The sequence below is a fragment of the Zootoca vivipara genome, chromosome 5, assembly GCF_965207765.1.
Source record: "Zootoca vivipara chromosome 5, rZooViv2.hap1.1, whole genome shotgun sequence".
In the NCBI taxonomy this organism is placed as follows: Eukaryota; Metazoa; Chordata; class Lepidosauria; order Squamata; family Lacertidae; genus Zootoca; species Zootoca vivipara.
The window spans coordinates 63,703,102-63,805,123 of NC_142588.1; the positions used below are offsets into that span (position 1 = coordinate 63,703,102).

Consider the following 102,022-nt stretch of genomic DNA (forward strand, 5'->3'; position numbering starts at 1 on the left):
TAAAGTTTTTGAAGCATCCATGGCTGCAACATTTGGCTATTTGGGAAAGTTCTCTAGGTGCCCTACAGCTGCACCCTGTCTGTGGCAGTGCTGTTGGCTGTGGCTGTGTAAGCAGGAAAAATAGTCTCTTCCAGGTTCTGTATAACTTCTCCTCAAATGATCGCGACATACATCTGAAAGCAAATGTCCTTTAGCAAAAATCCCAGCTCTCGGTATGTATGAGATCAGAATCCTAGCCAACAATTGCTCAGGAATGCCGGGTCTTTCTAGAGAAATTGTTTGTTATGACCGTGCATGGCATTTATCCTGCTTAAGATCTTGCCATGCTCAAATTGGCCCAAATGGCAATTACTATCTCTGTCTGTGATAATGACTCCTCTTCCTCTTTATCTCCAAAATCATGTCATTTCATTGAAGCTCTTTAATGCATTAGAATTCATTAATACAAGGAGCCTTTTCTTAATCAAGGATATTAGTATAGTAATAGTATCTATCAATTTATAACATTTAGTGCCTAAATTAATCAGAAAGCCTATTAGCTTTACATAACTGTGTCTCCTAGGACATTGATGACAGCCAGTTACTTCCATTGATTCTTTCACTAAAACTGAGGGGTCAAACCACACGTGATGTGGGAATTCTGCAAGTGCAACATCTAACATTATTTTAATTTATCAACAGGGTGGGCCTATTTGGATTGGAAGCATGGCAAGTAGAGGGGTCTAACTCTTTAATTGCACACTCTGACTCCATTCCAAATTCCCAGAAAGCTGTTATTGGCCACAGAAGAAAAATAAATACCGGTATAACTCCATTTTCATTTCCATAGATTATAGTAGTAAAGGACTGCTGGATGGTTAAGCCCAGTCAAAGGCGACTATAGGGTGTGGCGCTCATCTCGTTTCAGGCCAAGGGAGCTGGCGTTTGCCCACAGACAGCTTTCCGGTTCATGTGGCCAGCATGACGAAACCGCTTCTGGAGCAACAGAACAGTGTGATGGAAACCAGAGCGCACGGAAACACTGTTTACCTTCCCGCCACAGCAGCATCTATTTATCTACTTGCACTGGTGTGCTTTCAAACTGCTAGGCTGGCAGGAGCTGGGACAGAGCAACGGGAGCTCACCCCATCATGGGGATTCGAACCACCAAACTTCCAATTGGCAACCCAAGAAGCTCAGTGGTTTAGAGCACAGCGCTTAATTTGTGAGTGCAGCATAAGGGGAAAATTGAAGCCCAGGTCTCTTCTTCTACACCCTGCTGCAGTTTGATCCTGATCCCAATGAAGCCCAGCTTCTTGCAAAATAAACAGGCATGACATTTTTATACCATGTGCAATTTGACACCGAGAAACACACTTGTTTTTATTCATATGCACGTGTATATAGATTAGGGCAAACTGTTTAAGTAAATTACCCAAATCCAAACCTCTTTATTTCAATGGAGTTTAATGAACATCTGTTATCACCCATTATGGAAGATGTTAAGTGCTCAGATTTCAGCCACAACTAAACAATCCTTCAACAATATTAAAGCAACAAATGTTTTGCCACCTTTGACAAACTTGCTTCAAGTCATCTCAATCCCTTGAGTGTTTTAAATGAGATAACCATAATCTGTGGTAAAGCTTCCAAGAACCACTTGTCTGAAAATTAGTCCATAATCTAAAGATAGAAAATGTCATCTTCCTTGTAAAGAAACAATAATGAAATATGACGGAACTATTGTTTACTGTCTGACACTCCGAGCTGTCTTCTAGGGATGTATTGACATAATTGTACCAAGACTAAAATTATGGGGAGATTGGTTCCTGAATTGTTCTGTTAATAGGTGTAATTTTATCAGACAGTATGAAACAAAATATCTGTCTTAGCCTGTTGTTTTTGTTTTCTAAATGACAATATTAATTACTGCTAGTGTACTATAATTTTCACAATACAGGAGTGAAAATACTGCTTTCGGAAACGTTTTAGAAGCCCCACAGTGATTGGCCTTTTGCCAAACTTTCAAGGTAATGGCTCAGTTGTTAGATTGTTAAAATAGTCTATCCAGTCTAATAAAGGGAGGTATGCTTTCTGGAGAATATACATACAATATATATATATATATATATATATATATATATATATATATATATATAGTACTCTGTGTGTGTGTGTGTGTGTGTGTGTGTATAGATATATAGATATAGATATAGATATAGATATAGATATATGAGAGAGAGAGAGAGAGAGAGAGAGAACTTAGTTCCACCTACAGGGACTTAAAAGTAGGATTAAAAAGAAATTTTTAACATAAAGCTTTAAATTGTAACACTTGGAGAAACTAAAATTCATTATGGTTTGTGTAAAGGCCATACCATTCCAATAAATTAATCTAGGGATGGGAATTCTTTGTAGATGTTTCCTGGTACCTAGGTTGTCGGTTGGTTTTAATCTTCAACGCTTTTAGCTTCACAGTTCCACTGACTCCATTTGCATCATCACTGTCTTTTCAGAGAGAGGTGATGTCTTAAGCAGGTGTTAGGATCAAAAGCTTAAAAAATGGACCAATGATATTTTAATTTTGTACGCATATATGTACTGGGACAAGCCCATTTACTTTAATGGCAGCATTGTTTATGTTAGTCATGTATGTCCTCTTGCCACAGCTGTCACTCAACTCTTCCAGCTACTGTCCAGGACTTCTGCAGTTCTGTTTGGTCAGTCGCTGTCACAGCCCAGCATTTGGATCCCTGTCTGGCAAATAGGAGAAGAGGAAGAAGAAGAAGAAGAAGAAGAAGAGGAGGAGGAGGAGGAGGAGGAAGAGGAGTTTGGATCCTGAAGGAGTCTCAAAGCGGCTAACATTCTCCTTTCCCTTCCTCCTCCACAACAAACACTCTGTGAGGTGAGTGGGGCTGAGAGACTTCAAAGAAGTGTGTCTAGCCCAAGGTCACCCAGCAGCTGCATGTGGAGGAACGTGAACCCAGTTCCCCAGATTACAAGTCTACTGCTCTTAACCAGTACACCACACTGGCAACTGAAAACAAACTCCCTAGAAAATAAATGCAATCATTCACAGAAGATTAGATTACATATCTTGGTTGCGAAGCTGACAAGGATAAGCCTTCAGAATGAGAAACATGAAGTAGGATTTCTAAAAGAAAGCAGCTGCAGTCATAGACTCATGGTTGGCATCTGCCTGTCTTAGGAAATAATGGAATAATGCACCTTTGGCGATGAAGTCAAACCGTTGGAGTTACGGCACCTGCTGTGGCTGTAAAGACTGATATGGCTGTACAGCATATAAAAAAGGACTAGCTAGCTTTGGAGATGTCGCAAGGACAATGCTTCCCTGAAACATAGGTTTGTACAGTATTCTATAAGTTTTGGGAGAAAGTACTGGAATGTATAACTATGACTGTGCAGGAAAAAAAAGTTAAATCTTTCAGCAGAGAATATTCTTTTGAACTGTATACCTATTGCATAGAAATTAATGACAGGACAACGGAAATGGATTCTATGTGCCCTAATGGTGGCCAAGAGACTGATATTGATGAACGGAAGAATAACGATATCATACCCTTTAACGCGGGTGGCACTGTGGGTTAAAGCCTAGGTCTTGCCGATCAGAAGGTCGGCGGTCTGAATCCCCACAACGGGGTGAGCACCCGTTGTTCGGTCCCAGCTCCCGCCAACCTAGCAGTTCGAAAGCACCTCAAAGTGTAGGTAGATAAATAGGTGGGAAGGTAAACGTTGTTTCCCTACACTGTTCTGGTTCACCAGAAGCGGCTTAGTCATACTGGCCACATGACCCGGAAGCCGTCTACGGACAAACGCCGGCTCCCTCGGCCTATAGAGCGAGATGAGCGCCGCACCCCCAGAGTGGTCAGCAACTGGACCTAACGGTCAGTACCTTTACCTTTACCCTTTAATGTAGTAGGCTATTAATATGTACATATCTATTAGGATAATAACACTATATCAATTTTTTTTGGAATTATGGGATTATATTGTGTGTGTGTGTGTGTGTGTGTGTGTGTGTGTGTGTGTGTGTGTGTGTGTGTTCTTATACATACCTTTGTTCTTTTGCCCCTCACTTTTTTTTTATGTATCACTTTTTAAAAAATTTAAAAGGTTTCAAAGAAGAATATGCAACTTCACTAGAGGAAGAGAATCAAGTTAGTCAGAAATTTAGGAAGAAAGGAGAAAAGGCCAGTAGAGTGATTTATTCAGACTTGAGGGCTAGAGGCCACTAGATGTTGCTGGCATACAGCTCCCATCATTCCTGGCAAGTGGCCGCTGTGGCTAATGGCTGATGGGACTTGGAGTCCACCAACATCTGGAAAGTCACGGCTTTCCCATCCTCCTTTGTGCTCTTATAGGAAGCTTAACTCCTGATAATACCCTGATAAAGAGGAAACAGTAACAGTCACTCAGATCACTGAAACGGTGACACTTTCAGAAGCCCTCCACTAGTTTTTTTCCCCTTTAATAACCATATACTTTGAAGGAGAAAGCTAAAATACAGCAAGAAGACAAAAGGGCACTTTTTGGATAATACTTGGAAAAAATAGGGGGGGGGGTGCATTGAAAAGTGCATAAGAGAAATCATTCCCTTAAGAGCATTACTCTTCGACCCAGCTTTTCCTTGAACATCAGGAAGAAAGTGATCTACAGAAGAATGTGTTTGAGATTTATTGGGAACATAATGCCTTTTTCAAGAAGGAAAATCCATCTCCAACTGCTTCTCTGCAGCTTTATGAGCAGAGAGTCTTTTACCCTCTGTATTCATCCAACATCTGACAAGGCCTTGAGAGAGCCTCTGTGTGGCTTCCATAATTCTGGTCCAAATGGCAGGTGAAAGAGCTGCGGAGGTGAGGAACCAACCAAGAGCTTGGAAGAGAATGGGGTGAGGGTGAGGGCGGGGACCATATGCAATGCATGATGGGGAATCTGCTGGGGACCCACAACTACAGGGGGGGGGGAAATCCCCCATCTTGCTTCTTTACCTGCCTCTCACTCTGGACCAGATTATGGTGGTGAAAACAATATTTATTTGTTTATTTAGAAAATTTATAAGCAACTTTTTAAAAAAAGGAAATCAAGTGGTATACAGGTTTAAAAAATACATACACAAACCAATTGATCATTTAAAAGCAAGATAAAAATCAACAAAAGATTTGAAAACAAATGTAACTAAATCATATGGCTAGAAAGGCAATCTGAAACAAAAAAAAAGGTTTCCAGCAGACTGTCTAAAACACTGTAAGGGACTTTGGACCATGGGGAGAGTGGTTATGTTTCCGTTTTGTGCTGTGGTTAGAAAGAAGCCCCCTTTCCCAGAAAACAATTTGCCTTTGGAGGCAAACTGTCTCTGGCACCACCCCAAGATTGTGCAAAAACTATCAGAGAGCTTGAGGGGGCTGGTCTTTGACTGTCATCTGCTGCCACCTATTGGCAATAAACCAGATGAAAGCAACTCACTCCTGTTTATGCCTTGTTTATATGCCACTTTTCAGCCCTTATGAAATAATGTGATGATGATGATGATGATGATGATGATGATGATGATGATTTATTTATACCCCACCCATCTGGCTGGGTTTCCTCAGCCAACAGAAAAATAAAATAAAATAATCTATTAAACATTAAAAGCCTCCCTAAACAGGGCTGCCTTCAGATGTCTTCTAAAAATCTGGTAGCTGTTTTTCTCTTTGACATCTGATGGGAGGGCATTCCACAGGGCAGGCGCCACCACCGAGAAGGCCCTCTGCCTGGTTCCCTGCAACTTGGCTTCTCGCAACAAGGGAATTGCCAGAAGACCCTCAGTATTGGACCTCAGTGTCCGGGCAGAACGATGGGGGTGGAGACGCTCCTTCAGGTATACTGGACCAAGGCCATTTAGGGCTTTAAAGGTCAGCACCAACACTTTGAATTGTTGCCCAATGCAACATTACTTATAGTGTTGTGTCCAACATTTTATCACCCCATTTGTTTATCCATCTCTTAATTAGCACTACAATGTTTTTTTTCTAGCTGCGTTTTTTACTTAAAATATTAGCAAATATTTCATTCTTTTAATGATGGAAAATAAACCTTTCTGGGCACTGAGAAACAGGTTCTAAATTCATTTGATCCTGCAAACATCTGGATAGTGGCCAAGGAGGCAGAACCACACCAAAAAGAAAGTTAAAAATAACTGACAAATATGGGGGGGATGCAAATATTCATTTACAAAATAATCAGTAAATGTCATACAAATGATAAAACAGTAAATGATATGAAAATTATTATATGAATGGAAGAATTACAATGAGTCTACCACAAGCACTAAGCATTACATGGGGCAGCCCAGACTTCCCATGGACAAATATTGTAATGCTAAAAATGCCCCAATGGAGCTCGAATGTTAATTATCGGAAGGTAAGTTTTACATCATGTTCCCCTTTGCAGACATGAAATTATGCCGAATGCAGACTGCTTGTATTTTTCCAGTGTTTATAGCTTTCTTCTCTTCTGCTATTTTTCTACTGCAATATACCGGTATTATTCACAGGGTACTTTTTGTGACTGCTTTGCTTTTCCCCGATAACATTCCTCTTACAGCGCCAGGTGCGCATGTCTTCATTCTCTCTAGAGACTCATATAAGCACTGCAAATAAGAAGCACGCTTGGCCTAAGTTGGAAAACTCTGCCTCCAGGGACTGTCTCTTAAAACGTACTTAGTTTCTCGCACGAAACAAATCCTACCAAATGCCTAGTTTGGAGACGCAGGAAAGAGTAATGTAGCAGGATAAAACTCCTTCGAGTGACATTTCCCTGAAGCCGCCTCTAGAAAAATCTGCAATATTCCTGGGGTGAGGAGGCTGCTGTCTTGCCCTCCTGAATCACTGGTGTAGTTTTACACTTAACACCAATATGGACTGAAACATAGGAGACAAAGTTTAAGAGTGGGGAGAAGAAGCGACAGAAGACGAGTGGAAAGATTTTAAATTGTATTTTTTAAAAAATATGCTAAAGTTATATATTAAGATTAGATTTAGGATATAAAGAAGCTGTGGAATTAGGGAGTAAGTAAATTAGATAAAAGTATAATAATTTCAGAAAATGTTATTTAAAATGTATTGGAAATTGCTAAATTTTTAATTGGCAAGGAAGCATAGTAGTTGGGAACCCGAGGAGGTCCCTATATTTAATGTGAAAAGAATAAGATCAGGTATACAGATTTTTGTGCTTTTCTTTGTCTTGTTTCTTGCTTTATTTTTTCTATCTTTGTTCTATTTGTGTATTGTTGTCTTTTTTTCATTATTGTAAACTTAATAAAAAATTAAAATTATTTTTTTAAAAAAAAAAAAGAGTGTGCTGTTTTTATTTTTCTGTTGGAAGCCGCCCAGAGTGGCTGGGGAAACCCAGCCAGATGGGTGGGGTATAAATATATTATTATTATTATTATTATTATTACAGTTCCGTTGCTTTAAAAAAACCTGACCCTTTGTTTGAAAGCTGCTGGAATCCATCTGAAAGCTCTACAAAAAAAAAACCAGAGTCAACATACACACTCTGTGGCACAACAGACACACTGGTACTGAGATGTCAGGTTAGTAATGGGAGTGAGTGAAGCTGGGAGAAAATCTGACAGCAACCTTTCCCCCTTTCTTCTGCATTCCCTTTGAAGTCAACCCTGAGTATAAAAGGTTTCAGAGGCACTGCAAACATAGCTATGTCAACTGGGACACTCATTATCTTTCAGTCAAGACATTTTGACTGCAGCCCTGCATAGCTGATGAATATGTGCTACTACGGTGAACCAGTCCGTTCAGATTCCAGGAAAGGATATTGATGCATCACGATCAAAAACAAGCGAGCTATAAAAATATACTCTGATGCACTCAACAAGAAGTTTCTGAACAGTTTCAATGGAGGTAGAGAACTCACATCACAGTTGCACTCAGAAAGATGCTTTTACTAATGGAGATATTTCATTTCATTTTTAAGAAAAGGATTCACTTTTCTGCAGCATCTGCTCCTACTACGGTAAAGGGAAAGGTAAAGGGACCCCTGACCATTAGGTCCAGTCGTGACTGACTCTGGGGTTGCAGCGCTCATCTCGCATTATTGGCCGAGGGAGCCGGCGTACAGCTTCCAGGTCATGTGGCCAGCATGACAAAGCCGCTTCTGGAAAACCAGAGCAGCACATGGAAACGCCGTTTACCTTCCCGCTGTAGCGGTTCCTATTTATCTACTTGCATTTTTGACGTGCTTTCGAACTGCTAGGTTGGCAGGAGCTGGGACCAAGCAACGGGAGCTCACCCCGTCGCAGGGATTCGAACCGCCAACCTTCCTCAGTGGTTTAACCCACAGCGCCGCCTGGGTCCTACTACGGTAAATGTGATTAACTCTTTTGTCGCTTGGGAGATATCACCTTTATCAAATGGCGGAAAGACATTGTAGGAATTTCGTAGGCCTTTTTATAACATCTTTTGCATCATATTCCTAGGGCTGTTTGCAAGTAATCATAAAACAAGTGAAGGGTGGGTACAAACACAGCACCATGAGCTAAAAGTGGACAAAAGCAGCTCAAAACAGCCAGCAAGGTTAAAATAGCATCTAAAGGGTTTGGAGAAGCAGAAAGGCATCGGGCAAACCTCTCAGAGGAGAGTATTCCACAATGGGGTGCCACCCCCAAGAATAACCTCTCTCTGTCTCTGTCTTACTCTTTTAGCCATCTCAGATGCTGGGGGAAAATAGAAGATGCCTTCTACTGAAGAGCTCAGTGGGTGGGTAGGATGACACAGGTGCTCCTTGGTCAGTGCTTTTTATCTAAAAAAAATGTTTAGGGGTACTCTAATTTTCCTACTCTTATTAAAATACTGCCACTCAATGAGGCCAAACTTAGATTCACAAAATGTTTAGAGGTGTGCATCCCCCTGCGTCTCCCCAGAAAAGAAGCACCGGCCTTGGTACTAAACTCATGTTCTAATGTATTGCTCCTTTTATCATGATACACATAAGATTTTTATTGAACCCTTTTTTGCAGAAAACCCCCAGATGATCAGATTCATTTTATGCTTTACTCCTTTCAGATCAGAATGTGTCCACCTCTGCCGGGGTAGCTAGATGTGGAGCCGCTGCATGTAAAACTCGTTTTTAGTAAAGTTATGATTTTATTCTCTATGCCTGGCAGTCTACAGTACAACACATGGACTAGGTAATTTATTGTCGTGGTTCTCTTATTTTGCTTTCTTTCTTAATATTTTATCTATTTCTGTAATCTGTCTTTTTTGAATACCAGTCATTGACCATAATAAAGAGATCAATTGATCGACTAAGGAGTTTTGATCTCTTAAAACTCTTTAGTCAATCAATTGATCTCTTTATTATGGTCAATGATCGGTACTCAAAAAATGAATTAACTAGATAGATGATAGATAGATAGATAGATGATAGATAGATAGATAGATAGATAGATAGATAGATAGATAGATTTCTATTTATATATGCTGTTGTTGTTTAGTCGTTTAGTTGTGTCCGACTCTTCGTGACCCCATGGACCACAGCATGCCAGGCACTCCTGTCTTCCACTGCCTCCCGCAGTTTGGTCAGACTCATGTTGGTGGCTTCAAAAACACTGTCCAACCATCTTGTCCTCTGTCGTCCCCTTCTCCTTGTGCCCTCCATCTTTCCCAACATCAGGGTCTTTTCTAGGGAGTCTTCTCTTCTCATGAGGTGGCCAAAGTATTAGAGCCTCAGCTTCAGGATCTGTCCTTCCAGTGAGCCCTGAGGGCTGATTTCCTTCAGAATGGATAGGTTTGATCTTCTTGCAGTCCATGGGACTCTCAAGAGTCTCCTCCAGCACCATAATTCAAAAGCATCAATTCTCCAGCGATCAGCCTTCTTTATGGTCCAGCTCTCACTTCCATACATCACTACTATGGGAAAACCATAGCTTTAACTATACGGACTTTTGTCGGCAAGGTGATATTTATATATAGTAATGTATAAAATATTAAGAACTAACAATTCTAACAAATTAACAATTCTGCCATAAGGTAAACCAGCCAAACCACAACAACAAAAATCAAAACTTCCAATTCAACCAAATGTGTATGTAAAAACAAACACAAAACATTCAAACAGATTAAGCAACCAGATTAGCAACAGTTTCCACCCTGTTTTTCATTTATGGTGACCTACTCTCTCCCCCTGTCTCGCACCCAATTCTGATTCTGAGCCAACAGCCTCTCACTCTGTGGTTTCTGAGTAGCTGAACACCCTGGGTAACTCACTTTCCTCCAATCCATTAGGGTCTCGCCCTGAGTGGTATGAATCATTGCCCACAAACACCCACTCTGAGAAACACCCACCACCCACCTCAGCAACAAAGCAAAAGAAGAAAAAACCACACGAGAGAAATGGGATGTCAGTAAACCACATTGGGTGTTTCTCTGCCCTTCTCAGTTCTGAAGAAATTCATGGGTTGCAAAGGTCAGTAATAAGCTGCGAGGAAGAGACATGCAGATGGATTTGATAGTCTCCCCCCCTCTCTCTTCTCCTTAACTGCTGGCACAAACTGTCCTCCGGGGTCTTGAGGGAAGCATCCGGCTTCACCCCTCATCTTGCATGAAACTCTGCCCAATTTCGATGAAAATGCCCTTGCCCAATTTCTTCTGACGACAGACTTGAGAGCGCACTCTTTGAACACCTGCACAGGTGCAAGTCCAACAGATCAGCTTTCCTCAACCTGGGCGTCCTTCAAATGTGGTTGGACTCCAACTTCCATCAGCCCCATCCCAGGGATGACGGGAGTTGTAGTTGAAAACATCTGAAAGGCACCGAGTTTGTCAAAGATGGTGACAAAGGAATGACCACCATGAGAATTCTTATCCTCGATCTGATTTCAGTGAAATGCTGGCAATCTTCCGCAACTACTTTCCCCACAGCAACAGAAAGCACAGGGCTGGCACACCAGTAGTGAAGACTGATTGGATTTTCTTCATTTCATTTCAGCGTTGATATAAGTCTATGTCAACAGCAAGCGTTTGAATAGGATTTAAAAATGAGATGTAGGAAAGGAGAGAGGGAGCCTGTCTTGCCTAAGGGGCTTCACGACAGTAACGGTATGTTGTGGCCTAGTGTAAGAAAATAAACCCCAGAGATAAGAGCATTTGAATTCTACTCAGCAACTTATTGGGAACAGGATGGCTGCTTATGTATAGCCCCCCAAAAGAGGCTAAAGGTTTACATTAAAGCTGCACGTGCTCACCTATATGAATAAACACAAATTAAGAAATAAATATCTCACCATAGTGGAGAAGACCAATTGACCAGTGTGCTTTCTGCTGTCCCGGTGCTGACTTCAGGTGGACTCCTCCAGCTCACCTTTCTTATGGTATTTTGTCTTTAATTAGGAAACTTGCATTTGAAAAGCACTTTCGGAAAAACCATCCTCTGTAAAGTTAGTTAGTTAGTTAACTAGGTTAGTTTACTACGTTGGCCACAATGCAAAGGTGTCCCAAAGTGATTTACAAGAAAAACCAAATTGGAAATTACGTAATAAAATACCCATAAAACAATACAAATATTCTAAAATATTCTAAGTGTTGGTGCTGACCTTTAAAGCCCTAAATGGCCTCGGTCCAGTATACCTGAAGGAGCATCTCCACCCCCATTGTTCTGCCCGGACAATGAGGTCCGGTACCGAGGGCCTTCTGGCGGTTCCCTTGTTGCGAGAAGCCAAGTTGCAGGGAACCAGGCAGAGGGCCTTATTGGTGGTGGCACCCGCCCTGTGGAATGCCCTCCCATCAGATGTCAAAGAGAAAAACAGCTACCAGATTTTTAGAAGACCTGTTTAGGGAGGCTTTTAATGTTTAATAGATTATTTTATTTCATTTTTTCTGTTGGAAGCCACCCAGAGTGGCTGGGGAAACCCAGCCAGATGGGAGGGGTATAAATATATTATTATTATTATTATTATTATTATTAAAGCACGCGTCTGGAAACAAGATAGGCACATGGGCACAATGCCTTAACACAAATTCATATTAGGGCAAACACACTTGAGAGGGCAAAGTCCTTGACCAGTTATCAAACCTCCTCTGCCTTGATTGAATGAACGTTGCATCCATATGCTGTAATGTAGAAACCAGCATGAACTCATTGATGCTTCTGTGTACAGTGCAAATACCTGACCTGGAGCTCCACTTTCCTTTTTATGTCTTTGCTTTTCATTTTACTTTGATTTCAATTCACACTAGAGAATTTCCCTAGATAACCTTAATCACCCCACCCCACCCAAATCACATCTGGATTCCTCCACAGAGGGCAAATGATTAGTGACTCCATACAGCAACTCTCCTGAGCCAGCAAACCTCATCAGCTTTCATGCCCAATGCCTGAGGCCATAACTTTCCATCATTGTGCTTAAAGATTGTATGTCTGCTTTTGTCACACATATGCTTCTGTTCACCCGTGGGTGCAGTTTTGCTTTTATTACCCTGTACTGCTATTGCCTGTGAATTTTTACCGAGTTCTGTGGGGAGGGGGCTGGGTCTCCGTGGCAGAGCCTGTGTTCCACATGCTGAAGGTCCCATACTCAGTGCCTGGTGCCTCCAATAAAAACCGATCAGGTAGCAGTTGGTGCGAATGTTGTCTGCCTGAGACCCTGGGAAGCTGCTGGAGACAATAAGGGGCTAGATGGAGTTGGAGACAAAGGTAACTGTCCACTGGAGGTATTTTGATCTGCCTGCCTCCTTACCTACATCAGTCCATGACTGGGATGCTAAGATGAAACTTTTTACACAGTTGTGTGGTTCTTCTTTGGCTTCGCTAGTCAAATCTCTTCTATGAAGAATATTCCCATTGGCCAAGCTCCAGCTATTACTGGCGGCTACTTTAGAGGGCAGGGGGGAGAAAGCTTCTATTCAGCCATGGGTTGGATAAGATATATTTTAGTCCATTCGTGGGAGTTGAAAAGTTGAGTCATTTTATTGTCCTATCATGGAGGACATTCATAATAGATATCTGACTCACTTTTTACCAGGAAAAGCCAACTGATCTAAGGATCTTCTTTTCTTCTTATTTTTGGCTAAGAGCTCGGTTCTTGCGAAGTGACAACTTTTACATAAGCATTTAATGCTTGTGAAGAAACGTATCCTTCTATTACTAATAACTCATATTAATTTCCCGTTAGAAAATGGAATTGGTTTGTTGGCGCTGCTTAAACTATTTTAGCACCCAATCCTTTAGATGTCTAGTGAAACATAATTCCCATTGAGCTCAGTGGGGCTTCCTCTCAGGTAACTGACTCTGCAAGATTGCAGCCTTCATGCATATTACCTGCATAATGAAATGTTTAATGATTTCATTCAGTCTGCAACCGGAGTCATTTTATTAAATTTATGTAAATTGTTTTATAGAGCCACTATAATAATTTCATGTTCTTACAACCAATAACCACGCAAGAAAAAAATACATTACACTATGGGAAGGGAGAAAGTGTGTGCAGCACACCAACATTGGCACTGCACATGCAGAGGCAAAACATCTGGATGCCACCTAAAGATTCCTGCATCAAAGTACTAAAAGCAAAGTGCCCAAACTCATCATAGTCGAACAATACCTTTATTAGGACCATCTAAAACAGGCATCAGCAAACTCAGCCCTCCAGATGTTTTGGGACTACAAATCCCATGATCCCTAGCTACATAGCTGCCAAGTTTTCCCTTTTCTCGCGAGGAAGCCTATTCAGCATAAGGGAAAATCCCTTTTAAAAAGGGATAACTTGGCAGCTATGCCTAGCTAACAGGACCCAGTGGCCAGGGATGATGGGAATTGTAGTCCCAAAACATCTGGAGGGTCGAGTTTGCCTATGTCTGATCTAAAAAGTAGGCTTTGAGTTCTCCAGTACTCATTGCATTGGATGTTATGTAAATCAGGAGTTCAATGACTCAATGTTGTAATCACAAAAATAGATCTTTTCCCACAGGCTTCAGAAGGACTGTAGAGGGAGATTACAGACTAAGGTCACAAAGGTCATCATGTCTACTCAGAAGCAGCATTGAATTTAATACAGTAACAGTACAGCCCCAACTGAAACAGGCTCTACTAAGAGTTCTTCATGCCATACCCTCCAACGTTTCTCCAATAAAAACAGGGACGTCCTAAGGAAATCCGGGACATTCCAGGATCAAATCAGAAACCAGGATGCCTTCTTTAAATCCAGGACTGTCCCTGGAAAATAGGGACACTTGGAGGGTTTGGTCTGTTGCTGGGTCAAAGAAACACATCATGGTCAAATCCCCATTTTTGACAATGTTAATCTCAGTAGTTCCCTGGCTCTGCCCCCAGCCTTCAGTGAAACATACTGGTTCCTTTTTAGGCAGATCAGGGAAATGAAAAATAGAAAATATGCATTGGGTTACATTGGGGAGGGGTCCAATAGTCCCTATATCCCATGTGAGTAACACTTAAAAGTTTCAGGACCACGTTCTCATTCCAAGGGCCGCATTGCAGGGGTGTGTGTGTCCAGAGGCAAAAACAGGTGGAGGAATGAATGTCAATTTTACCTTTGTATAGCTAGCTTCTGCACACACAGAGAGAGACATCTCTAGCCTCCATCCAGACTATCAAAAGGTGTGATCAGAGTTCAAAGACAAATTCCAGGGACAGTAGAAAGTGTGGCTGGGGAGAGGGGGCAGCCTGGTAGAGAGTCCTGAGGACCAGATAGAGAGGCATGAAGGGCTGCATTTGGCCCACAGATCTGAAGCTCTCCCCCCTCCCCCCACCCGCTCCTCCCTATGGATAACTGGATAGCTCAGTTGGTTAGAGTGTGGTGCTGATAAGATGTAAGGTAAGGTAAGGTAAGAGATAAGATTATCTTTATTGTCATTGCCCCCCTGTGGCAATACGAAATGGCAAGTAAAAATAAGATGACTTCAAAGTCCAGATTTTCCATTTAAAGCCAAAATTGCTCTAGAGAAGAAACTGTTCTTGAGACGGCTCGTTCTCGCCTTCATTGTTCTGTATCTCCATCCAAGGTTGCAGGTTGTATGGGACAGCTGCATATTCCTGCATTTCAGGGGGTTGGACTAGATGATCCTCAAGGTCCCTTCTAGCTCTACAATTCTATGATTCTATGTGTAGAATAAATAAAGTGCTTTATTTGATGGTGTTAGGGAAGTCTACCTGTCTACTACACAATAAATCTTGCTTTCCACTATTTAATGTACTGTACCTAATTCTTTATCTATGTTACAAATTTAAGGTAATTAACGATCTACTTATTTCCATACCAGTCAATTTAAAGGAAATTTAAAGGAAAAAAAGGGGGGTTGTACTATATGTGAACCCGAAATTAAAACCGGAACAGGTATACAAAGATAATGAGGGAAGAATTATTATGGTGAGAATACAAGGGAAAGCAGAAAAGATTATAGTGGTGGGATTATATGCACCTAATGAAAATAAAACAGAATTTTACCAAAAGTTAGAAGAAATATTATTGGACTTTGTAGACCAAAAAATAATCCTACTTGGGGATTTTAATGGGGTAGTCTCCCCAGAGATGGATAAACGGAGTAAAGGTGCTGGGAAAAAAGAAGGAAAATTACCCCAAACTTTTTTCAATTTAATTGAGAAACTGGATTTACGGGATATGTGGAGATATAGGCACCCTCTCCAGAAACAATTCACTTATTATTCCCACCCAAATGACACCGAAAGCAGAATAGATCTAATTTTGATCTCCAGGGAATTAGTAATGAGATGTAAAAAAATTGAAATTTTGCCTAAATGTTTTTCGGACCATAATCCAATTTTGATGGAATTAAAAGGAAATGAACGGATAGCTAGGCGGTGGAGATTAAATGAATTATTATTAGAAGATGAAAATATAATAAAAAAGGCGGAAAGGGTGTTAAAAGACTATTTTGAGGAAAATTTAAATAAAGGGACACTAATAAATGTAGTGTGGGATGCTGGAAAGGCGGTAATCAGAGGCTTTTTCATCAGCCAAGGCAGTTGGAAAAGGAAAGAAAAAGAGAAAAAACTGGATACCCTGCTAAAAGAAATAACAAAGAAGGAATTAGAATTAGGAAAGGCTAAGAATCAAAGGAGGGAGGAAATAAAAAGAGCCATAAAATTGTTAAAAGATCAAGTCTCTAAGTTATTGGACATAGAAATTGAGAATAAAATAAGATATTTAAAACAAAGGAATTTTGAGCTCTCCAATAAGGCAGGCCGATATTTAGCATGGCAGCTGAAGAAAAAACAGAAAGAAAGAGTGATTGATAAATTGACACAGGAAGGGAAGGTGATAACAGAACCTAAGGAAATCAGGGATTCTTTCGTCCAATTCTATTCAAATTTATACAAGGAAGAAGGGGTAGATCAAAAAGAGATAGAGAGATATTTACAGGAAACGAATTTTAAAAAAATAGATAAAGAAGGAGAAAATTTGTTGAATGAACCCTTCTCAGCTTTAGAAATACAAAGGACAATTCGGAGAGCAAAAATTGGAAAATCACCGGGCACAGATGGGCTCCCAGCCCTGTTTTATAAAAAATTTGAAAAAATTATATTAGACCCCATGAAAACATTGATGAACAAAATTATTGATCAAGGTGAAATCCCCCAAACATGGGAAGAGGCTTATATTGCGGTAATACCAAAGCAAGGAACAGATAATACCCAGATTAAAATTTTTAGTCCAATCTCTTTGCTCAACAATGACTATAAAATATTTGCGGATCTATTGGCCAACAGAATGAAGCAGGTATCGGGTTTCTTGCCAAAAAGATCCATGCATGAAAATATAAGAAATGTTATAAATTTATTGGAATATCTTAGTGTTAAAATCAACAAGAAAGCTGCATTTTTGCTGTTGGACGCCGAAAAGGCGTTCGACAGAGTATCATGGATCTTTATGAAAAAATGTGTGGATTTTTTTGGATTTGGAGAAAAAGTAAAAAATGGAATAGAGGCAATTTATAAGACCCAAACAGCCAAATTAATAATAAATAATGAAATCTCGGGAGAGATAAAGATTCAAAGAGGCACCAGGCAAGGCTGCCCTCTATCCCCACTTTTGTTTATATCAAGTCTCGAATTTTTATTGGAAAATTTAAGAAAAAAAGATGAAGTTAAAGGGATCAGAATTGGGGGAAATGTGTATAAAACAAAAGCATTCGCAGACGACATCATCATTACAATTGAGGATCCGACAGAGAGTATTCCCCATGCTTTAAAGATAATAAATGATTACGGGAAATTATCGGGCTTTAAATTAAATATGAACAAAACAAATATGTTAACCAAAAATTTAACAAAACAAGAGATCGATCAAATAGAAGCGAAAGTAGGATTGAAGGTTGTGGAAAAAACAAAATATCTTGGGATTTGGATAACCAATAATACTAATAATTTAATAAAGGATAATTGCAATAGAATTTGGAACGAAATTAAAAAAGATCTGGAAAATTGGGAACGATTAAATTTGTCATTGTTAGGTAGAATCGCGGCCGTCAAAATGAATATACTTCCTAAAATGATATTTTTATTTCAGATGATCCCGATCCTAGGAACAGGTAATAATGTCTTTCAACAATGGAAGAAAGATCTGGTGAAATTTATATGGAAACACAAACCTGCCAGAATAAAATATAAATTACTGATTGATACTAAGGAAAGAGGGGGCCTGGCCTTGCCTGACCTTAATCTTTACCATGACGCGGCAGGATTTACGTGGTTAAAAGAGTGGATCAAATTGGAAAATAATAATCTATTGGATTTGGAAGGGGTGGGGAATAAATTTGGTTGGCATGCTTACCTGGTAGATGATAAGGTCAAAGTGCATAAGGATTTCAACAATCATGTAATTAAGCGATCTCTCTTAAAAATTTGGAATAAATACAAAAGATTGTTGGAGCCCAAGACTCCCAGGTGGGCATCGCCAACAGAAATAACCGCAGTCAAAAAATTAAATTCAGGAAGAAGTTGGGGGACCTATAGGGATCTATTAGATGACGGGGAGGAAATATCAAATTAAAAGAATATGGGGAGGTAAAACACCAAGTAAATGGCTGGTTTCAATACCACCAAATTTATAGTAAATTTAAGGAACACAAGCAAACATTAGGTTTTCTGGAAGAACCCTCTTTATTGGAAAAATTTTTAATACAACCAGAAATCAAAATTATATCAAAGATGTATAATGTCTTGTTAGAATGGGAAACCAAAGATGAATTGGGAAAAGAAACGATGACAAAATGGGCTATCGACATAGGGAAAAACATACAGGTCGATAAATGGGAACATCTATGGAAGAAAACATGGAAATTTACAGCCTCAGAGGGAGTCAGGGAGAACATGATTAAAATGTTTTACAGGTGGCACCTAACCCCGGTCAAAATACATAAAATGTACAATACTAAAGACAATTTGTGTTGGAAGTGTAGGGGGGAGACGGGAACATATATGCATGCATGGTGGCACTGTGAAGGAATTAAAAAGTTCTGGATCCAAGTGTTTGAAGAAATAAAAAAAATACTTAAATATAATATCAAGAGAAGCCCTGAATCCTTCCTGCTGGGGATCTTAGACAACACGATCAAACCACAGGATGAGACATTGTTCCTGTACGCAACATCAGCGGCGAGAACTCTGATCGCATCCTATTGGAAACAAAAGGAAATACCCAGCATACTGGAGTGGCAGGAGAAATTATTAAGCTATTTGGATTTAGACAATTTGACTAATTCGATTAAAGGATATACTAACAAAAGATTTCAGCAAAATTGGGATAAATTTGGGGAGTACATGAAAGGACAGTGCCCCATGGTAAAGTCTTGGGTCTATTTCTAGCACCCCGCATCGAGCCACAGGGAAATAAAATACACGGAGACAAGGATTAAGAGAGATGTATCATTTTATTATACTTTATCTTATAATTTAAATAGAAATTGAGCTTATACCTTATGGAATGATATCTGGAGATACTTATTGAACGATATTTAATTGGGAATGCAGTAACTGGATATAATACCTAAAGAAATCTGAGAATAGAGATAAGTGGGAGTCTTTAAATGGGTGGAATATAGGTAGAAGACTGAGAATTTTGATGAATTTAGTTGATATTGTTATGGATTGTTTTTGGATGAGAGTGATGACATAAATGTATGTCTCTCTTTTTCTTTTTCTTTACCTTTTCCTTTTTCCCTTTTCCTTTTCTATTATTGTATGATTTATATGAGTTTGCACATTATGATTTCTATGAGTTGGTATATTATGATTTTTATGAGTTTGTATATTATGATTTCTAGGATTTTGTGTATACGAATCTGTGCTTATTTTGGTATGACTGTGAGTTTCGAGTGTGTATGGTTTGTATTTTAACTTCGATTCTTAATAAAGTTTATTTATAAATGAAAAAAAAAGGAAATATGAAAACAATGCATTGCAGTCATTCTCAAACTTCCCCCACCCACCATGGACCGCTTTGAGCATTATTGAGGATCTTGGGAGACCACTTAAAGATTTTTCTTCCTTTTATAGCTGTTTTAATACGCTGCGCTAGTTATATTGTATTTTTATTGCTACTTTTATTCCTTATATATAGTATTCCATAGAATTCAAATCGTAATGCAATAAAATAGAATACAATACAACAAAGGAAGCAATAAAAATACATTAAAGATCAGTATAAGTATTTAATGTGATAGATGGGCCATCTCCTATCTTCAACCACAAATCCAGAGACTTGTTGAAGCCTAAAATAGGGAATGGGGTGGTACGTTAAATGAATTAAAATCTCCGAAACCTGATGAGATGGACCCAAGGGTACTAAAGGGAGCTGTAATCTCAGAGCCTTTGCCTATAATCTTTGAGAATTATTGGAGAACAGGTGAGGTCCCTGTGGACTGGAGACCACAAGTTTAACCTGAGTCAACAATGTCATGCAGCAGCAGAAAAAGCCAATGCTATTCTAGGCTGCTTCAACAGTCGTATAGTATAGTATTTCTATATAGAAATAATAGCAATAGTCCCACTCTATTAATAATAGAAGTAGCAATAGTAATAGTAAGTCTCACTCTATGTTGTTTTAAACCAGGCATCCCCAAGCTGCGGCCCTCCAGATGTTTTGGCCTACAACTCCCATGATCCCTAGCTAACAGGACCAGTGGTCAGGGAAGATGGGAATTGTAGTCCAAAACATCTGGAGGGCCAAAGTTTGGGGATGCCTGTTTTAAACAAACCCCACCTGTCCAGTTCTGGGTGCCTCATTTTAAGAAGGATGTTGACAAGCTGGAATGTGTGCAAAGGAGGGGGACCAAGCCTTATGAGGAGCACTTGAAGGAGGTTGACATGTTTAGCCTGGAAAAGAGGAGACTGAGAGGAGATAGGATATCTGTCTTCAAATACCTTAAGAGCTGTCACAAGGAGAAGGCAGCAAGCTTGTTTTCTCCTGCTCAGGAGGGTAGGACCCAAACCAATGGATTCAAGTTACAAGAAACGAGGTTCTGACTAAGCATTAGGGATTACTTTCTGACAGTAAGAGCTGTTCGACAGTGGAACAGGCTCCTTCGGTAGGTGGTGGTCTTTCCTTCCATGGTGGCTTTTAAGCAGAAGCCGGGTGGCCATCTGTCAGGGATGCTTTAGTTGAGATTCACGCATTGCAGGGGGTTGGACTAGATGACCCTCAGGGTCCCTTCCAACTCTACAATTCTATGATTCTACCACCGTAATGAAGCTTGTGAACCACTGCAAGGACTACAGTATGTAATCCTCTGATTTATTGACTGTGGGCTATTTAAATAATAACAACAAAGGGCATGATGAGCAAACACTGATCATATTTGCTGGACTGACGTTGGTTGTATTCTCTGGCTTTATTCCCGTTCTGGATCCAGGACAAAATAGCAAGCAGCAGCAAATTCCACTTCCGACAGATTTCTGCGCCACCCCTGGCCATTGTACAGTTTCTCATTTGGCTGGCCACATCAACAAAGGCTGATAGTGGCACAAAGTTTCTGGCAGATGTAATGTTTTTGATTAGGGATTCTAAGAACTTTATATTTTATGGTTATGGAAAGTTAAGTTGCAAAGAGAACAGCTTGTTATCTTGTATCTACAGATAGCAGACCCATCACATTGTAAAAGTGCATTTGATTGTGGGAGCTGCTGGTGTTTCTTTGCATCTCTCTAGACCACAGAGCCTAGGGCTTGCTGATTGATAGGTCGGCGGTTCGAATCCCCGCGACGGGGTGAGCTCCTGTTGCTCGGTCCCAGCTCCTGCCCACCTAGCAGTTTGAAAGCACGTCAAGTGCAAGTAGATAAATAGGTGCCACTCTGGCGGGAAGGTAAATGGCGTTTCCGTGTGCTGCTCTGGTTCGCCAGAAGTGGCTTAATCATGCTGGCCACATGACTCAGAAGCTGTCTGTGGACAAACGGTGGCTCCCTCGACCTATAGAGCGAGATGAGCGCCACAACCCCAGAGTCATCCGCGACTGGACCTAATGGTCAGGGGTACCTTTACCTTTACCTAGTCTTGAACATCTTTGGATCCACTTGTATGTGTGTTTCACAGACAAGAAAAGAGGCAGGTGTCCCTAGTGAAAGGGGACAAGACACTGAAAGGGGACATGACACTATTCTCAAGAGAAGGAAACCTCCCTTTGATGCCAAGCAAAAACAGATATCCAATTCAGCTCCGGACCACAACACAAAGAGTTAAGCTCGCCTCTCTTTATAGGACTTATTCACACTTACCTTCTGGTCTGCTCTTTCCAGGCACAAGTCTACGCGTAAAAGCTTCATGTCTTAACACTGTTTTCTTTTTCTTTTTTGTCCCAGAGCTGAAGTGCAACAAACAGCTATTCAGGTTTCCCACAGATTGCCATTTGCTCTGATTCAGCTTTTTATAGTGCAGGTTTTTGCAGGGAAGGATCCAGAGCAAAAGAAAAATGAAATAATTATTTTGGAACTTGGATATGGAGCTTTAAAATGCAGGCCGTGCCTGGGAAGCATGGAGGAAAGGTTGAGTGTCGATAAACAAATAATCCCAATCTATCTCAGGTTTCCTTTCAGCAACCCTTTTTTTGAGGCGGGGGGAGTTACACAAGAGCTAAGGACAAGGAATCGTCACATTTAGTTTGGCCTTGAAACTCACTTCAGTGTCAAAAGCAGTTTGTGCCAGTTTCGTGAGGCACTGCTATTTAGAAAAAATAATAAGCCAATGTACCATTAGGTCTACAGCACTGGATTAATGGTTGTTTGTTAACTAGCTTTGATATTTCATATTGGTTCCTAAATATGGGCTATTATTTCATTTATTTAGAGCATTTGTACCCCAGCCTTCAGCCACAAAGGATTGGTTTACATAGGATTATAAATCAATATAATTATAACTTTTATTTTAAAATGTGAAGTTGCTGTTTGGGGGAGGGGGCATTCCAATTTTCATCCTTTGATTAACATCCTTTGAAAAATATCCCATGGATTTGAATAGACAGACTGTCTGCTTCTGCAGCAATTTGTTCCATGACTTTAGAGGCTTGTAGCCCATCTTTCTTTTCTACAGATTAATAACTGCTTCCCGTTTTAGAGCAAAAAAAGGAAGTATCCCACAGTGACTGAAATTGCCAAACTTCTGCATATTTCCATTTAAAAGAATCAATGGCCACATTCTTTTTACCTATATGTTTTCGGGAATTTATCATCAGTCTCTGTTTGCGGCAACTAGCTGTGTGACACACACGTCCAACGAAAAGTCTCTTTTCATTGTAATTTGTTAAAACAAGGCTCCTGCTAAAAGACTTCAGACTTCTCCAGCTAAATAATCAGTCTGCTGTGTTCTGAATTCAATGAAGCCATAATAAGTTTAATATGAAAGGCATTAAAGTTCTTACTTTTTTGTGAAAAGAACCATGTACACAAAACGATGCCCATTATGCAGATGACTTCCTTTATTCTGGAATAAATCCACCACCAATGCCTGTATAATTATAAATTTGTGCAAGTGGCCAAGGAAGAGAAAAGCAATGAGACTGCAGAGTTAGCACAGGAATGAGCAGGGTCTGGTGGCAGTTTAATCAATGGGAATCAATTCCAAACTGACAAGTTCAAAGAGACTATAAATATGAGGTTGGATGTATTAAATGGAAAGGCATCTTCCTGGGAGACAGCTGTGGCATTTTATTGCTTCAACATACTTTAATAGTAAAGTATTGACCAAAAAGGAGGAGGTAAAGGCTGCAGAATAGCTAAGAGAGAACCATCAGAAAAAAGATTGTGAATGTCTGGGATAACTCAGGTGGTAGAGCATAAGATTCTTAATCTTAGGGTCATGGGTTTGAGCTCCAGATTGCGCAAAAGATTCCTGCATTGCAGAGGGTTGGACTCGATGATTCTTGTGGTTCCGTCCAACACTACAATTCTATGATTCTATTAATGCTGGCCAAGACATGCCAACTACATCCTTCACTGAAAAATTACTCAGACTCAGTTAGTGGTGGTTAGTGGTTTGTCCATGGGAGCTAATTTTTAGGATATGTACCCAGATCAAAGAGAACGACAAGAAAAACTGGTGGACTACGTAGAAATGGTGAAATTAACAGGAAAAAATTAGAGACAAAGACGACAGAGACTTTTAAAAAAAGACTGGGAACCATTTATGTTGTACTTACAGAATATTCCAAAGAAGTGGAGTCACTAGCAGGGTTTGACTAAACACTTACAACTAATAAAACAAGGAACAATTACAATATAAAAATGACAAGATCAGAATAATATTCAAACTTAAGAAAGCTTTATTGAGAGATAATAAAACAGGCAGGATAAATTAATATGTAATGAACCAGAAGAGGGAGTTGAGGGAAGCTGTGGGGAGAGGGAGGGGGGACTTGGGAATTGCATTTTTCTTTTTTGTTGAGACAATGTTATTGTGATGAACAAAAAAATTGTAAAATTTAATTTACAAAAAAAAAAAAAAAATAAAAGAGATGTACCCAGAACATTCCTGAAGGGAAGAGGACATCCTCCAGTCCGTGCAAGAGTAAATCTTAAAGTTTTTATGTGAAAGAAACTGCAGTTTTTGTAAAGGGGGGGGAGAAAGAGAACTGAGAGCTAACAGTGATCTACTCTGAAAGCTCTTTCCCGTACATGCATTTCTCTCTCTGTAGACATGATGTGAGGGCTCATCCACCCTGGGTTCCCCCCTGCCCCCGATGCCACCACTTTCCCTTAAAAAGACCCTGCTTTTTAACTCTAAATCCAAACAAACAGCAATTGGGGTTTTCTGTGGATTGCGGGTTTTCATGGGGAAAGCCCTGGGACAAAAATTAAAGCGCTTGGAACCACAGCTTTAAAGAGTGCCTAGAAATGTGGCACAAAAGGAAGTCTGAGTATGCCCCGAAAAAAACAGGCCTGCGGCTTCCTAGGAGTATTTGTGCTACTTGCTTCCACCGGTGCTATGCTCTACTTGTGTGTTTTTTAATAAATCCAATATTGCAAAGACACCAAAAGTCTTCATTGTTCAGGAAGTCTGACCCAGATAGCTCTGCTTCTGAAACGTTGCCCTGCTCAGGGGACTGGGAACTGTAAATGAATGCAATATAGGCATGCCCATATATGCAAATATTAGCAAGCAATTTTGCAATTTCATCGACTGGTTTTGTTAAAAAGTCTCCAGCTATGGTGTGCTTTTCCCCGCGTGCAACGACAGCACTTGTGCAAAACACTGAAATGCAGCCAGGCCACCCCTGATTCACCTCCCCACACACTGGCATTTCCGAAAATGAAGCTTTACCGGAAAAATAAATTATTTGCTGGCTGGCTGGTTGCATTTCCCACATTGAGAAAGCAGTACTATTTTTAAAAGAGGAAGAAAGAATTGAAAGAAAAGATGTGACCAGTTCTTTCATGGGGGTATGACATTTCAGACGGATTAGGCAGATTGAGGCAGACATCACATGCGACAATCGCTGCAGGGTGGATGGGAAAGATGTTGGAGGGCAGAACTACATGGAGTGGCATGCCCTACATCAGGTGCAGTGGAGGACAATGTCCCATCTCCACTGTTGAAGCCTTTGGAAAGGTTCCTCCATTCCGAAAAGCAGACAGCAATGGCAGGAAATTAAATACAGTATCTTCTTGGATCCCCAGTTACTTTGGCTGCTTTCTCAAATGTCACAGCTAGCGCAGGATCAGACTTTGCCTGGGCTAATTTTGCAATACATTAAAGCAGCCTTACATGATGTAATATTTATTTATTTATACATACCCCGCCCATCCGGCTGAGTTTCCCCAGCCACTCTGGATGGCTTCCAACAAAAGATTAAAAATACATTAAAACATCAGTCATTTAAAAACTTCCCTAAACGGCTGCCTTCAGATGTCTTCTAAACATCAGATAGTTGTTTATTTCTTTGACATCTGATGGGAGGGCGTTCCACAGGGCGGGCGCCACTACCGAGAAGGCCCTCTGCCTGGTTCCCTGGAACTTCGCTTCTCGCAATGAGGGAACTGCCAGAAGGCCCTCGGCGCAATTCGGAGTCGCCCTACACACGAGTAGGACCTTGGCAGAGACTGGCATGTTCTCTCCCTCCTGGTCGATCGTTCGGGAGCTTCAAAATCTTTCTTCGGCCCGAACATCACAGCGACCGATGCCAACAGACATCAACACACTCAGAGTGTTCACAGTTTGCGTAACAGACCTCAGCAACTCAGCATTTGGCTAATCCACTTTATTTACATATAAACACACACAGAGCACTGCAACATGGCTTCCCCCCCCCCTAGCATCAGACAGCAAAGACAACAAAGGACAATAATCCCATTTCATGGAATACAGTAACACAAGCATCCTGTCCCTGTCACTTCCCACTCTGTGGAATGAAAACATACACCGTCATGTGATAGACAACAATCCCATGACTGCAGACACAGGGAATGAATCTCTAACAGGCGCTGGACCTCAGTTGAATGATGGGGGTGGAGACGCTCCTTCAGGTATACTGGGCCGAGGCCATTTAGGGCTTTAAAGGTCAGCACCAACACTTTGAACTGTGCTCGGAAATGTACTGGGAGCCAATGTAGGTCTTTCAAGACCGGTGTTATGTGGTCTCGTCGGCCGCTCCCAGTCACCAGTCTGGCTGCCGCATTCTGGATTAGTTGTAGTTTCCGGGTCACCTTCAAAGGTAGCCCCACGTAGAGCGCATTGCAGTAGTCCAAGCGGGAGATAACTAGAGCATGCACCACTCTGGCGAGACAGTCCACGGACAGGTAGGGTCTCAGCCTGCGTCCCAGATGGAGCTGGTAGACAGCTGCCCTGGACACAGAATTGACCTGCACCTCTATGGACAGCTGTGAGTCCAAAATGACTCCCAGGCTGTGCACCTGGTCCTTTAGTGGTACAATTACCCCATTCAGAACCAGGGAGTCCCCCACCCCCGCCCACCCCGTCCCCAAAAAACAGTACTTCTGTTTTGTCAGGGGTTGGACTGGATGGCCCTTGTGGTCTCTTCCAACTCTATGATTCTATGATTCTAACCTCAATCCGTTAGCCACCACCCATCCTCCAACCATCTCCAGCAAACAACAGCACCATGGAATTGAAGAAGAAGCTGTTCAGTACAGCATAGCTGCCAAATACCCCGTTTTCCCCGGGAAACCCCCGTTTTTACTTACCTTTTCCCGGTGGTCCCCCGTATCACTTCATCTCCCGTTTCTCTCCTTTATTTTCTCCTGCCGGCGGCCATTTTTGGTTCCCATAGATGGGCGGGGCGACACTGGAAGTTGCGTCGACGCACTTCCCGTCATGCGTAGAAGCTACTTTTGAAGCTGGCGGCGGCCATTTTTGGTGCCCATAGAAGGGCAAAGCGACACCGGAAGTTACGTCGACGCAACTTCCGGTGTCACACGGCTGCCGGTCCCGGATTCTGCAGTCCGGGACTTGGAAGGTAAGGTACAGTGGTACCTCGGGTTACAGATGCTTCATGTTACAAACGCTTCAGGTTACAGACTCTGCTAACCCAGAAATAGTACCTCGGGTTAAGAACTTTGCTTCAGGATGAGAACAGAAATCGTGTGGCAGTGGTGCAGTGGCAGCAGAAGGCCCCATTAGCTAAAGTGGTGCTTCAGGTTAAGAACAGCTTCAGGTTAAGAACGGCTCTCCAGAACGAATTAAGTTCTTAACCCACCGTAAAGGCAAATCTTTACTGGTACAAGGTTGGGCACTGGCCAAGGACCACGGGGGCTCAGAAGGGCCCTTCATGGGCCGCATCCAGCTGTGCAGCCACTCTTTCCACCGCAGACTCTCACATGGCCATTTTAGTGGAAGATGAGTAGCACTGCTGCTTAAAAATAATAATACCCATAATGCAAAGCTTCAGACTACACATCTTTCCTACTTCACAGTTCCATAGATGTAAAACATGCACCCAAAATGGCATTTTTAATAGCTGTGAGTCTCCCACCCACATCCTGAAACTTTCCAGAGATTGGCTTTTAAACTGGCTTGGAATATTTTGAAGCAATTAAATATCTAGTGAAACATGTTTTTTAAATGTATGTATATAATGGAATGTTAGACAAAAGCTGTTAACAGAACTGACATTCCCCATGGAATTAAAATTAATATATGCTCATTCCAATAGACTTGAGTTTGCTGTCTGCAGATTAGGCTTTTCATGAGGATGTTTTAACAGGGAGGATAATTGCATCCTTTTATAACGGAGGTGTGGGATGAAAGAAAGAAAAAATGTTAGACAAAAGAAGGAGTGCAGATCATGCAGAGTGTCATAGAAAAATATAAGCCCACAATGTTATGACTTTCCAAAGCTGAAATTCATCAGCTATGCTGTAATATTAAACCGTTATAACACTTTTTTAGCGTGCGCAAAACACTTGGCCCGGGTTATACAGTAATTCCTTGCAAGGCCAGACATGGTTATTATAGCCCAGGGGTCAGCAAACTTTTTCAGCAGGGGGCCAGTCCACTGTCCCTCAGACCTTGTGGGGGGCCGGACGATATTTTGACAAAACAAAAATGAACTAATTCCTATGCCCCACAAATAACCCAGAGATGCATTGTAAATAAAAGGACACATTCTAATCATGTAAAAACACGCTGATTCCCAGACCGTCCGCGGGCCGGATTGAGAAGCCGATTGGGCCAGATCCGGCCCCCTGACCTTAGTTTGCCTACCCATGTTATAGCCTGTGTTACAGAAGGAGGGAAGGAAAAGGGCAGGGATGAGAAGGTTTCCAAGGACATGCCCAAAGTAGGGAGTTCATAGCAGAGATTCAAACAGAGAACTTTCAGATTCATGAGTCTTAGGGCCAAGCTACAGGTGAGTTAGGGAATCTGTGATCCCAGATGCATTTTTCTCTTCCTAAAAGCAACTGCAAGAGGGATACGTTTCAGGAGTCAGCAGTGAGGGTTAGACCTCCCCCCTCCCCTCCCCTCCCTGCCCAAGCATGGCGGCCGTATTCCAAATCATCCCAACCCCACACGTGACTGCTTTTAGGAAAAGAGGGCATCCAATCCCATTGTTTCCCCCATCACGTTTGGTCTGGTGCTTAGGCACACCGGCACACCCGCTTTAGAATAAAGAGCTTGAAGCCCTTGCAAGGTCAAAGTCGGTCCTTTCTGCTTCCCCATCTATCAAATGAAGACACATTTACCAGCAAGCAAAGGCCAGCCTACTGAAGGTGCATAAGTATATGTTGTGGTCCTCACTACATATAATAATGTAGTTAGATAATAATAATAATAATAATAATAATAATAATAATAATAATAATATTTATGCCCCGCCCATCTGGCCGGGTTCCCCCAGCCACTCTGGGCGGCTTCCAACAAAATATTAAAATACAGAAATCCATCAAACATTAAAAGCTTCCCTAAACAGGGCTGCCTTGAGATGCCTTCTAAAGGTCTGGTAATTGTTGTTCTCTTTGACCTCTGGTGGGAGGGCATTCCACAGGGCGGGCGCCACTACCGAGAAGGCCCTCTGCCTGGTTCCCTGTAACTTGGCTTCTCGTAGTGAGGGAACCGCCAGAAGGCCCTCGGCGCTGGACCTCAGTGTCCGGGCAGAACGATGGGGGTGGACTGAGGCCGTTTAGGGCTTTAAATATTAGGGAGATATATTCTTCTCTAACACACATGAAGGTCACGATCTGATATATAGATAGCCAACATGGTGCCCTTGACTTCACCTTTCAGCAGCCCGGCTAGCATGCCCCGTGGTCAGCAATGATGGGAGTAGAAGTTCAACAGCTAGTGGACACTTGGCTCTGCTACCTCGGCTGAAGGGATACGAACTGGTCATACGACTCTGAAACTGCCTCTGCTCAGGAGTTCATGGAAGCCTTCCAGAACTATGGATATATGATCATTCTTATCTACATACAGAATTATAACAGATCTAGCCGGTGCTTTTTTTCCTTTAAAAAAAAAATGTTTAGGGGTACTCTCATTTCCCTACTCATAGTGAAATACTGCCCCTCAATGAGGCCAAACTTGGATTTACAGAATGTTTAGGGGTATGCAGAAAAAAGCACTGCATCTAGCACAAACAGAACAAAACACTGATCTGTACAACTTTTTATTCTGATTTGACAGTTCTCATTTGCCCGGTTTAGTGTGCTCTCTAAGTGCATTTAGCCGTGTCCTCAAACAAATAACATCTAAGTGTGTGGCGTTACACATGTCAACTCAGCAGTAAATTTCATTACTTTTCAATGGGTCTTACTCTCCAGTAATGGGCAATAGGGATGCAGCAGAAAGTAAATGAGAGAAAGAATGTTTCATGCCTGACGCAAGAGTGAAATGAAAACCCATTTCCGTCATGACTTAGAGAAGAGAAACTCTACTAGTGTCATACCCTTTGCTTTTAAGAAAACCACAAACCAGCCCTTTAGCACGCAAGATTCTGTACGGTTTAATGCCAACCACTCGGAGACTTCAGGCAGGCAGAAAACTGTTTTATATCATAGAGACGAAGAGGCAATGCAAATAAGAGACAGAACCTTCCTGCTAGTTTTTAAAGGGCACTGACAACGGTGTTTGTCCTATCCTGATACAAGCTCTGCATTCAACCATCGAACAAGTTTTTTCCCCAGCTTGTATACAAGGTTAGTATATGTTATAATTTGTTGTTGTTGTTTAGTCGTTTAGTCGTGTCCGACTCTTCGTGACCCCATGGACCATAGCACGCCAGGCACTCCTGTCTTGCACTGCCTCCCGTAGTTTGGTCAAACTCATGTTCGTAGCTTCGAGAACACTGTCCAACCATCTTGTCCTCTGTCGTCCCCTTCTCCTAGTGCCCTCAATCTTTCCCAACATCAGGGTCTTTTCCAAGGATTCTTCTCTTCTCATGAGGTGGCCAAAGTATTGGAGCCTCAGCTTCACGATCTGTCCTTCCAGGGAGCACTCAGGGCTGATTTCCTTAAGAATGGATAGGTTTGATCTTCTTGCAGTCCATGGGACTCTCAAGAGTCTCCTCCAGCACCATAATTCAAAAGCATCAATTCTTCGGCGATCAGCCTTCTTTATGGTCCAGCTCTCACTTCCATACATCACTACTGGGAAAACCATAGCTTTAACTATACGGACCTTTGTCGGCAAGGTGATGTCTCTGCTTTTTAAGATGCTGTCTAGGTTTGTCATTGCTTTTCTCCCAAGAAGCAGGCGTCTTTTAATTTCGTGACTGATGTCACCATCTGCAGTGATCAAGGAGCCCAAGAATGTAAAATCTCTCACTGCCTCCATTTCATCCCCTTCTATTTGCCAGGAGGTGATGGGACCAGTGGCCATGATCTTGGTTTATAATTTATGATGTTATAATTAATTGAGTTCTATAGGACTATACAGAAACAGCAGGAACTCAATTAGTTTTATCCATATTTCTGCAGAAATATTTTCTGTGAAGTAGCTTCCCGGTCTAGTAACTTGCATAATTTCATGTATTTTGAGATTATGTTTCCAGCGCAGGCCTTGCATGTAAATAGTTCCAGGATGAAGCCATGGCATCTTCAATTCAGGTAGGAGGTGATGAGAACAAACTTTCTGTCTGAGTCCCTGTGAGCTGCTGCCAGTCAGAACATGCAATATTGGGATAGATGGACAAATAGTCTGACCTGGTTTAAGGCAGCTTCATAGGTAAATCCAACTTGTCATTTACACACTAAGATTAAAACAACAAGTAGTCTTGGGTCACCTGAAAGGCTAACACATTTATTATGGCATAAACTTTCCTGGACTATAAACATCAGGTGCGTTTAGTGTTTTCCTGATACATAAATATCTTCTTCACCCTGTGCCAGAGATAGGCAATGTGGTGCCCTCCTGATGTCGTTGGACTCCAGTGCCCATCAGTGACCATGGCCAATGGTCAGGGATGATGGGATTTGTAGTCAAACAGCATCAGGAGGGCATCTTCTTGGTGGCTGCTCCCAGACTTTCAATAGATTTTATAGTTTTATATATAGTATATAGTTTTAATTCTATCAATGCTTCATTGTTTTAATTATTGTTTTTTCTGTGTTTTTAGCAGTTCTTTTTTTATCTGTAAGCTGGCTTTAGTCCTATCAGGGGAAAAGGCAGGGTATAAATAAATATAATGTTGGCTACTCCTGCCCTACCTCTTGACATTTCTATGCTGAAAATCTTATATACTTTCCACTGAAAATTAGAGTGGGAAACTACCGGTAGTTAAATCTTTCACTGGAAGTACCAACCGATATGGGCTGTGACAGAATGAGTCTAGCCTTTTTCTATCTCTATGCTGTATAGTCAGGCTTTTTCATCCAGCCTAGTGCTATCTAGTTTAGTGGCAGTGGCTCTTTCGAATCTCGGACAGAGACTTTCCCCATTACCTGCCACCTGTTCAGAGACCCTGGTCTTTTGTGCATTTTCTTGGTATTTTAAAAAAAAATCCTAAACCCTAGTCATCACAGCACTCGCTATTCAAAATGAGGCACTCACTGTAGTCCAACAGTCAATCCAGCAATTTGGATTAAGAACACTTAAATTGATTTTGAAACTTCCTATTGTTATTGATATGATGTGTCTGGTTGTTGTAAACGAAGGCGAGAAAACAGAATCATAGAATCGTAGAGCTGAAAAGGGACCCCAAGGGTCTTCTAGCCCAACCCCTTGCAATGCCGGAATCAAAGCTAAATCATCCATGACAGATGGCCATCTAACATCTCCTTAAAAACCTCCAAGGAAGGAGAGATGTATCTGTGACACAAGTCAGCATTCTGACCAATGAGGACTGCATTCACCCAGAGGCAGATTTTGGGAATGGTTACCGGTTCCGTCACACTGGGTGCAGAGCTTTCGAGGTGCGACAATTATGATTTAGAATGGAGCATGAGAGGCAGAGGAGCACCAAATTTTGGTGTCACAAAGAGTGCCGCTGAAATTTGAGACCCCAAGATCTGCCACTTCATTCACATCACAGTCTGGTTGAACTGATGCATTTTAGCAAAGTGCTATAATAATAATAATAATTTATTATTTATACCCCGCCCAACTGGCTGGGTTCCCCCAGCCACTCTGGGCGGCTTCCAACAAAACATTAAAATACAGAAATCCATCAAACATTAAAAGCTTCCCTAAACAGGGCTGCCTTCTAAAGGTCTGGTAATTGTTGTTCTCTTTGACCTCTGGTGGGAGGGCGTTCCACAGGGTGGGTGACACTACCGAGAAGGCCCTCAGCCTGGTTCCCTGTAACTTAGCTTCTCGTAGCGAGGGAACCGCCAGAAGGCCCTCGGAGCTGGACCTCAGTGTCCGGGTAGAACAATGGGGGTAGAGACGCTCCTTCAGGTATACTGGACCGAGGCCGTTTAGGGCTTTGAAGGTCAGCACCAACGCTTTGAATTGTGTTCGGAAACGTACTGGGAGCCAATATAGGTCTTTCAGGACCGGTGTTATGTGGTCTCGGCAGCCGCTCCCAGTCACCAGTCTAGCTGCCGCATTCTGGATTAGTTGTAGTTTCCAGGTCACCGTCAAAGGTAGCCCCACATAGAGCGCATTGCAGTAATCCAAGCGGGAGATAACCAGAGCATGCACCACTCTGGCAAGGCAGTCCACAGGCAGGTAGGGTCTCATCCTGTGTACCAGATGGAGCTGGTAGACAGCCGCCCTGGACACATGCTTCAGGCCAGAATGTTAGCACCCACAGAACCGTTTAGATTCTTCTTTCTGTGGAAAAATATGGCGAAAAATTATGTTGATCAGTGATGATTTAATATAGATTAAATACTGAGGGAGGGAAATGGGGGTAGATACAACAACAAAACTATCAAAACTATGACATGAAAAGGGCACAAGGAATCAGAGGAGAATCTGGCAAGGTATGTTTAAGTTTCTGAAGCTTATCGCTTTGTCATAAAGAGCTGGGTTTCTTCTCTCCAGGAACGCTGCAAAATTTTACCTCAGATAGTACTAATGCTATGGCCCTTGCTTGCAGAGCTCCTGCTGAACTAGCATTCTGAAAAGTTGGAAGCATCAGATAGAACAAGTGCTATTTCATCAGCTATCAGATGAAATGTTTCCTATGGCATCCAGATAAACAAGGTTATGTTAAACTGAACATTTCATTGTGGGCAACTGCAATCAGATAAGGTAGGTAATCGTGCATTCTTCTTTTACATTTTGCTCCACTGAAGGCTGAGCAAAGATACAAACTTAATAATAATAATAATAATTTTATTAATTGCACCTGCCCATCTGACTAGGGGCTGAATCTACACACAGGAAAAACACTATAAATAAGTCATAAATTAAATCATAACGGGGGGGGGGGGCTCTATGTAAAATCACATAGACAATCACCATCTGGTGTCGCATGTTTATGATGCAGTTATAGCATTGTAACACGAGTAATGTAGCTGAGTCCTGGGTTGCCCCAGCCATTCATAACAGAATGATTGGGCGTAAGATATTAGGGGTGCTGGAAAGATTCCCCTTCATAAGCAGTTTAATAACAGGCTTCTGAATCAGATCGGACCATATTTGCATGGTAGTGTATAAATCTATGTAGGCTACTGTGCAACTTTCATTAATACTAACAGGTCCTGTTTTAGGAACTTCCCATACTTGAGGGTCAAACTAGACAATACATAAGACATGCATAAGCTACAATCAAACTTCAGTTGTCGAACCTAGTCCATTCCGGAAGCCCGTCCGGCTTCCAAAATGTTTGAAAACTGAGGTGCGGCTTCCGACTGGTTGCAGGAGCTTCCTGCACTCAAACGGAAGCAGCGTCGGACATTCAGCTTCAGAAAAGAATTAGAAAAGTGGAGCGTTTACTTCTGGGTTTTCGACGTTCGGGAGCCGAAACATTCCAAAATGGGGGCGGTCGGGATCCGAGGTTTGATTGTATCTCTCTACTCTTATAAACACACAAATGCACAAGCATATACCAGCACCCACAGCATATTTAAAGCACTATAATAACACTCTAATACTCTAGTTTGCTAAGGTTGTTGAGAGTTGTTAGGATATTGCTATTCCTCCTCACAGAGCTACAATTAGACTTCCCTTGGAAAACTGATTGTGAAACCATCCAGGGAATTGTAGGTGTGTGAGGGGGAATAAGGGTCTCCTAACATAGTGTTTCTTCACTGTTGTTGGACTACAACTCCCATCATTCCTGACCACTGGTCCTGCTAGCTAGGGATGACAGCCGTTGTAGTCCAACAACAGCTGGAGAGCCGTGCTGGAGAAACACTGTCCTAACAACTCTCAACACCTCTTACAAGCTACATCTCCCATTATCATTCAGGGGAAGCCATGCCTGTAAAAAGTGGTATAATATCACTTTAAATGTATGGTGCGGATGTGACAGAGACAAAGCCAGGCAAAATCAGAGCAAGATTGGTGAAAACTGGAGGAAGGGACTGCCCAGAGGCTGAATGTCATTGTCACATTCAAAATCACTCTCAACAGCTGCTTTCTCGCCCACCGGGGGGGGGGGCATATATGCAAAGTCACTGTATTTTTTTCTCTGTGAGAATAAAATTTGCTTGGAAAGCAGAGAAATGATATGAAGGGGGAATGAGTCAAGCAGCCGATCCTCTGCTAAAATGGGCAGCCCCTTTCAGTAAAAAGACAAATCAAAACACAAAACAGTTCACACATCTCACAAGTATTATTTAGTCAGCTACAGATGGATTTTTAGGACCATGGCACCTCACCCCAAAACTCCTTAGTTCAATTGACAGGCCCAGACACAGATTGTAAACCGCCCTGAGATCTACAGGTATACAGTGGTTTACAAATTTGACTAATAATAATAATAATAGGAATGGATCTCAATAATCCGGGTGCTGTTGTTAGAACAAATAATCAAGCTTTAATTACCTCTGCATTCCATTTTTGCTACTTATTTTTAAAATATCTCTTTACAGAAAACTGTCATAATGGCGAACTGCAGTGTCACGATTGAGAAGGGCATAGTTACTTTTGAAATTATTCTTTACAGCCTAATCACCTTTTTCGGAGTCATATTTAATACAGTTGCCTTGTGGGTTTTCTGCTTCAAACTGGGCAAATGGACAGAGACCAGAGTTTACATGATCAATTTAGCCCTGGCAGACTACACGCTGGTCCTTATCTTACCATTCATAATCTACTTTCACTACAACGAGTGGCACATAGATGACTTTTGCTCTGTCATATTCGGAATCAGTAGCATGAACATGCCAATGAGCATGGGCATCATCATGCTAATAGCGCTTGATCGGTACATTGGAATCAAACATCCTCTGAAAGCCAAAGTAATCAGGTCTCCACGGAAGGCAGCTCTTCTCTGCTTATTTGTTTGGCTCTGTTGCTTGCTTCATACAATCCTATTCATTCTCTCTTTGAGAGGAGGAAAATCGTTTTGTTTTCATAGACCTGCTAATGAGAACAAAGCTCTTGCCCTGGTCAGATTAATCGTTTTCTTTTTCATACCTCTGGTTATATTGTTGTTTTGTTCCATACAAGTCATCCGATGCCTCAGGAAGAAACATAATGCTAGTCCTCATGAAGAAAAGTTAACCCAGAAAGCCATCTGGGTGGTCTCAGTGAACCTGGTCACCTTCATTATATGCTTCCTGCCTTTCCACTTGAGTTTACTGTTTAGCTACGTAGCAAAAGCATTTGAAGGAGCTGACTGCAAGATGTGGCAAGCCATCGCCAATACCATACACGCAACTGCATTAATAACCAAGCTAAATTGCTGCTTCGATGCCATGTGCTATTACATGGTTGCTAAGGAATTCCAGGAAGCTGCAGCTCTCTTGCCTCCTTTTAATACGACGCGATCCAGGTCCAACTTAACTCAAGATTCACAGCTGCAAAGCAAAACACCCGAAAATTCACATCTGCAAAGTTTAAACAGCTGAAATCACCATGTCATTTTAAGATGCATCTAGTCTCACCTTTGGAGCACTATGTCCAGTCAATTGAAATGTCTCATTTCGAACGATACGTCAAACGAAGCCCCACAGACGCATCAAGACCAGTAAACAGATTATCACGTTAATTTTAATTTATACATTTTAAACCGATGCTGCTCCCTTGAATTATCGCCGATGGAGATCAGTGCTCTGGTTTAACATCTCTTGCTGAAACGGCAGCTTATGTTCTAGATCCATGCTTCTTGCGGAAAGATACATATCCCTATATCCAAGATAGTATTTTTCATGTTGAGATCCTGTCTTTATACTCAGGCCTTCCTCAGCTGAATTAGTGCTTTTAGTTTGCAGCTGATACAACTTATAATGATGGGTTTGTATTATGCTTTGTAAGTTTGTTTTATGATTGATATACAGTACATTTGGTTGCAGAGTGCATATACTATATTAAGAGCTTTACCTTAAAAAAAAATGCTGGTTTTTGTATTATGCGCAATATAGTTTTTTGTACAGAAGCATTGTGCAGTGGTTATGAGTGTTGGACTAGAACTATGAGACCAGATTTCAAATCCCACTCTGTGAAGCTAACTTTCAGCCACTCACTGTCTCTCAGGCCCCAACCTGCTCTATACATTTAAAGCAGCATCATACCCCTTTAAATATATATATGGCTTTGCCCAAAGAATCCTGGGAAGTGTAGTTTGTTAAGGGAGACCCCATTCCCTCCACAGAGCTACAATTCCCACAATTCCCCGGGAAGAGGTAATGTTAAACCACTCTGAGAATTGTGTGAGGGGAATAGCGGTCACCCAACAACTCTCAACACCCTTAACAAACTACACTTCCCAGTATACTTTGGGGGGGAAACCATGGTTGTTTAAACTGGCATGATACTGCTTCAAATTTATAGTGCAAATGAGGCCTCAGTCTAACCAACCTCACACAGATATTGTGCAGATAAAATTGGGAAAGGCAAAACTATGATTGCCAAATTGAGCTCCTTGGGGTCAAGGTGAGATATAAATGTAACACATAAATACATTTCTTTTTTTATACACAAAAAGGAATTGTCTCTAAGAAAGAAATGCACTTCCTTCTGTCAATTAAAGCATCAATTCATTTTACACACACACACACACACTGCTTTTTTCTTTAAAAATGTTTAGGGGTACTCTCATTTTGACTCAAGAAAATCACCATTTTATAGTTCAAATCGGGGAAAATAAACACAAACACAGTAAATGGACAAAAGTACAAAGATTCACAAAATGTTTAGGGGTATGCAGACCCCCAGAAAAAGGTGTGTGTGTGTGTGTTTTAACATATGGATAGTGATGTGCTTATTCTAGAAGGTTATTCAGAAATGCACTTATTATTTGCATAACATGCATGGTTATTTTCCTGCTAATGTTAAGTCTTGAAGCACAGTTCCTGGCAGCCAGGCTACAACATAACCACAAGCCTGACAGACTGAGCTATGTGGTTTAAGGATGCTATCATGGTGCCAAGCTTGGGCTGCACCTTGATAGCTATTCTCAGAAACAGAAGTAGGACCTTCCATATGCAGTGAACACAGGAAGCTGCCCTGCACCAAGTCGGACCATTGCTCCACCCAGCTCCATATTGTCTGCACTGACTAGCAGTGACTCTCTCAGGGTTCAGACCAATGGCGTAGCAAGGGGGCGTAGGGGGCGGTCCGTCCCGGGTGCCACCCTGGAGGGGGGTGACACTCAGCGTCCCCCCCCCCGCATGTGAGCAGCCAGCCACCGCCCGGTAAAAAGCCTCGCTCGGCGGCTGGCTGCTCACTCACTTGCTTGGCCGGCGCGCTTTGTTTCTTCCTGCTAGGGTGGAGGCGAGGGGTGGGCCAGGGAGGGCCGTCAGCTGTACTGCATCTAGTTTCTTCCCTCTCCCCTGGTTTCCATCTCCCTTCCCACCTTCCAGCAGTCAGTCTGCATTCTGTGGCCAAGAAGCATGGACACGGGCCTGATTGGGCCGTTTAAGGGGTTTCTTCCACCTGAGGATTTTTTTCTAAAGTAGGTGTTTTTTTAGTGGGTGTACTTCTATAACCCTTAGGGTCGCCCCAAGCCTCCTGATAGCAACACCACCCTCTTGTGTGTGGACGATGCCATTCTGGCTGCATAACTTAGAAAATGATTTCATTAGTAGTATGTAGGACAACTGGTACCTGCTGCAACAAAATGTTGCAGTTGGCAGTGCTCCTGTTCAGGTTTTCAGCCACTCCCCATCATTCCATTCCTCCTCCTTCTTGTCCCCCCCAGCAGAGGCACCAGCTTGCAAGGAGGACTTCAATGGCTGGTGACTTCACTAGCTCCTCTTGGCACCACCACCAACAGAAGGCTACTTTGACTCGCTTTCCCCTACCGCGGCAGGAATAGGAGGGGAAGGAGCCAGTCACTGGAACTGTCCATTAATCGGCTCCATGCTTTTTGAACATTGGGGGCCCCAGCCCCTACTCCAAAAATATATAGGGGGGCCAAAAGGGCTCAACCCCCAGGAGCTGGTCTCCTGCTCCTCAGGCGTTTCATTTTCCCCTTCAGCAGTCAATTTTGTAGTCTACCCACTGAACATACTCAGTCCTTACTGAGTTGCTTGTTTTTGTTTTTAAAAGCACCCTTTGGGGGGTCCACCCCCCCAAAAAAATTTTTACTTCTGCAGAGGCAACAGGAGGAACCCATATCCAAAAAAGATGAGCACCTTATTGTGAATGAAAACAGACCACTCTGTTCCTATCTGTATTCCCCATTCTATGCCCCTTCTCTTACAGATGTTTACTTTTCCTTGAACTATATTTCAATACTTAATCGGGGTAATGTGAACAATTAAGTATTTGCTGTGATGGATTTTTTTATTGGATTCAGCTGAGTCATAGTAATCAATTGGGGGGGGGGCCTCTGAGAAATGTGCCGTCGGAAACAAAGCCTTGGTTTAAAAGATGGGAGATCTCCGACATGTCTTGCCAGGATAGCAGAGTTTCATTTCATGCACACTGCTTTAGCCACAGATTGCCTTGGGGAAAAGTGGAGGGCACCAAGTGAAACCACGTTTCCAATTGCATCCAGCTAATGAGGCCTCCTGCTGTGCTGAATAGCAGCTCCTAGTTCAATTTACTAGACTATATTAAGGACAACAAGCAAATAACAAAGTGATGTGTCTCCATAAATAGTTCATTAAGAGAAGGGGTGGTTCTGGTCCCATTGAAAGAGGTTATTAGATCCCCTCCCTAGACCCAGGTAGTTGTAGAAACTGTCAGCCATTTGCCACCGTCTTTCTCTCTTTTTCTTTTTCTTTTTCTTTTTCTTTTGTTTCAAAGGATGACAAGGGGATGCATTTTCCTTCGAGAAGCAGGCATTTCATCCTCCAGAACTTTCCCTGACTGAGTTTACTGTTGGTTTTTGACCTTCAATTGTTTTTTTATTTTACTGCAGCTGGTTTTATTGCTGTTTTGTAAGACGGTGTTTTCGAAAGCTGTATTACATTTAAAACAAAAACCACTTTGTGCCTTGAAACAACTGATCACGGGCATGTGTTAAAACATATTAAATAAACAATTTAATATACACTTTGACTCTCTTCTATCCTGTTCACCGCCTCTGAAGACAGAAAAGAATGATAAATGGGATGTGTATATTCAACTGCTTGCCAGTCACTTTTGCCCGCTGGTGTGACCTACCTCACAAAGCCTGCAGCTTGCTAACTTCCCATTTGGGATCCTGATTCCTGGCCAGCATTAAATTGAAGATGCCTTTTGAATGTTGGAAGATTTTCTTTCAAAATTTGTTTTCCTCTCTTCCCCCAGCTTCCTTATTACTAGTTCACCACAAAGAATAATAGAATTGTAGAGTTAGAAGGGATCACGAGGGTCATTTAGCCCAGTCCCCTGCAATGCAGGAATCTTTTGGCCAACATGGGGCTCGAACCCACAACCCTCAGATTAAGAGTCTCATGCTCTTCCGACTGAGCTATCCATGAGCCTGTTGCTGTTAGCTACTACAGAAAAAAAGAGTTAATCACACAGGTGACTGACCTTGCACCACTAGCAGCCAACCCTTATTTCAAGATTGGGTAAGGGCAAAAGAGTGTCTGGAAGAACTTTTCTATTTATTTATTTTTAAAGGCCTTGAACAGAGATGTCTGGAAAAGGAAGTACCCCTTACAGTTATCCATTGCTTTTGTGTGGTTGAGACATCATAGGCTGTTGTCATCCACACAAAAATGTGTGAACAAGTTCTTTTTAAAATACATGGATCTGGATTCAACTAGCAGGTCCCACTAGCCACATAAGGCCTTCTGCTAGCACAATAGGGCTTTCTACTCTGTCCTCCCCATGCGTACACACACACACACACACACACACACCATTGCCCCTGGGAGGATTGTTCCACCATGTATGCAATCTCAAAGCTACACTGAATGCCTCCCATGACTAGCTAGTTCATAGCATCATAGAATTATAGAGCTGAAAGGGACCACGAGAATCATTAGTCTAACACCTCATGCAATGTGGGAATCTTTTGCCCAATATGGGGCTCAAACCCACAACCCTGGGATTAATGGACATAAATCTGACATCAGGAATCACAAGACAGAGAAACCAGTAGGAAAACACTTCAATCTCCCAGGACATTCTATACAAGATCTCAAAGTAGCTGTCTTATTACAAAAGAATTTCAGAAATAGACTGGAAAGAGAAGTTGCTGAACTGCAACTCATTACCAAACTTGGAAACATGGGTGAGACCTGACAAAGACATTGGATTCTTATCTCATTATACATGATGAAGCTATCTTTAGCCATCTCGCCACTTGCTTTTTCCTGTAAGACAAATTGCAGTCGTTAACAGTCATCAACGAGTTTCCACACCTATCAGACAAACACCCATTCCCACCACCCTCCTGAGAATACCCCTCCCCACCCTCACACTATTTATAAGGGTCTGGAGACTTCTGTTTCGGTGTATCTGAAGAGGTGTGCATGCACACAAAAGCTCATACCAATGACAAACTTAGTTGGTCTCTAAGGTACTACTGGAAGAATTTTTGTTTGTTTGTTTCGACTACGCCAGACCAACACGGCTACCTACCTGTAACTACAGCCATTTAATCTAGTTAAGACAGAAATAATGAATCAACTACCTGCTCACCTGCCAATCCCATCCAAAACTATCGGATTACTTGTGCTGGTGCTACATCAAGACTAATATGGCCACTCAGGTGAAATTGTGCTCCTCCCTCCCATCCCTCCCATCCATTATTATTATTATTATTATTATTACCCCGCCCATCTGGCTGGGTTTCCCCCGCCACTCTGGGTGGCTTCCAACAAGTACCAAAATACATTAAAATATCACAGATTAAAAACTTCCCTACACAGGGTTGTCCATCCATCCACCAGCTCTGTCATATCCAGGGCTGCCGAAGACACTCTGCTACCTGAGGTGAACCAGTTTGCTAAGGAAACTGTAGTTTGTTAAGGGTGCTGGGTCATAGCATGGATAAGGAATATCAAGCCTCTCTGTCGGGGCTCAGACCTGCTTTGCACCCTTCTTACGTTTTTTTACTGACTGAAATTTGTCGTTGGATGGAGAGAAGTTATGGTGGTGGTGGAAGAGCATTCCTCTTTCTTTCTCCCTCCCCTCCCCCCCCCAAAAGCATGCCTCCTCTTTCCATTCTGCAGACTGACCTCTCTCTTGCATTTGCACCATGGCATACTGGCTGCAGACTGAAGCTGTTCTCTTGCAAAGCTGGGAGCCTTCCCGTCAGGAGAAAGCTGCACACATAGGAAGAATGGAACTTGCTCAGAGCCAGGGGTGCCAACTTCAATAAAATATTGGGGTGGGGCCAGGTAAGCCCCTCTCCCACATAATCAGTCACATGACATGGTGCACACACACCATTTGAATGGCAGTGCCCATCCACTTTTAGGGAAGCCCCCCAAAAATATTTTATTGGCGGTGGGACTGAAGCCCCCTTGGCCCCTAGGAGTTGGGTCCTATGTCCAAGAAAGACTCTGTGGGTTAGTGGAAGGGAAAGGAAGGGAAATGAGTATGGCATGAAATGGGAAGGAGAAATGCTATGGTGAAGCAAGGGCCACTAAATAGAGAAGGAAAATTGGGTCGGGCAGGAGGAGGAGAGGGAAAGCAGGGAAGTCAAAAATCAAGGAGGAGGAACTAGAAGCCAGAAAGCAGGGAGAATATTATTTATTTATTCCCTTACTTACTTCTTATCTGCCCGTCACCCTAAGGTCCTAGTGCAGCTTTGCAGCATTAAAAACAATATTAAGGCTGTTTGGACTAGATGAGCTATTGGCTTGATGCAGCATACTGTTCTTATGTTCTTAGTGAGATACTGTGCTGTATTTTGAAACAAACCACGAGCCTTCGAATGCATTTCCTCGACTAAGCATTATTTAGCAGCAGAAAAACAACAAATGACTTATTAGTCATGGGAAAAAATGTGTTTGCAGGAAAGCCTATATACACGTAAGTAGATGAAGATCTAACTGACAAAGATAGTGTCTTAAAAATTTCCCACTGTGCCTACGAGTTCTGAGAAAACTAACTTCAAAATTAAAATACTAAACTTTTCAAGACAGGATTTCAAGACAACTTTTCAAGAGCGGGACAACTGTTTCACTGGAAAAACAGGCTGTGAGAAACAAGATTTTCAAAAGAGGAAGTTGAGTAGCCAGACTTACCACGTTGAGTTGAAAAGAAAACAAACCTACGGCAAGGATACTCCAAGCTCAACCGAAAGATCTCGACCAGACCTGTTCAAGTGGACTACTTGGAACTCTTGAGTGGTGAGTTCTGCTGTGTGGAGACATTGTCTTTTTGCGTTTAGTCTGAAAGCTTCTCTCTGCTGCAGCTGATCACCACTCAGATTTGCAAAGTCTTTGCTGCCAGGGTTCACATCTGCCTATTTCTTTAACAGCCGCCAGATTAGAAGCAAAGACTGAGTTTACACAGCAGTGGATTGCAGCCTGCCAAAAAGGTTGTCCCCAGGCTTTTCTGCAGGCTAGAATCCACTACTGTTTGTAAACTCAGGCTTTTTTTCCTAATCTAGCAGCTGTTAAAAATATGCAGTGAGTTGGGAGCAAATAGTGTGAAAATCAAAAATATGGGTGGCTTGTTTATCTTCCTCTTTTTAATCTCACGATGGGACAATTTTCTCCATTTGTGAGATGGTGAAGTCCTTAAACGAGACTCTGCAAAGTCAACGTTACACATTATTTGTTATATACATAATTTATATGCTATCTTGTTATTCTGATTTAGCCACCCGATAAGGATAATCACTTTGAGTAGTGGGAATAGAACAGAATGTTCTAATAGATGCTCATTCATTGGTTTCAAAACTGGCAATTTTGAAGTATGAAGTTACCAGGGTATGGATCATTGTGACTAGTCAGCACATCAGCCTCAGCAGATAGAAGGTCCTTTGTGACACCAAATCTAGTTGAGCTTCAAGAGATTGTCATATAGAACTCCCCGACTACATTATAATGGCAACATGACTATAACGGTAAACAGTGTTGGCACTAACTCCATTCAGTTAGCTCCAAGTATGACTGCAGACCCCTCTGGTTCAGGCTGGTTATCATAGGTGCCAACTCCCTGGGGCCCTAGGTGCCAGAGCACCCACAAAATTCCCTATGAAGGGGCCGGGCACTCACAAATTTCAGTGCCAGGGCCATGCACGCTGTATGGCACCCACAGCTCCGGGCACCTGTGGTTGCGGGGCCAAGCTGACACTCCAGCTGGTTATAACCATGCCAGGAAAAAACAGAGTTCTCCAGTTATATTTATAATTGATCAGGACTATCTACTGCTATATGAGGATAAATAATACTGATATACTTTTATGGGGCTGCTGTCATAATTTATATGACAGTGCTGCTTACCTATTTAAATAAGTGTGCATATTTAAATAAGCAAAATATTTGGAATGCAAAACTCTGTAGAAGTAGGAAATATTATTATTAACAGCTTGAATGCTGGCATTACAGAAATGTTATTGTTAATGTTATTTATAAAAGTTTGTACACTTCCATCTGTAGATCCCAGGGTGGTTCACAGCGTTAAGATACAAGATAAAAACACAAAACACACAATAAAAACAGAAACAAACCAATAACACCCACACCCGCTCCCACTAACACATCCCAAAGTGCACAGGATGTTAAACAGCCAAAGGCCCTGTTGAAGAGGAACGTTTTTACCTGGCCAGTAAAGGTATATAATAACTATAGCATGCTTCTTTTACAGCACCGGTGTGGAAATGACCCAAGAAGTGCTTCTAGAATTGATCTGCAACAACACTAGAAGTCAACCGATATTTCTCACTCAAGCACTTATTTATTTCCCCATTTTCTGCATTGGAGTCATCCTAAATGCCTTGGCCTTGAAGATATTCTGTTGCACTCTGAGCAAGTGGACTGAAACAAGGGTATACATGACCAATTTAGCCATTGCAGATTTCTTGTTGCTTTTTACTTTGCCTTTCAAGATGGCTTATAAGACAAACTATGTGTCTACAGAGTGTTTGGTCTTTGAGTCTGCATACTTCATTAACAGGTATATGAGCATCTTCCTTATCACCATCACAGCAGTTGATCGATACATTGCCATAAAATATCCCCTCAAAGCAAGGCATATACGGTCCCCTCTGAAGTCAGCAGTTATCTCTGGGTTTCTCTGGGCCTTGATGTTCAGCATTGTATATGTAACTAAAAAATTTGAGAAACGAGCTTCATCAGGCACTTGCTTTAGAAGGATATCCAGAGAACCATCAATGTATGTATTTGCATCTGTCATTTGGGGATTTTTTATACCATTAACAATTTTTAGTTTCTGTTCCATTAAAATCACAAAGAAACTCGTGAAGAAGAAGAAAACAAACCCCTACGAAGAAAAGCGCATCCAGAAAGCAATCAATATCATTTTTGCAAATATGAGCGTATTTGTCATATGCTTCTTACCTATTCATCTTGCATACTTAATTCGGTTCATAGCTGACTACACTGAGGCCAGCTGCACTCAGATAGAAAAAATTGACAACTTTACAAACCTTGCAGGAATTATTGCCAACACCAACTGCTGTTTGGATGCCATTTGCTATTACTTTGTGAACAAGGAATTCCAGGAAGCTTCCATGATGCTAACAACCAAATATCTAGCACAACAGAAGCAAGGCTCTGAAGATCAAGATTTTGAAATTATTTAGGAAAGCATGGACCTAAGGACTGCATGCCCAAATATATGTAATGGTCACAAGTGCACTACCACTCAAAATGCTGTTTTTTCTGTCGGAACACAGAGCAGTGCATGGAAATGCACTATTTGCACTTTGACATGCTTTCGAACTGCTAGGTTGGCAGGAGCTGGGACCGAGCAACAGGAGCTCACCCCATTGCGGGGATTTGAACCCCCAACCTTACAATCGGTAAACCCTAGGCTCTGTGCTTTAGACCACAGCGCCACCCGCGTCCCTAAGTGAAGGATAGCAGATGTTTATTATAACTTGATTACGGACTCAATAAGCAATGATTTCGTCCCTCAGAACAACAATTGACAGGCTTCTATAGCAGCCTGTACGCAGAGCTTTCTCCTGTCTCAGTTGATGCGTTTTTATGTGTTGCAAAAATTAACATTCTCAGAGCCTAGACTGCAGTGCTGCTTTAAGAAATGGCCGCCCAAAGCCGCCCCTGTCTAAAAAAATGAGCCACCTTTGTCCAAAGACTAGCTAAGGATTTTTTTCTTATTCGTTGCATTTGTATACTGTCGTTTTGCCAAGCCACCCAAGGTGGTTTACAGTTTAAAAGGACTGAAAAAAAAATGATAGAACAGGCGAGGGAGGGAGAAGTCCACATGGAGAATGCTGTGTTTGCCTGGTCTCCACTTCCTCCCACAGGGCAGAGGTTGTCCATCTAACTATGTAGAGGCAGTCCTGAACGGGGAACTTCTTTAATGTTTATATATACTGTATGTTGGAAGCCGTCCAGAGTGGCTGAGGCAACCCAGCCAGATGGGTGGGGTATAAATAATAAATAGTTGTTGTTATTGTTGTTGTGGACTAGGTAAAGGAACCCCTGAACATTAGGTCCAGTCATGACCAACTCTGGGGTTGAGGCACTCATCTCGCGTTATTGGCCAAGCGAGCCAGCGTACAGCTTTCAGGTCATGTGGCCAGCATGACAAAGCCGCTTCTGGCGAACCAGAGCAGCACATGGAAATGCCGTTTACCTTCCCGCTGTAGCAGTTCCTATTTATCTACTAGCACTTTGACGCAGCTTTCGAACTGCTAGGTTGGCAGGAGCTGGAACCGAGCAACGGGAACTCACCCCGTCACGGGGATTCGAACCACCGACCTTCTGATCAGCAAGCCCTAGGCTCTGTGGTTAAACCCACAGCGCCACCCGCATCCCTTTATTATGGACTAGGATGTCCCTATTTTCACTGGAAAAATGCTGGAGGGTTTGAAATAGTCTCTCTCTCTCTCTCTCTCTCTCTCTCTCTCTCTCTCTCTCTCTCTCTCTCTCTCGTGTGTGTGTGTGTGTGTGTGTGTGTGTGTGTAGTGCACTTCAGTTCATAAATGTCTGTGCCATAGTACATTTGTCATTTTTAAGTTGCCACATACCTCCTCGTTGAGTTGTCATTCAGTGTTTGGGGGAAATTCCACTTTTATTTTTAGCATCACTTGGTTTCAGTTGTACCCACACATTTAACTCTTTGTTCTCTTCAACGCTTTGCTTTTAAGAGAAAAAATATCGCGTTAATAAGGGGATGGAAAACTGATGGCTCACAGAATGTTGTTGGAATACAACTAGCTGGGGATGATGGAAGTTGGAGTCCAATAGCATCCAAAGGACTATGGGTCCCACAACCCATTTTCATGTTTATTTGTTAGTTACCTGTCTATCTCCCATATTGCTATTTGCTTGCAACCAAAAAGGGCAAGTTATCAATGCATTACTACAGCTAGGGATTTCTTGGGTACTGTAGCCCTTCTCTTTCATGTTTTGGTTTAAAAGTTATTACAAACAATAAACATAAACCTAGCAATAAATATATTTGCTTCTGCTGTTGTAAATCACTTGTTAATTTAAAAACAAACAAACAAACAAGTTTTTCTGAGAAGCAGAGCATCACTGTCAGCAGCTAACTGCTTGGTGTAAAGTTTTTGTTTTGTTTTGCACTGGTTTTCAGGACCAGTGGTCAGGGATGATGGGAACTGTAGTCTAAAACAGGCATCCCCAAACTTCGGCCCTCCAGATGTTTTGGAGTACAATTCCCATCTTCCCCGACCACCGGTCCTGTTAGCTAGGGATCATGGGAGTTGTGGGCCAAAACATCTGGAGGGCCGCAGTTTGGGGATGCCTGGTCTAAAACATCTGGAGGGCCAAAGCTCGGGGATGCGATGCCTGGTTTACTGAGTAGGGGAAAGTGGGGCACGTTGAGCCATTTTTTACTTTAAGCTCTACACACCTCAAAATAATGCACATAAAAGAAAACTTTTGAATTTAACATTTTTTAGGCACTATTCTAAACAAAATCAAAGAAACAAAAAATCACATTTCAGTTTTCCAAAAAAAAATGGATCAATGTGCCCCAGTAGTGGGGCACATTGATCCTTCATTTGGGGCACATTGAGCCATTCAAATTTAAGAGCAAAGAAGGCATTTTTACTACACAGTATAAACTTCCAAAAGAGTTTCAAAAAAATCTCAAAGTTCTTAAGAGTCAGCATCACTTCAACTTGTCACTCCATTTGCCTTGGCGAGATCCAAAACTTCAATAGAGATGTGGCTGTCATGGTTATCTAGAATCAGAAGCACTGGGTGATATTTGGAACTTTTAGAGTATTTGATGAAATGGTTCATCCATCGAATAAAATTATCAGCTGGCATCCACCCACTGGGATGTGCAGCACCAATGCAGCCTTTGGACCATTTTTTATCATTTAATCTTTGAAATGCACCCTTGGAAATATGAAAAGTGGAGGAATGCTGTTTCCCAATGCATTTATACATGCACACTGGTTACACCAGTTTCATCTACATTGTATATATCACCTGCTGATAAATTACTTCTTTCTAGAATGAAGTGGAGTTCATCAAAGAACTCATTTACGTTAACGCGGTTGAAGCTTGTTGCTCTTGACAAACTTGTTGCCTGTGGAATGCGAAGTGACAGTAAAGCAGAATGACATTTCATAAATCTTTCTGCCCAATCTAAGCCAGCCTTTTCATTTTTCTCCCAAGTTGGTGGCATTTGAATTTTATTCTTACTCCCAAACTGATACGCCAATTGTCTTGCTGCATTTTTTGAAAGTCCATAATGAAGTCGTGAAGCTTGTTGCAAGCAACCCACCAGACATATACATTTATTAATTTACACATTTGAAGAATTGTAAACTAACAGAATATAACACAAAAACTAATAAACTATGAATGATATTTTCCATGGGGTACATTGATCCATGCTCAATGTACCCCATTTCCGATTGGATCAATGTGCCCCACATCACCACTTAAGACATACAGTAAATCTATTTTAAGCAAAACAGGCTGGCAGCCATGACAAATATTTTAGAACATACTACAGCTATATTAACTATGATCACATAAATGAAAATATATTTCAGCTACCTTTACAACTTTTAGAGCTACATGGTTGACAATACATATAATTTTTTTTACTAAAGCTTACCTAATTTAACAAATCTGGATTTTTGTTTAAACTTCTTTGAAAACACAAACACAATGACAGTATGTAGTATCACTGTTGTTGTGGTAGTGTTGCCACAAACTTTGTATAAAAGCTAAAGTACGGTTTTAAAATGGAAAGGATCAATGTGCCCCACTTTCCCCTAGTTGTGCAACCAGAAATTTGGAAAAGAGGAAACCAGTGGTTCTTTTTACTTTTTCATTTACTCGGGGTCAGGGAGGGAGGAGATTGGTAGCTTGCCTGTAACAAGCATAGTTTCTGAATAATTCTGACTGCAACCAGGAAAAACAACATCATTAAAGTTGCTCTACTGAGTGTGTGATTTTCCACAGAACATAGCTACCAAAGATACGCATCTCTCTGACAGCATCTGCAGATCTTCCCCTTCATCCCACAACTAAGTACCTGGTAGTGATGGTGGAAATGCGTACTTTGTCTTTTGCCACCACTACAACACCACCTTGAATTCACCATAACTTCAAAAGTGTGACATTTAAAAAAAAAACCACACAAACAGGAACCCTGGTCTGTTTGCTTCCCTCTAAAAAGAGGAAATAAAATATGTGGTGAAGAAGTTTACGGTTTGCATGCCAGTTGTTTTTCAGCTCAGGTTTTCCTCAGCATTAAATAATGAAAACTGCACTTGGCTTATGGTGGAGGTCAAATAATGAACTCAGCAACCCTATGGGAACCCTTATCTCATTTGCATTCCATTCTATTCAGGGAATTCTAAAAGTCTGGTTTTAAAAGAACATGCACTAAAAAAGATTCTATATAATTATTAGAACCTTCTTTCTATGATTTGTTCTTAGTAATCCGCTTGAGCTCAAACTGGTTGATGTGCACAGGTTTGTACAACACTGAAGATCCTAGTCCAATGGTTATTCTAAAAATGCTAAGCAGTGTGGTGAAAGGGTTGTTTCCCAACGATGGATATTCAAGACTGGTTTTCTTACAGATAAGATACCAGTTAAAATGCAGTTTGGCACATTTGTTCACTCACAATGAGAGTTCTTAGAGAAGAGTAAACACATTTATTTCTCTAGATTTAACTGCCATAAGGCACTAGGGGCTCACAACCCTGAGGTGATTGACTTAAATGCAAAGCTTCAACCACAGGAGCTGTCTGCCCCTTCCACCCTGAGCTCTTCCTCCTCTGGAGTTCTCATGGAGCACGCCAAGCAGGTGTTTTCTGTCAAGGGGTGCCCACTAGCTCCTCATTGGCCTCACCCAGGGTCATTGTTAGGAAGGGTCAAGCTCTCTGGCTCCATGTGGGCAGCACACTGATGCTCTCCCACCCCACCCACTCCTTCTGTCCTTGCAGGCTTCCTGGTGTTGCATGGCCCTGCTGCAGTTTGTGCAATTTATGCAGAATTTGCCACCAGACTGGAAGTTTGGGGGACTCAGTGTGCCACGGCAGGCAGCCCCTCTCCTGCTGGAATATTAGAATTGGAGAGTTGGAAGAGACGCGGAGGTTCACACAAACAAACACACACCACAAACACACACCACAAACAAACACACCAGCTACAGATTCAACCTGTTTAAAAACCTCCAATGAAGGCAAATCAACCATCCTCAGAAGTAGTCTGTTCCACTGTCAAACAGATATTACCATCAGAAAGTTCTTCCTAATGTTTAGTGGAAATCTCCTTGGAATTTGAATCCATTGGTTTGACCCCCCCCCCAACCCTCTGGAGCAGCAGAAACAAGCTTGCTCCATTTTCCATGTGACAACCCTTTAGATATTTGAAGATGGCTATCATATCTCCTCTCAGTCACTATTCCAGGCTAAACATACCCACCTCCCTCAACCATTCCTCATAAGGCTTGGCTTCCAGATCCTTTATCACCTCGGTCGCCCTCCTCTGCATGTGTTCCAGCTTGTCGATATCCCCCTTAAAATGTGGTGCCCAGAACTGGAAACGGTATTCCAGGTGAGGACTGACCAAAGCAGAACAGAGTGATTTAGAAATACTCCTCTGTGTACATCAACAGCTGGCAGAAAGGTTGGATACACCAACATTCTGTATTTTGTGTACTGTATTTGGTTTGTAAATACCTTTCACCTCCTCTGGGCTTCTGATGGACTCTGCGGCAGCCTCAATTGGGCCAGCATGCTTTACGCCAGCTCCTTGAGCACTGGATTACCCTGCTATTATACTGTAAAGGCTGGAAGCTTTTGTATTCAGACAGTAATTGTTATCATGTTTTTGCCATCTTAGGACTTCATCTGTCGGCCTGCCAGTATTCAGAGGGCACAACTCTCCCCAACTCTCCCCCAACTCTCCACAGCAGATTTTGGTTCTGTACATGCAGTTATAGAAGGGAGGAAAGGAAGGGTAAGTCCCATTTACATAAGTTTTGACCATAATTGAATATCACCCAAAACAGATTAAAAAACCTGGGATAACAGAAATATATTTGCCTGTGATGCAAGGACCTATGGATATTATACAACAAATCTGCACTCAATTTGTGATGTGGCAACGCTACTGCAGCCCACCATCCATGTATTGTGGGGGGCTATTGGCTGCTTACCTTTTTTCTTCTTCTTTGCAATCCCAGACAAGCAGAAAAAATAAGATCCTGTTTGCCTGCCAAACATAGCAGATGAAGTGGGAGGCAAGGAGTTCACTTGGTAGATAACAGGTTTTGCAGACCTGTTTTAAACTCCTTTATTGAATGTTCATCTGCTATTTAAAAAGGAATGACCCTAGTGTTTGAACTTCCAGGAATATAAAAAGCACGAAGCCAATTATGCTACCCAATTGTTATTGAGAGGGAGCATAGCTCAGTGGTAGAGCATATGCTTTATTTGTATGCAGAAGGTGCCAGGTTGAATCCTTCACCTCTCCAGTGGATTAGGTAGCAGGTGAGCAGACAATACTGGAATAAAGGAATAATTAGGCCTGATAGACAGCAACATTGTATGTTCCTATTGGTTAATAATTAAGAAGCTTTTTTCTGGCTTAAAATGCTCTAACCCAGGGGTCCCCCAAACTCAGGCCCGGGGGCCGATGCGGCCCAATCACCTTCTAAATCCGGCCCGCGGATGGTTCAGGAATCAGCATGTTTTTACATGAGTAGAATGTGTTCTTTTATTTAAAATGCATCTCTGGGTTATTTGTGGGGGATAGGAATTCATTCATTTCCCCCCCAAAAAAATATAGTCCGGCCCCCCACAAGGTCTGAGGGACAGTGGACCGGCCCCCTGCTGAAAAAGTTTGCTGACCCCTGCTCTAACCAATGAGTGCAAACACTAGGGGATAAATGGCATACAGTTGGCATATTAAAACAAAACTTTATTAAAGTTATGAAATAGCCATAATTTAAATGATTATTTGCTGCTTGTATTTAGGGTTTAGCTCTTTTACCAAATACTCCCTTCCCTTTCCCTGACACTGGAATCCTGCCCACTGCAAATATTCTGGTAATAGCCTAAGCCAAGGGCTGGTTATGCAACTGATTTGCAGTATTCAACCAACATATAAAGGCACTGTACTTGTTGAAATTGACTGTTCGTATTAAACTTTATTGTATCTAAGCAAACTGCATAAGACAACCAAGGCAGTTTCTGTGCCAAAGCCAGGCCAAAACCATGATAGAAATGGATCTAGAAAATCAGTCTTCTCCCAGAGTGTATGGATCTGGTCAGTGACCACCCACTCATAATAATATTTTACTTAGAATAAAATCCAGTTTGATTTGAAAACTGCCTCCGATTCAATTAATCTGTGTTAAGCAGAACATAACAGCTAGCCCCATAGCTGCCAAGTTATCCTTTTTTTTAAGGAAAATTCCATTATGCTGAATAGGCTTCCTCGTGAGAAAAGGGAAAACTTGGCAGCTATGGCTAGCACATAAAGGCATTCTTGTTATTCAGTGATTTTTGACAATGCTTTGGGTGAAGATTTGAAAAGAATACTAAAATATAGCCCTTCTACTCTTTTTGTAACCCTCATTACAAATGCGGAAAACTTATTTCCCTTTACTTTCTTAAACCATTCTTTAAATGCTATGCATCTTTTCTAAATGTGGGTTCTGCTTCCTCCTTGTGGCAAGTACAGAAACTGTTTAAGGCAGTTAAGAAAGAAACACAGGATTTCAAATGACAGGTGCATTTCCCACATGATGGCACTGTTGGGTGGTTTTCTTTCTGAATAATGTTGCTCATTAGCTAAAACATACATTTCGTTGTGCATTTTGGACGCTTCTGTATTAATTTTAAATTAGAATTGTGATATTTTACAACACAATTGTACTGTGGTACATTATGGTTTTGGGATAGTGGTCGACTTTGCTTTCTATCTCCCCGAGAGGCGGATTGAAAAAATGGTTGCTCCCAGGAGACAGCTCAAGGAGAGGAGGCCTGATGAACCTAGTCTTTTGATGTTTTTTCTGTATACTTGTTTTTTACTGTTTTCTAAGTGGTTTATTTCTGAGTTTCTCAGTTGCTTTGAGCCATATTTTTGTGAAAAGCAATATAATCATATACAGTTTCACTGCTTTATTCAGTTGGATTTACTCCCTAATAAGTGTGGGGACGCAGGTGGCGCTGTGGTCTAAACCACAGAGCTTAGGGGCTTGCCGATCAAAAGGTCGGCGGTTCAAATCCCCGTGACAGGGTGAGTTCCCATTGCTCGGTCCCAGCTCCTGCCAACCTGGCAGTTCGAAAGCATGCCAAAAGTGCAAGTAGATAAATAGGTACCGCTCCGGTGGAAAGGTAAATGGTGTTTCCATGCGCTGCTCTGGTTTGCCAGAAGCGGCTTAGTCATGCTGGCCACATGACCCGGAAAAACTGTCTGCAGGCAAATGCTGGCTAACACCCGCTCCCTCAGCCAGTAAAGCGAGATGAGCGCCGTAACCCGTCATCCGCGACTGGACCTAACGGTCAGGGGTCCCTTTACCTTTACCTAAGTGCATATAAGGCTGCAGCCTTCAAAGAAGATAAAGTTATAAAGGGCAAAACAAAATATTAATAAAAATCCTTCCAGTAGCACCTTAGAGACCAACTAAGTTTGTCATTGGTATGAGCTTTCGTGTGCATGCACACTTCTTCAGATCCATGCACACAAAAGCTCATACCAATGACAAACTTAGTTGGTCTCTAAGGTGCTACTGGAAGGATTTTTATTATTTTTTATTTTGTTTCGGCGTCAGAGCAACACGGCTACCTACCTGTAATTATTAAGGGCAGTTGGTTAATTCAAAGTTTGTAGGGGGTAAATGTGTGTTTTCAATGCACTTCGCAATCCACAATCATGGGCTACTTCACACATTTCAATTATGTGTGAAAAGCATGCATTTTTCACACTTGCCAGTGAGTGATAATGGTGCATTTCCCCTCCCCCCATATTGTAGAAGGATGCTTTTGTTGACGAGGGGTTCCGACAATCCATTTAGCTACCCACCCCTCCCCCCAGGAGCGAAAATGTTTCCCGCCTAAAACGTCACGCTCCTCTCCGCCCCACAACCACCCCCATCATATCAAGCCACAACCACCCCGAGTTGGAAAAGAACCCGTTCAACCAATCAGCGTGCAAAAGCGGAGCAGCCTCCGCCAATAGGGCACCAGTAGGGCGACCGAAAGGGGCGCGAGAGAGCCCGTTGCCCCCAACGGCTGAACAATTGACTTTAGTCTCAGACGGGACAGGGCGCAGAACGCTCCACCGGTGACCGTGAAACTCGTCATCTCCGCGAGGCGCCATGGTAGGGAACGGGGGCTTCTCTGGTGGGGCTTTGGGAGGGGGGGACTGCATGGCGGGTGTTAAACCCCTTCGGCTGAGGGTGTTCTGACGGGGGCCGTGAGCTCGGGGTAAGAGGGTGGTAAGCAGGGCCCTATGGCAAGCGGGGAGACGGAAACCCGAGGTCTCCCTCATCGTGTGCGGCGAAGGCCGGCCTACTCGTGTGAAGGTGGCGCGCGAGCACGAGCGAACCAGCGGCGGTTCCCGCAGCCAATGGAGAGCAGCCGCGTGACCCCCGAAAGGCGCGAATCTTGCCGAGGGAGTCAGTTGGCCTCGCGCCGTTGGCGGTCTTTCCTCAGGGCCGAGAGCGCGAGGGGTGACCGTCGTTGCGCCTCAGATTCGCCATGGTGCGGAGCGGTGGAATATTGTGGTTTTTCTATTAAAGGGTGGCGTGGCATGGAGGAGGAGGAGGCGTGAAAGCGGTCGCTTTCCTTTGAATTAGGCCCACAGTGGGATAAGTCAGAGCTGTTGAAATGTAAAACCGGGTATCCTGGCATGAAATCGCGGAGAAGGGCGAAAGCAGACAGTGGTAGGGAGGGAATGCACTGTAATTATTAACCGTTTGGGAAGTGCGAAATGGCCAGATTATGGCAAAATGCTGTGAAAGATGACGGGTAATGAGTGCATAAGTAAAACTTAATTGGATCATATGGAGGGTAGGAGAAATGCATTCCTCTTTTAAAGTATTAGTTAAGCAGGCCTCGGATATTCCATTAAATAGATCTAGGCTGAGATAGTGGCGTGTTTGAAAAGAGAGCCACTTAAAAATAGTCTGTGATGGTACTACTTTTTTTTTTTTAAATTCTCAGTGATTTACAAAAGAGCAAACTAATTTCCACTCTTTTATGTGTCTTTGTTGTTTTTAACAGCGTGAGTGTATATCTATCCATGTTGGACAAGCTGGTGTTCAGATTGGTAATGCTTGCTGGGAGCTGTATTGTCTTGAACATGGAATCCAACCTGATGGTCAGATGCCAAGTGACAAGACCATAGGAGGTGGTGATGATTCTTTCAACACTTTTTTTAGCGAAACTGGAGCTGGCAAGCATGTGCCTAGAGCTGTCTTTGTGGACCTTGAGCCAACTGTGGTTGGTAGGTATATTGCTGCTTTCTGATGTATGAAATTGCTAGTGTTAAATAGACTACATTGCAGTTTTGAGCAGTATATTAGAGTTATTATGGATTAATATTAACTTTAGCAATACAAATTTTACAAAACAGTTTTGTGGCAAACTATGTTTTAAAGCTAAATGCATCAGGCAAAGGTGAAATAGGAATGGTTTACAAGATTCTTTATAATTTTTTATAGATGAAGTGCGTACAGGCACTTATAGGCAGCTATTTCATCCTGAACAACTTATTACTGGAAAAGAAGATGCTGCTAACAATTATGCCCGAGGCCACTATACCATAGGAAAAGAGATTGTTGATTTAGTGCTGGATCGCATTCGCAAGCTGGTAAGTTTTAGTAGTAAACGAAGAACAGACATCAACCTATTTCGCTACCTTTCAAACTAGTCAGAAAAATCCAAAGGACAAACACAACCAAATTGCTAATCACACCCTCCTTACAACCTCCCATCTTTATACAAACTTAAAGACCCATCAATTTGACTTCTGCACAGACAGCTATAGAACTGTAAGTGAGTGGGTTTTTAAAACATACACTTGTACAGAGAGCAGTAAAATATCAACACGTATCAGTATTGCATAGGGATCTTCTATGTTAACAGGATTCTGGTATGTACAAACTTCCCATGTTACTCTGGTTTAGGTTCTTAATCTTAAAGGTCTGATTTTATTGTGTCAGAATAGAGTTTAAATGTGATTGAACTAGATTTAGCAGACTTAACAAAGACAGAAAAACTGGTTCTTTATTGCACATTTAAAAGTATTCCCAAAGCCATGCACTTTAATTGACCACATAAATAATTGGAAGTCATTTATGTGTCTTAGATGGTGAGAAAAAAGCCATATACCAGTAACAAGCTAATTTTATCCAAAGCAACAATTTATGTTATCTGAAATAGATAAATAAATAATTTATCTTTTGTTCACACGCACCATTTAATATTTTTCTGGAAGTCTTTGATTTCAAGGAAAATGTGCTAAAGATTTTATTTTACTACTTATTAAATTCAGTGCATTGTATCCAACATTAAACATATTTGTAGACCCACTGAAGTTAGTGGGCTTGACTAATTTAAGTTGGCAAATTAGTTCTACAGTAAATAGAACTTACTACCGGTAGTATAGAATCCCGTACACTGTACTTTACTACTGCTTAGTTTTATCTTTCTATCTACCTAAAACATATACTTCTTAACAAAACATCAAAATAACAAATGTAACAAAACAGCGTATCATGAAATAATCAGACAACATTAAATAAGTCTAGGATCATTAGATTTTAAGACTTGTTAAGAAAAATGGAAGGAAATTTTTAATTAGCCAAATATTCTAAATGTACACAGTGAAAACAAGTGATTTGTAGGAATGATTTGTACATTAAGTACACACTATTGGAATACTGTAATATTTTGCTTGCTGTCTTTTTCTTCTAGGCTGATTTGTGCACAGGTCTTCAGGGTTTCCTTATTTTTCATAGTTTCGGAGGAGGCACTGGCTCTGGATTTGCATCTTTACTCATGGAAAGACTGTCAGTTGATTATGGCAAAAAGTCCAAATTGGAGTTTGCAATTTACCCAGCTCCACAGGTATCTACTGCTGTAGTAGAGCCTTATAATTCTATCCTTACTACACACACAACATTGGAGCATTCTGACTGTGCCTTCATGGTAGATAATGAAGCTATTTATGATATATGTCGACGCAATCTTGACATTGAACGTCCCACTTACACCAACCTAAATCGTCTCATTGGCCAAATTGTTTCATCTATCACAGCTTCACTCCGTTTTGATGGTGCTCTGAATGTAGATCTGACAGAATTTCAGACAAATCTTGTCCCATACCCACGAATCCATTTTCCTTTGGCAACATACGCACCTGTCATCTCAGCTGAAAAGGCATACCATGAGCAGTTGTCTGTTGCTGAAATTACTAATGCATGTTTTGAGCCAGCCAACCAGATGGTAAAGTGTGACCCTCGCCATGGCAAATATATGGCCTGCTGCATGTTATACAGAGGTGATGTTGTCCCAAAAGATGTCAATGCAGCTATTGCAACTATCAAGACAAAGCGTACCATTCAGTTTGTGGATTGGTGTCCAACTGGATTCAAGGTATTTTAAAGCATTTTAAGTGAGTTTACAGAACCTTTCAGCCATTTCTTTATAGGTGGTTTTCATGGTTCACAAGCTGTCCATAAATTCATTTTTAATCTTTTTTAAATTAACAACAAATAGGTAGTTGTTTCCACACTTGCCATTTTAACAGTGCAGTCCGTAATTTTGAAAGTGAAATTAGTCAAATTAGTTCATAGAAAATGCTGCACTTATCAAAATGAATCAAATACGGTTTTAAAAGCTTCTTGAAGATACAGGCCCCAGTCTAAAATGACAGAGTACATTTGTTCATTCATGAGGCCCCTTTCATTCTTTCAGAGCAGATCCTTGTCACATAGTTTCCAGATACTTTTTATAGGCAGGCCCATGTACCGTGCTTCGTAATCCAAATGGGAGCATATGCAGTATTCAGTGCACTTTAAAAAAACACTAGGTATGATATGCAAGTGCATTTTAGATATCCCAACAATATTCATGTAAATTACATTTCTTATTTGTCACTAAGGCACAAGATATCCAGTAGTTTGGAAAGTACTAGCCATACCAATTTTTTTACTAAAATGTGGCAGTTAGCATTTCCTATAATCATTAAGCTCTCAAAGTAGAATATTAAAGGGTGAGATTTTTCCTTTAAAAATATTGTAGCTAAGGACTATTATTAATGTTTCTATTTTTATTATCCCTTTTACCCAGAGTGCTCAGAGCACTATATATAGTGGCATCACATTTTATTCTCACAGCCTTATAAAGTAGTGTAGGCAGAGAGATTGTGGCTACCCTGAAATAAACTTCATAGCATAGTTTGGGATTTGAGTAAAAGTCTCCTTGATTAAAGAACAACTCTTTGCTACACCACATCAACTAACCTATTAAAAGTAAAATAAAAAAGTATGTAACAGAAACCACCCCTCGTATAGAAATGGGCTGCAGATTTTTCCTCTGGAACAAGGACATTTGGGCAAGGAAGGAGGTCCAGTTTTCTCCATTCCCTCAAATAGGTGACTGGATGGAACAGTGCCTGTCAACTGATTTTCAGAATTGGAATAATTTGAGGTTTTAAGAAGTAGGGTTTGGGTATCATTTTTAAAGTATTTGTTTAGCATTTTGGGACGAAACTGACTAGATAGAGAGGCTTTTAAATAGTTTGCCCTTTCCTGGTAGATTTTGTGATCTTGGTGTATGCCAAATAATGTGATCCTAATATATTAATAAGTTAACCATATATTTAACAGTATTATTAGTAGTAGTAGTATTATTTACTATAATTATTTGAATTTATATACTGCCCTAAACCCAGAGGGCTTTTCTTGGCTGAAATATAACTTAACGATGACTGCATTCTGAATCTTAATCCTGTGTAGTTTTATCATTTTATTGATACACACAACCCCCAGGTCAAAAGTACAGTCTGCTCACAGTGGAATGCTCATGATTGCCCACAAACACATTTGGCCTTCCCTCCCTATGGTGTAGAAGCAGAACCTCAGGACATAGTCGAAAATAGATAAATAATTTTTTATATTCTCACCTACCTGACTGTCTTGTTCAAGTTACTTAAGATTCAGTTCACCTCTCCTTTTCTTTCTGTAATGTCCTTGCCTGCTGTAATGGGAAGTAAGGAAGAAGGAAAACTCATCAGCCCTGCAGTGATTCCCTTGAATGTGGGTGGTGGAGCCTTGTGCTGTAGGGAAACATAATTAAACTTTCATTTTTCTTCTAGGTGGGCATTAACTACCAGCCTCCTACTGTTGTGCCAGGAGGGGATTTGGCCAAGGTGCAACGTGCTGTGTGTATGTTAAGTAACACAACTGCCATTGCAGAAGCGTGGGCTCGTCTTGACCATAAATTTGACCTGATGTATGCTAAGCGAGCCTTTGTGCATTGGTATGTTGGAGAAGGCATGGAGGAAGGAGAATTTTCTGAAGCTCGTGAAGATCTAGCTGCTCTTGAGAAAGATTATGAAGAAGTAGGGGTTGATTCTGTGGAAGCTGAGGCTGAAGAAGGAGAAGAGTATTAGAAAAAAAAGTAATGTCAGATGATTATTTGAAAATATTTTCATACTTCAGTTCACTTGTTCAGTTTCAAATAAACATTTAAGCGTTCTAGCAGTTTGGTTTAATCATTTAAAATAGCTTTAAAATCTTAGAATTGATATAAATACATTCTGAGAAAAGTATAAAATAAGGTTTCTGTCAGAAATGGTATATACTGCCTCCTAGATTTGAAGATCTCTCCCTTCCCCCTTGCACTCCTTTTGCAACAATCTTGAAAACCTGAAAAATTTATATTGAAAAGAATCATACTAATACGTTACAGGATACTAAATCTTAGCAGACATGTCTTTATAATGAAGATCACATGGGGATATCATTGTTTCATTGTACACATTGAGCTTTGTGTTAAATAAACATGAATGAGTACATATATATATATATATCTTCTGTTGTTACTTCTTTTTTAAAAAAGTTTCTGTTTCCTATCCTATCGCTTAATAGAACGTGATAATGGTATCATGTTCACCCTTATACAGTACAGGACATTTCCAGAACCAACTGGAAAGAATACCTCATGAAAGTATCCTTAAAGCTTAGGCAGAAGAACTGTAATCTGTCCATGTAAATTTTAAAATAAAGACAAATTGCAAGCAATACATTGAGAAAGGGAATATAAACCCATATTTTCAGACAGTCAAGAGTCATTTACAAAGGTTTGGAGTCTTACCAAATAATAGTATTTGTACCTTAAGAAACTAGATCACAGCATGAAGTAGCTTGCAGTTCATGTGCAATGTCATTCTGTATTGGAAGCAAGATTCACTGTGTTTTACTCTGAGGTAAGTAGATACTACAGTCTTAAGCAGCAATAGCATACAGGCATTAACTTTTTTGTTAGTCATTAAACAAACATGGATGCCTATTAAAGCTGATTCTAGATCTCGTGTCCCTGCTATGCAAAACCTGCAACCAAAACATTTTGACTGGTTGCAGGGGTAATTGTAAGTGACAATGGCAGCCTGTGTGTGTGTCTTTATTGTTGGGAATCCAAATACTTTTATTAAGATTCATTATAATAGAAAATGCTGTTAAATTGGAAGGGTGGGTGCTATTTTATATTTACACGTTCATTCAAAATTGCAATGTTCTCAATGTTACGTTTACAATTAAACTTTGGTTGCATTTTTTACAACATTTGAATACTTTTCTAGGATCCAGTTAGTATGAATAGAACCTGCTTGTATTCATCCCTTGTCCTGTAAAAATGAGCTTTAATGTTTGCAATTATTTGAACAATGGGTAGGAATGGATGAGCCTGTGGCCACTGAATACTTAACTGCCTTGAACCATGAAACAGATTTAGGGTTGGATGCAATGCCAAATGAGGTGTGGGTATATGATACGGGATGGCCAAAGGTTTATGGAATGCATATGCCAGCTACCTTATTTCTTTAATTAGCTATTATTGCTATGATAGTGTCAGGGTTGACCTGTGAGTGGATAATTTTCTGTTGGATTGAGAAATAGCCTCCCATTCTCAGGACTAGGAAGGTCTCAGCAGCCATCTGGGATGTTGGAAGACATTGAAGGAGGGCCCTTATTAGAATTCAGCAGCTGAATTCTAGAGATCATTTTGATCACTTGTGCCCTGGAATGACCCTCAGGGGCGGGGTACTAGCCATCAATGGAGTTAAGGTCATACATCCTATTTTGCAGACAAACTTCCAGATTTGGGGCTATTCAGCCCACATAAACTTAATTAGATAACAATAATTACTAGATTCCTCGTATCAATAAGAATGCAGCATCAGAACAACTGCAAGAGCTTGACGTTTCTATGAGTACTATGTGGCAAAGGTATTGTGAAGAGCCCAGTTTGAGTTTTCAAAGGTGTGTTGTCAAATGGGAGTGGTCTAACTTCAAAGTATTAACTTGCCTCCTTTTAGCCAGAAAGCAAATAAATTGGACGTGCAGTGGAGGAAAAATGCTAATAAAATGCTAATAAAAAGGATTCTTCAGACCTGAAGAAGTGTGCATGCACACGAAAGCTCATACCAAAATATAAACTTAGTTGGTCTTTAAGGTGCTACTGAAGGAATTTTTTTTTATTTTATTTTATTTTTTTATTTTGCTTCGACTCAGACCAACACGGCTACCTACCTGTAACTAGAACTAAAAAAGGATATGCTCATTGTTCCAGAAGAGAGCAGTTGAAAAGTTAAAATCAGAATGTTAGAAGAGGAAAATGAATGAAGTAGAAGAAATCAGAGTTGGAAGGGACCCCAAGGATCATCTAGTCCAAATAAGCAGTGTCCCAAACAGGTATCGAACCTGCAACCTTGGCGTTACCAGCACCATGCTCTAACCAACTGAGCTATCCAACCAGCATAATGGGAATTGTTTGCAGCATAATTATGGGAAAGGCCAATTGAACTTAATTGTTAAGGAAATAGTAGGTCTACAAAAGAGAGAAGCAATTCTGTGCATGACCATTGCTTTCTCATGATCATTCTGATTATGTCTGAGCTGCCTCTGCAAACGAAATTTCTATCCCATATTTGCTCTGTGAAAGCTCATTTTAATCAAATGATGAAAGTGGTTTTCTGAGGTTACCTGCAGCTAAGGATTGTTGAAATGTGGCTAATAAAGCAACTGAAAACCGGGAGATGACTGAGTATGTAGAACAGCTATTGAGAATATCTTGAAAGTATCCACATGAACACAAACAGCTGAAATAAATTTAGTATATAATGAGTTTTAATTAAAGGCTATAAACTATTCCGAAGGCAGTGTCCCTAGTAGAAGCAACCTCTGTGTTGAGCAGAAACAGCATTTTCACAAACAATTTACAAGTTGACGCTAATTATACATCTTGATGGGTCTAGTAAAGTTAAATGTACTTCATTTTGAGTTTGGATTTTCATAGGGGATCAGGAAGAAATATCACTGGTGCTATTTTTGCAATAGGCATATGCCCAGTCTGTTTGTCCATCAATTAATATTTTAAAATTTATTAAGTGACATACATTAAGTTGTTAAATTTTTACTATTTTCAATTCTGACATTGCCTTATGATGAATATTCAGTCCACATATGTACTGGATGATTCTGTCATAGTCTGCCCTCTTGTACTATACAGCGTGGGGAAAACAGCAGATGACTCATAACGTGCAGGTTTCCTGGAACTGAAGGTCGTGTTTTATAAATGACTCTAATAATTGCTCAAAGTAAACTAGAAACTTCCTTACTCGGAAGTAAAACTCAACTACATTTTGATCTCATCTTCAGCGAAAATGTTGTAGAATGAGCAGACTAGTCTGTCATTCGCACCAAATACACTGACATCTCATTCTGTAAATATGGCAGTAAGCTGGGGAAGGTTATAAAAACATGGTCGTGCATATCATTCACTTTTTCTTAACATCAAATGTAGCCCTTTGAGAGCTCTAAAATAGTTATCCCAGTTGTGAGCTGGTTTTCAAAAGAAGTATGCAAGCATAATGCACTACAGATCTAGCCCTATTCATTCCATAGGGTGCCAAGAATCAGTTTTGAACCACCTCCAGTAGTGACTGTTAACCTGCAAGTTTATACTGCATGCTTTCTTCTTTTCCAGCAGTTCATTAGCTAATTATTTACAACAATAGGTTAAGTGGCAGTGCCATTGTTTCAGTTCAATGCAATATAAAAATCAATGTCCAAACCTGGGTTTTGCTACAGTATATGCTACAGTGGGGCTCTATGTCACCTTTGAAGGTGACCCGGAAACTACAACTAATCCAGAATGCAGCAGCTAGATTAGTGACTGGGAGCGGCCGCCGAGACCACATAACACTGGTCTTGAAAGACGTACATTGGCTCCCAGTACGTTTCCGAGTACAATTCAAAGTGTTGGTGCTGACCTTTAAAGCCCTAAACGGCCTCAGTCCAGTATACCTGAAGGTGCGTCTCCACCCCCATCATTCTGCCCGGACACTGAGGTCCAATGCTGAGGGCCTGGCGGTTCCCTCGCTGCGAGAAGCCAAGTTACAGGGAACCAGGCAGAGGGCCTTCTTGGTAGTGGCACCCCCCCTGTGGAACGCCCTCTCACCAGATGTCAAATAGAACAACAATTACCAGACTTTTAGAAGACATCTGAAGGCAGCCCTGTTTAGGGAAGCTTTTAATGTTTAATAGATTATTGTATTTTAATATCCTCCTGGAAACTGCCCAGAGTGGCTGGGGAAACCCAGCCAGATGGGTGGGGTATGAATAATAAATTATTATTATTATTATTATTATTATTATTATTATTATTTATTATTATTATACAGTACAGTGTCTCTCAAGTGGTTTCAAATAAACATAATCCTGTTCCCTAATCATGGCCAAATTGAGAAGCTTGTCACGCATGTGGCTTTTAAATACTATTTCCTCTGCTACAGGTTTACCACATAGTAAAAAGTAGAGCATCATATGCAAATACCTTTAGAAACTACGTCAGAAGTCTGAGGAGTTCAAATGATGTGTTGAGAACGTTAGCTGGAGTTGACAGAATAGAGCTGCAGCTTTTCGCAAATGATGGCACTAGCTAATTAAGTAGTGCGCAGGTACATGTTTGTTTTAAGAACATCGGTAAGAGGAAGCTAGTATTTGCATTTGGGATCTGGTGTTTATTCTGCTGCAGGAAAGGCTTTGTAAAGAAGGACCTACTGTTGATTCACTGAATAACATCCAGTGTTCTGGCTGGTTCTATGGAGAGTGAGTTTGGGGGTAAGTGCTATGAGCTTTAAGTACTGATATCATTGATCACATCTAGAATTTTAATTTGCAATGCTTTATCTCCAGTTTGGCTGATATCTGTCTAGATCCAGCAAGCCATCTCATGTAGGCCTCAATACTGGTTATGGCAGACCCTGGAAAATACTTGGGCAACTAAGGGACACGGGTGGTGCTGTGGTCTAAACCACTGAGCCTCTTGGGCTTGCCGATTGCAAGGTCGGCGGTTCAAATCTGTACGACTGGGTGAGCTCCAATTGCTCTGTCCATGCTTCTGCCAGCCTAGCAGTTTGAAAGTATACCAGTGCAAGCAAATAAATAGGCACTGCTGTGGTGAGAAGTTTAACAGTGTTTCCGTGCACCCTGGCACTCGCCACGGTGTCCCATTGCTCCAGAAGCAGTTCAGTCATGCTGGCCACATGACCCGGAAAGCTGTCTGTGGACAAACGCTGGCTCCCTCAGCCTGAAGCGAGATTACTGCTACACCCCATAGTCACCTTTGACTGGACTTAGCCGGCCAGGGGTCCTTTACCTTTATCATACTTGAGCAACTCCTCTATGTGTTTGTGTGCATGTGCATAGCATAGCATAGCATACTTGAAAGTGCATTTCTTCCTCAGCCTGAGTACAAAATATGCTTTGTGTGTGTATCAGAAGCTGTATGTACAGCCGTAATCAGATGGCTGACACTATCAGCTTTGAGAGTGATGCCCATCTGTTTGTAAGGTGGGGAGTGAGGCAGTGCACACACCATTTAAAGCACATAGCTTCCCTCAAAGAGTCTGGGGAACTGTAGTTTGTTTAAGGGTGATGGGAGCTGTAGCTCTGTGAGGGGTAAATACTGTTCTCAGGATTCTTTGTGGGAAGTCATGTACCGGTATTTTAAATGTATGGTGTGTGGGCAGCCTGAACCTAGCCCTCCCATTCCACCATCCTGAATGCTGACTGACTCGAACTGGTGGAGCTAACATAGATTATCTCAGTTCCAGGTAGGCACTGGCATTTAGACCATGGTTACTGTGCCTAGTTACTCCTGCATAAATCCTCTTCAAGGAAATGACACCTGCCCATTACCAGAAAGAACAGTGTTTTGCACTTTCTTTTTTATGTCTTGACTGAAAAATGTTTTCCTGTCTTGTTTTGGGGTGAATCACAGAACTGTAGAGTTGGAAGGAACCACAAGAATCATCTAGTCCAACCCCCTGCAATGCAGGAATTTTTTGCCCAACATGGGACTGAAACCCACGACCCTGAGATTAAGAGTCTCATGCTCTACCAAGTGAGCCATGTTAGGTGTTTGTTATATAATCTCGTTTCGACCGCAAAGAATACATTCAGGTTATACCTTTTCTATTGTATAGCTTTTAGGACTACATAGCATGTTTTAGGACTACATAGCATGAGGGAGCGGGTGGTGCTGTGGTCTAATCCACAGAGCCTAGGGCTTGCCGATCGGAAGGTCGGCAGTTCAAATCCCCGCGATGGGGTGAGCTCCCGTTGCTCGGTCCCAGCTCCTGCCAACCTAGCAGTTCGAAAGCATGTCAAAGTGCAAGTAGATAAATAGGTACCACTACAGCGGGAAGGTAAATGGCGTTTCCATGCGTTGGTCTGGTTTCGCCAGATGCGGCTTAGTCATGCTGGCCACATGACCCGGAAAAACTGTCTGCGGACAAACGCCGGCTCCCTTGGCCAGTAAAGCGATATAAGCGCCATAACCCCAGAGTTGTTCACAACTGGACTTAACTGTCAGGGGTCCTTTATCTTTACCTTTATCTAGCATATGCACTTTATATGTAATTTTATTTACTTTTATTGCCTAAGACGGTTGGATGGTGGCTTGTATGCCTCCTTCCAGCTGCTCCTGCAGCCAAGCTGGTGCAAAACATATGGCTCTGCTTTCCTTTGGACCACATCCGCAAGGCCAAGGGGGGGGGGGTCTTGTCATCTGGGCAGCCCAGGACCTCCATACACACTGCCCAGGCTTGCGCCCCAAGGAGGAGGTCCCTTCGGTGCTGCTAATGCAGCAGTTTGACTTCATCCCCGGAGGTGCACTCAGTTGTCTCTTGAGACAGACAGATGCAAGCAACAATATATTTTTGCGCTTAATATTAAGTACCTTGAATGTTGTACAAAGGGGTAGGCAACCTAAGGCCCATGGGCCACAAGCAGCCCACGGGGGTCGTTTAACCGGCCCTTGAGCCGCCCCCGAACCGAGCTGCCTGCTCGTGCTGCGCTAAACCGGTGCAGCGCAGCGCAGGGACTTGCTTCCGCAGCACCAGAAATCGCGTCCACACATGCGCAGATGCCGGAAATCGTATCTGTGCAGACGCAGACACTGGAAATCGTGGGTGCATGCACAATCCGGCCCGCGGAGGGATCTCCGCTGGAGTGAACCAGCCCAGGGGAGGTAAACTTTGCTGATCCCTGTTGCAGAAAGTATAAAAACATAGTCTATTCAAACATGAAAAGAGCCCTGCTGGATTAGACTAAGGGTCCATCAAATTCAGAAGCCTGTTCCCAACACTTGGCAATCAGACCCATACTAACTCTGATATATCACTAGAGTCATCACTACTAGTAGTCAATGCCTGCTCTGTGCTCCATAAATGTGTCTGTTCGACAGTTGAATTTGCTACCAAGGAGTGTGGTGGAGTCTCCTTCTTTGGAGGTCTTTAAGCAGAGGCTTGACAGCCATCTGTCAAGAATGCTTTGGTGGTGTTTCCTGCTTGGCAGGGGGTTGGACTGGATGGCCCTTGTGGTCTCTTCCAACTCTATCATATAATTCTATGATTCTATGTCTCATACCTGTTTAAATCCATCTAAGTTAGTTGCTGACCCCATGTTTTGTGGTAGCAAGTCCAAAATAGACCAATTTTATAAGAATTAGATAAGAATAATTTATGTAATTTAACGCACACTCCACTTTCCCCCTGCCTCCGAGCAGCAAATGTAAAAGCAACAGATTTTCAAACCAAGAACAACAGCAGAAAGCAAAAACGCAAAGAGCAACGCCAATAAGTAATACACTGGCACCCTTTGGGAGCAACGGCAGGATATAAATTTATTTAATGATTTAATTAAATAAGCAAACAACAACAGAATCAACTGAATAATTTCAGTTGCCAGAAGAACACCTTTTGAGTTTCCTATAGATTTGGGGGGGGGGCACAACAACAACAAAAACCCTGTTACATCTGTCACCAATCTTGCCTCAGAAAGCGATAGACACACAAGAAGGATGCAATACCAAATCTTAAAGGATGAACAGATTTACATATGAGGAGACAGTCCTTCAAGTAGTTTTACATTGAACTGTTAGGGTTTTATAGGTACTTATTATGTAAGCCAGCCTTTGCCAGCAGAATCATTGGCTCAGACTGACCAGAGTTGGAATTCAAAACACCTGGAGGCCTCCAGTTTGGTGAAGGAAGTCAAATATTAATGGAATATTATTGGAATATTAATGGCCTTTCTCCATTGTGGAAGGCAAAGCAACTTACAGGGGATTCTCAACGAGTCTCGCAACGAGGCACTAGTTAAAGAGTGTGCCACGGCCTTTTTTGAATAAAACAACAATGCTTACCTAAAGCTAAAGTGGTTTTGAAACACAGCTCAAGGTCACATCCTTGTTCAGCAGCATATTTAAAAAAATAAATAAATAAATCACCAAGCACCGTATTCCACAGCACATTTCAAGGTCACGTTTCAGCTCCTAAACCATAACAAAAATTAAATTAAATTCTAGCAGCCAGGCTCCAAGGGAACATTACACACGCGGAGCACCCACGTACAACAATGAGCTTAAAACGTGAAATGGCAAATGCTCAGATTACTTACAAAAATGCCACAACCTTCCCTGCACCTATAGCTGAGAGCGGAATAGTCTGCCTCTTTTTTCATGAGTCGGATGCCCATGAGCTAAGATGAAATTGGGGGACATAAGCACTAACCCCTCCCCCACAGAAATAGAAAATGTTTTACATGGTTATATTGCAGAGAGAGAGAGAGAGAGAGAGAGAGAGAGAGTAATAGCCCAGTTCTTGCCTGTTTTGGTTATAGATCTCATAGATCTCATTTCTTGCCTGTTTTGGTTATAGATCTCAAACTTACAGCTGGTAGTTTCAATGAGACGTCAGGCAGAGAAGAAGCCATCTCTGCGATGCTTTTGCGGTTGTTCCTCTTTTCTTGCAGGTCTCTTTATCATCTTGTTTTTCTTCCCTTTCTATTCATTTGCTGCCAGTCGCCTTCTTTGAGTTCTGTGTCTTCCTCTCAGCTGCCTACTTCTCTCAGTTGTTTGTCTTCATTTGGTTGCAGTTCCAGTTGAGTTACCCGTAATTATTATTATTGTTATTTTTATTTTTATTTTCGCTTCCAGTTGTATGGAGGAGGCAGTTTTAGCTACTCCTTCATAGGTTATTAGGAGTTTGAATGGGTAGCCCCATTAGTACCTTCTGCCTGCTTCATTGAGTGCTGTGGTATAAAATTTACATTCACATCTGCGTCGCAGCAGCATTTCAATGGGAGAATGAAGAACATATTATAATTGACCCAGGTTGATTAGAGAAGCCCTTAACTATGATGTGATTTAGTTTATTCTGCAGTAAGACCAATATGAATGATAAGACTCAAAGCTTTACTGCAGTGCTATCAAACCCATTGGTGTCCTATTGCAGGGCCTACATGAGTGGAAGTGGCAAAGGTGGGATCTGACCCTGCTAATCATAGAATCATAGAGTTGGAAGAGACCACAAAGGCCATCCAGTCCAACCCCCTGCCAAGCAGGAAACACCATCAAAGCATTCCTGACAGATGAGTGTCAAGCCTCCGCTTAAAGACCTCCAAAGAAGGAGACTCCACCACACTCCTTGGCAGCAAGTTCCACTGTCGAACAGCTCTTACTGTCAGGAAGTTATTCCTAATGTTTAGGTGGAATCTTCTTTCTTGTAGCTTGAATCCATTGCTCCGTGTCCGCTTCTCTGGAGCAGCAGAAAACAACCTTTCACCCTCTTCTATATAACATCCTTTTATATATTTGAACATGGCTATCATATCACCCCTTAACCTTCTCTTCTCCAGGCTAAACATACCCAGCTCCCTAAGCCATTCCTCATAAGGCATCATTTCCAGGCCTTTGACCATTTTGGTTGCCCTCCTCTGGACATGTTCCAGCTTGTCAGTATCCTTCTTGAATTGTGGTACCCAGAACTGGACACAGAATTCCAGGTGAGGTCTGACCAGAGTGGAATACAGTGGTACTACAGAATTACTTCCCTTGATCTAGATGCTATACTCCTATTGATGCAGCCCAGAATTGCATTAGCTTTTTTAGCTGCTGCATCACACTCTTGACTCATGTCAGGTTTGTGGTCTACCAAGACTCCTAGATCCTTTTCACATGTACTGCTCTCAAGCCAGGTGTCTCCCATCCTGTATTTGTGCCTTTCATTTTTTTTGCCCAAGTGTAGTACTTTACATTTCTCCCTGTTAAAATTCATCTTATTTGCTTTGGCCCCGTTGTCTAATTTGTTAAAGTCATTTTGAAGTGTGATCCTGTCCTCTGGGGTGTTAACCACCCCTCCCAATTTGGTGGCATCTGCAAACTTGCTCAGGATGCCCTCAAGCCCATCATCCAAGTCATTGATAAAGATGTTGAATAAGACTGGGCCCAAGACAGAACCCTGTGGCACCTTACTAGTCACTACTCTAGGATGAGGAGGAGCCATTGATGAGCACCCTTTGGGTTCGGTCAGCCAGCCAGTTACAAATCCACTGAATGGTAGCATTGTCTAGACCGCATTTTACCAGCTTCTTTACAAGAATATCATGGGGCACCTTGTCAAAGGTGGCTCAGAGAAACCACGTTGGTTTTCCCCACTACTCCTAAGTGTTCAATCCTTACAGCAACTCTAATATTGTAGGTGAGTATGTTACCTCCATATTACATATAGGAGATTGAAAGAAAATGGATTCCCTGATGCTATCCAGTGAGCTCATGGTTCAGATGGGTTTTGAATGGGGGGTGGGCGGGGGGCACCGACCAATGGACTCATAGACTCATTGTCTCTTCCCATTTTTGAAGGAAACTGAACTGATGGAGATAAGCAGCCTTCAAGACAACTGCGCTAGTCAAGGGAACAACAGCCTCCCCATTCCACCTTATGTGGAACGCTTCCAACTTGCTATATACATTCCCACATTCATCCTGGGGTTGCTGTTCAACGGAATGGCAATGTGGTTTGCCTGCCGCAAGATCAAGCAATGGACAGAACCCATTATCTACATGGCATCCCTGATGGTTTTTGATACCTTGATGCTCTTTGCTCTTCCCTTTAAGATAGTTTCTTATCACAAAAGCGAGTGGGGTCTCGGGGGTGCCTTTTGCTCATTCCTGGAAAGCTTGTATTTTGTGAACATGTACGGAAGCATCTTAACCTCCGCATGCATATGTGTGGATAGATACATTGCTATATTGCACCCGTTTGTCGCCGTGACCCTGAGATCTCCCAAGAAAGCAGCCGCAACTTGCCTTGTCATCTCAGCTGGGGTGTGGGCAGGAACTGCATGTACGTATCAACTTCACCAACATGGAGGCCCCTGCTTCTACGGCTTTTCCGGAAGTATTTGGAAAAACACCATCTTGTTTATCACCTTGGAAACAGCTTTTCTTGTTTGCATGACAGCTATGATCTTCTGCACGGTCAGGATCATTGTACGCCTGCGAAGGAACCGAGCACCTGGCGAGCCCCTCACAAACAGGAGCAAATCCATCAATATAATCACAGCAAACCTGACTACATTTCTCGTCTGCTTCACCCCTTTGCACGTGGCCCTGGTGTTATATTATCTTGTGAAGAACCAAATACTGGGTGATTGCCAGCAGATTATTCGCTCATTTGTTCAAATCAGCCTGTGCTGGGCTAATCTCAACTGCTTCCTGGATGGTATCTGCTACTATTTCATCTTAAAGGAGTTTATGAAATCTGCCTCAACGGAGAAGAATACACAAACGAGTACCATCGACTAAAATATTCAGAGAGCAGCCATTTTGGATGTGCTGTTGTGAAGTGGAAATTTCTCCCCTTGGAACAATTTTGCTAAAGTGTGCTTAAATTCATGTCATATGGTGTTAATTATAAGCTACCTTGAGAAAACTGTGTTTTGAAAAGTGGCATTTCGATTCCTAAATAAATGAAACAAACTGTGTGAGAGGGACATCCAGACTTGTGTGTGCCAATTAAATCACATTATGTTCATAATTTCCTGGAAATCAAACCAGGGCCCACAGTGAGGACTGTGGTAAGGTAGCAGTTGTTCCCAAACCCAAACAGTATTTCAGTTTACAGGCAACTGATTTCTCTATTATTGTCCTGGTTTTTGTCATTAAATATTGATATAAATCCATTGGCTGTAATAATGTTACTCCTGTGTTTTTACCAGTAAAATGATTAGCACAGCCAATTCAGGCGCAGTTTTCTGCATTTCTCCACCCCCATAGTTCTGCCCGGACACTGAGGTCCAGTGCCAAGGGCCTTCTGGCGGTTCCCTCACTGCGAGAAGCAAAGCTACATGGAACCAGGCAGAGGGCCTTCTCGGTAGTGGCACCCACCCATAGCTGCCAAGTCTCCTGTTGAAAAATCCAGGATCAGCAGCGGCGTGGCACCGGAAGTTGCTTCTATGCATGTCTGAACATGCGTAGAAGCGACTTCCGGTGCCAGCGCTGTCCGATTTCCGGTGCCCAGACATGGGCAGAGTGGCACCCAAAATTGGTACTGCGCGTGTCCAGACATGCGCAGAAGGAGCCTCCCTGGCAGGTAGGAAACCAGGGGATTTACGGGATATTTTTTTTGGGGGGGGAACGGATTAAAATGGAGACTGGGCAGCTATGCACCCACCCTGTGGAACGCCCTCCCACCAGGTGTCAAAGAGATAAACAACTACCTGACATTTAGAAAACATCTGAAGGCAGCCCTGTTTGGGGAAGTTTTTAATGTGTGACATTTTAATGTATTTTAATCTTTGTTGGAAGCTGCCCAGAGTGACTGGGGGAACCCAGCCGGACGGGCAGGGTACAAATAATAAACTACTACTACTACTATTATTATATTTCTCTTACGTTGCAAAATTGTAATGCTTTGGACAGGAAGATTCATGGTGGGCTTTACGCTCGCAGAACATTTACTCAGAAATATGATTCAGCAGCTTCCATTCTCTTTTGGTTTACGAGCTTTGGTTTCATAATTACAAGATGGAAAGATCGATGTTAGAGAAGGCCTCTTGGGGAACTCAAAAGTCTGCTCGCTGTTTTGTGACATTTTAGTTAGCTGTAATAAAGGTATTCCCCTACTGTTGCTTTACGAGGAGTAGGAACTGTACATCCAGATGGCCATGACATTCAGTGCTGGCTAACTAGGGGGTTCTCAGCTGATGGAATTGCATGGAATTAAGCAATTCCACTCCCCCCCCTCTAAGCTCAAAGCTCCAAAACACCCCGTTTCAGACCATCTCCCTCCACAGTTGGAAGGCAATGAAAATAGTGGTGGTGTGGAAGCTGGTGTGCTCATCTCCACAGTCTCCTCCATGTGCTTAAATAATCATCTTTGCAAGGCCTGAAGACATGTATGATCAGGGCTTTATTTCAGCCACAACTCACCAGAACTCAGTTCTGGCACATCTCAAGTGGGTACCATTGTCACTGTAAGAGAAGATTTGGCACCCCTTTTTCTAGAAAAAAAAAAGCACTGGAAAAATCCTTCAGGAATACATACACAGAAATAAATAGACAACTGCAACCAGAAGTAAAATATTTTATTATCTCATTCATTTCTCCTAAAAGGTAAGATTTCTTTCGGACAAAATATATAAAGCATTTAATGGTCTTTCTCCCCCCCCCCCAATCTCGTCACCAGATAACTGATGTCCTGTTCTTTGAATCATCTTTAGCTCCAGCAAAGAACTAAGGCCTTGTCCTTGTGTTTCCGGTTTTGCACAAAGTTACCAAGGTTAATGACTGGCTTAAAACATGCCACAACCAAACACAAAAAGGTTGGATTTCCAACTTGAGTAGCGCAGAAGAAAATGCAAGCCCAATTTTTATTACTGTGCCAGGATGCTCACTAAAGAAACTGTTATGATGCTCCTTTCCCTTCAGGATCTGTACCATTCAGGTGAAATTGCAATGAAAATCAATAGGAATTTGAACATTACTCCTAACCAAGCAGAGTGCATACCTCAAAAGGAGCTGAAAATTCTGTTTGCATGGTCAGGTAAAAGTAATATGCCTCTATGTTGTGACTGCTTTAATTGGAATCACACTGAGTCCACCTCCACATGGCAAAATGTGTGCATTGTTTTGAGTTTTTCTCCATTTTGCAGCAGCCATACATTAGGCATTTTGTTATTATTAACACTGGCTAAACCACTCAATTTGCCATACAGAGACGGTGTCATCATGCCCTATATTTGGGTAGGCAAGTTTCCGACAACACAGTGGCAGATCACTCGAGGCCACTACTTCATCGCAGGGAGCAAATGCCATAGGGACACTTGAAGCACATATTATACAGCAATTTGCTCATGCATAGCTGACCTAAAACTTGTTGAAAATCACCAAGAGTTCAGTTTGAGATGCAGGCACACTCCTGAAATGGAGATGTGTTGGCAACTCAGACCTTCTGTAACCTTCTGACAAATATCAGATCTTTTCTTCCTGTGTCCACCTCCTCCATCTACCAGCCCCACACAAGCATCCTATGCCCTACACTATGCCCTACACAACATCTGGACCAACGTTCTCCCAGGGACTGATCCATTAATGCCCTCAATGGTCAAGAAGACACATTATGAAGATGCTTCAGATTGTGCAATTTGCATTTCCAGTACTATTAAATACAACCACACCTTTCAGTTCTGTTATCTTCTGGGAGAATTTTACCGTGTAGGAAGTGTTTAGCGAAGTTCTGCTAAAAACTGTGATGATCACAACTTGTTGCCCCCAGGGACAATGTTTGCAAAGTGATGCCTCAAAGATCTTGCCACACCAGCTTAAAGGAAAGTAACACATTCTGCTTTCGAAGGTTATTTATATTTATCCGCAAGAATCTGTGTCAAAGGATGTTGGTCTCTTTTCTGTGCATCCCTCTCCCTCCTCATATTCCCTGAACTCTACTTATCCAGGGGTGCTCTCAACCACATTTTCCCACTTGCCACAAAAAAGAAAATTGTGTAACTGCAGTCCAATTGCATTTGATTTTTCTTGTTTTAACCAATCTTTTACAAGAGCAGACATCTAGGGACCTGGATCATAATCTACTGTTCAACTTCTGATGTTTAGAAACCGAATGAGTAGAATACAGTGTGGAAGGAAATGAGGAGCCAATATTTCCTCCAGTATGCAATGCTACCAATCCCTTTCTCTTTATTATTATTGTGGAGGGTGGGCAACATGAATCACAGCCCTACTACCTATTTGCATGGAGGTCCTCATCATTATTTCAACCAATCCATTCCTACAAAGCAAGAGCTCAATCTGGCTGTTGCATCTACAAAACCTCCATTATAAACATCTGGCAAAAATGAATTGCTAAGTGATCTTCTGAAACATTTATTTAAGATCCCAAAGATAAGTCAATCAAGATAAACATTTGGTCCAAGTTCAGTTGTTATCTATCCAATGGTAAAAAGACTAGTGGGCCCTGTTTCACTTGGAGATGGTGAGACAATCTGGGCATGGGAGAGCCAGCTGTATTGACCTCTTCATCAGCAACATCTCCCAGAATGGTTTATTCTTGCTGTTCTACAAACTCGGGATTTTAAGAGTTTGCCTTTCCTTCTCCTGAAGATTCAGGAGAACACGACCAATCTTGCATGCAGATCAGTTGTACACACATTCCTTGCATTGTCGGATTGTGCCTCTTACAGAGAAATGAGGAGAAAATGGCAGGCAAGCTTGCACAGAAAGGCAACGAATGCTGCTATGTAAAGCCTAGAACAGAGCTTTCCAAACTCTGTGGACCCGTCAGAGTGCTGACTGCAGGTGTGTCTGGCAAATGTTCCCTGCGCTGCTCCTCAAGACTGAAAGGGGGTTAGTTTCACCTCTGGCTTGCTAGCAAAACCGAACTGCTGTGTTGCAAAATGATGCATGTCTAAAACGTGAAAAGTTTGGGAAGCTCTGACCTAGAATAACAAGTCCATGAATTTCTATGTTGAGCTGCAAGGATACTGATACATCTTCATTGCCCTTTTATGGAATTAATTTTACTGCAGATTTTCTGTTGACTGATTCATACAAATGGTCCTTTGTGCTGAGAAGGGTCCCTTACAAGGAAGTGGCACTCTAGTGAGAAAGGCCAACTCTTCTTTTTCATTATTACAAGGAGCTCCTAACCAACAAACCAACCCCATTCATCCTCACAACAGTATTATGAAGTTGGTAAGGCTGAGAGTGAATGGCTGGTTCACTGTCACTCAGATATCTTTGTGGTAGATTTGAAGTAGGGCCTCCCAATTCTCAACTTCTCATGCTCTTTCAGAAGAGATTCTTGTGCTAGTTTTCTCAAAAGAAACCCAATACTCACATTTTGGGGTCACTGTGGAACTTTAAGCCCAGTGAAGTGTGAATGTTAGATGTAAATGCAGAACCAAGACACCCAAGGCCCAGTGTTTGGCCACATGTGACCTGAGAAGTTAGTAATGCGCAAACAATGGGAGCAAAAAGTAAATTAAGACACATTCTCTCGAGGACAGAGCAAGAACGCCTGCATGGATGAGTAGAGGAAAAGCCCAAGAGGGTTACATTGGGAGTGCAGCTCTCACAACTTCTGGCAAATGGCTGTGTCAACCACAAAGGTGTTTTCAAAATGGCGGATGTGATGACATGTCTCAGCAGCACGTCGGTGGATATCTGGAAGAGCACAGAAAGAAATGTCAGATTAAGACATGGTGTGGCAGGGAAAAATGATGCGTGTTGAATAGAACCGGTTCAAGAATCAAGGATGTTGAAGCAAGAGCACAGAAATAATCCCATAACCATTTCTTAAAAATTGGCCTCCATCAAGGCATTTACAGTGGTGCCTCGCTAGACAAATTTAATTCGTTCCACGGGTCTTTTCTTATAACGAAAAATTCGTCTAGCGAATCCCACAGGAATGCATTGAATTTTTTTTAAATTTTCTTTTGCCCATAGGAACGCATTAATTGAATTTCAATGCATTCCTATGGGAAACCGCGATTCGCTAGACAAATTATTCATAAAACAAATTCGTCCAGCAAGTCAACCTCCGCTCAAAAAATCCTTTCGTTAAGCGGAAATTTCGTTAAGCAGGGCATTCATTAAGCGAGGCACCACTGTATTCTATTAAAGAAATAAGCTTTTTTTTTAAAGCACATGGCTTCAGTAATAAAGACTATCATAATGATATCCTTTACAAAAGCATACAGTTACTCCTACTGTAAATCAGCTAGATGAATTAATAGCCTTCCGAGGGGTTTTATGCATATTGTGTTGAGTTTAATGTTTTTTACTGATTTTATTGTTCTAATTCATCATTACTGTATATTTTACTGTTTCATACATTTGTTGTAAGCCAACCAGTGGCCATGGTTGATGGGCAGTTAATAAATGTCTAAATAAAATAGTTATCCTCTGTGGAATTGCAAAGATAAATGCTGTTCTGCCTTCAAAGCCCAGCTGAGCGCTGTAACTCCAGCAGCAACAGCAGCAGCAAAAACTTACATCTTCTCGCAGTCCTGCGCTTCAGCCTGTATATCTCTTTGTCTCTGCACAGGGCATAAATGTAGAAGCCAAGCTGGTCCACATCAGTGACATGTTCCGTCACTATCATCTCCTCCTGGATCATGTAGGTTTGTGGCAGGTAGGCCCCTTTCTGAAATCACAGAATTAAATTCACAGAATCTTCACTATTACTGAGATTATTTGATGAGGTTTAAATTTACAGGGGGAAACTATGCCTGACAGCCATGATCTTTAAGCTCTTCAGAAATGATTTTATCAGGGCTTCAATATTTTGATCCAAGCAACATTTCATTCATCTTCATCAGCAAAAGATTTAATTGGCATTTTGAAAACCAGCCGGGAGCAGCAGCACACTTCTGACAGGAACATCATTATTTTGTAAGCTTTCTGAAGACAATCAATACAAACAGAGTATCAGGTGAAATCTTCTCATGGCTTAATTGGTTTTGATAAATCAAAAGGCCAAAAATAAACAAGCAGACCCTCTAGGGGGCCTCCACCTTTGTCCCCTGTTCTAATAAACTTACATGGTCCCCTCAGTCTACGTTTAATTTGTAGGGCCACTATGGCAGGGACCAATTTTTTTTTCTTATGTTACTCAATACGACTAAGAGTGGGTGGTATCTGACTAATACACTCAGCACAAGGGTTTCCACTTGCACAGCACAACTTCCCCTCTTCTCGCCCCGCACCCCATGCCCTCTAAATCTGTTCTGGGGGACCCCACCCCCAACACTCTAAAGCAGATGTGAGGAGGGTATGGAGCACACTCAGGGGCAGAAGAGGGGGACGTTCTGTTGCACAAGTGGAAGAAATCCTTGTGCTGACGGAATGCCCGATCACTAATAATTTTTTTTTAAAAAAAAACCACAGAGTTGAGGGAAAATGGCAACGATCTCATCAGGTTTATTGGATAAATTTTGTTCAAGAGCCTTGCTGGATCAAACCAAAGGACCATCTAGTCCTGCACTCTCTTCTCACAGCGTCCAATTTCTGCTTGCAGGAAACTAGCAAGCTTGTCCTGCCTAGGACAGTTTATGCAATTATACACTTTACCAACAGGGAGGTAAGAAGATCTAATCAAAACTCTGCTGAATTTTGCTTACTCTCTAAAGCTGTAAGCTTGTTGGCTCTGGTGTGCATGGAGGAAAAGCAGAGAGAGAGAGAGAGAGCACTGAAGATGTTTTGAGAGGTGGTGGTTGTTTTTCTGAAGCAAATCCTAGCAGAATGGGGAAACTGCAGTTCCATTTAGAGCCAGACCACCTTCCCAGTGTCGCTTGGTTTCTCAATGGTCTAAATGTAGCCACAGGAGGCTAGAAATATAGTTAAGAAGCACTAAATAGGGAATCAGATATGATATTGCAAAATCACAGGTGCACCATATGGCTCTGAACGTGTCGGTGAAAGAAAACAGAACCAGTTTAATGTGCAGGGGTTAATCTTTTCCACCCCACGGGCTTCCAACAAACAATATTAGGACAGAATAATAAAATATAGTTTGTTTTGAGGCTGCTAAGTGCAAGACTGTCCTCATTCATCTTTGGGTACACTCATACTCAATCTGATCTGAATGACCAAATAGGTTGGATTGCGCCAATTCAATCCCTGCTCCTTAGAAACAAAGCAAAGTGACCATGATTTCTTTCTGATTTAGGTTGCCTTGTGCTGATAAATGGGGGCAGTGCTTTGCAGTTCAACTTGTCAAATTATTTTAGAAAATAGTTTGTGGCTGGAGGAGAGTTCACTTCATTTCTGGGTGCTTGTGCTTCAGGGCCCCACAAGAGTCCTGCTTTATTGCCTACGTGCTCTTAAAGGTTTCCACGAAACCACGGAGCGAGGTCATCTGGAGCCTTTTCAGCGAAGTCAGTTTGTGGTTGACTCCCAACTTCTCATTTTCATCGACTCAGGTGAGGGGGAAGAGGTGTTAAATCAATACCTGGGCATATTAATAGAGCACGCGAGGCTCAGTACATTGAAATTCAACCCAAACAAGATAGCGAAGCGAGTTGTGTTCAGCCTGTTCTGGAGGGCGTTGAACAATCAGGTTTGCAGTCTGGGGGGGGGTGGTGCTTCTTGAACTATATTTGGCACAGGAGGTGTAGCCCTTTAGCAGCTTTGCTGGGTGCTGACTACCCGGACAGGAATAGCTCAGCTTCAGTTATCCATGCCCTGGGCGACCTCCCATTGTGTACCCTGCACAGGACCACTGATGGTCTGTAAACTTCAGAGTTCAAAACTGAGCTGCAACTCTGCTGAACTGAGATTAGGAAACAGGACAGTGTGCTGCCAGATTCACTGGCTCCCAGACCATTTCTGGGCACAAATAGAAGCAATGGTTTTTGACCCGTAAAACCTTAAATGGCTTGAGACTGTAATGGTCCTTGATTATAATGCCCTATCAAAAGAAGCTCACTTGGCATCTACCTAGATAACATTTTGGCGCCAGGTGGAGACCTTTTTTGTTTTGTTAAGCCTTTTGCGTCTACTTTAAGTTTCTGGTATTTGGGCTGTTTTTAGTTCTGCTTTATGTTTTATTAACCAACCCTCACCCCCACCCCAAATTTTAAACCTGTTAGCCACCCTAGGATTGCACAATTATAGGGCAGCGTAAAAAATAATGATTGAAATTAATTTTTAAAAGCAGACACCTGGCCCAACACAAGAACATCTACTAAGCGAACAAGCTTCCCACCAGCAAACTGACCTACACATTCCAAAACAGCAGAGGAGGCAAGCAGAGAGATCCCACAGTGATGCCATCAGCTGAATAGGCAGTTCCATGGCAAGCATCCCAAGCCACAGATGCCCCCCCCCCCACTTCCTGACCCAGTGGTTGATTATCTCCTGGGAGATTCAGAAAGTTCAATGGGAGCAGGGCATCTTAACACATTGCCATGCTGTTGTGCTGCCACATCAAGCTAAATCAATAGCCTGTTGTAAAATATTGCTGTCTCGGTCAATTAAGGAGAGTTCTCCAATGCCAGCAGAGCTGTTCTGTAAAAGTCAAGCTATCGGTTTATCTGCATCACGGAAGGAGACTGACAAAGAAGATAGCAGGCATGCAAGGCTGACTACGCATTTCCTGGCAAAACCTACAGTGGAGCCTCGGTTTACAAACACAGTTGGTTCCGGAAGTCCGTACTTAACCTGAAGCGTACTTAACCTGAAGCGAACTTTCCCGTTGAAAGTAATGGAAAGTGGATTAATCTGTTCCAGACGGGTCCGCGGAGTACTCAACCTGAAGCGTACTTAACCTGAAGCGAACTTTCCCATTGAAAGTTATGGAAAGTGGATTAATCCGTTCCAGACAGGTTTGTGGAGTGGAGTACTTAAACTGAAAATACTCAAACCGAGGCGTACTTAAACCAAGGTATGACTGTATTTGTAAAATCCAAGGTTGGACGAGACCGACTATATTTATTTATTTTTACTTAAATATTTATAATCAACAGTTCTATAAAGTATATCAAGGCAGTTTACAACATACAGGCAACCCCCTCATTCACACATGCATAGCTGCCAAGTTTTCCCTTTTCTCGCGAGGAAGCCTATTCAGCATAAGGGAAAATCCCTTAAAATAAGGGATAACTTGGCAGCTATGCACATGTTCAATTTGTGATGTCCCCACCCAGTGCCCACTATTCGGGGGGTTCTCCCATCCCTCCCCCCCTTGACCCAGGGCCAATCTAAGGGGCTGTTCCAGGAAAGAAAGTGAGGGGGGAAGTCCAATTGCACAAGCAAAAGCCCTGGTGTTTGTAAGGTGAATCCTGCCCTGTGTTTCAGACCGTGCACAATTATTTTCATCTATTCTATTTTATGCGTCCCCTCTGTTTTATCTTCAAAGCACCCCTGTGAGAATAAGGAACATTTTCCCCTTACCTTTACGTTAACCAACAGCTCCCAGAAACTCTGAGGTGGCATGACAGTGGTGGTGTTCAGCTCAATGACGTAGCATTTATCCAAGCTGATGTCAAGGTAGGCAGTCAGACCCTGGAAGGAGAAACAGGCAGAATGAGCTCAAACAAGGGAGGCTATGTTGGTCTTGGTGAGAGAGCAGCAGAGGTTTACTCCAATAACCCAGGATCCCTCAGCCTAAGGAACCTTAGTACCTCTCAGCGATACATCAGACTCAAGTTCCTTCATGCAACATCAGAGATTAACAATTAGTGCATCCTCTTCTTGAAAGATCCTTCTAGTACAGGCACCCCCAACCTGCGGCCCTCCAGATGTTTTGGCCTACAACTCCCATGATCCCTAACCTTACCTTCCAAGTCCCGGACTGCAGAATCCGGGACCGGCAGCCGTGTGACACCGGAAGTTGCGTCAACGTAACTTCCGGTGTCGCTTTGCCCTTCTATGGGCACAAAAAATGGCCGCCGCTGGCTTCAAAAGTAGCTTCTACGCATGACCGGAAGTGCGTCGACGCAACTTCCGGTGTCGCCCCGCCCATCTGTGGGCACCAAAAATGGCCGCTGCTGACACCGGAAGTCGCGTCTACGCACTTCCGGTCATGCGTAGATGCGACTTTTGAAGCCGGCGGTGGCCATTTTTTGTGCCCATAGAAAGGCAAATCAGAAAGAGAAAAAAATGGCCGCCGGCAGGAGAAAATAACGGAGAAAAACGGGAGACGAAGTGATACGGGGGACCACTGGGAAAAGGTAAGTAAAAACGGGGGTTTCCCGGGAAAAACGGGGTACTTGGCAGCTATGTCCCTAACTAATAGGACCAGTAGTCAGGGATGATGGGAATTGTAGTCCAAAACATCTGGAGAGCCGAAGTTTGGGGATGCCTGTTCTAGTACAAGCTCTGCTCACAGGAGATACCTGTGATGTAATGCTAGGGAAAGGAACTGGTACTGCTAACTGGGCAGGTACCTCTTTTGAAAGCTGTACTAAAAACATGGTCAGGAAAACTGCATCTCATGTGGGCTTCCTATCCTGCCACTCCTGCAAGTCTCTGAAGCTGCTACAAGCATATTCAGGAGACTCCCAAGTCGCAGCCCTTCCTCAGAAGCTGTCATCATATCCGCAGCACGTTTCTCGTTCCTTACCCTCTGAAAGTCATGGATAATATCTGCAGGGTCGCTTTCACCAAAGTGGGGCATTGGGATGCTGATCTGCTCATAATTCTCGCCGAGGTAAATCCTCACGTTCTCATGCAGCTCCAGCTGCTCCCTCAATTCGTCTACGTAGAAAAGCTGGCAGAGCATCTCCTGGTCCTGATCTTCCAGGCCATACTGTGGGAATAAAAAGGGGTGGTCATAAATGCATGGGCTCTGTGGCCTTTGTGGCAAGAGTCAGAGAAAAAGCTTTCACACAGGAACAGCGGACGGTGCCTTATGTTGTGTTGGCCCCTGTGTTGGCCCACCAAACTCTGCATTAGCTGTGTAGGCTCTACCACGAGCTCTCCATGGTTTCAGACATGCGTTTCCCACCCACCTCTGGAGAGACCAGGGGCTGAAGCTTGGGCTTTTTGCATCCCACACACTGAGCTAAGGCCCTTAAGATTAGGCAAATACAGCAAACAACCTCAACATGGCTGCCTCCTGAAGCCGCTTTTCTTTTAAAACAAGGGACAGTTGGGGCTTTGTTGCACACATTTGCATATGATGTGCAGCTGGCTCTCAAGTGTGACTCTAAGCAAGTGCTGCCTCTCTACCCAAAGCTTCTATGTCACTCAAAATCAAGCACATGATGAGTCTTAAACAACAACAACAACAACAACAACAACAACAACAACAACCTTCCCCATTTTTCCTACCTCCTCTTCTCTGGAACCAGCTGTATATATCACAAGTCTCAGTTTTACACCTGTGTTGCTTAAATATTACCTCACAGAACACGTTTTACACAAACCTTCACCACAGTGTACGTACAGAGCAAACTCTCCAGTGAGGAAAGAGAGAGCCAGGAATTACTCAAGAAAGAGAAATGCCAATGACAAAGGACTTGGAAATGAAAATTGCAGATTACTATTAAAGATGGGAAATTTATTTTGCAAAAAAGAAAAAGTGTGCTTAATGGGTAAGTGCTGGGGTCCACCTCTCTCTCAGACTCCACCCTTGAATTCTCAGAAAAATTTTCTGTCGGTACCATGGAAAAGGGCTGGGAACATTAAGGTCAGAATATTAAGTTGTTTAATTAATTCCTATGTATCTAACAGTTTTATTGTTTTGCTGACACTGTTTTGATACGAATTTGTTTTTGATGTGTTTTATGTTTTGATCTATGCTGCATTTTGTTATATACAGCAGAGATCTTTCATTCTGGCTTTTTGTTTTTGTCTGCTGTTTGGGGGTCTGGGCTTCCCTAGGAAGCAAAAGTGGGGTATGACCGATAAATGAAACTGGGGGCGGGGGAGAGATGAAGGAATCAAATGACTAATGGGGATAGGGCAATAGGTTAAGTCAACATGAACTTTGAGAATCCTGGAGGGACGAGGTGGAGACCCTTCACAATGCCCCATACATACCTGATTTGGGAAAGAATAGGAGAAGTATTTGCAGACATACATCGATGTCAAAATCAGGCCGAGGAGCAACAAAAGCATCATCATCGTCCAGTAGAAGATGCGACTAAGGGGCTTCCTAGTCTCCACTGGAAAAGGCAAGGGCTGCTCCTCCTGTTTAAAAGAAGGAGACATGGTAACAGAAACATTGGTATGGGCATTGCAAGACATGCTTAAACACTGATCAGGATTTCTCAGTGCTGCATGGAATACTTTCAGAAGATAAGAGGAGTCAAGACGGCAATACAAAGTAAAACATTTCAGAAAGTTTGCTTTCCATGATGAACAGCAGACCTTTTTCAGTTTTGATTATTATGGTTTTCAAATTGTGCCAAGCAAACAAAGCAAAGTCTAAACAGGTAGTCTGCAAGCAGGTATGCTACTGCTGGTGTGTGATTCGTATTCTGTACTATATTTTGTGATAACTAGTCAAGAGCAGTTAAGACAGTGCGCTCTGAACCAGGAAGGCCTCAACTCAAATTCTGCCCCTGCCATAAGCTCACTAGGTAGCTTTAAGCAAGTCATTCTGCTTCAGCCTCAGCATCCCTTTCAACAATATGGACATTGTACATACTTACTTACTTACTATGGAATCCCTATACAGATATGTTTCTACAGACCCTCCAAGTGCCTGTAGAATCCCTATTTTCCAGGGATGTCCCCGATTTAGAGAAACCATCCCGGTTTCTGATTTGATCATGAAATGTCCTGCTATTCCTTAGGATGGCCCTATTTTCACTGGAGAAATGTTGGAGAGTATGGAGTTATCCAACCCCCCCCCCAAAAAAAGCCATCTGAAGGTAATGCTGCATAGGAAATTTTTTAATGTTTAATGTTTTATTAGGTTTTTATATATGTTGGAAGCTGCCCAGAGTGCTGGGGCAACCCAATAAGATGTGTGGGATATAAATAGTAAAATGATCATTATGGAATGAGACGTCCCTATTTTCAACGGCTAAATGTTGGAGGGTATGTTTCTGCAGGCCAAGTGGCTCATATTTTATTTGAACACTGCCATTAATATTTTTGTCCCTGTTGAGTCTCTTGGATACACTACTGAAAACAATTAATAGTAATTACACAAACATCATGTTTTGTAATAGTCAAAAACCATGTCACAAAAAAATCAGAAAAGAATACTGGTACATAACTTTTTATTTAAGAAATATCCTCCTTAATTCATAGTCCTTTTGAGCTTTGGCACTATTGCATAATCCTGTAACTTGTTTTATTTTCCCCAATATTTAGCGTACAATAATTTTGTTGCTTCGTTTATATAATCAGGACTCAAAAGTAACAGCGAACCATTTTTGTTTAGTTCAGTTTAGTTACGAACAGGAAAGTTCAAAGAGGCTTGGCTGCTTTGCCCTCCCATCTCTTCCCCTCCTTGTTCACATACAAAGGCTGTAGGTTGAAAACTCACATCCAGTTCTGAATAAACCACAATTTCCTGTTATGCTCATAACTTGGGGAAACTGTGGTTTCTTCCATCTGTACGTAACAAAACGACACCCAACTGGTTTCAGGCCCTGTTTTGCTAACTAACCTTTTCTAATTTAAGCTTTGCACACCACCTTGGAGACATCTGAGGGGCAAAGATAAATAAATTTCAAACGGGCAACTGGAATCCGGTGTGTTGCATTACATCACTGTTCCAGCGCTCATGAGATCAGCCTGCACAATGATAATGCTAATTCAACACAGCAACACCAGGCACACAGTCTAGGAAAACAATGAAGGGTCACTGCTGAGAGCAAGCCTGTGGCTGCAAATCCTTAAAACAAGGTACGGCTCAGGATGCACTGCACGAAAACATTAAATGAGCTCATTTGCAGCAGCCCCTGTATGCAACAGGCATATGCAATTCGGCAGAAGTGAGAAGCGAGCATTCCACCGGGGCGGCAAGGAAGAAAAATAATAAACTAATCAACAAGGCAGGTTGTGTGGCTTGGCTGAGCTCCATGAACACAACAGATACTCCACAGTTCAGCTGGGAGTGGGTGGGTGGGGGGGCATAGTCAGAGCTAGGAGGGCCTTGAAGTAAGGGGGTGAGAACAGGCTCCCTGGCTGACTTGCAAGAAGCATGCTCTGGCATTTTAAGTCCATCCCAGTTGGCAGGCAGGATATATACAGTAGGAGTGTACGATCCAATAAAGCAAGGGGTGGATCAGCCTGCAGAAAACTAAGCAGAGCAATGAGTGACAGGCACAGAATGGCAAAAAAAAAGCTATGAAAAGGCAGGCTTTCCCAAACTTGTTATAAAACAAAAGGATCCTGAAAAACATCTGGTCCGTTTTAGGGCAGGTCAATAAATTAACACACACCAGGGCTGATTTATTCTGAGACATTTTCTTCTTTCCTTGGAAACGATGCTAGATTGGTGTCCAGGGAGAAAACACGGATGGAAATATATTCATTATTAATAGGAAATCCGTCTAGAGCCACGTTTCTCCAGCTGTGGGTCAGGGACTACTAGGGAGCCTCAACCCACTTTCAGGCAGGAAGGCCTCTGCAGTATAACCCACCCACCCCTGGTTATGTGATACTTTGGGTTGGGCAGGTGCTAGCAGCAGCAGCAGCAGCCGCTCCAAAAGCGAGAGTAATAAACTGGGGATAGAGAAGAAGGGGATAAAACTTGGAAGCTGTTACAGGAGGAAGAAGTGAATGTAAAAGGCCCAGGTAGGAAGGATGAAAGAAAGTGTCAGTTTCGGGGTAGGCACAGAGTAAAAGTGTGAAAGGAGATGGAGAGAAGAAGCTACAGGAGGCTACTAAAAATACTTGTGAGGAGCTTCTGTGGCGTCAGCGCATTTTGCCTAAAACAAAAAGAATTTCAGGAGTCACAATACCCCCAGAACCCAATGTCTGCGCTAAGCTTGAGTAAAGTTGACCTGTGCAACTCCCTGCTGCAGGGAACTCACAGTGGCAAACAATCCATTTTTTAAAAGAGGGGTTAGATAGCCGTAGAAAATGTTGCCAACAATTGACATTTGTTTTATTATGTCGGCCTCCATCTCCGTTTTGATTGTATTTGTAGCCCTTTCAATTGGGCTGAGGGTGGAAAGTTTGAGAGCCTCTGGCCTAGAGCAAGTACCCCCCCCCACTCTTCCTTTCATGCCTCCTCTTCTTGCAGTACTGCAGACCTGACCTAAAATCATGGGAGGGCAAGAAGAAAATAACTCAAAATAACCCAGAGCTGATTTAGGGGGAAATGCAGCACTCCCAGGATGAAATAATGATGTTTCTGAAGGCAGGGTACAAAACACACCTGGACCTTCTAAACAGGGTGGGTTGTATGCCTGTGTAGTATATATAATATATGTGTGTGTGTCAACAGGAAATCAGTTGCCATTGATAAAGTTCAAGTTTAGATGTAATAAGCGATATCCAAGCTTACAGATTTCCACTGATGTAAACAAGAGGAAGGAAATTAAAGCAAGTTTACCCAAGTTCAGTGCAGTCAGAGAAAAGTCCCTTCATCTCCCCTGCCCACTTAGCTTTCCAAAGCTGTTTCATCTGTTTCATTTTTCAGCTGGTGCCATCCTAGACCATTTCCCCCAAATAAGGTGCAAAGGACACTCAGCCGTTCAACTCTTATGGCATTTTGGTCCTCTGTTTCTGTTTTTCAGGGATGGGAACATTCAATTACACAGAGGGAATGGCATCATTATTTATGACTTGCTCTGAAATCTTCCCATTTCTATTCTGCTGGGACCTCGATATTCTTTCCCCATTTATTTATTTCTTCCACTACAGTCTGCAGCTCCCAAAGGGCTTATATATTGTACTAAGATTGCAATATGAAAATGACCTCAGCTAAAATGTGCTTACAGAGAATGTGGGCATTTTGTGAGTTTGGCAGATGATTTCTGTTCTGCATTCAGAGCTTTGCAGGCAATGCTGGTTAAGAGCCCCCTGCCTAGAAAAAAACACATGGGTTTGGGGAACAGGCACACAGTTTCCTGAGAGGCATAATAATGAATTCTTGAAGTGCTGCTATATGTCCTTAGCAAATGTTGTTAAGAACTCTTCCAGACAACCCAATTACTTACCATTCATCCTGATCTGTTTGCGCAACATTTACAGAGGTCACACAACACAACACTACAGTTCATTCATTCCAATTTGCTTGCATGTAGGTTATACAATAACCTTCCAGCACCTTTCTTACAAAAAAATTTCCAGGTTTCTGTCATGGCTTTGTTGCACAAGAGCACCAAATCCACTCATTGCAGCTCAGCAGCAGGGCCTCTCCTTTGCAGTATTAGAAATTCCCAGGTGCCAGACGCATTTTGTGGGTCCAACAGCAACCACATGGAGATCTCTGGAGGCCAGGTTGGTTCAGACACCTCCACCTGGCTGCCCCATCCCCGGCTTTCTTAAGCAAGTAAGCAGAAGAGCTTATTAATTACCTTTTTCTGCGAGGAGTACATGGTTCACCCCCTTCTCAGTTAATCCCTACAATAACCCCGTGAGGTTTAGAAGCTGCGACTGACTCCAAGGTAACCCACTGAGCTTCATGGCTGAGTGGGGATTTGAATCCTGGTCTCCCAAGTCCTAGTCGAGCCCTCTAACCCAGGCATCCCCAAACTGCGGCCCTCCAAATGTTTTGGCCTACAACTCCCATGATCCCTAGCTAACAGGACCAGTGGTCAGGGAAGATGGGAATTGTAGTCCAAAACATCTGAAGGGCCGAAGTTTGGGGATGCCTGCTCTAACCACTACACCACCACGGCTTCCTACAGTACTTCAGTAGGCAAAAAAATATGGGGAAAGCAAAATGTCATTTAGAGAAGGATCTGATATATTTTCCTTGAAGCTTCAATTTGTTTTATTATGGATTGTTTTAATGCGTTTGTAGCTGCTTTGAAATTTTTTTTGTTCTTTGAAATATAAAGCGGTGCAGAAATTAAATAATTTCATTGGCCCCTACACATTCCATTGTGGCGAACGTAACCTACCGTAGGTTTAAGCAATTTGTGCAAACATTTGGCAATTAGTTTATATATCTGAGTTTCTATCACTGCTTGCTTTGCCCAGCTTCGAACCCCAGAACCTCCAGGTAGGGCCAGAAATGTCCCATTTTTGAAAAGCTGGAGTGTCGCTACTAGTCAGTGTATGCCATTTGTCTTCACCCAGTGGGGTGTGTGACCCACTACTGGGCACAGCCTGATTTAATATGGGTTGCAACAGCAACACTACGGCCATACTAATGTATTGATGAGGAAAAATTAAGAAGTGGGTCTCCAAATGCATGTGTGAGTTGAGGGCAGGTTCCAGGTCGGAAAAGTTATAGATTACTGGAGTGGACATCCTGAGCTAGGTGGAGGGGGGGACTATTCTTGCTGCACATGTAAACTGGCTATAACCTCTCACCTCGTCCTCTCTAGCACCCAAGAATTCTTGCTGGCACTTGGCTTTGAGCTAGATCCTCATAACCCCAGGAAGTCAAGAGCACAGCCTTAACACTATGGCTATTGTTTACTCACATCAACAGAAACCAGGGTACAATCATGCATACAGACTGTTTCAAAAGCTCTGCTTTAGAACGGAAAAGGTACCACATGCAATCTTCACAGCAACCAGTTTTTCAGCAGAGAGCATATGAAATGTGGTACTTATGCAAAGCCACAGAGAGTCACAGACACTTGGGATCTCAAATGAAGACACTTGAAGAGAACAATCACAAGGATGCGTCTGATTGCATCCTTAACACCAGCCATGTGCTTTAAGAAACAAAGCTCAACTACCTGCCCTAAGCAGATGCTGCAGGCAGCAAGCGATGCGCAAAATATCTCATAAAGCTGCTTTTCCAATTAATGCATAGCTTTGTCACTGCACGAATGAAAGAGGTGGCAGGGTGCTGATTCGTGTGGGTGTGCAATCAGAACAAGGGAATTCAATAAAACCCTGGCTGCTTAACCCTTTTTCCTCTATCAGAGAAGTGCAGGATTGTCATGTGGAAAGGGGAATGGGTTGAGAGGGAGGCGAGCACATGCAAATTCCCAATAGTTGTTTCTCCAGCCCCCTCAGGGTGACTCTAAAACTGGGAGGGGGGAACGGAGTCCCTTCATGACTCCCACCAACCCTTCTCAGCATGGCCAATGCCAAGAGCTTATGGTCTGACAGCAGCTCCAGCTGCCCAGATTTCCTTGTTCTGGAACATATTCCACAGTGGGAGGGAAGAAATAGCACAGGTGTTAAAGGGTTGTAGCTTAAGTGACACTCAGTGGTGCAAGCCTGCTTGCACAACATGACCTCTCCATCCTCCTCGGCCTCATCTCCCCCCCACCTAGGTTTGCAGAGTTCCCCAACCTCCTGAAGCAGATTTTTTGGAACAAAAAGGGGTTTCAGGTGGGAGGAGAGGAAGAGGAGCTTGTGCCTGCAGTTGTGCATGCAAAAGATTCGAGGTCCAGTCCCCAGCATCTCCAGGTAGGGCTAGGAATGCCGCCCCCCCACCTAAAATCCTGGAAAGCTGCTGCCAGTCAGTGTGGGCAACATGGCGCTAAGTGGTGTGATTCTGTATAAGGGAGCTTCCTATTCCCCTGTACAAAGCAGAAATGGGGGGAAGGACGGATGGAATCTGCTAGTAGATCTCTGAGTGACGAAGTAGATTAGCAAGGATTCTGACTCTGAATTCTATGGGAGGAGCCTCAGACAAAATCTGTAGCTCAGCTTGCTCAATATCAGTCATCTAAACATCCTAGTAGTTGAGATACGACTCATTCAACTTGGAGTAAGAAAGTACAGTGGTACCTCTACTTACGAATAACTCTACTTACGAATGTTTCTACTTACGAATGGAGCTCCGTCCGCCATCTTGGATGCAGTTTAGATAGCACTTTTTCTACTTACGAATTTTTAGATAGGGTTGCTTCTACTTACGAATTTTTTCTCCCAATGCATTCCTATGGGATTCGACTTACAAATGTGTGTTCGGAACGCATTAAATTTGTAAGTAGAGGTACCACTGTAAAATGATTGCATAATATTCATGTTGCTGCTCCTTTCGAAACACAAGCTGCATAGCTTGGAGAAGACCTGACGTTTACAGATTTGTGTTAGCTCAGTTTTATAATATTCATAAAATAAATTCTAGAGTAGTTCAAGTTTTTTTAAAAAAAGTATTTTTTTATTGTAATAGTTTTTTAAAAAACAATAAAACATAAAAATCACTTTCACAAGTCTCTCAGGGAACACTAATCCAAGTAGTGCATTCAGTGATGTTAGAAACTGTGTTATCTTTTTCTTCATTTTAACTCGAAAAAATATGTCAGGAATCCCTGCCAGCATCTTCCTCATGGTGCAGTGATGTCACCACTGACTGTTGCCATGGAAAGTCAATTTAGCACTATAAATTTACAAGCAGGCAAAACTGTATGTGGAGCCTTCTCCAACATGAATATGGTGATAATTCTGGTTATTCCACACAAGTGCAAACCATGGAAAATACTATTCTGGAGGCAGAACCACAAGGTCTGGTTTTTAAAAGTTTCAAAAGTTGGGACCCAGGTGGAGCTGTGGTCAAACCAATGAGCCTAGGGCTTGCTGATCAGAAGGTCGGCGGTTCGAATCCCTGCGACGGGGTGAGCTCCCGTTGCTCGGTCCCAGCTCCTGCCAACCTAGCAGTTCGAAAGCACGTCAAAATGCAAGTAGATAAATAGGAACCGCTACAGCGGGAAGGTAAATGGCGTTTCCGTGTGCTGCTCTGGTTTGCCAGAAGCGGCTTTGTCATGCTGGCCACATGACCTGGAAGCCATACGCCGGCTCCCTCGGCCAATAATGCGAGATGAGCGCGCAACCCCAGAGTCGGTCACGACTGGACCCAATGGTCAGGGGTCCCTTTACCTTTACCTTTTTTAGCCTTTAGTATTTTAAAGAGGAGTTTCAATGAGTTCACAGTCCTGCATAGCTCCTTGAATTTTCCCATACTAGCAAAGGCAAACAAAGCAAAAGATTCGAGATTGCGGAATATATTGCGAGAATTGTATCCATTTGCATATTGCATTGCGACTGCGGAATTCAGCTTTCCTAGGATCAGAATCTGGGTTAACTTGGTGAAGAATTGTTCTTTATCCGGGTAGAGAACTCCAAAGTATTGTACTACGTACCTGGCTACAGGTCCAGTGAGAACAAGTGCAGATCATACTGCAGGTTATGGGGACTATAGCTTATTGGTAGACTTGTGATGCTATGCATGCTGCACAAAGATGTTTCCAGGTTCAATCCTTGGCATCTCCCGTTACAACAGGGCTGGGAACCTCAGACCCTCCAAAGCTTGCTGAACTGCAGCCCGTATCAGCAAGCATAGCCAATGGTCAGGATGATGGAAGTTGTAGTTCAGCAACACTTGGTGGGCCAAATCTTTCCCACACCTGCGTTAAAAGGATCAGGTAGCACATGGTGGGGAAGACAGAGAACAGCCACTACCAGCCCGACTGGGCTATGTAGCCCAATAGTCCGTATAAACACCGGTCCAAAGAGACCTACATTGGCTCCCCGTACGTTTCCGAGCACAATTCAAAGTGTTGGTGCTGACCTTTAAAGCCCTAAACGGCCTCGGTCCTGTATACCTGAAGGAGCGTCTCCACCCCCATCGTTTAGCCCGGACACTGAGATCCAGCACCGAGGGCCTTCTGGCGGTTCCCTCACTGCGAGAAGCAAAGCTACAGGGAACCAGGCAGAGGGCCTTTTCGGTAGTGGTGCCCGCCCTGTGGAACGCCCTTCCATCAGAGGTCAAGGAGATAAACAACTACCTGACATTTAGAAAACACCTAAAGGCAGCCCTGTTTAGGGAAGTTTTTAATCTGTGATATTTTAATGTGTTTTAATCTTTGTTGGAAGCCGCCCAGAATGGTGGGGGAAACCCAGCCAGATGGGCGGGGTATAAATAATAAATAATAATAATAAAGCGGCTTCTTCTGTACACCCAGTTCTGGCAACAGTGGGAGAGACCTTAATTTGTTCACTTCCTGAACCACTCACCAAGACCACATCTACAGAAACAAAACTGTAGGCAGCTGTCATTGCAACACACTCCCCACCCCTGCCAAGAATTTAAGATAAATAGCACGTATATAAATGGAGGAATGGAACAGTGCTTCCCTGGGGCTCCTTTGGGAAGGAGGATGCTATAACACTCTGTACAAAACTTTAAACTCAAGTAGAAGAATCCTGGTCATCCAAACCTCCGTTTTACAATGCTTCTCGTTTTTCAGTTTTCTGCGCATTCCTCGTGTCAGTGAAAGCTTCTGGAAATGCTCAGCAATCTGGCTGAATGAGAACATTATCTAAGCATGTTGGATGTCTTGCAGGCTATTCATGGGGGCGGAGCGGGACAGCGAGTTAGAAAGAGAAATTGTACGGAGTAAACAGAGGCGGTGCAATGCAATTTGCGGGAGTCAAGCGGAGATTCCTGGTGTGATGAAAACAGGGGCAGATATTATGCAGCACACACAAACGACAAAGGATGAAGTCAGGCTCCCATTATTTTAGAAGAGATCATGGAGGCAGCTCAGCACCTCCCCACCCACCCGCTGGATAGGAACTGATCTAGAGAGAGACACTAGCAGGAGTCCCCTGCCGTAAGGGACACAACCACTATAGCCCAGAAATCTTTTGGCTGCTTCCTTCAGCTTTGTAACATTCTTTGAAATCTCTCCAAAGAATGCCAACCATTGATTCTATTCAAGGGGGCAGGAGAGAGGAAGAATCAATAGCAAACCCCAGGGGTGGAGGGAATCTTAAGAGAGACCCAAAGCACCCCACTGTGGAGATGCTGGTTTCTCAACTAGGTCCCTGAAGCACAGCTGAAACGGCCCTTTTTCTAGGCCATGGATTGGACCCCTGGGCTCAAAAAAACCAACAACCCCCATATACTTTTTTTTTCCTCTTCAACATAGGAGGCAACAGAGATCTAGCATGTCTGATAGCTTATCTCCCTCTTGCCTTGGTCCAGAAGCCCTTCCCTGCTGAGCAGGCCCTGGTCACAGAGAGAACAGCGTGGCCTAGTGGTTTGCGTGTCTGATTAGAAACAAGGAGATCCAGATTCAAATCCCCACTTAGCCACAGAGCACAATGGATCACCTCAGACCAGTTTCTTGCTCAGTATCAACCTACTTCGCAGGGTTGTTGTTTTGCCAAGACCTAAAATGGAGGGAGGGAATAATTGCACTTCCTCGAGACTCTTGGTGGGATATAAATGTTGAGAAACAAACACTCTGCGGGGAAAAAATATCTGCACAAGCTCAGGAGTTCTAAGACGTATTTTACAGTTTCCCAAAGCTGGGTTTTTCAAATGATGGTGCCTGAAAGGGAGGGGGGGGGAATAACTCGTGGTCAAAGCGCACGTTTTTCCGGTCATTGCTGAAAAATAAATAAATAACCCGAGACTTCAGGGATGGGCAAAAGTTGCCTCCGCCTGCGGGGAGCTACGAGCTGCCTCTACCGCTGGGGCTGCTGCAGGACTATTGCTGCAACTCGGCGCCAGGCCTCTTCCTGCTGTAACTTTCCGACTTCTCTCTCGTGTCCTAAGGATGCAGGAGCCCAACAAGGCAGGCGCCTCCAAGTGCCTCCCCGGCCCCGCAACCGAGGGGCTTGGGCGGGCACGCTCAGGAGTCCCGGCCCTGCGGCGGAAGGAGAAACGCCGCGGGGAAAAGGCTCGCCAGCTAACGGGAAGGGCTGCGCGCCACGACGCGCCCTCTCGCCATGATACTCCCCACCCCCGCAATCCTGCCCCACTTTTCTACCCCCGCACAGCCTCCCTTTGCCGAAAACGCGTCCATTTTCTGCCCTCCCTCGGGGGCGAGAAGGAAGCACGCAACTTTCTTTCTTCCGCTCTGCTCTGCCGGCCGGCCGGCGCTTGCAAGGGGAAAACCGGCAGGCAAAACCGTCCCGCCCCGGCCGGGCTCTGCAGCGGACCGCGCTGTGCATTCCAGGGGGCTCCGTCCCAACCAAGCAACTCTCCGGGGCTGAGTTCAAGTTACCCTAATGGAACCCATCCCTTGACATCAAAACGCTTTCCCTTTATTTAATGTGTTGTTGTTATCATCATTATCCTTTGAGCTAAAAGGAGCTCCCCAGCCGCCGCCACTCACCAAGTCGTGGGGCAAGAGGACCTCGGCTTTGGCTCCATAGTTGGCTCCTGTTGCCGCCTCCGCCTCCGCCACCTCTTTCTCGGGCTTGAGCCCCGCCGCCGGCTGCTGGAAGCTGATTTTCACCATGGCTGAGCAGGAGCAGCAGCGTCCGAAGCGAAACCCGACGCCTCGTCTGCGCTCGACGCGGCTCTCTGGACCATCCGCCGAGCCCACCCCGCCGCCGGGAGAAAACGCCGGAAGTGCCGCCTTGACTCTCCCCCCTCCCGCTTCTCTCCCCCCCCCGCGCCTTCGCGGGAGCGCCAAGAGTTAACGAGGCTCCGCGGACGCGCGTCTTGCGCGGGCGAGCGAGCAGGTGGCCGCGAGAGTCCGCGCTCAGAATGCGTTCCAAAGAGGACCAGGGAAAGTGAGAGAGCGAGGGCTCCTAGCACTCTCCGCGGTTGGGGGCAGGGATTCTTGTGAATGATGGTTGCTGGGGGGCTCAAGTGGGGTGAGTCCTGCTTGTGGGCATCACTGGTTGGCCACCGTGGGAGAACAGGGTCGCTAGACTAGACAGGCCTTTTGGCCTCATCTACCGGTAGCAGCAAGTATTCCTGCCAACCTTACCTAGCAGTTCGAAAGCACGTCAAAATGCAAGTAGATAAATAGGAACCGCTATAGTGGGAAGGTAAACGGCGTTTCCATGTGCTGCTCTGGTTTGCCAGAAGCGGCTTTGTCATGCTGGCCACATGACCTGGAAGCTGTTACGCCGGCTCCCTCGGCCAATAATGCGAGATGAGCGCTGCAACCCCAGAGTCGGTCACGACTGGACCTAATGGTCAGGGGTCCCTTTACCTTTAGCAGCAAGTATATGATCAAGTAAAACAATAGACATACTTCACTAACGGACCAATCACGTCAGTTCTGTCCCCCACCCCACCCCCAACAAAAGTCCTGGCTTCTTCTTTGGAGATCAGTTGTAGCAGAGCAAGATTGTCTTCCATAAAAACGGTTTTAAAAATGAGTCCATAAGTGACTGTGGAGGCCAATTCTGGATCCACACGTCCTTCCACAGTGGGGACATAGGTTTCCGAGTGGGAGTTGATCGTGGTCAAGGTTTGCCAAGCGTGCCTTCCTCTTAGTACGTTTCTCTCTTGCGTCCTGAGTTCCAGCGTTTTTAAAGCCCGTGACACCTTTGGTAAAGGCTGTTCTCCAATTGGAGCACGCTCAGGCCAGTGTTTCCCAGTTGTCGGTGTTAATACTACATTTTTAAAGATTTGCGAGAGTCTTTGAACCTCTTTTGTTGACCGCCAACATTACACTTTCCATTTTTAGTTCGGAATACTGTAGAGTAGTTGCATGTCTAGCAGTGTTAGTCTTGTGTCCTTATGATGGTCACTTTCAGATAGGGAAGAGCACATCCACTGATATTCTCTTTTCCGGAAGCACTTTACCTAAATTTTAATCTGTGATTTAAAAAAAATCAGGGTGGAAATTCATCGCTTTAGTGCAAATTTATTATAATAGACACATTTTTATATTAGGTTTTGACTAATGTGCAAATTTCTGCAAGCAGCTTCCTCTAATATAATAATGCCTTTTGTATGGTGTTTTCATTAATAACTTCATTTTAATGCACACTTTCACTAACTTAGGCATTTTTGGAAACATTGGTTGGAATCATAGGGTTGGAAGGGACCCTGAGGATTATCTAGTCCAACCTGTATATGCAACTTTCCCATTCATAGGGCAATTTTAATTAATCTATGCATGTGAACTCCAGCAGCCACAGAGCAATTCCCATCCAGTTGTCTTCTGTAAAAGTAATGAAATCATGTACCTGTGATAGACCAACTGATAAAAGAATGGGCCAACTTTCTTTCAAAGTGAAGCATGCAGGACAGGAATCCAACAAAGTTGCATTCCAGGTAATGCATACATTGAGCTATTTTAAACATGTGCACTTCACTTAACTCCATTATCATGCAATCAAAACCAAAGAGCAGATCAAGAAGGTGATGGACGTCTTCTGGCTCAAGGTCTTGATAAACCAGAGCTACTAGCAACATGGGAAGGTTCACCTTACCTGGATTTTGCCCATCACTTTTACTGATTCCTCTGCTGGGAGAAAGGTTTCTGCAACCTCCAACATTATAATGAAATTGATGTTTTAGCCTCTAGGTGGGTGCTTCTGAGCAGTTGTGTTTCAGCCACCTGGGACTCGGGATCCAATATAATTTATTTTGTTGCATCCGTTCAAGTCTCTTTGTGTTAAATTTGGATATGTGTAATGCCATTCACACTTGTAACTTCTGTAAAAGAGGGCAAATTGCATAGGACATGATCTAGCCTGTTAAGTACAGTAGTTGAAGTACCATTAATTTCAGCAGGATGGTTGTCATGTCATGTCTGTTTGCATGTCTGCTCAGAAGTAGTCCCATTTAGTCCTATAGCGCCTTTTTCCAGAGAAGTAGGCACAGGATTACAAGCTCTATTTAATTCAATGCAATTCCTAAGTAAACATTGGTTAGTTTTTTCTTCCTTGTTGCTAATACAAGTTGTTTCTCAGAGATAGGAAGGGAAAAGCCATCGTTTTGTTTTGATTACACTATGGGAGTACCATTACTGTACTTAAAAACCTGCTATCACAGGGTTGCCATATTTCAAAAAGTGAAAATGCAGACACAAAAGTTGTTGAGCTATTTTTGGCAAAGTAGTTGAGCTTTTTTTAAAGTAAATTCGCCAAAATCTACACGTCCAACATGGGTTGTCATATCACCAGATTTTCCCAGATATTTAAACAATTTCTGCCCAGGCGTTGTTTCCAATGGTCGAATCCCAGCTATGTCCGAGAAATTCCGGACATATGGCAGCCCTATGCTATCAGAGCTTTTTATCTTTTTCTAATCTGCGCCGAAAGTTAGGATTAAAACTAAAATCCAAACCCCATGTGTCAAATCTAATAAAAAAGGAACTTCAGATTATATCTAAACCTAGATCTTTTGCATTTCATGGTGAAACCAGAGTTGTTTTCTTTCTAGCAGTAAGGACCAGAGGTAACTGAAGAGTGCCCAGCCAAAGCAAGAGGTGGCATATAGAATCATACAACTGTAGAGTTGGAAGGGACCCCAGGGGTCATCTAGTCCAACCTCCTGCAATGCAGGAATATCAGCTAAAGCATCCATGACAGGTGGCCATCCACCTCTGCTTAAAAACCTCCAAGGAAGGAGAGTCCACAACCTCCCGAGAAAGACTTTTCCACTGTCGAACAGCCCTTACTGTCAGAACGTTATTTCTGATGTTGAGACCCCCAAAGCAAACAAGATGAATTTTAACAAGGAGAAATGTAAGGTACTACACTTGGGCAAAAAAAAAATTGAAAGGCACAAATACAGGATGGGAGACACCTGGCTTGAGAGCAGTACATGTGAAAAGGATCTAGGAGTCTTGGTAGACCACAAACTTGACATGAGTCAACAGTGTGATGCAGCAGCTAAAAAAGCCAATGCAATTCTGGGCTGCATCAATAGGAGTATAGCATCTAGATCAAGGGAAGTAATAGTACCACTGTATTCTGCTCTGGTCAGACCTTACCTGGAGTACTGTGTCCAGTTCTGGGCACCACAGTTCAAGAAGGATACTGACAAGCTGGAACGTGTCCAGAAGAGGGCAACCAAAATGGTCAAAGGCCTGGAAATGATGCCTTATGAGGAACAGCTTAGGGAGCTGGGTATGTTTAGCCTGGAGAAGAGAAGGTTAAGGGGTGATATGATAGCCATGTTCAAATATATAAAAGGATGTCATATAGAGGAGGGAGAAAGGTTGTTTTCTGCTGCTCCAGAGAAGCGGACACGGAGCAATGGATTCAAACTACAAGAAAGAAGATTCCACCTAAACATTAGGAAGAACTTCCTGACAGTAAAAGCTGTTCGACAGTGGAATTTGCTGCCAAGAAGTGTGATGGAGTCTCCTTCTTTGGAGGTTTTTAAGCAGAGGCTTGGCAGGCATATGTCAAGAATGCTTTGATGGTGTTTCCTGCTTGGCAGGGGGTTGGACTGGATGGCCCTTGTGGTCTCTTCTAACTCTGATTCTATGATCTTTTACACTTGGATTTTTCACAATACAAGGTTCAAGGTGCCCTCGAACCTTGTCAGTGTGTGCCACAGTTAGGTCTTTATGGTACTATTGTACTTAAAAACTCATCTACACCAATTAATCCAGAAGCAAATAGTAATCTACAGGTAAAGCTCTAGTTAATAAATTTGCAAACTAATTATATTTGAGAGTGCAGCACTGAATTCAGGAAATTTTTTGGCATAGGGTGGACCCATAATTTGTGCACCCATAATTGTGTCACCTATCCTGAAACCACAGGAAAGGATGGACCAGAAATCTAAATGAACAGACTTAACCCATATGAAGTTGATTCAATCCTGCCTTAAGATAGCAGCTATTTTAAATACCTCCTGCGAAACGGCAGCCATCTGCTTTCTGAAAAAGCAGATGATGAGTAATCCAGCCTTGAGGTTTCTATGGCAGCCAGTTTCATTGCCTAGGTGATGGAGCATTTGTGTCAAGACTGAACCACAAACCTTGAAACTATGAATACAGTATAGGCCATTTGAAATTTCTTAAGAAAAGATAATGTTTGCTTCCAAACTTGACAGGTCTGCTTTTGCCTTTGCACTCTGCAGATGTAATCACTCAACCTCAGATGTCCTCAGATTAATAATAATAATAATTTTATTATTTATACTCTGCCCATCTGGCTAGGTTTTCCCAGCCACTCTGGGCGGCTTACGCAACATATATTATAAGGCTTACAGCCTTGGGTCTCTTTGCATAACTAAAGGAATCAGTAATGTGCCCAGGCAGCACCAGTTCCCTAAAGGAAGTGGGATAATGGGGAAAATAGGGTTCCAGCACATCCGAATCCTAATTTGAACATTCTGGCAGCCGTATTAAAATCTTCCACACCAAAGGGGAATTTACCAAATTTCTGTATGCTCAGTCCAGAGAAGTTGAGATCAGTAGTTGGCAGACCTACATTTGGGGGCCCCTGAAGCTTGAACTGCCATGGGGGGCCCCTTCACAACCAGCAGTGAGGTCTGGGTAACCACTCTTAGCTTCTTCAATGGAATTGTTCCTGGACAGATCCACACCTTTACAACATCTGGGTGCTCCTTCATGTGCTCTTAATGTGTGAGGGAAGGTCTTCTAATCACCATCCCCTGGTGTAACTAGAGAGGGGTGAATTTCAGTTTCTCATTTTTTCCCTCTCAAGATCAGTTCAATTTTATTTTATTTTAAAGAAATAATCCTTATGGAAATTTGCCAGCATTTAGTCCTAATTTCTCCTAATATATGCCTTTTTGCAAACAATTTCCCCCAATATAATGTATTTTATATGTTGTGCTCCCTAATACATGCTTTTTAAAGCACACTTTCCCGTTGTCACGGTCCGGTTGAAGCCCTGGCTGAGGACATCAGGACCAGAGGCAAGATGGCGGTGTAGAAGCAGGAACAGTTGCAGGGCTGAGGGTCCAGCAGCAGGCAGTTGCAGGGTCAAGGAGCAAGGCGGAGGCAAAGGTCTGGGAGTCAAGGAGCAAGGCATCGGCAAGGCGAAGGTCCAAGGGTCAAGGATCAAGGCGTCGGCAAGGCAAGGGTCCAAGGAGCAAGGCGTCGGCAAGGCAAGGGTCCAAGGAACAAGGAGCAAGAGACCAGAGGCTACCAGGCAGGGATAGCGTTGCTGTGGCAAAAAGCTGAAGGGAAATGCTGAGTTTTTATCCCTTCCAGCTCCTGCCACCAGGTGCAGTGAGGTATCAAGTGGCCTCACCTGAGTGACCACTCCTTGCCTCTCCAGCACAAGCTGAGGTCTCACCTGAGTGGCCACTCCTTGCTTCTCCAGCACAAGCTGAGGCAGGCCCCAGTCCTGCAAAGCACTACAGGCCCCAGAGCCTGACTCCTGCCCATACTCCTGACACCTGTAACATACACATTCTCCTGCAAATTATTTGGTTGAAAAACTGCATCAGAAAATTCTGAGAGGTGCAAATTTTGAGGGATCATGTATTGTTTTGGAAATTATGGATTAGTTCAGTTCTCATTAACATTCAAACCAAACTTCTTCCCCATCTTTACATGCAACTGAACAGATATTCTTCCTTTGTTAGTCTAGTCTCATTTTTTGTTGTCCAACTGCAAAGCACCAAGCATATTGATGGTGCTATAAATAGCAAGAAATAATGATGAAGAAGCCTTTTCATTATTGCCATGCCTCTATCGACAACCATTATGTTTCTCCTGCCCACAAGAATCGGGTTGGAGGCTGGATGCTTAACTCTTGAAACCTTTTTAACAGAAGTGGTTTTGTATTGGATGTGCTGAGTCCAAACTCTTTTTTTAAAAAAAAACCCAAATTGGCTGTATGTTTAATGGCGAGCGCTGGATTTACGTATAAGCTAAACAAGCTATAGCTTAGGGCCCCACTCTCTTGCTCTCCCACAAATATACTTCTTTTAAATTGTATTTCACTATTAATATTTGTTTACACAAAATAAAAAGAATTCTTCAGTAGCCCCTTAAAGACCAACTAAGTTTTTATTTTGGTATGAGCTTTCGTGTGCATGCACCCTTCATCAGATAAAATATTTGTTTAGTCGTATCTGACTCTTTGTGACCCCATGGACCAGAGCACGCCAGGCACTCCTGTCTTCCACTGCCTCCTGCAGTTTGGTCAGACTCATGTTGGAAGCTTCGAGAACACTGTCCAACCATCTCATCCTCTGTCGTCAATGACAAAGGACAGCTGGACAT

The 102,022-nt window shown here is 42.7% G+C and overlaps 5 protein-coding genes and 1 non-coding gene across 6 annotated transcripts; 4 read left to right on the top strand and 2 right to left on the bottom strand.

Moving 5' to 3' along the window:
• Positions 1 to 29,610: 29,610 nt before the first annotated feature.
• Positions 29,611 to 37,586, top strand: LOC118093781 (G protein-coupled receptor 35-like). Its single transcript, XM_035133492.3, has 3 exons — positions 29,611 to 30,108; positions 33,453 to 33,607; positions 35,395 to 37,586. Exon 3 carries the CDS (start codon positions 35,407 to 35,409, stop codon positions 36,373 to 36,375), a length of 969 nt encoding a protein of 322 aa, XP_034989383.2. The 5' UTR covers positions 29,611 to 30,108; positions 33,453 to 33,607; positions 35,395 to 35,406; the 3' UTR covers positions 36,376 to 37,586.
• A 5,478-nt stretch (positions 37,587 to 43,064) lies between these two features.
• Positions 43,065 to 46,105, top strand: LOC118093895 (G protein-coupled receptor 35-like). Its single transcript, XM_035133726.3, has 2 exons — positions 43,065 to 43,206; positions 44,672 to 46,105. The coding sequence occupies exon 2, from the start codon at positions 44,685 to 44,687 to the stop codon at positions 45,627 to 45,629; it is 945 nt and encodes a 314-aa protein (XP_034989617.3). The 5' UTR covers positions 43,065 to 43,206; positions 44,672 to 44,684; the 3' UTR covers positions 45,630 to 46,105.
• An 8,666-nt stretch (positions 46,106 to 54,771) lies between these two features.
• LOC118094006 (tubulin alpha-3 chain) lies at positions 54,772 to 60,557 on the top strand. Its single transcript, XM_088670811.1, has 4 exons — positions 54,772 to 55,971; positions 56,189 to 56,337; positions 57,444 to 58,124; positions 59,848 to 60,557. Exons 1-4 carry the CDS (start codon positions 55,851 to 55,853, stop codon positions 60,142 to 60,144), a joined length of 1,248 nt encoding a protein of 415 aa, XP_088526937.1. The 5' UTR covers positions 54,772 to 55,850; the 3' UTR covers positions 60,145 to 60,557.
• A 1,874-nt stretch (positions 60,558 to 62,431) lies between these two features.
• TRNAT-GGU (transfer RNA threonine (anticodon GGU)) lies at positions 62,432 to 62,501 on the bottom strand. The gene has a single exon. It is a non-coding gene; the product is annotated as a tRNA-Thr (tRNA).
• Positions 62,502 to 64,734: 2,233 nt separating this feature from the next.
• On the top strand, positions 64,735 to 72,973 carry LOC118094007 (G protein-coupled receptor 55-like). The gene is made up of 2 exons (XM_035133907.3): positions 64,735 to 64,873; positions 70,959 to 72,973. The coding sequence occupies exon 2, from the start codon at positions 70,971 to 70,973 to the stop codon at positions 71,901 to 71,903; it is 933 nt and encodes a 310-aa protein (XP_034989798.3). The 5' UTR covers positions 64,735 to 64,873; positions 70,959 to 70,970; the 3' UTR covers positions 71,904 to 72,973.
• A 2,490-nt stretch (positions 72,974 to 75,463) lies between these two features.
• On the bottom strand, positions 75,464 to 95,457 carry ITM2C (integral membrane protein 2C). Its single transcript, XM_035133568.3, has 6 exons — positions 95,231 to 95,457; positions 84,102 to 84,251; positions 82,681 to 82,866; positions 81,510 to 81,620; positions 77,610 to 77,760; positions 75,464 to 76,778 (listed from the first exon to the last, which is right to left on the bottom strand). Exons 1-6 carry the CDS (start codon positions 95,354 to 95,356, stop codon positions 76,687 to 76,689), a joined length of 816 nt encoding a protein of 271 aa, XP_034989459.2. The 5' UTR covers positions 95,357 to 95,457; the 3' UTR covers positions 75,464 to 76,686.
• Between the last annotated feature and the right edge of the window lie 6,565 nt (positions 95,458 to 102,022).

Coding starts and splice junctions, on each gene's coding strand:
- LOC118094007 (XM_035133907.3), top strand. CDS start 70,971: ATGGAGATAAGCAGCCTTCAAGACAACTGCGCTAGTCAAGGGAACAAC.
- LOC118093895 (XM_035133726.3), top strand. CDS start 44,685: ATGACCCAAGAAGTGCTTCTAGAATTGATCTGCAACAACACTAGAAGT.
- LOC118094006 (XM_088670811.1), top strand. CDS start 55,851: ATGCCAAGTGACAAGACCATAGGAGGTGGTGATGATTCTTTCAACACT. Junction 56,338..57,443: donor TGGATCGCATTCGCAAGCTG/GTAAGTTTTAGT, acceptor TTTTTCTTCTAG/GCTGATTTGTGCACAGGTCT. Junction 58,125..59,847: donor GGTGTCCAACTGGATTCAAG/GTATTTTAAAGC, acceptor TTTTTCTTCTAG/GTGGGCATTAACTACCAGCC.
- LOC118093781 (XM_035133492.3), top strand. CDS start 35,407: ATGGCGAACTGCAGTGTCACGATTGAGAAGGGCATAGTTACTTTTGAA.
- ITM2C (XM_035133568.3), bottom strand. CDS start 95,356: ATGGTGAAAATCAGCTTCCAGCAGCCGGCGGCGGGGCTCAAGCCCGAG. Junction 84,252..95,230: donor TCCTCTTGCCCCACGACTTG/GTGAGTGGCGGC, acceptor TCTTTTAAACAG/GAGGAGCAGCCCTTGCCTTT. Junction 77,761..81,509: donor AGCTGTTGGTTAACGTAAAG/GTAAGGGGAAAA, acceptor CTGTGATTTCAG/AAAGGGGCCTACCTGCCACA.